This window comes from Phoenix dactylifera, unplaced genomic scaffold (assembly GCF_009389715.1).
Source record: "Phoenix dactylifera cultivar Barhee BC4 unplaced genomic scaffold, palm_55x_up_171113_PBpolish2nd_filt_p 001054F, whole genome shotgun sequence".
NCBI classification, from domain to species: Eukaryota; Viridiplantae; Streptophyta; class Magnoliopsida; order Arecales; family Arecaceae; genus Phoenix; species Phoenix dactylifera.
In genome coordinates, this window is record NW_024068404.1 from 7,600 (window position 1) to 148,440 (window position 140,841).

At 38.1% G+C, this 140,841-nt stretch overlaps 15 protein-coding genes across 24 annotated transcripts in view; 7 read left to right on the forward strand and 8 right to left on the reverse strand.

Moving 5' to 3' along the window:
- LOC120107870 (peroxisome biogenesis protein 12-like) overlaps positions 1–5,034 on the reverse strand; it is a 10,465-nt gene extending 5,431 nt beyond the window's left edge. Inside the window, exons 1-3 of one of the 2 annotated variants that reach the window (XR_005509482.1) lie at positions 4,822–5,034; positions 3,862–3,967; positions 859–1,007 (exon numbers count right to left, since the gene is read on the reverse strand). Coding sequence is in view for 1 of the 2 variants with exons in the window: in XM_039121379.1 (XP_038977307.1) it covers positions 859–1,007; positions 3,862–3,967; positions 4,822–4,929 (363 nt within the window). In the remaining variant the exon portion in view is untranslated. The remainder of the gene's footprint in view (positions 1–858; positions 1,008–3,861; positions 3,968–4,821) is intronic. The other variant, XM_039121379.1, reaches the window with a different exon arrangement.
- Positions 5,035–6,747: 1,713 nt separating this feature from the next.
- On the reverse strand, positions 6,748–15,501 carry LOC120103709 (protein PHOSPHATE STARVATION RESPONSE 2-like). Of its 2 annotated transcripts, none has more exons than XM_039121389.1 (8): positions 15,338–15,501; positions 13,419–14,139; positions 12,712–12,922; positions 12,557–12,633; positions 12,402–12,441; positions 12,125–12,182; positions 10,440–10,509; positions 6,748–7,448 (listed from the first exon to the last, which is right to left on the reverse strand). In XM_039121389.1, the coding sequence occupies exons 2-8, from the start codon at positions 14,025–14,027 to the stop codon at positions 7,074–7,076; spliced, it is 1,440 nt and encodes a 479-aa protein (XP_038977317.1). In that variant the 5' UTR covers positions 14,028–14,139; positions 15,338–15,501; the 3' UTR covers positions 6,748–7,073. The 2 variants fall into 2 exon arrangements, with proteins under 2 accessions (XP_038977317.1, XP_038977318.1); XM_039121390.1 differs by lacking the exon at positions 15,338–15,501 and adding an exon at positions 15,003–15,025.
- A 2,188-nt stretch (positions 15,502–17,689) lies between these two features.
- On the reverse strand, positions 17,690–19,059 carry LOC103703998. Of its 2 annotated transcripts, XM_026803357.2 has the most exons (2): positions 18,954–19,052; positions 17,690–18,923 (listed from the first exon to the last, which is right to left on the reverse strand). In XM_026803357.2, exons 1-2 carry the CDS (start codon positions 18,993–18,995, stop codon positions 17,901–17,903), a joined length of 1,065 nt encoding a protein of 354 aa, XP_026659158.2. In that variant the 5' UTR covers positions 18,996–19,052; the 3' UTR covers positions 17,690–17,900. The 2 variants fall into 2 exon arrangements, with proteins under 2 accessions (XP_026659158.2, XP_017697478.2); XM_017841989.3 differs by having other exon boundaries at positions 17,690–19,059.
- A 9,353-nt stretch (positions 19,060–28,412) lies between these two features.
- Positions 28,413–29,372, forward strand: LOC103703896. Its single transcript, XM_008786940.4, has one exon. It carries the CDS (start codon positions 28,453–28,455, stop codon positions 29,338–29,340), a length of 888 nt encoding a protein of 295 aa, XP_008785162.2. The 5' UTR covers positions 28,413–28,452; the 3' UTR covers positions 29,341–29,372.
- Positions 29,373–34,295: 4,923 nt separating this feature from the next.
- On the reverse strand, positions 34,296–40,404 carry LOC103703997. The gene is made up of 6 exons (XM_039121386.1): positions 40,183–40,404; positions 37,363–38,130; positions 35,740–35,928; positions 35,497–35,622; positions 34,671–34,814; positions 34,296–34,580 (listed from the first exon to the last, which is right to left on the reverse strand). The coding sequence occupies exons 1-5, from the start codon at positions 40,225–40,227 to the stop codon at positions 34,707–34,709; spliced, it is 1,236 nt and encodes a 411-aa protein (XP_038977314.1). The 5' UTR covers positions 40,228–40,404; the 3' UTR covers positions 34,296–34,580; positions 34,671–34,706.
- Positions 40,405–44,737: 4,333 nt separating this feature from the next.
- Positions 44,738–56,494, forward strand: LOC103703895 (pre-mRNA-processing factor 19-like). The gene is made up of 18 exons (XM_008786938.4): positions 44,738–44,898; positions 45,029–45,114; positions 45,275–45,346; positions 46,442–46,504; positions 48,199–48,285; positions 48,518–48,662; positions 48,748–48,866; positions 49,145–49,261; positions 50,489–50,584; positions 50,679–50,738; positions 52,037–52,111; positions 54,061–54,165; positions 54,244–54,360; positions 54,460–54,537; positions 54,620–54,716; positions 55,305–55,356; positions 55,777–55,847; positions 56,083–56,494. The coding sequence occupies exons 1-18, from the start codon at positions 44,886–44,888 to the stop codon at positions 56,208–56,210; spliced, it is 1,581 nt and encodes a 526-aa protein (XP_008785160.1). The 5' UTR covers positions 44,738–44,885; the 3' UTR covers positions 56,211–56,494.
- A 997-nt stretch (positions 56,495–57,491) lies between these two features.
- On the reverse strand, positions 57,492–66,177 carry LOC103703894 (oxidation resistance protein 1). 2 transcript variants are annotated; one of them, XM_008786937.4, is made up of 9 exons: positions 65,874–66,177; positions 62,726–63,147; positions 62,546–62,618; positions 62,283–62,363; positions 62,102–62,165; positions 60,409–60,496; positions 60,152–60,236; positions 58,054–58,098; positions 57,492–57,947 (listed from the first exon to the last, which is right to left on the reverse strand). In XM_008786937.4, the coding sequence occupies exons 1-8, from the start codon at positions 65,985–65,987 to the stop codon at positions 58,060–58,062; spliced, it is 966 nt and encodes a 321-aa protein (XP_008785159.1). In that variant the 5' UTR covers positions 65,988–66,177; the 3' UTR covers positions 57,492–57,947; positions 58,054–58,059. The 2 variants fall into 2 exon arrangements, with proteins under 2 accessions (XP_008785159.1, XP_008785158.1); XM_008786936.3 differs by having other exon boundaries at positions 57,492–58,098; positions 65,874–66,176.
- A 3,461-nt stretch (positions 66,178–69,638) lies between these two features.
- Positions 69,639–72,755, forward strand: LOC103703893 (60S ribosomal protein L37-3-like). Its single transcript, XM_008786934.4, has 4 exons — positions 69,639–69,747; positions 69,840–69,975; positions 71,928–72,029; positions 72,385–72,755. The coding sequence occupies exons 1-4, from the start codon at positions 69,745–69,747 to the stop codon at positions 72,432–72,434; spliced, it is 291 nt and encodes a 96-aa protein (XP_008785156.1). The 5' UTR covers positions 69,639–69,744; the 3' UTR covers positions 72,435–72,755.
- Positions 72,756–75,099: 2,344 nt separating this feature from the next.
- LOC113462527 (mitochondrial import receptor subunit TOM9-2-like) lies at positions 75,100–78,249 on the forward strand. Its single transcript, XM_039121385.1, has 3 exons — positions 75,100–75,560; positions 77,640–77,894; positions 78,014–78,249. Exon 1 carries the CDS (start codon positions 75,220–75,222, stop codon positions 75,547–75,549), a length of 330 nt encoding a protein of 109 aa, XP_038977313.1. The 5' UTR covers positions 75,100–75,219; the 3' UTR covers positions 75,550–75,560; positions 77,640–77,894; positions 78,014–78,249.
- Positions 78,250–83,360: 5,111 nt separating this feature from the next.
- On the reverse strand, positions 83,361–85,264 carry LOC103703892 (plasmodesmata-located protein 2-like). Of its 2 annotated transcripts, none has more exons than XM_008786932.2 (3): positions 84,233–85,264; positions 83,940–84,042; positions 83,361–83,807 (listed from the first exon to the last, which is right to left on the reverse strand). In XM_008786932.2, exons 1-3 carry the CDS (start codon positions 85,002–85,004, stop codon positions 83,780–83,782), a joined length of 903 nt encoding a protein of 300 aa, XP_008785154.2. In that variant the 5' UTR covers positions 85,005–85,264; the 3' UTR covers positions 83,361–83,779. The 2 variants fall into 2 exon arrangements, with proteins under 2 accessions (XP_008785154.2, XP_008785155.2); XM_008786933.2 differs by having other exon boundaries at positions 83,940–84,047; positions 84,233–85,258.
- Positions 85,265–92,977: 7,713 nt separating this feature from the next.
- LOC120107872 lies at positions 92,978–95,335 on the forward strand. The gene is made up of 3 exons (XM_039121388.1): positions 92,978–93,783; positions 94,636–94,808; positions 94,915–95,335. Exons 1-3 carry the CDS (start codon positions 93,019–93,021, stop codon positions 95,057–95,059), a joined length of 1,083 nt encoding a protein of 360 aa, XP_038977316.1. The 5' UTR covers positions 92,978–93,018; the 3' UTR covers positions 95,060–95,335.
- A 1,267-nt stretch (positions 95,336–96,602) lies between these two features.
- LOC103703890 (nuclear transport factor 2-like) lies at positions 96,603–105,749 on the reverse strand. 2 transcript variants are annotated; one of them, XM_008786929.4, is made up of 9 exons: positions 105,414–105,749; positions 105,181–105,315; positions 103,973–104,282; positions 100,624–100,886; positions 100,365–100,548; positions 99,774–99,895; positions 99,611–99,676; positions 98,598–98,676; positions 96,603–97,272 (listed from the first exon to the last, which is right to left on the reverse strand). In XM_008786929.4, the coding sequence occupies exons 1-9, from the start codon at positions 105,450–105,452 to the stop codon at positions 97,052–97,054; spliced, it is 1,419 nt and encodes a 472-aa protein (XP_008785151.2). In that variant the 5' UTR covers positions 105,453–105,749; the 3' UTR covers positions 96,603–97,051. The 2 variants fall into 2 exon arrangements, with proteins under 2 accessions (XP_008785151.2, XP_026659156.2); XM_026803355.2 differs by having other exon boundaries at positions 97,133–97,272; positions 98,598–98,689; positions 105,414–105,452.
- A 3,019-nt stretch (positions 105,750–108,768) lies between these two features.
- Positions 108,769–114,310, reverse strand: LOC120107871. The gene is made up of 6 exons (XM_039121384.1): positions 114,283–114,310; positions 111,925–112,035; positions 111,405–111,497; positions 111,164–111,282; positions 110,214–110,326; positions 108,769–109,150 (listed from the first exon to the last, which is right to left on the reverse strand). The coding sequence occupies exons 3-6, from the start codon at positions 111,449–111,451 to the stop codon at positions 109,064–109,066; spliced, it is 366 nt and encodes a 121-aa protein (XP_038977312.1). The 5' UTR covers positions 111,452–111,497; positions 111,925–112,035; positions 114,283–114,310; the 3' UTR covers positions 108,769–109,063.
- A 4,750-nt stretch (positions 114,311–119,060) lies between these two features.
- On the forward strand, positions 119,061–134,711 carry LOC120103683 (pre-mRNA-processing factor 39-like). 4 transcript variants are annotated; one of them, XM_039121380.1, is made up of 15 exons: positions 119,061–119,226; positions 120,261–120,766; positions 120,949–121,055; positions 123,797–124,026; positions 124,644–124,811; positions 126,515–126,875; positions 127,390–127,533; positions 128,803–128,955; positions 129,038–129,154; positions 129,644–129,724; positions 129,830–129,979; positions 130,684–130,977; positions 131,560–131,670; positions 133,858–134,017; positions 134,246–134,711. In XM_039121380.1, the coding sequence occupies exons 2-14, from the start codon at positions 120,307–120,309 to the stop codon at positions 133,969–133,971; spliced, it is 2,490 nt and encodes an 829-aa protein (XP_038977308.1). In that variant the 5' UTR covers positions 119,061–119,226; positions 120,261–120,306; the 3' UTR covers positions 133,972–134,017; positions 134,246–134,711. The 4 variants fall into 4 exon arrangements, with proteins under 4 accessions (XP_038977308.1, XP_038977310.1, XP_038977309.1 ...); XM_039121382.1 differs by having other exon boundaries at positions 134,250–134,711; XM_039121381.1 differs by having other exon boundaries at positions 119,071–119,226; positions 120,243–120,766.
- A 4,007-nt stretch (positions 134,712–138,718) lies between these two features.
- The window catches only part of LOC103703887, a 9,484-nt gene continuing 7,361 nt past the window's right edge, over positions 138,719–140,841 (forward strand). The window contains exon 1 of the mRNA XM_008786923.4: positions 138,719–139,422. Within this exon, the coding sequence (XP_008785145.2) occupies positions 139,078–139,422 (345 nt within the window). The 5' untranslated portion in view covers positions 138,719–139,077. The remainder of the gene's footprint in view (positions 139,423–140,841) is intronic.

Genomic DNA, 140,841 nt, shown 5'->3' on the forward strand with positions numbered 1-140,841 from the left:
TTCATCATGTGGTTATAGTGGTCTTTTCAATATCACTACGGAAATAATATTATTGATTTGGTCTTGTAAGCATGTCTTGAAAGATTATATACAAAGCATTTGACTTAAAGGTATTACTTGAATAAAATTTTCACATTAGGAAATATAAGCCATGTAATTTTTTCTAACATGTAGAATCTTTAGTATCACTGTGATGATCATATATGTTGCATCCAATCCATTTTAGGATAATTAACTTGTATTTTTCATTTTAACAAACATATCATTAGGCACATCCTTCACCATATTATTTCAGAAACTTTTTCCTATCCAATTCCGAAAAATCATCAACACAATCTACTATTAGACACCAAAAAACTCACTAATTCTTTATCACATATAAAAGAAAGTCTTTCCTATGCGGTCCTTATGAAGAGCTATAAAATCTAGGTTGTGCCAAGGATGATTACCTACCTCTAAATTTCTCTTTTCATGTTATTTTCAATAGGATGTTTAGGCAAATCATAAGGTAACTTTAAGTTAGATTTTTATGTCAAAATTTGATGTGCACATATCGAGAAGCATATTTGTTTAATGGAAGTATTTACTTCCTTTTTCTTGGAAACAAAATTAATAGCACTATTGCAGCTCTTAGAAACATGGTAGTTGTCCTGGAAAGCTGACAAAGTAAAATATATCTTCTTTGCCAAGTGAAATCTAGGACTAGAGAATTTAAAATCTTAAAAAAACGAAAACATAGCAAAAACTATGGTTTGGCCAGTATCAATGGGATAGCAACAATAATATCAATGTAGGGAAGTGTATAAAGAAATTATCAACAAAGAGTGCAGTTGAGTAGCTGAAAGCAGAATCTAATACCAGAAATGCAACTGAGGCAACTTTTTGGTGCTTCTCTAATCCCGAGTGATGGATTTTATCATTTGATTCCATATTAGAAGAATGTTTTTTGTGGATAATCTTCACTGCTCTCCTTCGTAGACCATACAAGGACTCCGAAAAAGAAGCATCTGAAACAGAATGTATCGAAAACATGTGTTACCCAATAGCAGACCTGACAATCCTTCAACTGGAAATATACAAATTTAATTCCTACATAATGAAACCCCGCAATTAGTAAAGCCAAACATCTCCTTGCAGAACATTGAAAATATATATCCATGCGTTCTAAATCTGTTTTATGATGCAAAATAATAATATGATCCATTCAGCCAAATTTAGAAGCATGCAATCCAAAGGAAGAATTGAAAAGCTACCACTGTATATACTTTAGGAAAAGTGAACAACAGCTTAAAAAGTGTCAACTGTGGCAGACTGTTGCAGATGACTTAACAGCATTATAAAACAAGCACAAAGGATTGTAATTCCAGAAAAGTGACATGGATTTAATTTCGTATTATCATATTCTTCAGAAAAGCTTCACCCCAACTGGCTATAAATTGATATTAATCTATGGAGAGGCTTTGTACATAATGATCAGTATATATTTAAAAAGAAAGAACATGTGGATCTTTCTGATTACCTCCACAGATTCAAATTCTATTTCGTGAATACTCTCTCAATTTTTTCTTTTTCCTTAGTTCCATTCTATAAGAGTACACCATGCCATAAAACAACATAGGGTTAGGGAACTAGAGTACATCACATCTGGATCATAAAATTTAAAAAAAAAAGAAAATTCTGAAATAAATTTGTACACCCAATAGATTCAACACTTTTTCAATTTTTCTACATTACAGTAGTAGAAACAAATAACATCTACTTCAAACCAGCAGAGAACATATATGTTAGCACAAGCAGATGGACTGATCATAAGCAAGTCTTTCTCTCCACTTTCTAGGTCCTTAAACATATTTCGAGCACCTCTCCTTACTAAAGCCTCCTTAGGTCTTTGTGTCACATGCCCATACAATCTCAATTTTTTTCTCCATCATTTTTTCCTTAACCAAAGTAACTCCTATCCCTTCTATAAGATCCTTCTTCCTCACTGTCATTCCTAGTTTTACAAAACATCAATCACACCAACCTCACTCTACACTTACAAGTTGATTTCATATACACAAGGGTAGTTAAATCGTGGCGTCAAATTATTCTTGACCCGCTCCTGCCACCCCTCTCACTCATATACCCTAGGCCACTTTCAAACAGGAGAACCAAAGAAATTTATCATTTGCTCTATCATATATTGAGAAGGTTTGGTTTTTGGATTAGAAGTTATAACACGTTTAAACCACTCCCAATTCTATTCACAATACAACCTATAGGGTTGAAAATAAATTCCAGCATGGTTTATCCGCTGAACACGTATCAGGTTTGCAACTTCAATGCATGTTGTTAGAACATATTCAATGATTGCACTCACGCATATTTCTGCCTACTTTCTGATTGCACTTCACCAAAAGAATTTATTAATAAGAATGCACCGCTTACCATCTTTAAAAGAACTGCCATAAGATTTCATTCTCTTGTACAATTTATTTTTGTCAGCAACAGATATCAGAATAGAACACAGAAACAGAACTGCCAACTTTCTATAGGCTTAGTGAATGGCAAATGTCCTTACCGTTGTCTATGATTATAAATACTGCATTTTTTGCTTTATTTTTTTTAACGATGGTGCTCTGAATATTTTAATATTGGATAACATCGTTTTCCTACACTTGAGGAAACATGCTTTCCGATTATATTAATTAAAAGGAAAAGCCAGGTTGGGACTATAACTATTGTCCGAAATTTGAAATGAAAAGGATGCAGATACAGCAGATCTTAACTGTATTCAAACTTCAAGCGGAAGCATAGATAAGTTCAAGCATCAAATAATATGAATAACAAGATTCTATGTCTCAACAGAAACTGCAAACCAAGATTGAAACCTTTAGGTTTCAAAGCTCCAAATGAAACTAACATAGAGCCTAATTAAATATATGAGCAAGTTGTTTCAAGTTTTTTGGTCTTTTGTTCAAATATTCCATAAACTACAACTCTAGGATTTGAAGTGGAAAAATTGGAAGTATTTGGGTGTCTAGAACTTGACAGATTTCTTTTCCAAGGTTCGAGAGAAGTTTGCGATTTAAACAATACGAAGTTGTCAAGTTCTCAAACCTGTTTAGCATGGTGGTTTTAATCACTATAAAATTCTAAAGTTTCTGATCCTAACAATTAAATTCAGGTAGTGGATATTCAGATGAAGATGTATGAGCAATTGGCAGTAGCTAACCAAACAAGCTTCAAGCTTGTTTTGCCAAATGGCCGCAATCCATCTAATATATTCGTACAGTCTAAAAGTGACCACCCTAGCAAGCGAGCTAATAAAACAAACATAGTAGAAGCAAGAATAGGATTTGAACTGAAAAAAAAACAGCCATGATTTGCTTTAAAAAGTTTACCAATTCAAAAGTTTCAATTCCATAAAGCAACTCAAAACATCACTAAGAGTAAAATATGAGGAACAAAGAAGTCAGCGAACATGCTGAGATGGTCCTTGTTCCCAGAAGCCAGAGAGGGCATTGGAATTCCAAAGTGGATCTCCCACAAAACAAAACAGGTATAAGGAAGCACATATGAAGTGTCCATGGAAACAGGTTTCAGAAGCAGGTGCAGCACCCTAAGTACAAGTATTCTGTTAATAAAATGGCTAGTCCTGCCAATACAACAGTTATAATAGTGACACAACTTGAGAGAAGCTTGATTTTGATAAGAATTGCATATCCTTGTGATAAACTCAGAAAAAGGGGGAAAGCACTTGTATTTAACTTGATTCCGGATATTGCAATCTCTAATTTCATCATAAAAGAAAATAACCGCTTGACATATGTGAATTCAGAAAAAACAAAATGAAGTTATAGACAACATAATCAAGAGAACCTGTGGTTCGTAAACTGTGACTTTCAAGCACCATCATCAACAAGGCAAAGAATTCATCATCATAATCTAACACCTTGTGAAGGAATGGCCTTCTCAAGGCAAACACCTGCAACCATAACAGGGAATGTCAATTGGCATTGTCCTGCATAGGTACTGCAAGCGGCATCTGAAAAAACAAAATGAGTCCAGAGCACATGAAGTTCCATAATTAATTGATCATGTAACTCAAAACAGAAATTAGGAATAGCAAAATTTAACATGTAGAGGAGAAGATAAATGCATCATGAGCTATAGCAGAAGACTTGTCACATCCCAGGAAGCATCACTTTATAGTGACAGCAGCGTAATACATTGCCAAAATCTGTCTAATTGACAATAGGATAGCTTGCAAGGATGCATTATCCACTAAATTTTGTGCGAATGATCTCTATATTACTGCCAGTGATTAATGAATATATGCACCATAATTTATCCAATTACCATCAGTGTCAAACTTTATAACGAATCTTATGGTGCTAACAGAATCGACCCTGCGTAAATGTTTTATGGAATGAAACAAGTATCATACATCTGATTCAACACCAGGACAAGGGATGCTCTGCAACAAGATCCTAACAAATGGACCTCACGATGAAGAAGGTAAAAGGAATTTGGTCAGTTGACATCAAAATGAGCAGAATAGGAAGGGAAAGTTAAATTAGGTATAAATGGGCGATTAAGCAACTGAATTCCAACGTAAAGGTGAGATGATGACTGATATTTAAACGGCATAAAAGAGGAATGTTGTAAATTTAACGGCAAATACAAAAGGAGTGAAGATTTCAACCAAGGGATTATGGATGTTGGGTCGGCATCATGTTGAGGTACGTCATGAAGGGACCAAAACCTAGCTTCAACTGAAACAAAGAAAAAACGCGAACAAGAATCGAAGAAAAAGGGGAGAAGGGGAGAGGGGATTACCCCGAGGGAGTAGGTGAGGGCGGCCCTGAGGCTGGCTGGGAGCTGCTGCGCGGCCGCCATCTCGAAGAAGGTCGGCCGCGTCCCCTGCCCTCCCACTTGGAACAGCATCTCCTCCTCCTCGATCAAAGATTAGGGTTAGGGTTTCGGTTCTTTCTTCGAATCCACGGAGAGAGAGAGGTGTGAAACTGGGAAAGAACTGTTTCTAATTTCTGGGGATCCTTTTCTACTTCCGTGAAATTTTCAGCGTGACCATGATTGCCGTCATTTCCTTTCTTTTCCCACCGGCGATGGGAGCCGTATATTACACGTCGCAGCGAGAGAAAGACTCGCTATGTAGCGCTGGTCGGATCAGGTCCACCGCTCAGCTGGTGGACCAGTCCAACCGCGAGGGAAAGCGCGCAGGGTTTCAGATCAAGGTTTCAAGTCCTGGAATACCGTGGATTGAAAAATAACAGATCATGTCCCTTTTTTTTGGTAATGTAAATCACGTCGCTCTATAGTCTTGCTACATAAACGAAGGGTTTTGTTTTGTAGCCGCTTGCATCAAGTTAGATTTTGTCAAAAATTAAAAAAGAAAAAGATCAATACTTATCTGGTTGCGTTAGTATTTTCTATTTCAAAAATGAAAGACACAGAGCACCTCCTCCAGATAGAACTTCCGAGAATGTAAATTTTTAGGTAATTTTATCAATATTTTTATATAATTCTTATTTACAGTTCAAAAATTCTCATTAAGTTTCTCGATATAGCCTCTCCGGCCGATTCCGACCAATTTCTACTAGTATCAAAAAGTTCGTTTTTTTCCTTGCTAGCACCAATATCAACATACGAATGATGATGTAATATAACAGTAGAATATTCTTGCTTTTGATAATGTAGCAAATAAATGATAATATAGCATATGAGTGATGATGTGATATTTGACGATTAGACCTTTATGAACGAAAAATTCTACCATAGAATATGTTAGATGTCATATCATCATGCATATACTACATTAGAAAAAAAAACTTACAATCGTTATACCATACTATCACCCGTATGCTAATGTGCCAGAAATTGGCCGAAATCGCCAGACGGGCTACATTAAATCATACTTGAAAAATCAAGAGACCTAGTTAAAAAAATTTAAAATTATAAGGATCATTTAAAAATATTTGCCAAATTTGGAGGACTAAAATATAATTTGCTATGATTTTTTTTCATGCATCTAATATTAGGACCTGCAATATCTGATCGAAATGATTAATGACCGGTAACTCTCCGATCAAACTTGTTATTAAGAGATGATGAACCAAAGAAAACTAATAGTAATCTAAATTAGAAGATATCTAGTCAGTAACTTTTCACAACATAAAATACCAGGAGAATTTCTGTTCACAGGTAGTTTGTTTTCCCAGTCAGCCGGTTGCCACCACCCCCATCACTGCTGCCCCTATTATGACCATCGCAAACAATAATCATATTTACTTGCTTCCTCCTTGTAAAATTAGAAACCATATTGAAAAAAACAAACATCATGAATCCCATCCCATACTGCTCAATGCTTCATAACCTTGCTACAGCACGTGTTAGACCAACAGTATTGATAATAGATTCATTTCATATCAATTGAGAATCCACCTTAAATCATCAGAAATTTGCTCGAATACAAGACAAACTAGCGACCAAAACAACACATTCTATACAAACCTTATTTCATTACATGATTCAAGAACATTCAGAATGAACAGCATTACTGGAGGAAGGATCCATGACGGCTTTCATATGGCATTTAGTAACAGGTGCAACTTGCAGCACATAACTAGCAGATACTGATCTGATATCTTATAATTTTATATTTTTCGTGATCTACAGTCCCTAAACTGCAATGTATTTTGCTGTAATAGTTCACTAAAGTTATTGAAAACACTCTTAAAGCAGAAATTTTTGAATATTAAAGCTAAAAGATTGTTATAAGAGTATATGATCCTTTCTTTCAAGTACAGCATTTCTTCCTTGACAGTTTTCCAAAACACTTCAACTTAATGAAAGACACATAGCCAAATCTTTACACCCAATAACCTCATTATTGACTGAAATAAATAGAAAACAAGTCATTGCTCACCAACAGTACAAGCAATCACCATCTGCAGCCTCCTGAAAGAGTCAGAGTGGCTTCTGACCTTAAATTAGCTTTCCACTCAATATCGGCATTCTCATTACAATGACAGTTCCCATTTCACCAGTCAACATACAAGACTAAAAATCTGCTAATCTAATGCAGACATGGGAGTTAAGGACTCCCCATCAGGGCCTCGTGCACGCTTGCAGGATGGGGAGTGAGACCCACTAACAATATTAGCTTCCATCTCATTGCAGGATTCAGCTTCAAGCGTCTTCTGTTTGTCACCCACCTGCCTTGAGCCTTCTGACATTTTTGCACCATTAGGGTCAGTTCCTGATTCATCTCGACCCTTCCCTGGGAGTTCGATTTTGGCAGCAGAATGTGTTTGGTCAGATGATACAGTTAATGGTTCTTCCAGTGAGGAAGGAGCCTGGAGATTGCTGATGCCCGACTGCTTCTCAAACATCATCTGAAGGTACCTCCCTTGTTCTTCAATTCTCAACTGCAGATTTCTCTGAATCTGTGGAAAGAAGAGAGTATAGGATCAAACAATTGTCTGCAGTTGGTATTAAACAGGTGCTCTTGACACAATGTCCCGGCAGGAACAGAAAGGGTTGGGAACAGAATGGGTTGGGAATGAACGCTGTCACTCTTTTAAGTTTAGCACCTGAGCGTGGGACCCCATTGGAATCTCTCACCGCCTGCATAGTTTCAGGGTGAACCAAAAGCAACCCATTGATTGGTTGGCTAACAACAGGACAAACAACATTGAGAAGAGGCTTGGATGGATGACTTTCCCAGCATTGTTTAAAATGCTGATCCACACACTATACATTGGGAAATACTGTCACAATATAGGCTACATGCCAGCAGTTGGCATGCGGCTGTACCAATGCATGACAAGTGTACCAGTGGGACAAGCCAGCACAACACAGACACATAATGCCTTGATCCATGTTCCCCAAGACCTTGTAGACCCTTCTATGTGTTGCTTGTATCACTGTATGGTGTAAAGAGTCTGGCTTACTGAGAAAAGACGGAAAAGAAGGGGGTACCACGCTAAGAACTCTAAAATAATTACATGCAGACATGGAGGGTCTTCATGCTTGCTTCTGTTTATCACAAAGATTATTAATAATACTTGCCCGATCCCTATTGCTCAAAAATGTTGTCGTTTTTTCCAAACCCTGGTGGTGGCACATTACCACCCATATTGCTTTAAAAAAAATTAAAAGAAAAAAAAAAGTAGGCCTGATCCTATGTTTTGATCATTTGTTTCAGAACCAACATGAATATAGCAATGAACAGAGATGGATCATTTAAATTAACTCAACCATGCGGATGTAACACTCAATGGATGACAATTCAAGTAAAAGATAGATAAAATGACGAAATATCTTTTTTTTCCAAAGCAAAACAGAAAGCAACTTTAATTACTGAAAAACAAAGTAAGCATATATTAATGTATAATTAACTTATATCTCAAGTTCATGCCAATCCACCCAAAATACACCAGTAACCGGGGTGCAACCATAAGGTAAAAATCATACATCTTAGTTAAACAATGCATGCACTGTATGTGATTCTGCAAAATTTGGTTTTAAAAAACATGCATGAGGATGCTTCTGTTAGAGAAAATCGAAGCTCCTGAGAAATCAACACACCAACAAATTACTCAGAATGGTTCAGTAAAATCCTATTGACACAATTGACAACTTAATCTTTATACTCCGATATGAACAAACACACAAAAAAGTGTTTTGAGCATGCAAGTACATATTCATATACGTGCTCAAAATCTTGCCAACAGAAAGGATGATGACAACATATGACATGTCTAGCAATTAGATAAGTTCTCAGATAATTCAATGATGGACCTGGGCACTCGGTCCTAGGACTAACCATTAGAGCCCAAGCCTGATTTAACTGAAAAATGAAAGCCCAGCACTAGGCTGTCATGACCTGATCGCCCGTCATCCATGACCCTAGATCGTATAACAATCCCTCACTGTGGGGTGCTGGAGAATGTGTTGGTGAAGGAGGTGATGAAGAATGGCAAGGTGCTGGGCACAGAGACAGAGGAGTCCGGTAACAGAGACATGCGTAAGAAAGTATGGGAGGTTGGAGGAGGCTGTCATTCTCCTAAAGGACAGTTTTGGTCCGGCATCCGGTGGCAGCATTGAAGAGAGAGAAAAAGGACAGATGGGAAGAAAAGGGAGGCCTGATGTCCAATGATGAATACTTGAGGGCAATCCAGTTAGAGGTTGAGAGAGGGTTAAGAGGAAAGGAGACTGCTGTACTAAGGGAAAGCTGACCAAGTTAGGGCTTGGCATGGGGATTCGGTTAACTATAATATTTACATACTAATGTTTAAATATATACGGGCTGACTCAGGACAGGCCAAGTCAAATATGACTAAACCCAGGCCTGCCCAAATTCTGATTAGGCTCATAGGCCTCACCCCATGGACCTAAATTAATTGCCTGGTACAGCCCCAAAAGGTAGGTCGAGCTAAAATGTCTGTCCATTCAGTGCAAATATACAAACAGATCTCGAGAAAAATTTGCCAAACTCCAAGAACACATAATTATAGTCTTAAAAATGATATTTGTAAACCAAAATATGGAGAAAGAACTTTTACTGCTACTTATGTTAAAAACCTATTCTTCCTAAAATTTCATAGAAATGAGTTCCATGAAAAAAAATACTCTGTACACAACAAGCACATACCATATATAATGACAAAGGAAGTTGTATTTGGGCAAATACAGACAAACTTTATGGGCATGCTAATATGTAAAAGAAACTGAAAATGCCAACGCATTTCAATGCTTCAATGAAAAGATAATATCCGAAGCTACATGAACCTTCACCCATGGCTATGATCCTCTCTATTCATATGACCCTCTCTATTCATGCTCAAGCAATGATAGATGTCCATCCAGGCTTCTATAATACCCCCTTGTTTAATTAAAATACACTCTAATTATCTCATCTCTTGCCAAAGTGAAATTGTAACCATCAATGCTTTCTTCCATGAAACCACAATCATCCATAACTTCCTCACGTGCATCACATGTGCACAGCAGTAGTATGGGATAACTCATGCTAATAATAGGCTTTACTATTCTAACACAAGCTGTTGAACCTTCATGCATGGCTATGGACCTCTATTCATGCTCAAGAATTGCTAGATGTCCATCTGGGCTTCTATAATACCCCCTCGTTTAATGAAAATACACTCTAATCATCTCATCTCCTGCTAGAGTGAAATTGCAACCATCAAAGCTTTCTTTCATGTAACCACAATCATCCATGCCTTCCTCATGTGCATTGCATGTGCACAGCAGTAGTGTAGGATAACTCAAGCTAATAATAGGCCTTTCGTTTTTTATTATTTTATTCATTTTCTACGAAATTAGTTTTCTGGAGTCTGAAATCCAAAAATTAATATAGAATATGCAACAAAAGGTGAAATAATTTAATGTCAAAACTCAACCAGAAAGCATACCTCAAGCTGTTCGTGCAGTCGTTTCTGAACCTCCATCTGGAGTCGTAACGCTTCAGTGAGATCAATACTCCTGTCATTGAAATGAAAAGCAAGATTAAACACTAACTTAGTGAAGACTAAACAAGCCTTTTAACATTTTAGCATTGCCTGGAACGAAAAGATAAGGCACTAAACTTTTGATACTGTTAACAACAGATATTAGCTGTCACAGGAATATAACAGAAGAAAACAAAGGGAAAAAAAAGGAAAAAACAGAAACAATAAAATGACCTAAATGAGATCTGCATCTAACAAAACAAGAACAAAAGCATTTGAACTGAATATTTAAATAAAATATTATTGAGGGCATGTTTAATCCAAGTCCCAGCACAGTTTATGTAGGGCAGTTAGATCTCTACTTCTACATAAGAGAAACCAAAGAGGGATAGCTGAATAGTGGGTGTCACTGATGAATTAAACCCTCTTCACTATAAGCTGACACTTTTCCATATTCTCTAGAAGTCTACCATACAAGAGTTTATCCTTTAAAGATAGTGTGTTTATGGCTTCACAAAAGATATGTCAAACTATTCCAACAGAATAGTGCAGGCTGTATCCATATTTACAGGTTTACCATTGATATATTCAAGCATCCAGTCACAGACTTGCCAATTTCTGTGTCCTCTCTAATTTTTGGTGTTTTCATCAATATATTTGAAACCCTGCAGGCCATAAGGCTCCATTCTATTAATACACAAAATTTCAATATAGGCATACCTCTTAATTCTCTTTTCCTAAATAATGCCTTAAAGAGAAAGTTATTTTGAGAGAATAAATAAAGGAAATGAATTAACCAAAAGTGGTAGTGCATCTATAATTCATTAATCAAAAAAGATATTTCCAAACAGTGGTTCACCCCTGGTCAAACCGAAAACCCCTTAACCTGGCAGCAAAATGGGTCAGTGTTTGGGGCCATGTTTGAAAACACAATAATAAAGTGGTGCAAATTCTTCTGCAACACTGCGTAGGACAAAATACATAAAGTAGCCAGTAAGAGAAACATAGAACCTTAGAGTAACATATAAAAAACATGCAAATACCACATCTCAAAATACAGACACATGCTCGAATGCTTAGAAAAAGCATTATGCAAGCATGCATGCATGCATCTTATGCACATATCCAGGTAGCGGAGCAAATAAACAAAAGTTTTTCAGGATTATTTTAGTAAATCAAACAAAGTCAAACCAGCAACCAGCAAGCTTAGAAAGCACAATTTGCTGGTTCTTGTTCCCTTAATAGCAATGCCCATTTCTTGGCAATAAACAATTAACACATGAATTTTACTTCTTTTTTATAACCCAACATTCTAACAAAGTCAACCCATTTCTGCATATTATGAGACTGCTCTCACTCATTAACTTTGTGACTCTGGAAGTAAGTGTTTTAATTATCAGACTGTTGCATCAACACAAATGAGTAAAATAATCCTTCCAGTTTCTCAAAGGCCATAAGGTTCAGAAAGAAAAGTCTCTATAGCTATTATCATAAGAAAAAAAAGCATATAAGCATTCCATATTTTTTTTGACATATATGCTGTTGCAGCTTGATTACTTTTCTTCCAACAAGGCAGCGCATATTAGCTATAAATTCCAATTAGAAATATACAGTTACAAGTGTTCTTTTTAAAATAATGGCTCACTCACGTCTTCAAGTCAAGAGATGAGACTTCCTCTTGTGGGGTGACCTTTTTTTGTGATGCCCCTGCATTCATCAAAGCAACCAACAATATTGGAAAAATGTCACACTAGTGTCTTCCGCACAGTGTTACTTTCACTTACAGATAAAGTTGCTGCATTTTTGTAGGGCATAAATACTACAAGAGAGAAGCAGAAGGAGAAGGAGACAAGGTTTAAAAAGGAAGGTATGGAGGAGCAGCAGAAATATAAATCCATAAAATGAACTAGTATATGCATGACTAACCTTCTGATGAGTCTGGCCTATACCGAGCTGTCCTGTATTTCTGTAAAGCAACATATATATATATATATAGACAGAGAGAGATCTTATTAAGAAAGGAAAAAAAATAAATGGCATGCATTAAGTGTTGTATATGTGAAGAAAATGAAAGTATAGACCTGCAGATGGCTTTTCACATGGTATATGGTCAAACTTTCCACTTTCATGAGTTTCAGCACACCTTTGGGGGTAGCCTCTGAAGGCATAAAAACAGTTTCAAGTCATGAGATATATGTTGAGGAAAAAATGAATCTCAAGGTAGAGTGTAACCTACTTTCACTACCACCAAGCTGGTTCACAGCATCTACAAAGCATTCATGCAGCTCTGGAGTCCACCTCATACGTGGTTTGGCTGCAGCAGCAATGGCAGCAGGGGAGGAATTAGAGACTGCACAAAGCTCTCCTGAGTGAGATGGAACAGATTGATGGATTTGCAGCTGGTGAACTGATATACTTGGGGATGCTTGGGTTGCTGGTTCCACAGACTATATGACAACAAAGGAATGAGAAGATGATTGGCAAAGCACATGACCAAACAATTGAACTACTACAAAAGTTAATAATATAAATCATCTGAAAGAACAGCTATCAATTTCTGAATTTGACTGCCACCAAAAATGCCAATGATTAACAACCTAATTCATTGAATCATAAGATATTGTAACGTCTTATGGAAGTTCAATAGCTTGAAGAATTACACAAATTAATTATCCTTAATCGTCATAAATCCATAAATTACCATTTTCATTTAAACATTCAAATCATGGCAACCAAGGACTCATATGAGTATCAATAATCAATGAGAAGAGTTTGCGTTCTGTAAGACTTTGGGAGTCTGCAGTCTGTAAGACTTCTAACATATAACAAGCCACAAAGTGATAGCCATCTTATAGTAGAACAAACAAATGAGATCTAATAAAATTCTTGGACAATATCAGGAATGTAGAATGCTTAGAAATTCCAGTTTATTGAACATAATACCTTTGTCTGACATTCAGAAGCACTTGTTTCATTAAGAATATCCTTCCAATCATCATTCATTAAATCTGTCCACCACTCATTTTGCTTAGCAAGGTCATCCGAGGCCACATCGCAACTGCTCTGGATCTGATTGTTACCAGCAGTTATATTATCTGAATAATCAAGCATGCCCTGAATTGGTTCTGGACACCAGGACACATCAGCGGATTCTCTGGGGTGATTACTTGCTGCGGGACAGAATGACCCTGAATGTGAGGGAGTTGAAGGAAAAGGTATTCCAACATTTGGTGATTGAGAAACAAACGAAGCACCATTGTGGTGCCTCTCATTAGGTGCCATAGAAGAGAAATGAAGATCTGATGAGAACCCTGAAGCTGATGAGTATAAAGGTCCAACAACTGCACTGTTGGAGACAAAAGGAGTACGAAGGGGGATAAGTGGAGTGCTTCTTAGCTCCCTCTCCATCGAAACCTGTTGGGAATCTGGCAGTTTCGGAAACTTCTCTTCCAAGGGAGCAGGTAGCACAGGTAGAGATGATGACATAACTTCGGAATTTCCACTACCGCAAAACTGTTTCACCTTAAAATTCTTCACTGGGCGTGTTTCCATACCTTTCCATATGTAGAATATCTTCTGAAATCTCTGTTCTTAAGAAAAATATTCTTGAGCCACTTTGCTTTTATTTTTTCATTTTAGCTGAGCAGCTTTTGCTCCTTGAAAACTATGCCGGGAAAAAAAAGATGAAGATACATTAGGTCTCTACTAAAAGATGAAGTTGGCAAAAACAATGAAAGCAAAGATATAGATAAAATGATTCTGTGTTTGATTGGCACCACCATTACAGTTTACAAGAATAAGAAGATTAAAGATATAGACAAGATGCATCACAACCTGATAAAGAACCACCCTATACATCTACTTTCAAAACACTTAAACAATTCCATGATGACTAAGTTTGACAGTACTCCACCAAGAAGAAAGGTTATGGAAGTACAAAATAATCTCATTAGTTGCAACAGGTGGACTAGGAAGAAGTCTAACAACTAGCAAACTAAAGGATCTACCCTATTCAACACATCATACTTTACAGACGATGATAATTACCATGATCAATCTGCCATAGTTATCTCTATGGGGTTTGCTTTATCTATGAAGGCAGGATCCACTGAAGTGCGAAAATGTAATATGGCAGGCCATTGAACTGACACAAACCCTCTAAATTGGTGTCAGATGCCCGCCCAGAAGCAACTTTGGGAAGGAAAGGAGCTTGCTGTGAAACCTAGAAAGATTCACTATTGGTCCCGCAGTTTAAGCCCATGCAACCAGGGAATTATCAGTTCCCTCGTTTTGAAAAAAAAATTAATAATAACAATGATAACAAAAGATGAAGAGATAAAGACTTTCTACTACCTAGAATCCACCACTATTAGCATGATACAAAAACAACAGTGTACGACTGAAACCGAGATTCGTTAGTTAACACCCTCAAATTCCGTCCATATATTCAGAGAGAGAGAGAGAGAGAGAGAGAGAGAGAGAGAGAGAGAGAGAGAGAAAAGAAAAACTCTAATCCAAGTCGATTACCACCAAAAGCCAGCCAGAGAAAAGCCTGCAACAACACATACCATGCGCGAAGTCGACCTCCAAATCAATCAAAACGACTCCTTTATATCCTACAGGTTCCAACCATCAAAAAACAACGGAAAGAACGAGATGTTTCTTCGATTACTACCGGCTCCAAGCGAGGGAAAAGAAAAGAAGCCAACATCGAGGTAGGTTTTTCACGGATTCTTATCCAAAAAGCTAAGGGCCTCCAAAAGGCCACCCCGACCACGATCGAATCCATAAAAAGGCGAAGAAAGCCGTGTAAAAAAGGCGAATCGAAAGCCCAAATCGGGAAGGGTTCACGGAATTCTTACCTCGCGAGGGGAAGACGGGAGCGAATTTTAACAAGCGGAGGCGATGATGGCGAAGGAAGAGAGGGAGAAGAGGCGGCTTTTGCTAGGCTGCCGCGAGGGCGAGGAGGCGACGAAATATTCCTAGTGGGACGAGGCTCGAATTCCCATCTCCGCAGCCAAGCCAACCGATTGGGAAAAAACAAAAAAAAAAAGTCGGTTAAGAATTTGCAAGTCTCCCCCATAGTTTTTCCTATTTACATCCGCCAAAACCACCCCAAAACTTAAAAGACTAAAATATCAGCCAATTTGTTTACATAGGTAGCTATCTTACCAAACTTAAGAGATTCTTTTTTTCCCTAAAACATTCTCCAAACTTGGTATTGCTTACGTCATTCACTTTATTTAGTAAATAACTCATAATAACTACCTAACGGTGTCTTGCCTCTGATTTTTTTTTTTTTTTTTTGCAATGATCGTTCACGCATAAGATATATGTGAATGCAGTTAACAAAATTAGAAAATAAAAAACTACATAAAAGCTTCGACACTAAACCGCAATCCATCTACACGAAGCTAGAGTGGTGAGTTGTAAAGGACGCAATTCAGTCGACGGCACCGTTTGTCTCTCTATAAACATGCATGGTTTGGTGGGAACCATACTTTTTTAAAAATATGCAAATGTTATAGAACAACGGCTATCCTCGCTTATGCGTCTCCGACTCTGAAAGATCACCGTAGCCGAATCTTTCTTGAGAAAAAGATGGTCTGCATCTAGTATCTGTCTGGCTTTTTATTTTGTTTTTTTTTTTTTTTGAAGGGAGTCCCGGTAATATGCTGCAAGAGTTATTTCTTTGCTCGCCCAGAAGCTATTTAATGTATGAACAATATATACATTAAATAAGTAATTCATACAAGATAAAATTTATTTGCAGGTATAAAATATCTTTTTACACGAAACTCGATGTCACCCGCTTGCACTTCGCAAGAAAAACATATTTAAAATTAAGTTAGTGTACAAATAAAGGGCCATTGAGCCATAGAGGGAGCGAATCAGACTCGGCTCGGCTCGGCTCGGCTCGGCTCGGCTAAGTCGCGTACGGAAGCGAACGTGGCGACGCTTTTACTCCTGCCACCACCCACCTGGCCCTTGAAGCCCCGCAAGAGTCCTCGGGCCATCAATTCCTTCTCGCTTTACGACATGCCTGCTTTTTAGCTTTTATCCGTTCAATTACTCCGTTTCGTGGAAGGAGGGGACGTAATAAAAAAAAAAAAAAAAAGAAGACAGAAGAAGCAAACTAGAAATTCTATGATACTTTGACTTTATTTTTGTACTTTGATTTCGTTCATGGTACGTTCTCTCAGCCAGAATCGATTAAGCTCGTGTTCCGGTCAAAATTTTTTTAGTTTGCTTAATTAATCCGTGACGCAATAGGCTTGTAGACCGGTTATTGTTGGATTATAAAATAGTTTGGCAACTGCGTTGGGCTACATTGCAAATTTCATCAGTGGCAATTTAAGTGGAACTCAAAATTTCAATGGTTGAGCCCATCTTAGTTTAGACCTATTACACTTGCTGCACCGTTTAGAAACATGAGTTGCATGAGGGCTCGTTTAGTTTGCGGAAAATATTTTTTTCATAGAAATATGATTTCTGAAAAGTAGATTTCTGAAAAAAAATATCTAGAAAGTACTTTTGACATGTTTGGTTGACAATAAAAAAGTGACAGATTTTCGATTTTCGGCTTACGGAAAAGTAACTTTTCCATATTTCTCATAGAAAAGACTTTCCATGAAACCTGAAAATTATATTTCCACGAAAATACAACTTTTCCGTCTCTCTCTTTTAAAAACTTCAACCAAACAAAAAGCATCTTCTCTCTTTACTTTTTCGTTAACCATACTTTTTCCTCTTCTTTTTCTGCAAGCCAAACGAGCTCTAAGAGTAACTTGGATGGATCGGGTGGGATCGAGGAGTCAAGTTGAGGGCCATGTTATATAATACAGATAGTGGATTAGGAATGGATCAATTTGGATTACAGTCTAATCCGAAGAAACTTCGTTCGGGTCATGCTCGTCAAGTTTTCAGCGTATGGACTCAACTCGACTTGAAAATAGGAACCCAAACTTAAACCCAGGTTCATTAATCCGCCCATGTTTACATACAATACCAATGTAATCAACCTTTCACAGGATCCTGACCTGATAATAAGTATCAGCCATTTGTGAGATGCATGTTAAGACCTTTACACACAGATGTGAGAGGGGATTTTGCAGAAAAATCACGCATATTTACACAGAAAATTTTGTGCAATTTCTTTTTTGAAAAAACAAAAGTCTTTCCTTGCGAAATTCTCATCTAATTTGGAATTTGTATGATCATCTAAATCTAAAATTTATTGCTAATATTATTAAAATTCAAGCATCGCGGAAATACTTGCATATGCCAAATGCTGGCCTACCAAATTATGCCAAACAGAATAAAAGAAGACGGAGGAAGGCTCAAAAGCTCTCTCCCTCTCTCTCTCTGTTTTGAGTACAAGATGAGAAGCAAATGTAATCGGGCTAATCGGGAGGCAAAACGGGATCAATCTCTTTGTTCATTGATCTTGTCCAGAAAAACTCCACGCCCGGGAAAGGGATTCGCCGACACCGCACTCCCCACAGCCTCAATCTTCTTCACAAAAACCCCTTCCCTTCCTCCACTCCCTTCCTCCACTCCCACTTCCCGCCTCAAATTCCTCACCTGCTGTTCCCTCTTCATCCTTCTTCTCTCCATCCTCTCTGCTCTCCTCCTCCTCACCTTCAACTCCTCATCCCCCTCACTCTCCTCCTCCCCAAGTACAAACCTATGCCCCTTGCTCAAAAATCCCACCTTTCTTGCATTTCCTATGCTCCCATCACGCATTCCAGTTCCCATCTCCTCCTCGCTTCCAATCCCCACGCTCTTTACCTTAAAATCTTCACCGAAAATTCCATCTTTTCTCACTTCCATACATCTCCAATCCCTCCCGGAAGAACCCATTTCCTTCTCCAAAGAACCCATCTTGCCACTCCTCGAAGCCTTCGGATCGCTACTAAAGATTCCATATTTCTTCTGTTCCCTCGCTTTTTCCTTCAAATCTCTGCTAAAAATTCCACCTTTGCTCTCTTGCTTCGATCTCCGATCCCCTTCTGGCTTGACCTGCCCGCCCTCATTGACCCGGGGGATCCTTCCGCCCATGGAAGTCCCCAGGAGCTGGAAGTCGACGCGGGCCCAGCTGGCCTTATCCTCGTTGTCCCACCCGAACCTCTCGCTGATGTCGAGGAGATCGGAGACAGGGGATTCGGAGGAGCCCCGGCGGCCGTCGCCGTTGAGGATGCGCTCCGCCGACTCCCACTCGATGCGGTCGCGGTACACGGGGTCGCGGAGGACCTCGTCGGCGAGGCGGGCCCAGTGCTCGAAGTTGCGGGCGCGGAGGTTCTTCGAGACCCAGAGGAGGTAGTTGGAGGGGAGGGAGCCAAGCATTCGGCCCTTGTGCTTGCCGAAGTCTATGACTCGGTCCCTCGCGGGGAGGTTTTGGGGTTTCGGTTTGGGGCGAGAAGAATAAAAACAGATCGGCCGAAAGAGGGGGAGGGGAGGAGAAGAGGAGGAGGAGAGGGGAAGGGGTAGTTGGGAGCAGGGGAGGTGAAGCAGAGACATGGGGGGAGAACGAAAAAGACGAGGAAAGCAGGGCAGCGAAGCTGCGAAGGGGAGGGGAGGGGAGGGAAGGTTATCTCGTACGCACGTGAGATGCACGTGAGTGTAGGATCCATCTGATTTATATGCCCTCCTGGCCTCCTCTGGTTATTTATCCAACATCCAAAAATCTTCAACAAATATCTTGGCAATATCATGAGAGAACCTTTTTTTTTTTCCATAAGAAAAAAACAATCCTACTCTTCTTAATAAGATCTTTTCAAAATGAAAATTCAAACACTCACCATGCCTCTATTTTATTATATATTTTAAAAAAACAATGTATTTGTTTGGATATATTATTTTTGCCCTTTTCTTCTGACAGCGTACAGAAAGCTCCCTCTGCTACGTGAAATGAGAAGACCAGTTCAATTCATTGCACATAGAACTGTGGGCATTATGCCACAGAAAAATGCACGGCCTATACGGTCAATGTCCCATAAATATCACAATTATCTGTATGTAGACAAGTGTGCCGTGTCAATGTCCCAAAAACTTATCACAATTGTCTATGGAGACTTCAAATATCAGACATAGACAAGCTTTGATTGAGGCTTGTTTGAGCGCCAGGCGGTGGGAACTAATCTAACTAGATGCATCCACTAATCAAAGCTCACCATTTTTCAAATCTTGCTGCTGAGCAAGTCCCGCCATCGACTAATTTAATTTTTTTCTAACACATACATTATCCGATCCTAAAAAAATATAGAAGAAATTTATGGAATATGCTGTTTGTTACCTTATCAACTAGCATATAACTCCAAACCACTCGGTAATGGATTTTAGCCCTCTCTATTTTTTCCAAGCTTCCTTCCATTTTTTGAAAGTTATGTCTGAGTTAGACATTAGAGAATTCTCCATCGATACATTCTGGTGAATGAACTTTTTTTATTTTTCTCATTTCATGTCGGAACCAGCATTGGAGCACTGTCGAAAGCCATTTCACCACCATCCAATGTCGTCTCGTATACTCGATGTCGAGATCGCTACTGATTAAGCTTAGTATCAAACATCGTCTCTTAGATGCTCAATATCGAGATCACTACCGATCAAGCGCAACAACCACCAAAATATTGCTACAGAGGTGTGTAGCGATTCTAGCAGCAACAAAGTTGAGAGCTTCAATGATCCCCACTAATTTGACATCTGCGTTAGGCTAGATCCCGGCAACACATCCAGAGTTAAGATATCAACTGTTGCGGATGTAACAACCCAGGACCTCACCCAAAATGGCTAGCCGGAAGTTATTATTTGAGTTCCTCGATCATGTATAAGTACCCAAGATCTCCTCGGTAAATAACCGATGTAGAACTAAACACACGCCTGCATGGATCCTCACAGCGGAAGCAGAGCTTCGTTAGTTCTCCCCATGTGCCTATTTTGCTGGATCCAGCCAATAACTCATTGTGCATCCTGTCTCCCTGTAGCTTGTAGTTTTGCGCCCACCGTCCACACCCCTATGGCCCCATGGTGCGTAAGAAGGACGAAAAAAAATCAAAAAATAGAAAATAAGACGAGCGCCGAAGGAAGCTGTTACGTTGCCTCAAGAACATCCTTGGAAAAGGTGTAAAAGATCCAAGATGCAATATGAGAGCATCAAGAATTATCCAGTTTATTCCACATACGCTGTTGTTGTTTGGCGGCAAGATTGGGCATCAATCAATTAGATGCGTGGTTGAAACTTGCTGGTAATCTTCCGATTACATCAAGAAGTCCATAATTTTATATACTTTAAAAATTATTGAATACAATTTGTGCAATACTATTATTTGGTATTTGATTGTGCAATAGAATTTAATGAAGTCTCCCTTCAAATCAGTTTTTTGGTCAACAAAATTTGCCGTATGCTGTTTAAAGAAACCGAAAAATTATCATATGCTCAAGCTGCGTGATTTTTTTCAATTTTAGTTGTATAGATGCCATCGTCCGTAGAATGATGAAGCCTTTAAATCATGAACTTATTTTTTCATAAATATCAAAAAGTTCCCTTAAGAATAACCTATATAGAACAACACATGTTGCTCTAAACAAAAAAATAACCTATATGTTGTTCTATTAAGAAACACTAAAGCCAAAAGAATGGCCACTGCAGAGGGTACTTAGCATTAGAATCTCAGAGTCTGAGACTTTCTGGAATTTATAGAGGGAGAAAAAAAAGAAGATGGAAGAAGAACAGCATATATATACAGTAGCTATCAGCCTAAAACAGCCTTTGCCACCACATCATGAATGAAATGGCGAACCATGAGCTGGAAAAAGACCGAGTGCTAATCGGGCTAAGCAAATCAAAGTCGCTCGCTTGAAAGGAACCGAGCGGGACGAAAAACAACATGATCCATGAAGTAGCCATCATCAAAGTTCTGAGAGTAGCTCTCAGGATCGTACCCAAACCGCACCGAACTCCTCCTCGACCTCAAGGCCAGCCTCCACCGCGACTTCAGCTTCCAAAACGCTTGTCTCATGGGCATTGGCCGCCGCACCTTCATAGGAGTAACTCCACTCTCTCCTTTGGCGGATCTCTTCGCCCAATTCACGGCATGAATCCTGTTCTTGCACCCGAGGATTAGGAGAATCATCTTTAGGCTCTCCTTGCCCCAACCCTCTCGTGATGTTTTATAGGAGATCAGAAGTGATGAAGACAAAGGAAAACGCCATGGAGAACCTCGAGGACCACATCAAACCTGTATTCACCGGCAGAGAGAAGAAGGCATCCACAACAAATGGGCAAGATGTGGCCTCCACTCAACATCACGCGAGTTGGGTGGGAGCACAGGGGAGGATATAATACTTTTTATTCAGTTGCGTTGGTGGTGGGGAGACGCATCTTTGAAATGGAGTTACGGAGCGGATGAGATTCTTTCCTCCACTGGTTATCAAACACTGGATTTGAAACCATTCTTCTTTTTCTTGCATCTATTTCTCTTTTCTTTTGACAATGTAACTCATTTCTGCTTCTCATCTCAGTTATAAATACGATTAATCTTCAATAAAAACCGAATGGCTCTTTTCTGCCTCCCCTTTATATCAAAAGAAAATGGAGTTGGAGTGTCGAAATAAGATCAACTTTGTCAGCACAAAACTGAGTTGCAAGTGGCTTAAGTATCCCAGATATGGCTAGAGCCCAAGTCTCCTTCTTGGATTTGGGGTTGAATAAATTAGTTTCAAAGATTTGGGTAGAATTGAGATTTCCAATGTGAAGGTGCTCAACTGAATGAGATAAGAACCAAGCCCCCAACCCGACCCATTATGAACCCTCCTTTTGTCAGTGGTTTACGAGGTTTAATGCTTTGACCGCTCATATACCCTGCGGTTTTGCTACTTTCTTTCTTCGTAGATTTGCGTCATTTGCGCAAGCAAAAGGATAGATGGGAATCCACTGATATCCGGACAAGGACTCGTGAAGAACAAGGGCCTGACAAAGGGTTGATTTTTTTCTTGTAGCAGTTTTAGCAGTTGCCAATGAACTATCCTCGAAGAATGTTGGGTACCAGTGGTAGAGATCGGATCGAATAGCCTTTGTAACCCTTACTTGGCTTTTAGTGATGAGTGGAGAGGCAAGAATGTGAACAAAGAATAGATTCACAATGTCATTAAATAGTCCAATCAAAAAGCAATTGTAGAATATTTATTAGATATAAAGCTGGTAGAGAACATTCTGCTAACTCAGCGCCTAATGAAGGTTGATTAAATGAAAAATTATTTTGTAATTAAAGCATCAATTCACCCCTTTTAAAAGTCAATGGTAGACAAAGGGACAAAACTGTCCTCCTACCTTTTTTTTATTTTTTTTTGGTGTAAAAGGAAGCAAAAAAAAATCATCTGATTTTTATTGAAGATTAATTGTATTTACAACAGAGATGAGGGACAGAGAGGAGTTACATTGTCAAGGAAGGAGAGAAACAAATATGAGAAAAAGAAGCTAAATAGCTCCAAATTAAGTGTCTGATAATTAGAACAGAAAATATTAATGCTCGTAAGAAAAAGAATAGAAGAAAAAATTTTATTCAGGCCAACAAGCAGAAATATTCATTGTCCGAAAATTTCTAAGCCAATATATTTTCCTGTTATATCGGATTTTTTTTTTTTTTTGAACATAAAGAGCTCTATTTTGTTGGTCCAAAAATTTTCAGCATTTTTTTTTTCTTTTGATGCGAATTCCAGCACTCATCGTCCATGGCCGCCCTGCCCCTCCCTCGAGCTTCTCTGGATCTCCAAGCCTCACCCCAAGGCCCTCACCTGGGTCACCGACGTCCTCCGGTCTCTCGCCCCTCGGGCCGCCCCTCCTCGTCCTCATCGACTGCCTCGCCGGCATCGATAGCAGGTTCACCATTGCCATCGCGACGACCCCCAGCATCACCTTCCTCGGCATCGGCCTTCTCGAGTCAACCGCATCTGGACATGGAAGATGATCCTCTCAACTGGGTTCGCACCGATCTCATAAGAGGATGTCGGTGCTCGACATGCAGGAAATGCTCGGCCTTGGCGCCGCTGAGGACGCTGAGGTGATTAAGAGCATGAAACGAGGGTATTCTCTTCTCCTCAACAAGCAACCCATTCGAGCAGGCCGCTTCGAGGCTGGTGGAGCAGGAGTGGACACACAGAGAAGGCTTCTTTTACTTCTTTGGAGAATAAAAACTTCTACGGATTTCGTGATCCATTCGTTCGGAAGAACTGGATTTTGGTCCCAGGATGATCTCATGCGATCACGAGAGTCGTTCGGAGCATCAATGTATGGTTGGGAGGTACGACAGGGGCGCAGCCAATGACGTCGGCGGGGCAGCGGCGGTGGTGAGAGCAGCGGAGAGGAAGGAAGGTGGCGTCAAATCCTAGAGACAGAAAAAAGGCCTGTGTCTCCAATTAATTTAATCAGGTTCGTAATTCATTACGTTATCATCCAAATATATACGTTTCGTGACCAAGTAGGATGAACTCCGGCTCATCCGCATTTTACAACAAAAGTCAAAGGTAAAGCATTAACTAGATACAGCTACAGAATTCTGAAAATACATTCAAGAAATGTATTATTAGATTTACGGCTAATCTCAAACTCAGTATTTGCTTTTAGTTTTCAACTGTCGGGAACGTTTCCAGTTAATGTCGAGCAGAGTGCTGAAGCACCCATGCCCTTTACAAAATGCCAAAAGAGAATAAAGAGGATGTCGGACTAATAATAAGGAATAAGAACAGATTCCTCGTCTCAGATACGATAGAATGCAAAGCTTGCCGAAGCTTCTCCGAAGCTCAGATTCCTTTCGCCCTTACGAGTCCCAAATCTCAAAACCCAGAAGAACGGGGACAAAAAACAGAAAAGAAGGGGCGAAATAAAAAAAAATTGAGAACAAAATAAAAGGGTTTCCCGACCTGCACAAGACAATGAGCAAAGATTAGAGAAAGAAATAGCTATATGAATACGGAAAAAGGAGAGACTAGTAGATGAAAGCTGAGTTTTTACCCCTGTTTATATGCTAAAGAGAGGAGAGAAGATTAGGATGGTGAAAAAGGGAGAGCTTTTTTGACGCGGCAGAGAGGATTTTCTCCCACTAGAGAAATGAAGAAGAAAACAGAGGAGAGGAAACGGGTATATATTGTTAAGAAAAAAAAGATAAAAGAAGGCTGGTGGAGGAAAGACCACTTCTTTTCCCCTGTATCTCCACTTCACGTAGAAAAGAAGTCCAAAACTAAGCGCATGAAAATGACATTGGTTCTTGGAAAACACGAGAAGGGAAGGAGACAAGAAAAAATAGGATATCGAGTAGAAGAAAGAGGCGCTCCTTTCTCCTGTTTCTCGACTATAGAGAGGAGACTCCAAAGTGGGATGCCAAAAAGGACTTCTTTTGGGAGAAAAAGGAAAGGGTTGTCCTCTAGAAGACACTCAAGTAAGAAGGAGACCCAGGAGAACAAACAGAGGAGGATAAGATGAACTGTAGAGTGGGGAGGAACAAACTGTAATCCTTTCAGCCACTATCACTCCCACCATTAACAACAGTAACCATGACTGTGGCGTTGTTGTGCACTAAAAATGTGTTGGTATGTAATTTGGAATATGGCGATTGTTTTTTTGCTACTTGCATTAATTCATGGAAGACCTGCCTGCAGAGGTTGTTCAAGAAATAATTAAATCGCATATTTTGTTTCCATGCAAACGACCATAGTGTAAATCATGCCTCGCTTGGAAATTGGAATTAATTTATTATCCTAAAGTTACACGATTGTATACTCCAAAGGGTCTCAAGCAATAAAATCTTTATCTTTTCCATCTTTACTGCTTGTCCTCTGGACTCCCGTATCCTAAGTTTTATGCCAAGGACATTTTATTGCTGCATCTAACTTCCTCATCATCCAGCCTTTCACGTGCCCGAGCTGGAGGAGTCTCTTGCATGGCTGTGCCGATAATTCAGATTCAGTGCGAAAGCATCAACTTACTTCACGCATGCAATTCAGCAGTTAATTCAAGATGTTGGCATCTTCAAACCAGAAATCAAACCAGAGAATGCTGCATGTATCCATTTGTGAATACCTCGACATAAATGAGAAACTCCGATTGTACTTTTAGTGACTTTAAATTTCATGATTCATGACTCATGGGATGAATCTTCAATTAAAATATAATATTATGTGATTTGCGCAACAAGACTAAAAGACATGGAGTTGGAATTAGCTTAGTTTGGAATGCTGCTCATCACCCCAAGTCTTTCATCTCTCCCCATTTGTAAGTGAGGGATTGGGTTAATTCCCATCCCTCCGGAATCGAAATGGGAGCAGGACTCCTCTTATCCAAATGACTGGAATGTGAGTCACTTATTCAGTTTTCTATTCCAGTAACTCTCCCTAACTAAATATACTCTAAAGGTACTCTTGGAATGGAATACAATAACACCTAGCTTTACCCATGGTGATCCGAGTTCCTTTGCTTCCCTTGGTTCTTAGATTTCATCTTCGAATAACTGGCCTTCCATTTGCTAGAAGTGACTTGTTTTCAATTTTCAATTTATGAGATACCCTGATCTTTTCTTTCTCCTTCCATTCTCTCAATAAAATAAGGATTGATGGGATCACTGTTACTCCTACAATCTAAAATGGTAGAGAGAGACAAAGGAGGAACACATGCCTAACAGAATGTCTTCTCTTCGGTTTTCAAAATTGGGCTTTTGGATGAGAACGAAGGTCCTGAAGCTGTGGTGTTAGAGGTTATTATTTGAGTTGTCCACTAAAACAGTAACTCATAGATTTCTAAGCTTGACACTTGACCTGTTCCATGAATCCGTTCCATTTTTAGGATCCACCAGCAGCACTCCAAGAACTATAGGCTACATTATATCATCGATTACTTAAACTCTTTGTTAGTCAAAGTCAAAACGATCAAACAGCCAATAAGAAGGCAAGAAAAATTATTAGTTGGATTGGGACTAGTCCAACCACAAACGAACATGGCCAAATATAGAGAAAGAAAAGAAAAAGGACAAAAAAGCCGGGGTGCCTCTTCTCGATGTTGATTTATGATTGGACAGATCCACCAGCTCAGTAGTAGGCAATAAATTGGACATGACAGTGTTCCAGTGCACTGTTTTGTCACTCTATCTCGACTCTTTTTAAGAATGATCATCGCTGGTGGTTGAATCAAAGTAAGTGGATTTCTTTGACTTTAGCCCCCACATCGACATGGTAATATTCTTTTTATTAAAGGTTCATCACGCCCTAAGTATTGTTTATGCTTGAATTTTGATGCAAAATTAGTGTTGGAAGCAAAGCCCCAGAAGGATTCCTCGATTGAGTTATGACTTTGGTTCCAACTTCCAATCATAAACGCAACGCTCTCTCTCTCTCTCTCTCTCTCTCTCTCTCTCTCTCTCTCTCTCTCTCTCTCTCTCTCTGCTTTTGTGGTCAATGGACTAAAGTCTAGCCTATGCATAAACCTGGTGGTAGTCTATTTTATAAACATTTTTAGTAGGTAATTTAAATGTATAGCTATTTAAATAAAAAATAAAGAACCATCACTTAAGACAATATATCTTCAAATTTCTGTTTAAAAGTACCCAACATTACTATAATCTTCCAGCATGCATGCATGACTGAATTGATGTAGAGGCAAATCTACCTCGGCTCAGGAAGTATGCATTCCTCTTCATCTAGGAGAGGTCCGCCATTCAGACTCGGTGATGGCATCCTCTGATATTTTAACAAAGGGAAAAGATAAACTCATATCGACCATTTATTCAACCCACTTTGTTTAGAAGGTTGGCTTCTAAAAGCCCATGAAATATCCTTTGATCTTTTTCTACTAGTTGTTCGCTGTTTAATGAAGCATTCTAATCTTGTCTCCATAGAAAACTTTTCATTGCCTAATTAGAATACATTGTTATGTAGGTTGTAGCTATTAGTTTAATTATAAGCCTATAATCATATGTTATTTACGTTATCAAGAACAGAGAAAAAGTTCTATTGCTTGTGGAATTAATTTCTATATTTATTCAATATTTGTACTCCATATAGTTTAATAAACAATTTCAAGTTGGCCGATATGATGATCCCATAGCATGAGTTAAATATATAGCATATAAAAATAATGTATACATAAAATTGGCACATATAAGAATATTTGCTATGCATATATTGAGTTCCTCAACTATCACAAAAATGATGCTTAATTGAAAATCCTTTAAATTTATTCATGCTTAAATTCTAAAATTATATAATAGACCATCAAATCCTTTATCATTGTATCATGATAATGGCATATAATTGCATTTCCACTAAATTAGTTATCTCCTATAATGCAAAACTGGCATAACATTGAGTAATTGTATTGAAATTACTACTAAAGTTAAGCGATAACATTTTTTACATTAATAATTATAGTTAAAAATATTTTCTGAACGCTGTGTTGTTTTATGCATTTTTTGAGGACTTACAATGGTTAGATAATATTTTAAGCATGTTACCAAGAAAACCCTATCTTGCTGAATCTATACCTTAGAACTAAAAAGAAAAATATTTTTAACTATCAAAAGTTATGTGTAAGTGTTAAACTAATTTGTCAAAATTATCTCTTATTAGCAAGATTTAAAAAATTCTTTAATTCATTTCTCCCCTTACTTTTATTTCTACAATTATCATATTACATTTTTAGCTAACTTCAAGTACATATGAACAAGCAATCCTAACTAGTAGTAAAATGAAATACACTAATATGGTGCACCAAATCAATTGTTTCTTTTAACATAAAAACAACAAAAATGTAGTTAAAGGGAGAATATATTAATTGCACGATGCGATTTTTTTTTTTTAAAAAAAAATCATCATCCTTGATCAAATAGAGTTGCAATTTTGGCCCCTACCCTTTTTCTTTTGAAAAATAATAAATTATGGCGTCCGTGCTTCTCTCACGCGTACCAATCGTGCGAAAAACTGGAGTCACGCCTTCATGGTCAGGAGGAGACAACCTAGGGAGCGGCTCCCGTGGCCGTTAATGGCACCGCGAGAAGGAAGAGAAGAACACCTCTCCTCCTTGTTCCCTCCGGTCCCGTCCTTCCAATTCCAAACCCTAGACACCCCTATCGCCACCTCTCTAGGGTTAGGGCTGGGGATTGGATTGGGGTTTCTCCTCTTCACCCGATCCCGATCCATCAAACCCCTCTCCACCGTCATCAAGGTCGCCGACAGCGCCATCAAGGGCGCCAAAGCCCTCCAGGATCTCCACTCCCCCTCCCCTAAAGCGATCCTCTTCGCCTCCAAGGCCTTGATCAAGGGCTACAAAGCTTCGAAGCGCTTCATTCCAGCCGGAACCAACCCCGAAATCCATCCCCTCACCGCCAAGAGGCTCAGAGCTTATTTGAGCGCCATCAATTTGGTCAGATTTGCAACCTCACCGCTTTACGCTGGTGGATTTCTGGGGTTGGAGCTCCTGAAAGGTGGCTACAAGCTCTCCAAGAATTACTTAAAAGTTCTCGAAGGGTTTGTGGGCTTGCAATTGGATTCGGCTCTCAAGAATGGCGTCGATACCTTGGGTTTGCTGGTTAGGGTTGTGTTTGTTGCAAGAGAGCTCAAGCAATGGATTGTGATCGGATGGCCGAGAAGGAGGCGGCACGAGTGTGGCTTCGCGCGACGCATCAATACGAGGTATGGGGCTTGTTTGTGTTGTGAAAGAACGAATTTTGACAGTGATTGTAGATATGTGAGAGGTTTTCCTGTAGAGAATTTTCCTAAATTGGAGAGAGCAGTGATTAGTGAAATTCCTTCGGAGTTTTGTATTTCTGAACTGCTGTGCTTGTCTATTCCTATACATGAGGTGATTCCAATGAATTTACTGTAGTTATTGTAAAAATTCCTAGTTGTTTGCATGCATAGAAGCACAAAACTTATTGATGTTTGTAGTCTTATGGTCTAGTTTGTCAGTTGATTGTTGTATATAGCGAGGAAATGGCACTGTCAACGTTGTTGGTTGGGTTCATTATTTCCCATCACACCTAATCCTGAGTCATGCAATCGACATTGTTATTGAGCTCAGTAGAGGATGAAATTTATTAGCTCATCAACATAAGTATTTTTTAGGGTTCCAGGATATTGAATCTTTGTTACGGTCCAAATAGCTATAGGAGATCTTTAGTCATATCCACCAATTTGGAGAACTCATGCACTTCACCTTGTGATATGTAGTGGGCTCCAAGGTTTTAAATCCTATGAGATGAGAGTGTCCCAATTTCTCCATGGAATGGATTCCCCATTGTCCCGCCCTATCCCGACAGCAGTCCTGATCCGTCTCTCTCTCCTTCTTCTTTTCTTTTTTTTCCCCCTCACTTCCTTGATTTTTCTTCTACCTTCTTTCTTTCCTTTCCTTTTTCTTCTTTTTTCTCTTTCCTTTTTCCTTCCTTTTTGTCTCTTTCTTCTCCTCCTTTCTTTCTTTCACTTTTCCTCTTCTTTTTTCCTTTCACCTTTTTTTTTTCTTCATCTTTGCTTTTGTTTTTTTTTTCCTTTCCTCTTTCTTCTTCTCTCCATGCATGGATGGGTTTCGGAGCCCTAATCCCATCCCGCGTTTTCTCGTAGGATGGGATGGGACGGCTAGGATGCCCCCCATCCCATTGAGACTTAAAATCTTGGTGGGCTCAAGTTTGATCATTTTTTAAAGATTAGCAAGTTAGCTAGTTTTCGAAGTTGAGTACTTAGATACTGAAAGAGATGTTGAGGATCATATACAAGCATCGTTGTTAGAATTGAGGTTGTTAAGGAGTATATTGTGGGAGGTATTTGCCTGAGGGAGAGACACATTGCATATGCATGCCAGAAGAAAGTAACTAGGTGAGTAGTATTCCTTCAATCAGAAGCTAACATTTTAAGGTCCAGATTATGCCAAAATCAATGCCAGAGGAAAAAAAAGAAAAATAAAATTGTTGTTATAAAAGTGTAATTGATCAAGCATTAGAAAGAAAGAGAGTAAAATTGAGGTCACATCATGTGACCAGGAAATATGCTATTTTTTCACTAAAAGGATAAGAAAATTTTCATTAGAAGTGTGACTCTGCATGCCACCAGAATGAGGGAAAAAAATGAAACTGCTTTCATTATATTAGCATCGCTATTGCATCATCCATTCTTGTGGCTTTTGCTATCAGCAGTAGCATGTGCAGCATGGACATTGGAAATTAAGAAAAGGAGTAAGGGAGAAAAAAGTGTACGTATTTACTTTAAATTAGGTTAATTTTATGTCGGAAAATATGTTCGGGTGCTTATGCTACTTGCCTTTTTCTTTGTGAAAAAATATTAGAAGGGAATCACAAAGACTTGGGAATGGCCTTTAAAACTATTAGTCAGTAGATGCATAGGCATAGAATTTTGAGTGTATATATGGTCTAGGGAGAGGGACTTGCCCTGGTTCTCAACAGGTCTGGAATAATTGAGTTAACTAGATGTTGAAGTTTGATTTCTGCATATCTTACTCCAAGTATATTGGCAATTGGATCTAGATAAGGGTGGCAATAAGTTCAGTTGAGTTCGGGTCTTGTCAACTGTCAGCCACCTTTTGTCAGTATGCGTGAGGTTAACCTGAGTCGAACCTCAGTCATTTGCGAGTTGTTGGTGGTCTAATTTTTAACTGATAATAAGGGTGGCCCAGCATTGCTCAACTTGATCTGACCTAACTCATCTTACCAAGCAAAACAATTGTAACAACTTAGTTGTCTAATTCAATCCAATTTCCTTGAATTAAACCATAATTATTGAAGTTCCTCTGTTTGAAATTTTATAAACCACCATTCAGATTAATTTTCAGAGATACACAATATTAAACAGAATCTAATCAAAGCTTTGAAATCAAGAAAAAAGCAAAAGATTATGAAAATACTGTAAAGTAGAGAAAGAAAAAGGGAGGATAGAATGGGAAAAGGGAGAGATTGGGACTTCTACTTTTAGGGTTTATATGTATAATCTATTTGGCGGTTCAATTTTTCATGATCCTATCTTGGCTATTTACTTGCAAGGTAGGAAATCTAAAATCTCCTTGTAATGGGCCTTACTTCAAAACTTTTGTTTTTTAGGTTTAGAATGCTATATTACATCTGCTTTGATTTATGACTGCCTGTCTAATTCTAACATAATAACCAAGGACAGGTTAAGACTTTGACCTGAAATGGACATGTTTCAGGAGGGCATGAACAAAGACCTAACCTAACTCAAATTTTCGGATGACCCACTTCTGACGGTCATCTAGTTAGGTTGATTCTTAGGTTGTGTTCAAAGTTGTCTCTCATGTCATGTTTGTCCAAGTCTTCTTTGAGATTTGAGTTCTCTCTCAAGAGTGGTGACTTCTCGATCTATTTTGCACCTTGCACCCTGCTTGTTTCAAGCATGAGGCTGGAAGAGGCTTGGAATGTGTCTTATTATTGCCAAATGGGTTTTGAAAACTGTAATGAGACGGAAAAGATGTCTCTAACAAAACTTGCTTATTCTTGGATAATACTTCTACGGACAGTTGGAATAAGGCTTACTTGCATTTTAGCTGCCATCGTTGTTCCATAACCCTACCCTTGCTCTTTCTCCACCTCAGAGCCCTAGCCCTAACCGTAGCTCCTTCTATGCGTGACCCATTTAAAACTTCCTTGTGACAGTTATAGTTTTGATGTTCTTGATCTTGGCAGGAAATGTTAGATATACTCCACCTCCACCCTCCCTTCTGTCTTTATAAAAACTTTGGTTGAGGAAAAGTAATTAGTATGTCTCATCGGCTACTGGTTTCTATTCATAGAGGTGCTCTTTCATTTGCAAGTTCTTGGTTACAATTGCTAGAACCTTTCTTTATAAATTCTTTGGTTGAGGTGAAGATAATTTTTTTTAATCCAAGTGCCTGTTGATTTTTATACATAGGGGTGTTCTCTGATTTGTGATTTCTTGGTTACATTTTGTATAATGAGGAACAAAGAGGATTCTTTGAGGTATCAGATCATAATCCTTTCTACTGTAGCTGATGGTTCTTTGTTTGCATTATTATCAAATGAGACCAAGCAAAGAAGAAAAAAACTAGTAATATATAATGAAATCAAGCATGATTGGTGAACACTCTGTTGCTAACTCTGATGCTTCATGTTGATGAGAAAGTAAACATGTCATTTATCATATCTTACTTCAAGAATGTCTTATTCCAGCAATTCCGACCAAATAACACATTCGGTTAGTCGAACAAATGATTATTAGGGAGGAATTTCAGCCAAAGCAAAACAGGAACAGTTTGCAGGATAGCAATGCCAAAATCAATAATCCCTGTTCCTTCATTTTTATTCATTTATTTTCAAACCAAATGCAGCCTTACAGTGGTAACTGTTTTCTCTATAGTTTTCAGTAATTGGTCCATGCTTGATGCTTTCGCATTCTCTTTGTTACTCCTTCATGTCAAGAACTTATAGAATAAGATCGTGCTTTTATCCGAAAACAAGCCTTGCTTGAGAAAATGGGTTAATGTTTAGATTGAGAAGATGACCAGTGGGTCAAACTCATTTTGCTCAAATAATCAGCTAATTCTGATATCGGAGTAATGTAGAACTTTTTTCAAGTTATGATACCAAATTCAATGTGAAGGAAGAAAAGATAGGATTTAGAGAGGAAGAAAAACAGAGAGGGAAATAGGAGGAGGAGAAGGAAGTGGATATCCTCAAGTTCAAAATATGTTGACCAAAAACTTAGCAAAAGCTAATATCTTCATTGCACTTGAACTCTATATTCCAGCCCTACCTTCAACAACCCGATACATGTCTACTAATATCAGAAAATTTGAACTCTAAAGGTGACAGATACTGTAGACCTTTGCCCAGCTAGGTATCCACCCAGCGAGTATATTTGGCATCAGCTGTGCTACGTGACCTATCCTGTATAGCTTTGTCCATGGGTCAGCAGCACATTTCTAAGCCCATCAAGCTCATGGAGGCCATAATTTGACCCAAAGTTATTCTGATCTGTGTTGTAGGATTGATTCTCAACTTACATCAATTCAATTACTTCCAATATCTGAATTGGTTTCTGTGAATATGGCAAATGATCACACATAATGATCCTGCAGTTTTGAAGTCATCTTTTTCAGGATAACTACAATTATCCTGTGATCTTGCAGAAGGAATCTATTCATTTGGATTGTGGAGATTGACAAATGCCTAAAAATTGACAACTTTTCTTCTCAGGATCTGACCTGTTATGTATTTAAAATATCTTCAATATTGTCGGGTTTTTGCTATGCTATTTGCTAAATCTAATCCAACCTTCGTGCTTTGGCAAAATTTCGTGTCTATGGTTAAGGACAAGAATACAAACAGAAGTTTGCACCCATACCAAATCTTCATTATTCTGACTAAATCGTCACAAGGTCAAATATTCTTCCCATAACCACTGTATTGCATCCATCTTTCATTTCCTGACCTTTTCGTTTCATAAACTATAGATTGTTTGTGAAACACCTTCTGAATTTGCCGGCATATATTTGCCAAAATTTCAGAATCCTTCATCACTCATGATTACATGATCCATAATGAAGGATTTGGTTCTAAAACTTTCTCTTCTGGTTGATGGTACTATTGTTACTGTCAGTAATGTCCATGATCTCTCAGGCAATAAAATGATGCTCCGGTACAACCTAAACAGGCCCTTGATCTGAGGTGGATAACAAGGTTTCTATTTAGGAGAAGGGGAATGACTCGAGCAGAACCACTGCATGAGTTAATGAAGCATTCCACAAAGCATAATTTATTTTATTGTGAAAAATAGTGCAAATAATAGGGGTTGTTCCCTCCCTGCATAAGAGTGACCAAAGAGGTCAACTTCATTGCTTACAATTAAGTCATTTATCAAGGTAACATTTACATATGTGCATGATAGTATACAATGTAAGCTAACATTTCATATACTGGACTTTTTTCTCTATAACTTCGGTCATTCTGACTGTTGTTATAGCTTTCTTTAGGACATAAAGATTCCAGCTTTATTTTTTAGTGTGAAGTATGTATCGAATGCCCAGATACGGGTCTTCGACGTTGAAACAAGATAACAAGAGAATGGGAAGGAAATCTCTTCCTGTTTCTGCAATCATGCAAATTGTGTTATACAACACTACTGGAAAAAACAATCTCCATGCCATTCCTTTTATTTGAACGGGATGGCAGATTATACCCGCTGGTGAATGGCCACACATAGCAGTCATATGACTCATATCCAGGACTCCAGTGTGTAGTTGTATTTGAAGGAATTCACGCCACTGATGTGGGCAAGTATATCTGAGGAATCATGTATATCTTCTTCTTCCTTCGCCACCACCTGCAAATAGCACTAGCAATAATGTCATGAAAAAAGAAAAGAAAAACCTGTGCTTAATCCAAGGTAAAAAAAAAAAAAGGTTTTCTTTCTTATTGAAATTAACAAAGATATTGAGATCCGCTGTAGCAAAGCATGTAGGTTTTATTGAGATCTGACAAGTAGCTCACTTCGATTTGGTGGTAGGAGTTTTAAATGGAGTTAAAAAAAGGATTAAAGCAAGAAGGAAAATATGTTAGTTTTACGTGTTTCTGACAAGTCAAGCTTAAAACTTAAAATCTTGGAAATGTAACCTATAGATGCTTTTACAGAATGGGTTTTTTAATAATCTGGTCTCAACAGGGTTATAATCTGGAGGCCTTTAATGTTTCATATTAGCGTTAGTTCTCATTTTTAAATATTTTGAACTGTTAACAATCAAATGAGGCAGGGTGGACCATTTCTGGCAACTGTGTTCCAATACTGATGAGGATTCAACGTAAGACAATTCAGAAAATGGATCGGTCCACCTTCGTACGATATCATAATTAAGTAATTTTTGAAATAAGTTAAGGTTGTGATATATTATGTTGTTCATAATCACCATTTCTTTTATATGCTTGCTAGTTTCTCCATTGCAAACTGCTGAGCTTTTCTGGACAATTAGCATGATGCATAGAAAAAATGAGATTACTATAAATCTTACTTCCTCCTCCTCATCAAATTCATGGTGGCTTGAGGTGGGTCTTGTTGCCTCTCCAAACTCATCGTTCTTTGCAAATCGCCCTCGGACACGAGGCCGGCTGTCTGCTAGAGTTTTCCTGCAGGCATACTGCATTTTTCCCCAATCAATTTGGACCATTAGCGAGCAGTAATATGCAAGAATACCAATCTCAAAATTAAAAGCTCATTATCTCAGATGGCCATGAGGCGAATGTCTTCTGTCTACCTTGATCTTTTTGCTGAAGTTTCGTTCATTCCTCTTCTTCATGTATCTATGGATCTTCTCCTTCCTCTCTTCCGCAGAGAGGCGACCAACTTTGAAGGTGGACTCATCTAATGCTGAGATGTCTGATGCTGGTAATGGTGTTGGCCCTCCGCTGCACCCACCCATCAGATGCTGATTTCCTCCAATCACCTTAGAAAGGAACAAACTTGATGATGGTCAGTGCACCATTACAAAAATTTCATTTGTTGGTTGTAGGATGGTTAGCAAAGCCAGTCAACCATTCCAAAGAGTTCCTGGCCTATCGAGAGGTTTGATTCTTCATGCTGCCTTGTAGATGCACAATTATTGATGCACATGAAGGTCAAAAAGTTGTTGGCTTACTACATTCTGCAGTCAGATTGGATAGGGGTGGTTGTATGTTTCACGCGAAAGAATGATTCACCTTCTTTCGTGCGCATCATCATTAGATCGTGCAATAATTATTTTAAGATCTATGCAGACGGATGTCTCAAGGAGTTAAGAGTGTCTTGAGAGCTGTGCAAAGTGCCATCCAATGGTCGATGTCATGAAAAAAGATCAATCATTCTTTCATACAAGAGGTACAACCCGATTCCAGTCAGACTCAACAAAAAAGTGTGGTGCCCAACTCCATGATCCAGAGGAACTCAAGAAACTCTGGAAGTTGAGTGATATATCAACAATTCCAGGTGTCCAGGAACATTTCTCGCTGTTTGGAGCACTCTTGTTGGGCATGGCAGTGCAATTGGTGGGGCTGTAAGTTATATGTGTGGCTTGGCATATAAAACCCAAAGCCATCTAATCCATGACAAATGTCTGCGCAGCATCACCTTATGGAACGAGCTGTTGTTTAGTAGGTCTAGAGTGAACCAGATTCTTTCTGGTTGGCTTCCTATAATTAACTTCTAGATGAACCAGTGAATCGAGACAAAAAAAAAAACTTAGGTATGATTTGGATCTAGTAAGATTGGATCTTAATAGTACTATTTTCCCTACAACCAACCACTCTAAAAAGGTGTTCAAAGATTGAGATCTAACTTCTAGAATTCAGACAGGACCTAAACAGAGCTGATCAGTAGATGGAGTGAGTGAGTCTGGTATGGGTCCATATCTTAGACCAGTAGCCCTACAATTAAGTTAGGTTTAAAGTATGAAAGACAGGTCCCGACCCTTTTGCACGCTAATAAATGTATAGGTAGGCTTAAGATGCTGTTGTCTTGGTTAATTAGGCTAAAGATGCTGAACTAAGCCAATGTAAGCTGACCTTTATGCCATCAGATTACTCATTGTTTCAAAAGGATGACCAAGCTCCATTGTAGGAAAACCAAACAAAAACCTATGTTCAGAGTTCAGAGTCTTCGGATATGGCTCATCGAACACTCTGATCCAGCTAATTCTCCAGTTGAATCTAAGTAGATACTTATTTATATGAGAAGATGACCACAGTCCTAGTCTATTTACTAGCCGTGTCGTCAAAATGTAACTGAAGCTTAACTTGATTTTTAATCAAACAAGTCGTTCATAAATTGAAATATTAATTAGTAAAAGAAGAAAAAAGAGAATATAAGAGCAGAGACGTTCGAGTGCGAAGTTTGAAGTTGGCACCTGCTGCAGGTCGCCGGAGCCGTAGACCCGCTCCGGGCCGTAGATCCCCACGTTTCCCGCCCCCTCAACCAATGGCTGGTATTCCGCCACCTGCCCCCTGGGTCCCACCATCATCATCCCCGCATTAAAGAAGCCCTGCGGCCCTTCTCCTCCGACCATCCGCCCCTGATGGTACAACGCCCCGATGCCACCCCCATCCGGAAACGCGAACGACGGCGGCTGCACCGCCGCCTCCAACCCCACGAGCCCGCCCGCCATCGCCGCCAGGCACTCCTCCTCGTACGCCAACGCCTGCTGCTGCGCCGATGGGCCCCCTATGTGGATCGGCGCCACGGACTCGGGCGAGTAGGCGCCGTACCCGCCAACCGGGATCGGATCCGTTAGCCCGATCGGGGCGAAGGGGTCCATCATCTGGTGCTGGTGCTGGTCCCCGACGGACTGCGGTGGGACCGGGAACATCGAGGAGGGGTTGGTCGGGGACGGGTGATCGACCCCGGGGAGCGGCGGCCGCGGGGCGTCGAGGAGGGCGGAGAGGGTGGCGGCGTCGATGGAGAGGAAGGGGGAGCAGACGTTGGCGGCGGAGGGGCTAAAAGAGGCTTCGTTGGAGCAGCAGAGAGGTGCAGTGGTGGCTGAGACGGAGACGGAGGGGGCGGCATAGGAGGTGGAGACGTCGTCGGAGGAGCGGAGTAGTTGGGTATCGTAGTGGGGGAAGAGATCGCTGCCGTCGTCGTCGTAGAAGTCCAGGATCTGTGCCGCGATGGGGCTCTCCTGCACGCATGCGCTCACAATTTTTTCAAACCCAAGACGTGACCGATTGCACTCCATATGCGTCCACAAGGACGCGGCGTCAGCAATTAAACAAAACAGGTTCAAAACACAAAAAAAAATAAATCACAGATGCACCCAGAAGTGGAAACTGAAAGGGACCCAAGTTTATGGAAGTCCAGACTCGAGACGGACGATATATGTAAGGTGGTGACTAGTTCAATTACGGAGTCTCGATTTATATCCTTCTAGATGGTTCCTTTCTTTTCATAGCAATGAATGTATCCAACTTCGTCTAGATAAGGTCCACTCATGGACCGAAGGAGGTGACAGAAAAAGTCGATGTCTGGGTTGACCTAGCTGCCCACCAGAGGGGAGCGTAGGCCGGAAAGGTGCTTAACCAGCAATGATGGCACCATGTTCACTGTCTAATTATAGGAGTTTTAGAAGATAATGCATCTGTTTAAGAATTGATCTATATTTTGCAAATTTTTTTAGTTTTGCTACAGTAGATTTTTTTACTGTTTTCTAGGTTTATTTGGTTACAACTAACACATGCCGTTCTAATCTAACAGACTCTCTACTTTCTGTAACTCGTTTTTTCTGTAAATATCAATAAAGTTTTAGATAGCTTTTGCCTCTCTTAGTATAAAAAAAAAGAGATATGGCCGAAGGGATAGAGTTGGAGTGTGGGAATGGAGTGATGGTTAGATGTGGCGATGGTTGCGATGGTTAGATGCACTTCAGATCCTAATATCAAATGTTTCTAAGTCAACTAACTCATTCTGTTCCTGCTTTGTGGGCCCTCACTACTTGACCCACATCATTGATGACACTTGGGTGCGATTATATGTTCAAGGTCATACTAATTAACAGCAAAATACATACAACCATTCTCTTGTTGTGCTACGTTAGCAGAATCAAGTTAGGTTTGGTTCACAATTTGCTGCCCTAAGCTCTCTAGAAATTCAAGAATAGTCAGAAATTTTCGGCCTAAGCTGAACTCAGCCCTATACCTAATAAATTCCTAAATATAATATCGTGCGCAAACTGTTTAAATATAGATATTTCTGGAGTATGAAACCCAAGGGTGAAAAAAAAAAAGGAAGTCGTCTCCTAAAAGAGAGAAAAAAAGGTTAATCTCAGACCATGTCGTTTATAAAGTATGTCCGGTCTTAGATGGGAAAGGAAATCCGAACTCCGCCACGTTTACCTTGGGAGTTAGCAAAGTCAAAGTGCAGAGATTCTATCCATTGTACTGGTGCTTCAGTCTTTTCCGAAAGGATATGGCTTTGGTCGCGTTACCGTACACCACTGAGCTTTCATGCGTCACCGTGTGCAGACAAAGGTTCCGAAGAATACTAATGAGTATATATCTATGATCTTGACCACCACCGGCGGTGAGAATACGGGTGCAAAAAAATCCACGTAAGGACATCGAAGAGAGAAATATTGACGAGCCATTTTGGGAATACAAGAACTAAAATGGAGGCAATGTAAGGGGAAGACCTGTCTTATATTGCGTGCTGTTTGAGATTAAAACACGCAGGAAACGGAGATGGTTTGGATATAGGATTTGCAAACTCAGGTATAGATTGGAATTAAACATATAATTTTATTTGTTTGAACACAACAAACACCAAAAGCTGGAGATATAAAATGAATCTAAATTTGAAGGGAAAAGGGGGACATTTTGAGGATAAGTGGCGCATGCACTCGCGTGAAATCTGTTATTCTTTCTTAAACTCGAAAAATGCTTTTTAATTTTTTTTAAAAAAATGTAGCTTATATATTTGCTTGGCTTTAATGAATAAATTGAACTTTTTTTACTCCAAACAGGTACTGCTTTGAACCATGGGAACAGCGGCTTCATGCAGAACTATGAGGAAAATAAGATAAGACAGCATAAAGATTTTGTAGAACAACATGCAACGAAAAGAAATTAAAAGGGATTGTGTGCAAATGATAACATATATGCAAACCTTTAGAGAAGTTTCAACACTTAAAAAAGAAAAAAAAAATCTAAACTAAGAGCAATACGGATGAGAGAATTACAATGGAGAGTGGCTCCGAGGAGGGATGGATCACGTCCTGCAACATCTCTCCTTCACGAGCTTCCGTACTCTTCTGAAAATAATAATAATAATAACAGAAATCCTGTCTCAATGCAAATGTCTCCTCTCCTTTTCTTCTCCTACTCCTAATCCTTCCAAATAAAAAAAAAAAAGAAAAAGGAAAGAAAGAAAGATGGAATACAAAAAATTCCTAAGCCAACACAGAGACCCCTTTCCAATATATAGGATGAGGTTTGGAGAGGGGGAGAGACAGAGAGAGATGGACCAGCCCGAGGATGGAGAAGCGGGACGCGGGTGGGTGTACTAAATATGGCGAGTTCGGAGACTACAAGATCGGAAGACTATGAGAGGACGGGGAGGACAAATAACGGCCGTTTTTCGTACGGTGACTCGCCGTCAGCGGTTAGGCCCCGAGGTTAACGGGGAACCACGAGACCCTCCCTGTGCCCGGCCCACGGGCCCCACGGCGGCCTGAAAGTATCGCCACGTAGGACTCAGCGGACGCGGCAGCGGCGACCTGGTGTCGCCCCACAATTCATTTTGGACTGGGCCACTTCATTCTTTCGTGCTGCCTTTCCCCCACAATTCACGGTCACCATCATGCTTACGAAGGAACACAGAACGGCAAATAGGGTCACTGATTGGGTTGCCTCATTTGCAGCTCATCACTCTGGTGAATTTATTTGGTTGGACAGTGGGTACGTGCCAGAGCCTTTATGTAGCCTTTTGTTTTCTGACTTTGTTGGTCGCATCTACACCCACTATGTATGGCCGCTATTGTACTAAAATAAACAAAAAAAGAAACACAGAACCCAATGGAGGAGGCCACCTTTCGCTTCGAAATATTTGGGCTATGATGAGTGATGATGTGGCCTTTCAAGCTAATCATATTTTTAGAGAGGCAAACAGGACTGTGGACTGGGTGGCTTCGTATGTGGCTAGTCACTCCGGGGTATCCTATGGGTTGGAGAAGGAAAGTTGCCTAGAGTGCTCTAAAATTTATTGTTTTCTGACTTTATCGAATGTATCTGTACTAAAAAATAAAATAAAATTGCAGAACCCTATCCTGGCAAAATTTTTATTGACCGTAGAGAATTTTGTGCTAATATTTGTGATCTTTCGGAATGCATCATGTGTCTTGACTAGCATGTGAAGAATCCATTGATGTTAGAGGGACTACTAATTGTAATTTAACAAGGCAGCATGGCATGTTCAGAATATTTATTCATGAAATGTAGAGTTTTATTCGCTCAAAAAAAAAAGCATAGAATTTTATTGAGTATGTGTTGATCATTACTAATCAATGCTATCCCCCTAACTAAACATTGTGTTTGTTTGCCTAACATCCCAATTCACCTGATAGCATTCCTATTTATAGGTGGCTTGCCATCCTGGCACCATGTCATTCACCTCTAACCGAGATTACCCGGGCATTAATAACCAGTTTTGTAACTGGGTTTGGTTTCCTATTTGGTGGTTATACTGAATTACCAATATCATGTTATTCTTAGTTATCTTTAGAGGAGTAAAGGAGACTTTCCCGGGGCAAACTTCCCCTTGTAGCGAGATACCTATACTGGCTTTTAGCCGTTGACTGTTTATCGTGTACCAGATATAGTTACAACTTTCCACCATTTAGGTAAACTCTTTGGAATTTTAACTAACGGAGGGATGCGGGTTCCTATAAGCAGTAACACGGCCAACCAAAAAGGATTAGATTCAACTCACCATTTTGAGTCGGAGAAGATTAGGTCCTAAGCGACCAAAATAGTGCATTGCAGTCATGTCCTCTAAAACCCCGGCTTAGGAAGTTACTCTATCTGGAGGGCTGTTATTGGTGGAACTTTAGTGAGTAATTAACTCAATTCTAGTTCTCATCAAACTTAGCCAGGTGTACATGGTTCAGATAGTGACTAAAAATTCTGAAAGAAATTTAGCCAGTTAAAAATGGCACAGACTCAAGCTAAAAGAAATTTCTACTTTAAATCCTACCACAATCAAAACCATCCACATATTCTGGTTGTAGGATTAATTTGTGCTACTGGAGTAATAGAGAATGCACTGAGACAGAGGCTTACTTCAGGTGGTGTTTCTTTTTTTTTCCGACAAAGTAGATGTGTCATACAGAACGGATACGAATACAGCCAAAAAAATCGAAAAATAATAAATTCCGGAGTACACCGAGCAACTCCCTCTTTCTAATCCAAAAGGTGTCACCGAAGTGGTTGGCCACATATAAGATCACCAAATCCGCTACCTCATTGGTCTCTCGATACACATGCTTTGCATGAAGAATCATCCCATCACAGACTATAGCTTGGATATCTCTAAGCAATGGCTAGTAGTCCCCCACACCGTCCTCACTCTACTGGATCTAGCCAATAACTGTTGCTGAATCACCCTCTAGCATAACAAATCTAGCCTGCAGAGCCCACCGAGCATAACCCAGGCCGGTCCAAGCCGCCCTCAACTCAACCTCCAGGCCCAAAGTGTTGAAGATCTGGCAACCACCAGTTACAATCACCCTTGAGTCTGGATCTCTGATGATAAAGTCGGTACCACGTCTTCTACCGCCATCCAGTATGTAGTGAGGAAACTCAGAGGTGAGGGCTCCCAGGTGAAGAACACCGTACGAGATGCTCAACGAGCAGAAGTAGAGCTCTAGATGTTCCGAGCTATCGAATCTCAGCCGCCTGGAGCCAAGCCCGCTCTCAGCTGTGCATGTGATGTTTTGAAGCCTTTTTTTTATTGAATACACCGAAAAGTTAAGCAGATTCTACTAGTAGCAGACCAAGGCGCATACGATATGTTTTCTTTTCTGATCATCTGGGAGAAACAACATTGAAAAATTCTAGACGGCAAGAACCGCAACTACTAGAACAATGAACACTCGAGACCATAATAAAGCAAGAAAACACATTATATGCCATGAAAAAGAACTCTAAGAAAGCAGCAAAAGTAAGGCAAGAGCTCCTGGAAAGCATCTCCAGAGAAACCAGTTGGAAATGTTTCGGTGTAATGTACTACTATCTAGTGTTGATATTCTGTGAAAGGGAGCTTTTTGGTCGTGTGGTTTTATGTATAAACTTCTGTCGCAGTGTGGCATGCTCTGATGTTCTAGTGAAAATTCGATTATTAACAAGGTATGTAATTCAATTTTTTTTGTTCTTTTTGAGAAACTTACAATTCAAATAAATCTTAACTGTAGTAAATATTGTGAGCTTTGGCATCCAGTAGGATCTGAACTATTGATAAATGACCAATAACTAGTTTCAGATTACAACCTAGTCAGCTTTATATATACACACACACACACACATTTCAGATGAACATTGTATGTAAAAATTTATGCTATATGACACAAGTAATTGATTAATGGTGTCAAATCTGACAAAAGCAGCATGTTTTAATCCCGGTTTATAGTATAAACACCAAGAGACCTATCCAGAGAGCCAGATGAGGAGCTCCAAAACGTAGGTAAGATAAGCTCCCTTTGAAAGGAATGTAGGTAAGATAATCAGGTAAGTTATGTTAAACACAAGGAGAACGCCTGATCTTAATTTACTTGAGAAATATCTTCTAGCAGAAGACCTCTTTGTCCTGCAATGCCTACCCCACAATTACAGGAAGATAGAAGCTAGCCGTTCACAGCTTAACCTAAATAATTTCGTTGGATAAATTTTGGATATTTATACAAGAATAAGGAATTCAAATAATACCTTTCGGCTAGCCATTTTAAATGAGGTTCTGGGTTGTTACAGTAACCATGAGAGATATATTGAAGAGAGGGCAACCTACTCATATGACCTCAAGAAAATAATATACACAGAGATATATAGGAAGTTGCCTAATTACTTAACAGATGCACACATTTTGGTCTACCAAAGGAACATTTCTAAGAGATTTTAGAAAATTTTCAAAGGACTTTAGATGAGTACTGCATATTCTATAAGAAACATCTCTTCCTTTTTTTTTTTTTTTTTTTTCTTTAAGCGGCAGAAATTTATTAACTACAGGGAAAGCCGCCAAGACAAATGAGTGGAAGAAGAATCAATGGAAGGGAAGGAGCAGGATGCACAAAATTGATCAGGAAAATAATCAGAACTAATAAATGCAATGTTCCCTCAGACCATTGGCAGGTAATATAACTCTCCACCATGATTAAAGGAAGGTTCGGATAGATTTATCTCTTTCCATAGCTACAGTATCACAAATCATAAGTGGAAGGGCTAATTAAGTATTTCTTGTTCTTTGAATGGGAGAGATAGTTCGCAAGCCAATCCTCAAAGTAATCATGTGATTATGAATGCCAAGATTATCGTAGCGAATATATGAGCATTCATGCGGCTTGTGTTTAGTCCCATATTAATTATTCGATGAGTAGATCTTAACTACTTAACAAGTGCGCGAAAATGGGTTAGGCTCATGGTGGAGCACTTACCCCTATAGCCGCCAAACTTTTTTTTTTTTCCCCTCAAAATCACACGACGCTGTAGGATCCTCTTTTTGGTCAAGACATAAACCATAATATATATGCACTTGGCTTCGGACGAAAATTCCTGTTCTAACCCCGTCTCCTCCGCCCCGCTCTCTACCCTTTCCCGGTGTTCCCAAAAACCTACAGCCATCCTCCTCCGGCCATCAGGCCCCGACACGGGCTCGAAACCCTAGCTTGGCATCGCCATGATCTGTGCGAGTACGATCTCCTTCCTTCCCGTCTCCCTGCCACCCAAAACCCTAGGGTTTGCTCCGCTCACTTCTTGCAATTTTTCTCCTGAACTGACCCTTCTTCTCGTCCTCTTTCTCTGCCTTTCTCGCTCTTGTAGTCTCCGGCGAAGTGCCGGAGGAGCCGGTGCTCTCAAAAGAATCCGGGCTTCTGTTCGAGCGCCGGCTGATCGAGCGCCACATTGCGGTAGGTCTCCCTCGGTTCTCCTACTCTCTCGAATTGAAACCAATATTTTAGATCTCCAATCTGGTTGGTTTCTTGGTTTTATGTGCTTCCATTTCTTGGTGTTTCGGTCTGTTTTTTAGTCGAATTGATGCTTTCTTGTTTCTTTTGTTTGTCCGTCCAGGATTATGGGAAGTGTCCGGTTACCAAGGAGGAGCTAACGATGGACGATATCTTGCCCGTGAAGACAAACAAGGTGCATGTTCTCATTCTTGATGGTTCCCAATTTAGCTACTATCAGCATCCTTAATTAAAGAAGAAAAACAAAAAGGAATAAAACTGCGGAGAGATCACTAAGGCAGAAATCTACATGTAAAATGGTTAATTGGCTTTGACCAGTTGTTCTACCGCCATGCTAACAAAGATGGTAAGAATCTTGTTTATCCGGATGTTTGGATAATTGGTTTTGCACCATCTTGGGGGAAGCTATCCATACGATTTGGATTTTGATGGAGCTACTAGTTAGCCAACTCTAGGTTTAGGTCAATGGGGCCTCGACTATAGCAATATATACAGTGCTTTTGGCATGTTCTCTTGCATCACCGACACTGTCACAGGTGATTGTTCAAAACAGATATGTACATTCCAGTAGTCTTTCTGCTTTCTTTGTTATTGACGTTAGCATATTATATGATTCATCCAGGTGTCAATGAGTTGAATTTACGTGCTCTTTAGTTTTGGAGAAGCTGGCGCATTATTATAGTTCCCAGATGTGTGGGAAGAGTCGGAGTTAGTTTTGCATACTCTTGAGCTTGATTCTTTTTGATTCTAGCATGTGATGAAATTCTGGTTTGCAAGAGAAGCCCTAAACTTTCTGTTGGGATTGATTAACAAAATGAGTGGGAGTTGGGAAAAATCAATTTTGCTGTGCCTCTGTGATGGAGATTTGTTCTTAAGAACAAACTTGCATGAGTTATAGTAAAATACATTTTTGGATATTGAGTTTGCACCTAGCTGAAGTTATCGACGCAGGCTGTTTCGGCTGATTATTGAATCAACTTATTGTGTTTGCAAGTGATGCTATAATAGAATAATCATGTAAAAGGTCAGTACAGAAAGAGACTCATAAAAGGTGCTACATAATTTTTTTTTGACCCATGAGACGTAGAGTGAATGTAAAAGTATTCTGTTAAGTATTAAACGAATGCAAAAGAATATATTCTGGTACAATACAATGGTTCAGGTGCCTACTATGCAGCAGACAAGTATGCAGTAATAGTGATTGCTGAAGTCTTACTTTTGCACTGCTAATACTGTAGGATAATATCGTAATATATCTTTTTTGTTGCAGGCAGCGAGGCCAAGATCCTTGCAAGCTGCGAGCATCCCCGGACTGCTTGGAATGTTCCAAAACGTAAGTGCCTTAAACTCTTTGGTTTTAACATGACCTGTTTTGTGTAATCATGTTTTAAAAGCATAGTGTGTGTCTGTATGGTTCGTATTCCAACTAAATACTAAGAAATTCTTGTTGTCCTAATTTGGAGTTCGTTAACGAGTCCATTTCCTGCTTCTAGAAGAAGATTTCTTATTCTGAATTCACAAATATTAGGGTGCTAGCTAGGTCCGATGTGGAGTACAAAATTTTTTTCTTGGGGTTGTGTGTATTTTTTCATGGGCTTTGAGATTTGTATTCGGAGTTCATGCCAATAGGACAGTTCATCGGGTCATTTATGGTGATTTTGTGTTTGCCACTAAATCATGATATTATAATTTGGCATGCTTTCTAAAATTAAAATTGTGGCTGTATAATATCAGAATTTGGTATTGTTACTGAAAATTCAGATAATCCCTAAGGTTGTGAATTGTATAGATTTTGGGATGGTTTCTCTATCGTTGGTATCTTATATTGTTCTGCTTTTAAACCTTCTTTTTTCTACAACCAAACTTCTCCTAAAAAGTTTCAACTCTCAAAATTCAAATAATTTAGATATGGCAAAAGATTGAAATCATGATTTCAAAGGTAAAGGCCTCCAAAGCTAGTCCTAGAATTGATCATATATCTGGAAGAAGATCTTGAAGTCTGCATATATCATGGTGAGCCCTGCAGTGGAGAATATGTTTCACCTGCTCAGCCAACCTAAGCTAAATCAGGTCTATGGTCAACACCAGCCGAGAAACTGCAGGTTAATGTTCTTTAGAACAATAGGGTATGAACTCATGATTTTGTTTGGATGGGTAGATGTTGCAAGGTATTAAGGAGGATAACCTACTGAAAGGAACTGAAACATTAGTAGCAACTAGCAAGCCTACAATATGGAGAGATTGAATCTTATTTACTGCCTCATAGTGACTTGATATGGAACCTCTTGCCACTGTCTTTCCACATATAGTGTGGAAGATTGGATCCATATGTGATTGACAAAGAGAGGCAAGCTTAAATCATGATATGGTGGGATATTTTTGAATGAGATCACTTGACATTTGACAATTCCTGGCTGAATGCAAGTAGTATGGTACTATGATTTAGAATATCTTCCTATTGGTTGAGTAAGAGGATTATCTTCTTATGTAATCAATTCTGCTTCTTTTATTTCTTTCTTCTTTCTAATTTCTGGGTTTTCTTAAAATGAGAAGGACATAGATCTCATCTTTTATGTATTTATCATCTTTGATGCAATAGCATACTCTCAGTTGAAAAAAGGCTTGCGAAGAAACATAGAGGACATGATCTTCAACCTAGTATGAGTTTAGAATGTATTTTTCCTTATGCTTCAATGGCAATTGAAGTACGGAAGATATCAAAGTCAATTTTCCCTCTGATATTGTGGAACCTGAAAGATTAAAGAGATTATTTTTCCAAAAGCTTATTGTTTAGGTATTAAAACTGTTGATCAAGGTAATCATGTTCAATAAGTATAATGGCATTCATAGTGCACTCTAAGTTGCTCACCATAACATCTGGAACTTTGAATATGCATATTATTTGCGGTAAGGTCGTATGCTTGTAAACAATTTAAACTTTTGGTCTGGTGATGCTAATTTAGCTACAAGTTGTCTAGATTTAACTCTATATTTTTCTGAACCTTTATTTTCATCTCTGGTTTGCAGGAGTGGGATGCTTTGATGCTGTCCAATTTTGCACTGGAACAGCAATTGCATACAGTAAGGCAAGAGCTAAGTCATGCCCTATACCAGGTATTAATTAATTGTATTATTTTATTTTGCAATTAGTGGCATATTCTGGCATTGCATATGGGCATTCTGTGTTCTTTCTACTTGGTGGCAGCTGATGTTAGAGTAACTTTATCTTTGATATAAATATATCTAGTTTGAAGTCTTTTTTGTTCTGTAGTCTGATATATACATCTTTATGAAGCCTTTGGTTATCATGACTTATTTTAATTTTTCCTTTACATTTATTTGCCAGCATGATGCTGCATGCCGTGTTATAGCAAGATTAAAGAAGGAAAGGGATGAGGCGAGAATGCTCTTGGCTCAGGCTGAAAGACAGATTCCTTCATCAATGGCATATTCTGCTAACGCAAACAATATTGTCAGCAATGGGAAAAGAGGTTTCTGTTATTTTCTATGTTATTATTGAACTTTAGTAGTCCAGCAGGAATTGGTTCCATATCTCAAGAATTTGCTTACTTGCAGCTGCAGAGGAGGAGTTGGGCCCTGATGGGAAAAGAATTCATCCAGGTATAAATCCTGGTATGATTGCAGAACTTACAGAGTGTAATGCTATGCTTTCAGGACAGCGGAAGAAGCGGCAGGTATTTATTCTTTTTGCTGTGCAACTATAGCAGCTTGTTTTTGTATCAATGTGAGCCAAAGCTTCCTAATGATTTGTGGAAGAAATGGTTGGAACCAAAATTTTATTAACAAAATGGAATACAAGGATATAAACACACACACACACACGTGGCTAGCGTATGGAGAGAGAAGGGGGTCCTATTTTGTTATACCGGATGAAGAAAGTAAAGTGATGTCTAGGGCTTGACTTTTTACATTTGATTCTTAAATGATGTAAGGCATTTCTTGTGTTTGCTAGATTTCTCCTACATTGGCACCTATTGACGCACTGGAGAGGTACACACAGATTTCTAGTCATCCCCTTCACAAGACTAACAAGCCAGGCATACTATCTGTTGATATCCATCCTTCAAAGGTACATATTGATGATTTTCTCTGCTTCGACCTGCTATCATGCTTTTGTCTGTCTTAACAAAATATTTCTATGTATTCACCCACACCTGCATTGGCAACGCTTCCTGTGCATGGAGAGAAGATTATGCAACAGCCATGTGGATGAAATGTTGAAATATTATGACCTGATGACAGTTGGCTGACATGAGAGAAGGGTTTTCCAACTTCTGTCCTAGTCTAAAACCTATCAATTTATTTTTTGATAATCACTACAAATTTGCTTCTGGTGTTCAAATAAACGGAGCTGTTAGCGCAGGCTTGGCTTAGTAGCATGGTTCAATCAAGCTTGTTCAATAAGGAAATGGGCCAAGCTCAAAATCAGTTAGACCTTGACTCACAGATAAGCCAAGACAACACTCTGGGCTTGCAAAAATAAATAGAAACTCAGCCTCTGCTTGATGACAGGCTTGTCCAAGTAACAGATGAGCCAAGTTTGAATAGTTGTTGCCAAAACTTGGGCTCAATTATATAACAAGCAGAGACTGGGCACCTTTGTACTTGGCCCAGCTCAGCTGGTTTGCACCCCAACTTGGGAGTGGCTGGAGCAATTTTGTATGAGCCGTTACCTTGCAGACATGACACTATGTATTTTTTAGGAAGTCTTTTTTAATACCTTATTGAAGAATAACCAGCATCAAATATGATGATAAAGCTTGGTGGGGTTGTATAGTTTGGTTATTTCATTTTTAAGAGATTGAATAATTTTTTAGCATGCTTTTACTTACTCACATTGCTAATGTTTGTTGAATATCAGAATATCCATGCATAGTGCAAGGGTAACAGATGACCATGTTTGTTATTTGTTATTTATTTATTACATACGTATATATATGTGTATGCATGTACATATGTATGTGTATATACATATTTAACATATACATACACATGTATGTACCACTAAGAGATCTAAATCGAATGTTTAAGTACTCTTTTTAGTATTTTAATTGGGCAGACATGTATTGAGATGTCACCAGTGCATGTTATGCATATAGTCCATATGTAGTATTGCTGTGAATGATAGAAGAAATATGAAACCTGACAGAATAATTGTTTTTCCATTTCAGTTTTTTGTGTATAATGTTATTAATATAGTTGCCATTTTGAAAGAACAATTATTACATACATTTTTTTATTGGAATTTGAGAAATCTGCATGTCTTATTTGAAGCATGTTCATAAATGATTAACAGGATATAATTGCAACTGGTGGGATTGATACAAATGCAGTACTTTTTGATAGGTCAACAGGTCAGATCATATGTACACTCACTGGACACTCAAAGAAGGTTTTTGTCTTTTTCCTGTATTAGAGCGACCTTTCTTGATTTTCTCGGATTTTTTAAACCTTCTAATATCATTAGTATTTAACTGAAATTACAGGTTACAAGTGTGAAATTTGTTCCTCGGGATGAGCTTTTTGTTTCTGGCTCAGGAGACAAGGTTAGTCATTACCTAGGCATCTGTTACCCCATATATCACTGCTATAGTTTCATATTTAATTAGTTTGCCAAATGATCCACATTTTGTCTATAGGAAACTACTCTGTTTCATGGCTTATTTTGGACATCTTAAATATAAAATTATTTAGTTTCTTAAATAATAAATTCGAAAAATTAATAAATATGAGGAGAATCCTAAAAGCATGGATATAACCCAAGAGGTGCTAGGTAGGTGCCTAGAGGTCAAGGTGGCCCAAAATAATAAATTCGAAAAATTAATAAATATGAGGAGAATCCTAAAAGCATGGATATAACCCAAGAAATTAGATATAAGATGTTGCAAGCCAATGGAACTATCAAACAATATCAATATTGATTCGTAAATTGATTTCATCCTCCACATCAAAACATGACACAGAATGTTAAGGTGGAATTTTGCACAAACTATTATTCTAGTTTGTTCATTCAGCCAATTGATGGGAATTGGATGGTTGCCGTGAAGATAGCTGATATGCATACTATGGTTTCAAAAGAGGTAATGCAAGTGCAACGGATGCATGCTACATATATGCACTTTATAAGCTGAGAATTGCCTTCTGGAATTATTGATAAAATGGTAGTTGGATCAGTTCATCAGGAAAAAAGACAAATGAGAATGGGTATATACCTAGAACATGAAGCGAAAAATTGAAAAAGGGAAGCAGTACCATATCTTTTCTTAGAAGAAAATTGGTGCGCTGTGTGCCCAAATGTGTTTTGCTGGGGGTGGGCATGTTTCAATGAGGGGCTGGTAGGTGGGAATGTTGGTTTGTATTTTGTTTGCATTGGGGCATTAATGCCCTCTCTTAGGAGCATGCTTCCAAACATATGCACATGATGAAAGTCCTTTAAATTGGTATGCTTAATTACCTACTAGTTGGATCCTCTAAGATCTCAAAAGTTAAGCTGGCTGACTGATGAAAATTCCACCACTATTTTCCCTTGTTATTCATGAGGATATTTGAGAAGTAGAAAGTATGTTTAACTTACATTTGACCTTCCAAAATAGCCATATTTGGAGAATAATGTAAGTATAACCTGTGCTTCAGAAACGGTAAGCTGTAAAATACTAACTAAAATTTCAAAGTTCATTATCTGCCTTTGGATATATCACAAAAACTGGAAATTTGATATTGCATATATTTTTCAAAATCCAAAAACTGGAAATTTGATCTTGCATATAATTTTCAAAATATCTGTAAACACTGACTGTTGTTAATTTTATCTCACTGAGTCGATTCACTTTGCATTCTACTGCAGACTGTTCGTATTTGGCACGGGACTGAAGATGGGAATTATAATTGTCTACATATCTTGAAAGACCATAGTGCAGAGGTATGATCAGTCACTGAAACTTGCATCCATAGCAAAATATTTGGGAGCTGCATGTTCCCTTTTTAGGACAAGTGGTTGATAAATGATAACCCCAATTCATGCAAGAAGTCTTTACTTTTTAAACATGATTGACACTTCAATTTTCAATTATTGTAATTCAGAAAGTTCTTATTAGCTAAAATCATATAATAATTTGGTAATTAATGGCTTGTTGCTTATATTTGAATCTAAGATTCTTGCCATTTTCCATTCATACCTGTATGCTGCTACCGTATACATATGAGAATGAATTATGTTGTAGTTTTCCTCAAAAAAAGAAAAACACTTTAATTGTAGTGTGGTAATCCCTATGTGTTGAGCTGTTTGGATTTGGCTATTGCCTTGTCGTGATTGCCAAAAAGTCTTGTTAACATTGAGCCTTAATGTGCTAGCTTGCAGCAAGATTTGCGTTGAAAATGATCTGAGATCGAGTTTCCACATGAATGATTATCTGTAATCTTTCAGACAGGTTAACACAGAGCGGAGGCAATTTGCTTCTGTTGCGCGGGCGTTACTATCTCCCTTCTATTTACTGCAATTCTTTATCTTTGAAAGCATTTCTATCAACCATTTAGAAGGCTGAAGATGAGAAAAACCAGTCAAAACATGTCTATATACACAATCTTGATATGCAAGTTATTTATTGCTATGCCACACAATGGGTGTTAATTATCCTCCTAAAAAAGATGTTTGTAGAAATAAGAATCAAACAAATTTCAGGAGTAATAGATGATTCAATAATCTGATCAAATAAACTCGGGATTTGAAATCACTGCTTATATATTTGGTATTGACCATAATTTACAAGAACATTCTATAATGTTAGTAAGAGGAGGAAAGGAAGGATTTACCTGGTGTGAAATTTTTTTTTATCTCTAGGAGCCCTAGATGCTGTCTGAGTAAAGGATTGTCAACAAGGGCACAGATAGGGGTGGCAATCCTGTGTCGAGCTGGGTTTGGATCAAAAAAATCAACTAATACCCAACCTATTTATTATCAGGTTGGAAAATGTAAATGCATATCCAACCCATTTATTTTGCATAAAGCCATATTCACCCACCAACTCATTTAAGTTTTAACTCATCAAGCACACATAATTAAAAAAATAAAGTTAAATATGGTATTCAAAGATCACAGACGACAAAATGAAATCTAACTTCAAAACTAAATAAGGATAAAGTTAGGTAAAATGCAACCCCACATCCCAAAATTCCCTTTGCCTATCCTGCCCATCACTCTCTATAACCTTTTTTTTTCAACTGGACCAAACCCCATGAAAAAAAAATTTAGATAACTATCAACTATGTTGAATCTAGGAATTGGTTCCTGACCAGATCACTCCTGGTGATCCATCAGGTCTGGGGGCTCAAACTGAAACCCATGCATTTATAATCAGGTTGATTTTGAGTTGACCTGGAACCAACCTGACTTCAGGAAAAACCCCTCCAGGCCCATTTATTCCGGGTAGGGATTTGTGCGGGTTGGTGGGTAGATGTCAGATTTTGCATCCCCCAGGCGCAAAGATTGCATATCATTGACTAGTTTGCTTAATATAAATTGACACTCTTATTAAATGCTGTGACAACCTTTAGTTTTAGAGGCATGGTTATACAGAATTTGCTGAAAAATTTATGCGCACAGCACTCTTCTTACCATTTATGTTATCTATTGAAAGAGAATTGGTGGGAAAAAATAAACAATATGCACCCTGAATTTATGCTTAGCGCCACCATAGCTGCAAGATAGTTTTTCTGCTCCATTACCTGATATGATATTTTAATTCTTGTAGTGGTTCAAGAAATTGTATGGTAGCTTTCTTGATCTTTTTGGGTCTTGCATGTTACTTGGTAAGCTATTTTAGTTATACCTCTTATCAGTGATTTTAATTTATATTTCAACTTTTCAACCAGGTACAAGCAGTCACGGTCCATGCTTCGAGTAATTATTTTGTGAGTGCTTCCTTGGACAACACTTGGTGTTTCTATGATCTTGCTACTGGATCATGCCTCACTCAGGTTCTCTCTCTCTCTCATGCATAAGAACAATCTTGCAAACCCCAAGGATGTGAACTAATTGATAAGATGCATAGGCAGGTTGGTGAAGCTTCAGGAGAAGAGGGCTACACTTCAGCTGCCTTTCACCCTGATGGTCTTATCCTTGGAACAGGCACTTCTGAAGCGCTTGTTCGAATTTGGGATGTAAAATCGCAGGTAAAAGCGTGAAACATTTGAATTCACAATATTCTAATGGTTGAGTTGCGCCTATCCTTGAAAAATTTCAAGCTTTCCTGGACTTACGGTTATTTGCAGTCAAATGTTGCAAAATTTGATGGGCATGTGGGAGCAGTCACTTCCTTGTCTTTTTCTGAAAACGGTTATTTCCTTGCGGTATGTTCTCTCTAGTAAATGCTGAAACATCAAGGGAGAACTTTTTCGCCTTGTTCTAATGTGTTGCGTCTTCATTGACCAGACTGCAGCTCTTGATGGTGTTAAGCTGTGGGATCTTCGGAAGCTGAGGAACTTCAGATCCTTTACTCCCTATGACTCAGATAGTCCAACAAACTCTGGTAAAAAAAAAAATCTCCATGATATGGTGATGAAAATCCGAACGTTTTGTCTGATCTTGTTTGTTTCAGTTCTATATCCTAAAAGTCAATGGAAATTCATGTTTTTTTATTGCTTTATTTTCATACGATAGACCATTTATTATCTTGACATTACAATTATGTGACATTATTGATGGTCCAGAACATTTTCCCTGTACGCTCATGCTCATGTATCAGATCTTTAATTATCTTTGCCTTAACTAATAAACTTATATCACACTTCTAGGTAATGAGATGGTTCATATCTCATTACTCCAGAAGTGGTACTTCTATATAAATTTGTCTCCAACAACCTTGGTTGCTTCTTTGTCAGACCTGCTTGAAAGTTTAAATTCCAAGAAGCTAAGAGTAAAATTCTTTTGTGAGTTGTCTGTCTTCAATTACCGAACAATGCACTGTTGTTAAGCTATAAATTTTACAAATTATTATAATGGCGTTCTGAATTTATGGAGTTAATATATGTGTCTTAGTAGCGTGTTGCACTTTTGTATATATGATTGTTCCTGGACATTTTTCACTAATGCATAGAAACTATGCTGTTATTTGCAGTGGAATTCGACTTTAGTGGAAGCTATCTTGCAATTGCAGGATCTGATATAAGGTATGCTTCACCGAAAAATAGTCCTTTATAGAACAGCTAGTCTCAGATGTAGGTATAAAACTGGTATATTTAGGAAGCATCCGATCAGCATCCTTTGCATGAAAATTCAGCATGAAACCTCAGTTTTTAATTCTTGAAGCTTTCTAGAGTGGAAATTGCTGCATCCTTCAGTGTTAACCACCAGTTGGTGGGAGATTGTTTATCATCATCCACGGCTATTGTATTCTTGATGTGCTGTTGTTATTTAGACTGTTCATATATCAATTTGGGTAGTGCAGTGATTGTATGTTCCTACTGTTATAAATTCATGGAGTGTATTATCTGTTTGGATACAATGATTGAGACATACTTGCCAAAATCCTTTTCTGTCCAATTGTTTCAGGTCATTGATCAGGTTTATTTTCAAATTAATTGATGCAGGGTCTACCAAGTTGCAAATGTAAAGATCGAATGGAATCATATTAAGACTTTTGCTGATTTATCAGGCACAGGTTCGTACACTGTTATCCACTTGTTTATGATTGTAAATTTTCCCAATCATTTAAGATCCTACTACTCTAAACTTTTACGCTAGACATGCTGAATTAGGTGAAATTTTTGAGTTAGATGTCTTTTTCCATAGTAGTCCAAGGAGTTGGTTTACTTTTGGGCATGCTATTTTTGTTTTGCTCTTTTTTGGACATCCTTCTCTGTGCCTTTTTTTTATCTGTTGTCTTTTATGGCCAGGAAAAGTGACATGCATAAAGTTCGGAGCAGATGCAAAATACATGGCTGTTGGTTCCATGGACCGTAATCTTCGAATATTTGGTCTCCCAGGGAATGACTCGGAAGAACCCAAATCACCAGATCACTGATTTCGAATGACAAATTATCTGGGGCTACGTTATTTGATGATGCCGTCTGTTATTCATGGAAGACGCCGCACGCCCCTGGTCTCAAGATCAGCAGTTGACCCCATGATGCCCACCTCGTATTTTAGGTGCAACCAAGAAGCGTCGAATGGATCTTTATATAGAAGTGTTGTCCTGTGAAACAATGACGTATTGTAGTTTTGAGTTGTCGATGTAAAAGCATAGAGTCATTTATTCTGGGAGGATTGTGATTTTGACGTCGTTCCTTGGTTCATATTCTAGTTTCATTTGTGAGGGCTTTGCAAAGTTCCCCAGAAAGAGAGGGACAGTGGAAGGCTAAGGAGGCTCCACGATACAGAGGAAAAACATGCTGAGGCAGGCCTAGGTCGTTTCTTTGCTCAAATCTTTTCCAGGCAAGAATGGGCATTGTTAGATTTAAAAAAAAATAATAGTCAGAAAAGAATAAAAGAGAGCAAGTGCTTGATTTATCTGGATGTCTCTGCATCCATCCTGTATCTGTATCGCTGTCCGACGAGGAAGCATGTTAAATTAAGCGGTGCGAATGGGTGATTGGAGAAGTGGTTTTCATGTATTTGCAGCATCCAAACTATGAAGTTTGTGTTCCATGTAGTGCAAATTGGTGAGGGAATAACAGAAGCCATGTCACATATTGTCTTCTAAATCGTGCAAGACGGTGGTATCCTTGATACCGCACCATCAGTAAGGCAATATATGAGCCATGGAGCATAGGCTACAGGGTTATTTACAAACACAGCTTTCGAGAAAAAGTGATGTTTTGATTTTTGAAACACCAAGCGAGCAGCAATTGATAGATGGGAGAATAAGTTGAATCAGAGAGTACAGCCTGAGCCTATCGATGGGTTGGGCCATGACCTGACCAGACTTGAAACACACCTGAGACTCCGACCCGATTTTCAAGATTTAACCTGAATAAAAAGCCGAGAGGAGGAGCCGGTCAAAGAGGGTTGAAATTCAAGTAATCGAGGTCGGTCAGGCCCGACCAAATTGATGGACCACGGCCACCAGGAGGGGGAAGCATGGACTGATCCATCCAGATAAACGCGTGGTTGAATGCAAAATGGTTCTGGCATAATTGTAGGGGGGAAGGCAGATCAAAATGCCAATCAAGATGATGGTAGACTGGTTTCTGGAAATGTAACTGCACCTCCAGCAAACGCTTGCTGTGACTGCTCAGACTATGTTCCATGCTTCTTTGAGTTGTCAATATGGTACAAGGCCTAAATGTGCACATCAATCTGTCTATTTCAAGCAATAATTTGAATCTAAATTATAAAATCAAAAGTTACCTACAAATTGACAGTGGCCTAAAAATCACACTGGAGCAGCCACCGAAGATAGATCATCATATAGTTCACCACTGCCAGATAGATCATCATATCGTTCACCTCTATCTAGACAAGACCAACCAGCTGGAAAATACCTCCCGTGAATGTCAAGCATGGAACCATAGAAGCAACTGCAGATCTTTATTTAGATCTCTGGCATGATTCTTTATCCCCACAACCAATAAGACCATCAACGGATCCCGGGATGGCACTTGATTTTTTTTAATCTTTTTGTGCTTGTGATCATTCAACAGGCGGATCATAAAAAGGCTCAACATAACCACTCGAGAACAAAGAATTAGAGTACAACCTCTCCACAGACTTCGACAGGTTACCCAGAATTGAAGATGGCAACACATCAAATGACATCCAACTAAAGAAATTTTGCAACAAAAGCAATTCAAATGAGGATCCTTGCCCTAAAGAAACGTAGAAACCAACGAACAAAATGATATACAACAAAAGTAACGGCATCCTACCAACAGTTATGTGCGATATTGTGACAAATGAGCGAAACCCCATAGCTGCAAAGACAGAAGGCAAGAAACTGAGAGATGTCTCATGCAATACCTACATATTGAGCAACTGGTGCCCAATAAAGCTTTAAATAACACTGAAATTTATTAACGAATGCAGCATATCAAAACATTATCGTGCAACAACAGGCATTAAATGGATATAGCCGGTCTGCAGATTGGGTGCAGCAGCGGATGATCCAAAATGTCAGGGTGTCAGGTCTCTCAATCTTAATAGATCACAGACTCAATCTAGTGCAATTTCATTAAAATTAAATAAAAGACATATAACGTCAAATTTAGCATTTTGCTATTTTTGCATGAGATCAATTCATACGAGGGTCTAAAGCACATTCATATATCTGGAATTTACTAGTCTTGAAATAAAAGATCAATTAGCAATCGAGGACACATCATGAATTTATTTAGCTTTACTTTCTTTGGTATTGAAGTTTGAATTCAACTGACAGATCCCAATAAGCAAAGCATACTACACAAAATTTTAGATGCATCAACTGATCCTGAATATGCATTCTTATGTGACAAGTTGATTATACAACTGGTTTGTTATAGGCAGGGCTGGTTTGTGCATTCTCCCAAAAATTCGCATTATCAGACAGTGTATCCAGGGAGCTCCAGCAAAAGGAATAATGTTTCAGCTACACAAAAGTTTTGCAAAGATTTGCAGATATAAATTGGTTTTTATCTCATTTTGATCAGAGGCCTACTACTAGTACTATACATCATTGGTAGGCACCTACTAACATGGAAAACCAAGAAAAGAAAAGGTCTAGTTGCCAGATTCAGTGCACAGAAAAAATGCTTAACTGACTTGCATAGCACATGGATTTAGGGCTTAAAAAAATTTAATATACGAAAAAAGATTTTCAGTGAAGTTTTGCGAAGATGTATTCTAAAACCAAGCAACAATATATAATGCAAGAAACGAATTTTGCATGAGCTAGTAAAATATATAATAGTTAGTGATCACTTAGGAAAATGACAAATAACTAGTCACTCCTTATGCTAGGCCAAGGAACTAACAAGTAAATTTCCTCATAAAGTTTCAGGTGCCCTTGGCATTTGTGTACTTACTCCAAACTAGACATTATAGATGTATAAGCTCCATCATTACAAAAGGAATAGAAAATGGAAGGTTGTATATTAAGTTAGAATTGGGATGGAAAAGCACTATAAGCATATCATTCTACAGTTGGCCATAGCTATATGTACCTGGGGATTATATGTTGAGCCATAACCAATATAAAAACTCCTTAACCACCTAAGGGATGGATCTTCGAAGAAATATAACAGAAAGCACAGCTTGGGATCGAAATTGAGCATCATTCCTTTCTCTCCCTTATCACTTTATCTTTTATCTCATTCCCAAACTCCCAAACCGGTCAGTCCCCAAACTCCCTAACTGGTCAGCCCCCATCTAGGGGCGTTTTGATGGCCTTTTATATGTTCCTTTGTAACTTCCTTTCTTCTTCTTCTTCTAAACTTTCTTTCTTTTTCTAATTCCTCCAATCATCTTACTCATGAATATGTAAAACTAAGGACCAAAAGAACATGATTCAATCATAAGAAAAGGCAGCAATGCAAAATTATTTAGATGTTTCGTTCTACTAAATTTTCTTCGTTTTTCTAATTCCTCCAATCATCTTACTCATGAATATGTAAAATTAAGGACCAAAAGAACATGATTCAATCATAAGAAAAGGCAGCAATGTAAAATTATTTAGATGTTTTGTTCTAGTATTAAATCAAGCAAAGATTGCCCATGTGGTGACAAAGTGTTTATGTGATGCAAGAATGCAGCATGAATATGGTTTAGAAAATGGCATGCCTATGTGGATAATGGTTATCATTTGTGATTATCATTAACCTGTCAACTAGAAAGATAATATCATCCAAACTATCAAGATGCAACATGCCGGCACCACTTGAAAAGGGGAAAAAAAGGATAAAAACTCCAAAAAAACACACCAATATAAACAATAAAGACTTCTAACAATGCTGAGGTACCATATCTACCTTCTGATAAGTTTACAAATATTACCTCAACATTCTTTAATTCAAATTCTTCGCTATGAGCCAAACATAAGTTCCCAAAGGTTTCGCACGGGCCACTCATTCCATGTAATCTTTTTGACAAGAAAGAAAAAGTTAGCAGAAAATAATTTATAAGCTGCAATTATGAGATCCATAAAAAAAATGCAAGGTCATACAAGTCTGTATTATTTGACGGATGCAGATGTCATTTGAATTTCAATCTCTAGAAATACTGCATTATTGACAAAAAAATAGTTTACTTACAAATCTTCATCAAGGCGTAATGCAAAGTTCCCACCCCCACCAAATGCCAATAGATCATTCAAGCACAAGTAATAGTACCGATTTGAACCTGTGTAGTATCCCAATATTAGAGAGAGAAAGGGGAGGAAAGATGATTAAGAAGAATTTTTTCCACAGAAGAAATTTGGCAATGCTTGGGTTACATTAGCTGCTAGATACACATGTTCTGCTAAAAAATATTCCATTTGATGTCACTTGTGCACCATATAGATAGGCTAAGAGTTCTTATATCTGAAATTTCCATCACAGCCAAATCAACTTGATTACTACAGAAAGCATACACAGCAAAGTTATACCTGCTAAGAAATAACATGAATTTAATAAGTTGCAACAAAGTAAATAGATGTGTACAAAACAGACTTCTAGCAGAATCTGCAGAACATGTGCACTTAGATCATCTTTTCTTTTTCATCTCTCTCTTCAGAAATAGCAAACCTAGTAAAAAAAGTACCAACAAGCCTTTCCCATCCATCTGGGGTAAGGTTCATAATTTATGGTATCACCCATCAAAAGATAAACATATTCACTTCTTAGCAGGCTAATAGAATTTAAAGATCCAAAATATGAGATTGAATTTCAAATCAGATACATGTTTAGGCAAGACCATTAAACTATTTTCTTGACTGTGGGTGGTAGTCACGTGTAAATTTGGCAATGTGAAACGATCCTCTCTTAATGGGTCTCTTCACCATATTCAGGAGGGAAAAAAAATGTCCTTGCCATGCTACCTAAATGCCATACTATGAATTGTTGTCAGGTTCCTTAGATACAATTTCTTCATGATACCGGTACATATAATTCGCTTGTGGTTCATTGATACATTTTTATGTGTATACTATAACATAAAAAATTATATGACAGTTAATGCCATCAGTGGTTTAGACTGATTTCCTCATACAATTGTAAGGCCTACCATTTTCCCTGCTCATATTCTCTGTTTTAACATTTATGTATTTGAAATTTTGAATATTTGATTCATCACCAGACACCACAAAATGTGCTAATATTATCGGTGCAAGTTTATTTTTCCATAAAACCTCCAGATATTTCTTCACAGTTAACAAGTATCATCGAAGAGCACATATATGACATTCGCTAAACTCGCATTCATGAGTGCAAGGAAATTAAGAGTGTAATGCAGAATAACCGGGCTTATAGAACTTTTGTCAATTTTCTTACAGATGACACCATGGAACCAAATAAGATTTTATGATAGCCACAAATATGAGAACATTGTGTGCTAATAGAATCTGACTGTTGAACCTTCAGTTAATATAAAAGGACACAAAATTCCAACCAACAGCAACTCACAAACAGTTGATGCTAATATTGTCCTGACATCTAAAGAGATAGTTGAGGTGTAAGAGTTTTCCGGTGAAAGATATACCATTTTTGCCATAGATTCTGGCAAAACTGAAGTTATAAAACCTCTTTCAGAAGCTCTCTTTTCCAAATACCAGTAAAACATGAATTTAATATATCTTTTTCTGAATTAGATCCTAATGCCACCATCCAACTCTACTGCAAAACTTCCTTTAAACATAAGGCACTGTGATGAGTTTGAGAAAGACATACTTTTATGAATTTTTGAATGCATAGAGGTCAACATGCAGCAAAGGAAAAAGAATGGATTATTTGATGGTAAGATGAATACCGGTTGCTCTGAAGAGTCTTGGCTCCCCATAAATGGTAGTAAATACAAATGTTTGGTTTGTCCCCTATCCAAAAACAATATGATGAATGTAAACTTCAAGACAGTGGAAAAGCAACATAAGCAAACAAAGGGATCATAACAAGATCAGATGATTGCAGTATGAAAAAATTTAGAGACTCACCTGGTATTTTCTTTTGGCTGTAGGTTTTAGAGGGCTATCCAACAGACCACCAAATATAGCACCTTTCATATCCCCTGCAATCTAGAAAGCACAAAAATATCTCAAAATAATTATTTAACAATATATGCATTTACGTGGATGTGCATGTGCACATGTCTGGCAGTACCACAAAACCAAAAGCTCCTAAGCACAGAAATAAAGAGCACTTAAAATTTAAGAGATAACCCGAAAAAAATCTTGTCTAGGAGCAAGAATACACTCACTAGTAAACATGGGCCCGGGAGATTAACACTCCTACGAAGAAGCGTGTGAAGTGATATCCCATGTCTCCACGTACTGCCCTTCATTTGCAGAGAGCAATAATAAATCAGGGAAAAGAAAAAATGAGAAAAAAAAAAAAACTTTAAGTACCATTTGTAAATAATCTATTGACAACACATTACCTATACAACAAAACCCATTGGCACCCTTTCACAATATTAGGGAGGGATGACTGCAAAAACTCAAACAAATCTGCAGATATAAATGCAGACTTTTCTGAAAGATATGAAACATATTCTCCAGAATCATGTGAAGTTGATGCTTCTTCAGTTCCATTAGATCTGTTAATATTCCTTTCGGAGACATGGTCTAGCTTTTCTTTCAAAATCTCAACTGTTTCATCACTTTCATTTCTGGAGTCCTCACTACAATCCAATGGTGCAGGCAACAAGCAAGACGATAATGTTCTTCTACTGTGTCGACGAGCAGGTGAATTTGGCTTCTCTGCATCAATGTCAGATCTTGTAGGGAGAAGAGATAAAATGTATGAAGAGAAAGTAGATGTCTTGGAAGTGGTAAATTCCTCTGAAGAAAAGGACACTGCCTGCACAATGTGAAATGTTTATGCTGTATGATTTGAGTTTGGATAAGAAAATATAAAAGTGAAGATGCAAATTTGATGGAACAGAGATCATTAATGCATTCTGCTTCATTCTGGAATCTGAATTTTTGTTAAGTGAAAATCAATCTTCAAGAGTAGAGTGGTATAACCCATGCTAGTAAGGATTAGTTATTACAATCAAATAAAGCATTGCAAGGAATCAAGTACAAACGAAAATTCACAGGAAAAGATAAGATGGATCTGTCAATAAAACCTTAGCACTTTAACATGCAAAGATAGGGTAATCGACTGATAATAAAATGTTAAACTAGAATAACACATGTCAAAAAAAAACAAGAAGCCAGACATTTGCATCCTCTAATTAAAACTTATTCACCCACTCGATCCTGGGATATGGAAATGGGTAATTTGGCATCATGCAGTCACTTCTTTGGAAATTAGTTGCTTAATTGCTTAATCAGGAAAGAGGTTCAGCTAAAGTGTCATATAGAACAAAGGAGTGGATTGAAGCAGTCATGACATGAGGGACACCAATCAGTCATCATAGCTAGGTTTTATATGGATAAAAGAATCAATCTTACATCTTCAGAAGAATTTTGCTCCATTTTTAACAATGATGACGACATACATATATAAATTATCAGCACAGGTAACAAAACAATGCTGCAAAGCCTTATCGTCATCTCATCTCATCAATAATTAAGAGGTTTTTCCCTCAAACTATATCTTTGTTAACTAGCAGGTCATCCAAATCTCATGTAGAAAGAAATGATCAAGACATTCAACATGATGGGCATGGAAAGCAAGAAAATATATTTGTTAAAAATCCAGGCAGGTTTCAAAAGAATGGAGATCAAGTTTTAATCCAAGTATGATCATTCAAGTCAAAGTTAACAATATTTTTCTAAGCAACATTGTTCAAAACAGAAGCAACCATAGGATTGTATATTATTGATCAAGTCGGATGAGAATTGTTTTAAAACTCAATTACGTAATTAAAAAAAAATCTATAGTTATTTCATATGCTGCAGAATACCCTACACTTCAAAAACTATATGACAAAGTAAAACTATAAACTACTTAAGGAACATGTCATTTTGAACATGGATGAAAATACACATTGAGGTTGTGTATACATTAAAATATAAACCTAAAAGTCAGAACAAAAGCAAAATTGGTGCTCGTCTGAGCATCCAAAACATTAAAACCTATTGCTGATCTGACTATCAAGAAACTAAAAATAAAGAAAAAAATAGAAAAAGGAGAAATGTTATCGTTAAGGTGATTCCCCAGTTATCACTAATGATGTGTCATGTTCTTATTCGTTAGTTAACTACAGTTAAATCGTACCATTTTAGACATCAACTACCTTTCTAAATTTGCTTCCCAATATTTCCTGAAATCTCTCCATCTCAGTTACCAACCCAACTGTTTTGTGCACTCTTTTTTTATTTTTTTTCTCGTCTTCATATAAATGGTTAAGATTCATTTTACTCAAGCATAACTGATGATTTTAAGTTGCTAATTCTCAGAAATAAAATTGTGAGTAATTTATAATGGAATATATACGCTTTCATGAAAAATTTGGGGTAACCTACACATCATTTAAGACAATAGTGGCATCATTCTTAGTTAGCACCTCATAGGATTAGCTAAACAAAAACCTGATTAAAACCTAAGCTAACATTAAGATTTTAACCACCACTTGAAAGCTTACATTGTTTATTTGACAAGTTAAAATTCTAAAAGAGCAACAAAAATCACCATGCTCCCTTACTCCCAATCCCTGACACTGAGCAGCGAGCACTTTCTAAAGCAAACTAGAAATGTTCATAGAAAAGTTCTATTTATAGATTTGTCATCTTTCAATTGACTTACTGCCTCCCCCACTCCCTTCCATTTGAAATTTCTTATACACTAGTATTCTCATACTGCATCAGAAATTTCCCTTTTTCTTCCATCAAAAAATCAAGTTGTGCCGCGTTCTCACATTTCAATGGCCCAACGATCTCTGGAAATTCCCTGTTGTTGAAATTTCCCCGTGCTAAGTTCTTGATCTGGAATCAGGACTCTCCAAGTTTTCTACCAGAAAGGGCTTCCTTCTCTTAACCTTCTATAAAAACTTTTGTTGATATGATATACCTGTCAAGCTCTCGTGATCAAAGATCAAGCCAAAATGTCCTGTAAATAAATCCCAAACCCTAATGTTGAGGCATCAAGTTGATCTTTTCTGAGAAAGTTACTTTAAAAGTCCACGGCATTATTGCTACTCGCGAAAAAGACAGAGAGCATCCACCCTTTCTATAAAGTATCGTTATACTAATTATTTAAAACAGACCAAAGAAAAAGGAGAGCCATAGATACTAAGGGCATCCCACGAACAGCTAATAGGTTCTCATTATAATAATTATATAAAAAAGAAAAAGCCAATTAAAATACCCAGATTAAAAATAAAGAATTGATGCCCCTCCAACAGCTAATAGGTCAATTCACAATATTCATCTGATGACACAGACGTCAAGAATACATCGATCAAAAGAAACACAAAAGTTATCTTGATTTCAACTTGAAATCCCTAAGATTAGAGAAATTGAATGCTACAAAAAGGAATGTACCATCGGATTCCGTGACCCATCACGCAAGAAGAGATGAAATATTTCCCACAAACAGAAAGCAATGTAAGGTAAGCATCGAGCGGGCGGCATTACCTGAGACTCGTCGCGAGCGATGGGGGAGTCGGCAGTCGGAGGGGAAGGCGAGGATGGCGAGTCCGCAAGAAGACGATAGAGCTTGTCCGCCACCTTCTCCCTCAATGAGAGCATCGTTACAGCAGAGCGATCGGAACCCTAGGCCTGGCCCCAGAAACCCTAGATCTCAGCTCGAATCGAGGAAGCGTACACGGTGGTGGCGAGGAGATACCGAGGTCCCTTCCCAGTTCCTCTGCCCTCCTCTTTCTCTCGCCGCGCTTCGGATGGGAATTCGTGTACGTATATACGGGGACGTGACGGTGGGAGGTCAGACGGATTTCCGAAGATACCCTCACAGAAAAATGGGAAGCGGTCGGCGTTGACGCATTAGGCGCGTTTTTCTTGAAGCAGAGTTACGTTGCGTACGGTGCACGAGAAATTTTAAATGGACGGATGTGATTCTCTGAAACATTCTTACTGCTGATGAAATGAAGTCCCGATGTAATGTAGACCTAAGATTCAGCGGCACATTGACCCCAATTCAGCGCATCATCGGCTGAAATTTCGATTTTATCAGTCTTCCACGTGCCATCCCTATTCTGATTGTCGTTATATTTCGTTTTCAAAATATTTCTTCCACTCCATCACGCAAGCTTTCAATCCTAGCCTTAGAACGTGCGCGATTAACGGATTAACGAAATGCTTCGTTTGAAACCAAGGCCGGTCGGATTTTGGACTTAGACACGGATAAATTCTTTGGTAGGTTGGGCTTTTTTTCTTTCTTGTTTGTTTTTCTGGGTCCATGGCCAAATGGGCCCGACGTAAATCGAGCCCGAGCACACCCAATCCGAGCCCGGCGCAATAGAGATGGCAATGCCTTAATGGGGAACCGACAGGGGAAGAGGGAGAGACAAGCGGTCCCAAAACAAAAGTGTTTTGCACGAGTTGGGCTTAAAATTTAAATATATTTATATCAGTTTCTTGCTAATAATTTTGAAAAGCAAATACTAGGATCTTTGATTATTTTGATTGTACCAGCATAATTAACTAAAATATCCTCCATATAGTTTTTTTTATGATATCCTAACTCATAAAAAATGGATCATGACGGGTTATGTCAATTAAAATAATAATGCCATCTTGTACCAAAATTTTGCTTTAAAAAACTAGCCAAAAAGTATATAATAATAATAATAATAAGTTATTTTTATTTTTGTTTGGTTGTATTTTTGAATAAATTTTGGCTAAAAATATTTTTGTTAATAAAATAAGGGCAAGCATGATTGATAGTTGTGTGCCATGATTAGCTTGTGAAAGCTTTTTTTTTTTTTTTTTTTTGGCATAATCATCCATGTCATGGGCAAGTCTGCTTGCTATAATTTTTCTTTGCTTGTACTTATATTTTAAATATTATTTGGCATGCATCTATTTTTTACACACACACACGGAAAGGGAGATTCTACTTGTGCAAGCTCTCCATTTGCCGCGTAGACATCCATTTAATAACATTATTAATAAATTTTTATATTTGGATATATTATCATCAATAAAAATTTATTAGCTCATTAAACTTTATTAAATATAAAAATTTATTATTAATAACTATATTTGCTTAATGTATGCAGATACTAGTGAAAAATATTTTTCATTAATGTTATACCCTACCCATATCCTAAGTGGCTCATTAGATTACTCTAATATTTTGCTCAACTCTATTACATTTTTACAATCATGATCTTACTTAAAAATGAAGGTATGATCATTAATGGTCTTGCTGTAATGTATTTAAATAACTCCTAAAGGTTGGATCATGATCTTATTTTTTATAATAATATATTATTTTACTACATTGATAGATGTACATTCACTATTAGAAATTTGTATGGTATTATAATATCACAATATTAACATCAAAATTTATTTTAGAAAAAAATTGGGCTCTTGTATCTATTGATTTTTATTCTAATTTTGTTATCTATTCTATACTCTATTCAATAATAGTTGAAAAAAGAAAAAACTACATTCCATGCATTACGCGGGTTATATGCAAATGACTATTATATCCCAAACTTGATGTTGTAGAAAATCCAAAGCCTACTAAAAAAACAACCAAAGAATTTGATAATCAAATCCCAGTCACATTGAGTAGAGGTGGTTTTATTTTGCAAAAAAATAACTCAGCCTCATGGTAGCTTCTCTTTTCATTGGGATCTTAAAGAGCTAGAGCAGGTTAAGCTAGTTTAAGCTTAATTTTAGCCAGGTTTGGTAAAACTTCTTCTTCTTTTTTTTAAGCCATGTTTGGTAAAACTTCTTCACCGTCTTCCTTCCCATGTGCCCTTCTTCTTCTTCTTTTTTTTTTTCGCTTTTTCAAACGCATTTTCAAGTTGTTGAGTCTGGCATGGCTCATTGGCAGCCTAATCAATTTTTCTTCTTCCATTTGCCCCAATAGGCTGTCAAGCATAGTTAAATTTGTATAATGTCACAATCCGATAACTTTATGATATACTTGAGGTTGGTGCTTCTTGCTTGGATGATAGAATCCTTGGATCTCATAACCCTCCCAATTTCCATTTTGTAAGAACATGCAGATAAATTACGCTATACGTCGTTGCATACACAACCTATAAAACATTTATACTAAAGTGAAATGCAATCAAAGAAATTAAATTTTACTTTGAATTTTTGTTCTAAATGTAGCTATTGTAGTTTTCTAATCATTTCCTTTTTTTAAGATTAGTGCCAGAACATCTGTAAATACAATCTATAAATATTTTTTGATATTCGTTAATGATTCAAAAGAATTTGGTGGGATAAAACTGAAAAGAGATGAAATCAACTAAAAATATGCCTATAAAAATAATCAAATAATTGGACATGAATTTTATAATTTTTTATAATGATATGCAGATTAATTTTTTTCTTTTATTTCAAAAGAGCAGAAACCATAAATACACAAGCTCAACTTCTTGTTTTTATTATATCACAGGTCAAATACAAAATGAATACTTGAGAATGCTCTTTATATCAACATATTGTAGACTCCATGCATTGATCAAGATCTTAGAACATCTTGTCTTCTTTTAAATGAGATCTAAGTTCATTCGATAATGATCATTCATCAAGATATTTATAATATAGTTTTGAACGATGATCATTGAAAATAGTTTTAGATTTTTTTCTTGTTGGCATTGGAAAGAGACTATCATATGACTCAGCTAAATATATGATATAATCCTTACAACTATAGGGAGAGTTTTCGAGGTATTTTCCACCTCCTAAAATCCATTATCAAACCACACTCATTCACACGCTATAGGACTAAGTTCAAACAATAAGAAATATTTGATTGCCATTTTAGTACAATGGCCATTATATATTAACAGTGACGATCATTATGTAGCATTTTTGGCATTCATCCATATAAATTAATATTCATAATTTTAAATTTCTAAAGTATCAAAGAAAATGATTTGTCACTCAATCAACAATCACAAAATATTTTTTATTGACCATTATGTTTTATTTTTTATTTTAGAGCATTATTCTTATAGCAGCATATTTTTTAATCTCAAACTATATTGGTACGAGTTTGATCAAACCTGGACTACTAACTGCCGTTATCACCCTTGCATGACGAACCTTGGTTCCTCCATGTACGGTTCAATTAACGGCTAGAATTTGCTTGTCCGTTGATCTCAAATCACGGCCATTGGATTTGACGAAGCCTTTCTGTAATTTTCCCAAAGATAGAGGGCAACAGTACAAGACAAAAGGCTATAAGATTCGCTGCTCCGCCGGCTAGGGTTTTGGTGAGTGCGCGCTTCTTTCTCATTCTCGCGTCCGCCGCCGAGCCAATCTCAGAAGGTGCGACCGGGAAGAACGCCGTTCTAAAATGGTAAAGCCGATCCCATGGGGATTCCTCTCGGTGTTTCGCTAATCCTTGCTCTGAGCGGCGGCTTTTACTTTCTCTGTTTGGTTTGATGGCAGGGGAAGGGCACGGGGAGCTTCGGCAAGAGGAGGAACAAGACCCACACGCTCTGCGTGAGGTGTGGCCGCAGGAGCTTCCACCTCCAGAAGAGCCGTTGCGCCTCCTGTGGATACCCCTCTGCGCGAATCCGCAAGTGTAAGTGCTCTCACCGATCCAGTCGCAATCTTTTGATACTTTTCTTTTTTTGGCTCTTTTTATTTTTTTGAGTTTTTTAGTGGATTAAGATATTGTTTAGGGCATGTACTAGTTATGTTGATGTCTTATCAGCAACTCATGGATCTGATGGATTTGGTGAATTTTCTTTGTTGGAAAATCCACGAAATCGCAACACGAAATTCTGTTTTATTCTTTAATGCAAAAATTTGGATAATTTCCGCAGACTGATGGGCGCTGTTTTATCTTTATAAAATTTGTGCGTAATTTCTCTGTAACTTTGCCTCGATTTAGTAAATCTAGCGCTTTCTTTGAAGGTGATATGAGTGTTTAAATCTCTCTAGCTGTTAATTTTTTCAATAAAGCGTTCTATCATTTAAAAGGAGCATTTAAAAGGGGCAAACTGTTTAAGCGGCGGCGGTTCTGGGCAATGGTCACAAGGGCATGAGATGTGCAACGCATGCTACTGCGTGAAGGGAATGAAATATTGGATGAAATGATTGTTGCCCCACGCTGGTTCAATTTTTTTTTTTGGAAGTTAAAGTCCAGTCCATCCTTGGACTGGAATTTAACTTTTAGTCTCTATTGACCAGTTTTATAACAACCGGTTCAGAGGGCTTGTGATATATAATTTTTTAGAAAAATTAATTCCCCATCCTTTCGATGATTGTGGTATAACAGAAAGTACTTATTGATCGAAACTGCTATTTTTGGACCAAACATTCTGCTAATCCTAATTTTCGGTCCCTAATAGTGATTTTCATTTTTTAAAATTTCGAAGATGCCCCACAAACAAGATTTTAACAGTTGAAATGCGGCACAAAATTCCTGCTATCAAAGAAGACTCGATCAAAAGTAGTTTTTTATGGAAACTCATCCCGCTATCCCCTGGCCGATTGTCGAGGTCCTGCTATCCCCTGGCCGACTTGCTTCTTATGTATTCTTCTCCAAGTTGATATACCGATTACCGAGATCCCAATATCCTGGCCGATTGCAATTCAAAGAATTTTTGGCCAGTAGAGATTTTTTATGGAAACTTATTTCGACAATTGAAGTGGGCAAATTCTCTTCTTCTATGTTTGCCAAATCTTTTCTTTCCCTTTTGGTTCTCTCTCTATAAAATATGAGGTAAAGAAGGTCCGTAAAGAGGAATCCTCTGCACTTTGTTGCTTTTGACCGAGTCTTCTTTGAATCGCAATCGGCTTGGGGATAGCAGGAATCCTATATCTGCATTTCAACCCTTAAAATCTTATTCTTGGGGCATCTTTGGAATTTTAAAAAATGAAAATCGCTATTAGGGACCGGGAATTAGGGGTAGCGGTATGTTTGGACCGGAAATAGAAGTTCCGCTCAATAAGAACTTTCTATTATACCACAATCAACGGGAGGTTGGGGAATTAATTTCTCCTTTTTAAAATTTTTTTCCTTATTTTGTGTACGGATTAATATTTGTACTCCCACTTTTATTTCATTTTTTTTTTGCTGAGATGTAATAGTTGTCTGTGAGGCATCTGAAAGCAATAAAGAAAAAGGTAGAATGAGTTAAAATTTGGGGCTAAATAAGAAAAAATCTAGGAAAAACGTAAATTGAGGACATGTTTAATCAATTATTGATGATCTGTTTTCGTGCAGAATATGTAGACCACTAGAATAATAATTTGTACTAAAATCGTGCAATAAAATAATGCAACAAAATACTCTGTCAATTGTTCCTATATTTTTCTGTCATGACATATTCTAGCCTACCTTTTGTTTCTTATTAAGGAGACACTGTGATGACTGATGCTTTGGCCCAAATCCATTGTGGCTTACTCCCAGCAATTTGTGGCAGTTTTAGTACTTTCAACTTCATTGATTGGATAACTTGGCACTTGACCTTGCCGTGAAGTGGTTTTTGTCAGTGACAAACATTCTATATATCTATTATGTAACAGATAATTGGAGTGTGAAGGCCATAAGAAGAAAGACAACAGGCACAGGAAGGATGAGGTATCTTCGTCACTTGCCTCGAAGGTTCAAGAGCAATTTCAGAGAAGGTATTGCCCCTTTGAATGAAGACATTCAGAAATATTTATGTATGCTGCAAAAGCTAGAATCAGATCATTGTGTTGATTTTTAGCATACAAGGCCTATATATGTCGATCAATTTTTGCTTGGCATTTATGGCTATATAACAAAGGGCCAGTGGCTTATTTATCTTTTATCTGTAAATTTCTTTTGGTCTTTTGCTCATTTTGGTCATTGTTCAACTCTTTCGTGATGGTTTCATATTAACCTTGTTTTATGTGGTCACTGGCTATAATTACTCGAAACTTTAATATCAACTGAAATATTTTGGTTTCAGTTTCTCTTATTGGTATTCTTATAAATCATGTGGATTTTCTCTTTTAGGAACTGAAGCAACTCCAAGGAGGAGGGCTACAGCAGCGACATCTTCTTAACGGGGTCAGAGAGCTGCTTCCATTTGGATGACAGTCACCAAGAAGCATTTTGATCAGTTCTGCTTGACCAGTTTTTTTTGTTTGTTTGATTCTCGTTGAGTTACATTTTAGCAAATTTTTATTACTGAGAATCGAAGGACATAATTGTTTACATGCTTAATTTGGTTAAAGGCAGTTTGGTTATCAGGATGAACCATTCATCTGTTATCATTGGCTGTGTACTTTAGAGTCAATTAAATGGATCTTACCGAGGAGCTGTATCTTCTTCGTGGTTTGAGTTCTCACATGCTGTTCTTCTTTAAATGAGTTTCTGGTTGGCTATCATAAATTTCTTTCGTTCATTTCTTCTACTCTCCTTGTTTAACCTGTTAGTGATATGATATGTCATCATGTAATCTTTTGGCAGTATGAACTTTTTTGTTGAAATTGTTTAGATATTTGTGGATTCTATCATCCTCCCAGTGCCCAACTCTTGTTAGGATGGAGGGTGAGAAACATCTGTTAACTTCATGTTTAGTGATCATTGAATTACTTGATCTGTCCTGCTGGCAACAGAATTGTACTCAGATCATTTCCTGTAGTTAATCGGCAAGTTTACCGCCGAGTTCAAGAAATGGTTCGGGTGCTCGGATGCATCAATCGTTATGAGAAAGGAGCAACAATATTCTTCGGAGGGAAGTGGTTCTTAAGCGTCTTCGTATTCTCGGCCAAAAGACCTTGTATCCTACCGGAGTTGAAACAGAAATGATGATTTTATAATTATATGAGAACATGGCGAATTGGCCTGGGTTTGATTGTTGTTTTGGTTTGGATATCACAGTTACTACATGATTACCTGAAATTATCGATACTTAAATTTTAGAATTTTTTTTTTGTATGACTATCTTTCTAAATATTGAATTTTGCATGAATATTTTTTAAAAATTAATATTTGCATGTATATTTTTGTAAATATTTGTTTTGTTTTTCTATTTTTTATTTTTATTTTGCATATTTATCCATCTATTTAAGGGCATTAAAAAAATTAACAGTTTCAAATTAAAATAATTAAAATATTTTTAATGGGTAGACGTGTAAATAGATTGCGATTCCAAAAAAAAACATTAGCATAATTATAAAATTTTATTTTATTTTTAATATATATATATATTAATATCGTTAAAATAACTGTTATATGATGATCATTTGTACAATAATAGAGTTTTATGAAGGTTTACATATAAATATCATTTTTGTAAGAATATTTATACAAAATTCGATATTTAGAAGAGTATTCATGTAAAAAATTTTAAATTTATAACGTGAAAATGAAATCTATAAAAGAATTGGCCCTTTATTAAATAAAATAATTAGTGACTTTACTTTTGGGGATCCGACTTCACAATTCTGAAGTTCTTATTATGCATGAAGATGAGTTTGAGTTTTTCAACTAGGACTGGTCATAAAACAAAGGGTCAGTGTCGTATTTCTTGATGTCTCCTAGTATTCCAAATGAATGAGGTAACACGCTCGGGTATGTAAAATTGCTGCGCAAAAAGCTTCATCTACCATTGGAGCAAACGGGAAAAAAACGAAAAATAATGAATGATGCTAGAGAGGTTGATGTGCTTTTATGTAAAATTACTGTGTAAAAAGCTTCATTTACCATTGGTGCAAATGGGACAATGATGAATGTTTGCTAGAGATGCTGATGTGCTTTTCTACTGAATGACAAATTCTAGGGTGGACCCAAAGGAGTCTGGTGCTTGAAACTGAAATATTGAAAAAGAATTGGTTTGGAGTAATGCATTTCATGATGCCTCTCAACATAAAATCTAGGGCTCGTTTGGTTCGCGGGAAAAGGAGAGAAAATGTGGTCAACGAAAAAGTAATGAGATGCCTCTTATTTAGTTGGAGTTTTCAAAAAAAAGAGAAGAGAAAGTTGTATTCTCATGGGAATATGATTCTCACATTTCATAAGAAAGTTTTTTCCATGAGTCAGGAATCACTCTATTTTTTTTCCAAAAAAAGCCTTTCAGCATTAAAGAGGCATTAAAGACCTAATTTTTATTAAAGGTATAATAGAAATTATATATAACTTTTTTCAGAAAAGTGGATGGTCAAACAAACATAAGCACTCTAGAAATCTATTACTTTCCCATGATTAACTAAACATGTCAAAGGTATTTTCTCAGGTATCCTCTTCCTAGAAATCTGCTTTTCAGAAATCAAATTCTTAAGAGGAAAAATGCTTCTGGCAAACCAAATGAGCCCCCAGTGTAATTGTGGAGAAAAGGAATTAGAGGGGATGTAGATCCTTTAATTGTCAGGTTTTTGAGATATTCCAAGTCATTTTTTAAACCCCCCCCCCCCCCCCCCCCCCCCAAAAAAAAATGGATTGTTTGATCTCAAATGACAATGTGGTTGGAGACCCTTACTCCAACTCGATAAGCAAGCAAACGACTCTACCTTGCGGGCTACATTTGGCGAGACAGGGTTAAAAATGAAAGGTTGGTCCGCAATGTCATCGATTCGGCTCATGCAACACCCAAGCCATGTCCAATTCGCTGGCTAGCTCCTTCCATTTAGAGCCCAGCTCAATAAAAACCAGCCCAAAGTACTGGGCTGGTCTAGACCAACATGCACCCCTGCTTCCACTATCCGGCATTTTCCCTCCCATATCCGGGAAATCCCGCTGATACCATATACCGAGGCCCTCACCAAGGGTTTTCCTCGCCACGCCGCCCTCTAAGCTTCCTCCTAATCGCCGTCTTGCGAAGCCACTTCTCTTCTCTCCCAGCCAACGATGTCTTCTTCCCAGGGCCGAAGGGGCTCTCTCCCAGGGACGAGCGACGACGGCAAGGGCGTTCTTTCTAGGTTTTCGAGCTCCATCTCCCAGTCGCTTATCGTGTCCCGCGGGAAGCGCACCGCCTCGGAGGCCGCCACTGTCGCCAAGAAGCTCCTCTGGAGCACTGGACGCGCCGCCTGGATCGCCGGCACCACCTTCCTCGTCCTGGTGGTGCCCCTGATCATCGAGATGGACCGGGAACAGCAGATGAACGAGCTCGAGATGCAGCAGGCCAGTCTTCTCGGTGCTCCCCCTCCCTCCATTGCCGCTCCCGCCGCTCCCAAGTGATCGTCGTTCAGGTCAGCAAGGTTCTCCCCACCTATGTTTGGTTTCCCTTATGATCAGGGTTCTTGATCTTGTAATAAGCTCAAGCGATGGGTTCCTTATGCGGTGCGGATTCATAAAGCTTTTGCCACTTGAAGCTGCTATAGCCTCTGGTTAATTAAAGTCATATCTCTATACCGAGTTTCTTGTTCTCATCTGACACTTTTGTAATTTTTTAGCAACTGATTATTTTGCTTTAGCGCTGGAATTAGATCTGTTTTGTTTATCCTTGGTGATTATATCAGATGGAATGTTTTCAAGGTGTTGTGTTTCTTTTGATTCTTGGTTGTATCCCTGAATCCATGTCTGAGTTATCTTGCATTGATCAAGAACTCGTTTCTGTTATGTTCTCTGAAACCCTAGAATTCAAGCATTAGGCCTTGCTCTCATAAAAACCGCTTCCTTCATCCACTTCTAGCAACAAAAGCGAAAAAGAAAAGGGAAAAAAACCCAGTTTGGTATTGTTTTTATCTTCTGTTTTCATTTTCAAAAATTCCAATAAGAAGATTGAACTAGACCGAAGGTGAGCTTGAGCTTTGGGTGATTCCATCTGAGTTCTTTTCTCAGCAGCAGCAGCAGCCAAGGCCAGGGCAAAACAGGGGTATGGGAAAGAGAGGATTCCGTCCGTTTTCCAGTGAGAAGTGGGACTAGATGATATGGCTTGGTGGCAGAGAGATTTGAGGGCCTTCTATAGCCAATTTTTTCGAGTGTTGTAGCTCTTATTCCTATTAACTGGGGTCTAAGAGATTTAAGATCAAGTTTAGTTGTCTGGAGAGAGCGAATGGGAGAAGCATTAAATGCTTGTTCTGTTTCAGCTTTGTGTAAGTTGGGTGGATGTTGCACATCAGCTGATATAAACCGTTCTGAATACCAAATGGACTTGGAATCAGGCTTTGACTGGATAAATATGTTGTGAGGATCAACTGGACTTGAACTGAGTTCTTTGCCAAGTTCTAAGCTCCGACAAGAGCCACTGACTGGCCTGAGTGCCCTAACTTTGACAGGCAATGTTTTCCTCTCCTTTCTTCTTCTTCGTGCAGATATGCCCATGCTTGTACAGAAAGCCAGTGACCTCTGAGTCAAGAATGTTAGTTTATGATAAGATCTGAGATAAATGTTACTTAACAACAAAATGGATTCAAGGGTGCAGGGCATAAGAAGGTTGATCTTCACTTCAGGTTAGTCTTTGTCCTATAGGAGGTGCTGTTTAGAATTACTTTCAAGATGCAACAAAGCATCATTAACAACCTGATTCAGCGCGAATCATCTAAATTTGATCCTTTTTTTGTTTTTTTTTCACCTAAACTTTGTGTCCTTATTCATTTGTTCTGATGTGCCCTTGTGAGACTGACTTGCTGCCCATTAAGGTTCTTGATTAAGTTGAGAGTCTGAAGTGATAGTAACTTTGTTGATTTTCTGTTTATTGTTGAAATCCAACAGCCAAAGCTTTGTTTGTAGCCATCTCCTCTGCTATAACTGCAGTCATATTGATATTTGATTGTTCATCAATCTCTACTATTCAAAGCAGCCCTGTTTGTAAGGATTTTAATTTCTACAGTGAAGCTTATATTCTTATACTACTGAAGATTTCTGCTTCAGTTTGAATGCCTCTCCTTGTCAGCTCTTCAACCTTGGCTTCGAGTTCTTCTGATTGAATGTTTAATTCGGCATTTCCATTTGTCTTAATGGTTGGTAGACAATGGATATATGTCTATTGAATGCTGTATTGGCCATTATGATGGTTCCATGTATGCAAGAGATTAGTAACAGTAGCATATTGGTCATCTTACAAATGGTATGACCATGATAAATTTTCCTCTATCATTTTCAATAGATTGCATGTGGCTTTATTGGAAACAACTTTTCATATGTAAAACATCCATATTATAGTCGTCAATTGTTGTACCAACTATTCCCTGTTTCGGGTATTTGCTGGTAACAACGGCACGGAATAACAAAAGATTAGGTTTTCCTTATTTTTTTCTTTAAGCTAAATAATGCCCTGCTTCCAACCACTAAGCACGGTCTTCATGTAACGCTGTTTTGAGTACCAGGTATTTGAGGCGGATCGGAAGCGAACTTGATTTCCCATTGCAGCAGACGGAAACCACACCCACAGTTCCCGTAAGTAACACCCCAAGTGCAGTGTGGTAGGAAACCAAAAGCTGATCTACACCTAGTACACGTACGTCAGAGCTTAGTTTCAACTAACGTGACAGAGAGGGCCCCAAGCCTGGTACCAAGAAGAAGAAGCGTTATGTGAAAAAAGGGGTCGGGGACCACCATTTAGGCTCTCGGCAGAATTCATGGTAAGTCTAGTACGGAGCATCCATTTTTTTTTAAGAATATTTGGTTCTGAAGTTTTTCTTAAAATGTCTTTTTTTTTTTTTTTTTTTTTTTGCTTCGGAATATTTGGGCAATGGTAAAGAATGAATTGACCTTTCAAGTTAAACATATATTCAAAGAGGCTAACAGGGCCGCAGACTGGATGACTGCTTATATAGCTTGCCACTCCAAGAGCACCTTATGGGCCCAAGAGGAGGAGTTGTCTAGGGTACTTCATAATCTATTATTTTCTAATTTTATTGAATGTATCCATACTTGTAATGTATGAAATATTTATTGTAACAAAAAAAAATAACAATAATAATTTTGAGCCACAAAGTATTTTCTTAAAATACAATATGAATTCTAGGAGGAACCAAGAAGAAATAGTTATGTCGCACCTTATTCTTATTTATGTTTGATAATAATGTGCGGAATTTCTTTTGGGTGAGGGTATTTTATCCATGGAAAAAGGAAGAAGAAATATATATGATAAGTTTATGACACCTTTTCCTCGGAATAATTATGTTTTTCTTAAACAAATTTAATCAGTATAATTGTCATTCATTATGCCTACTTCTTGAACATTTCTATGCAGGCGTAAGGCTTGTTCCAGCCCTTATGCCTTTAATTTTCTACTAAATGCGATCAAAAATTCGTTTGATAAATATCATGTGTATTTTGAATTTCATGCTTACTTTATTCAGGAAGATAGGCTCTCATTGTCAAATAAAAAACATAGTCCATAATGAGAAAGATAACTTGGTGACGCTTCCCATACATATATATATCTATCTAAATATACATACATACATTTGTATGTATTCAAATTTATAATTTTGTTGCTATAATTGGATCAATTTGTAATTTATCAAAGGAAATAATTTTATTTTTTACTTATCATATTGGTTAGCTTTATTTGCCTGGGAAAAATTTTGCCAATTAATACATATCATTAAACTAGTGATGACATCCCGTGTGCCGGATTCTGGCATTAAAATACATAAATAATAAAGTGTTAAATTAGTATTATTATAGCTGTCATCTGATGCTATTATAATACGTATATGTTTATTTGTCGTGCTATCACATAAAGCCCAAACCATGCCACAAGGAGATGGGCTACTTTGATGAGTTGGACTATATACAGATCTGAGGACCTAGTAGAAATCAAATTCACAGGTACATTTTAATCTCATCAGCAGATCAAGTGGCCATGGGACCACAAGGATATCCATCGGTCAGAACCCATCCTCTCTTCTCCAAGCTCGTGCACCAAAACGAAGAAGCAATGGTTTGGCTCCAATGAAAGCTGAGCACCGCCTATCCTCTACTGGGCACGAACTGCAACGCAAGCTGGCGGTGTCAGAGCTAGCTAAATCTCCAGATTTCGCTCATTGCACCTTCCCTTTTATGTTGCATCATTGTCCATCTCAATTACACCTTCCCTTTTATGTTGCATCATTGTCCATCCCAATTATAGATGCACTTGAGCAGTGGTGTTACTACAATGAATAGAGAGAGAGAGAGAGAGAGAGAGAGAGAGAGAGAGAGTATTTATAATATTTTTTAGATCACGCATGTTTACCGCAAGACGAACAGAACCGCTGATTAGGTCGCCTTTCATGCTGTTCATCATTCTGGCTAGTTTTTTTTGAACTCGAGCTCTAGTTTTTTTTTCCTTCTTTGAGTTGTCTTTTTTCTTTCTCTCTTTCTCTTTTTTTTTTTTTTTTTTTGGACATGGCGCAGTTAGTGTGAACATGAACCAAAAAGAAAAGAAAAAAAAAAAAATCCAAGATGGGAAAGGGATGTGGCTGCGGTTTCCAATATAACAAGCACACATGAGCTCGCTTTAGGCCCTGTTTGGGGGAGCTTTTGGAGGGCCAGAAAGCACTTTCTGGCCCTTCAAAAGTACTTTTAGATGAAAAACTGTGTTTGATAAATTTTTCAAAAAGCTGTTTCAGCTTTTGCGGGAAGCTGAAAACAGTTTTTGGGAGGAAGCTCCAATTTGGAGCTTTTGGGAGGAAGTTGTTTCAGCTTTTTCGGAAAGCTGTATTTTTGACAAAAATGCCCATATTAAAATAACATAATTACATAGTTTATCCCTGTATAAACCTAAAAATCTGCTAGAGCCAAGAACCCAAGCCGTCAGACTCCCTTCCGTAAGAAAAGATATTTTTCTTTTCAATTTTTATATGCATCTCTTGAACCACATTTTAGAAGAAAAAAATTTTAATCCTTTTCCATACCTTCCAAAATTAATCTATTGTTTTTTTATCATTAACCTCGCGGCCCACGCTGAGGTCCTCCTCGAGCGTGAACCATGAAGAAGAGCCCCTGGACCGCGGAAAATTATTTTATGAAAAATTATGAAAAATTATTATGAAAAATTATTTTATACTAATAATTATAATATTTTATACCTTTATTTTTGTATTATACTATAAATATAATATCATATTATATTATATCATAATACATTAATATGTTATGTTCAATAATTTAATATTATGTTATATTATGAAAAATTAATTTATACTAATAATTATAATATTTATACCTTTATTTTTGTATTATACTATAAATATAATATCATATTATATTATATCATAATACATTAATATGTTATGTTAAATAATTTAATATTATGTTATATTATGGAAAATTAATTTATACTAATAATTATAATATTTTATACCTTTATTATTGTATTATACTATAAATATTGTATTATATTACATTACATTATAATACATTAATATGTTATTTTAAATAATTTAATATTATGGTATATTATGGAAAATTAATTTATAATATTAATTATAATATTTTATACCTTTATTTTTGTATTAAACTATAAATATAATATCATATTATATTATATCATAATACATTAATATGTTATGTTAAATAATTTAATATTATGTTATATTATGGAAAATTAATTTATACTAATAATTATAATATTTTATACCTTTATTATTGTATTATACTATAAATATTGTATTATATTACATTACATCATAATACATTAATATGTTATTTTAAATAATTTAATATTATGTTATATTATGAAAAATTAATTTATAATATTAATTATAATATTTTATACCTTTATTATTGTATTATACTATAAATATTGTATTATATTACATTACATTATAATACATTAATATGTTATTTTAAATAATTTAATATTATGTTATATTATGAGAAATTAATTTATACTAATAATTATAATATTTTATACTTTTATTATTGTATTATATTATAAATATAATATATATTACATTATATCATAATACATTAATATGTTATGTTAAATAATTTAATATTATGTTATATTACCAAATATTAATTTACTCTAATAATTATATTACATTATGCTATATTAACATAATATTATTTTATATTACAATAATATTATACTATATCGTATATTTATGTATTAATTTATATTATGTTTTATTATGTTGTGTTGTATAATACTATGTAATGTCCTTTATGGTAATTTTGTCATATAAAAGTACTTTCTCAGTTTATTTACCAAACACAAAACAAAGTACCACAGCACTTTACGCATGTAGTTACCAAACAGCAAACAGCTTTTTATAACAGCTCTACTTCAGACAGCTCTACTTCCAACAGCTCTACTGCCAACAGCTCTCCCAAATAGGACCTTAGTATTAAAGGGACTCCATTACTTCCGAAGGTGGGATGGCGATTTTTCTTCTTTTTCTTTTTTTCGTAATCTATGGTGTCCTTTTTCTGCTGTGGTTTAGACAGTTCAGGCATCGAGGGACTCGGATGCTTAATCGTTCAGTCGATATGATGACACGTTATATGATCTCAAGAGAATCTGTCTATTTTCGATATGAAGCCTGAACTCTCTAATCGCTTTCTGTCGGTGAGTTCCTGCATCATTAATTTTTATATATATATATTTTTAAAAAATATTATAGTTATTAACATATTAATAATTTGATTTTTAATTTAAAAAAGTGAGATAAGAGAAGCACACCAACTTCAAAGCGTTCTTCAACGATATCAGCGACAAAGTTTCAAGTCAAATTTGACGAAGACAACCAGTATACTCTCTTTCATGTACACTATACATGCCAAAGTCCGATTTGTTATAATGCAAACTAGTGGATACGATCCACAGACGTGTGGCAACTATCCTCACTTTTCTCCACTGTTCCTCGAATATAAATTAACCGTCTATCATCCTAACCAGCCATGGAGCAAGAAGACCATCCCCGCATATCCAATGCTATGAGGAGTAAATTCTGGCAATAAATCTACACTTGCATGCAGATCAAAATCATCCACAAACACCCAAACTTTTGAATTGCACGAGACAAACATTCTTGCCATGGTATGCGATACTAGTCAATTTTGAATCAGAATTGACTCTTGTTGCGTTTAACCGACGACCAGCCCGGCAAGTTCGAAACGCATGGAAGCTACATCATAAGTTCGTCCATTGCTTTCACACCCATATAGTTGTCACATTAGAACTTAAATAAGAACAATTTATGAGGGCAAAAGTACTCAGAACACCTCGAGTAATCACTCAAGATCACTTGCCTGACTGGCAGATGAAGCCTATGAAATATAACAAACGCATGATTTTTTTTATTATTATTTAAGGAAAACTTTAAGATATTTAGAGATCAGATATTTTTTTTCTTTTTTTTAAAGAATATTAGCAGAAAAGACATTCACCAGCAACCAGTCGAGCACTTTGTCAAGGTCTAACATTCTTGGGGATTTCTTCCATCAACAATTTCATAAGCTCAGACTAGACCCAACAAGAACGGCTTTAAACTTTGAATTTTGTTGGCCAGGTCAAGCTTCTAAACACCCTATCGTCACCTTAGCTATAACCGATATTCAATGGAGACCTGATCAAAAAGTACAAATAACGTTCATCCAATCCATTTGCAGCCCCAACAACCAATAACACTGCATTTCAGGAAATATATTGCTACCATTCACCTCAGAGTGCAGATTCGGTTAATCTAAAAATTTTAAGTAGCCTATGCGTCTCAAATCAGCAAGACAAGTTTCAAAGCAAATATTAAAATTTTGAACAGACCTGCCTCGGAGTAGCGGCCTTTGTTCCAAGAGAGAAGTACGATTGAAGCCCACCATGTTTCATTATAAAGAAACAAAATTCTCACAAAGATTTTGGAGAAATTATTGCCTAAGTTGCATGCATCAGTGTGGTCCTGGATCAATACCAAAAATACATGCTCCATGAATAGGGTCCACAAAAACCAGCTGTTGTTATCAACTCTGGGCGCGGCCACATGGTTCATGCAACGTAGGCAATAATTTCTTTCCCTCATATTTGAAAAGGAAACCGAACCAAGTAAATCATTAAAAGGACATTTAGTTGAAAAACTCTCCAAGCCCCCCCACCCAAAAAAAAAAAGAAGACGAAATTAATACATCAAAACAACTAGAATGAATTAACAAAAATTTATCCCGATGGATTAATTATTTGGAAAAAAAAACCCATGATTGTGTGCACTCCTAGCATCTCTATATAGAGACAGAGATATACATGATGGAAATGAGACAAGGAGCATCTTCGAACAGAGCCAAAGATTGGATCAATACCACCACCCCAACCCAAACCCAACCTCCGCGCTCCCACAGACACACACATTATTCTCTTCTCAATTCTCACCCTCCTTTGCCCCGCTCCTCTCACATGCTGGATCCCAAGGAAAACGCCAAAACCCCCCCTCTGTATCCCACATCCCCCCTCGGCAGGAAAAACGACCATTCCCACGTTTCACCACACCCTCCTCCCCCTAAAATTTTCTTTTCTCCTCCTCTACAACTCCTCCCGTACGTCTCACCCATCACCACCAACCTTCAAAAGTCTGCAACTCAGAAACGAGAAGAAAAACAAACAAAAAGAAATTAAACACACAAACAACAAAACCAAATTTCGCAACACATCGCTATCACAGAAGAGTTTAATGGGGTTTGTTTGCTAGGAAATAAGTGCTCACCGTCTTTTTTCTTCATTAGACTCCGGGCAAACAGCAAGCAGATTACCAGAAAACCCAGCGCCGCTGCCCCTCCCACCACTATCGCCACCGTCTTCGCTGTTTGCTGCCCTAATCCCCAATTACCGACCCAAAATTATAATAGAGAAAATTTCTACAAAACTATAATAATAAAATAAGGAACTGAGATCAAGAAGAAAGGAAACAAAAAGGAGTTGATATGAGGGGTTTTTTTTTTTTCTTTTTTGTTCTCTATGGAATCAATAGAAAATAGGAAGGGAGGAAAGATTAGGGACCTCCGCCGCCGTGGGGGATGCCGTGGGGGTAGTAGGAGTAGCTAATGTAGCATTTATCGAGGTAGACCTGGCCGGAGGGGGCGCCGCCGCACTCCACCTCGGACTTCTGGACGGCCTGGGACACGCACTCGGCGCAGTCGCTGGTGGAGAGGTCGCCCTCGCACTGCGCTAGCGCGTACACGGACGCGTAGCTCGTCGCGTAGAACTCCGCCCCGCCGGCGACCCCGCTCTGGAGCTGGGCAAAGGCGGTGTCGCGCTTCAGCTCGAAGTCCCCTCTGCCGCCGCCGGATCCGCAGGTCTTGAAGAGCATCTGGGTGCCGGAGACCTGGGGGAAGCCGGAGACCTGGTAGAGGGCGTAGCAGCCAGTGAGCTGGACGCGGGCGGCGACCGCGGGGCCGCACAGGGAGCTCCACATGGGGAGGACGCGGCCGACGCAGGCGGAGCAGTCGGAAGCGCTGAGGTCGCCGCGGCATTGGAAGAGACCGAACATCGCCTGGCCTCCAGCGGATGAGGAGGTGGTGGTCTTGTAGAACTTGGCGGTGGTGGCCTGGGCGGTGAGCGAGGATGTAAGGGCGGCGAGGGCTTGCTGGGAGGCGCCGCCGCCGGCAGTCTGATTTGCGCAGCCCTTGTAGATCAGGGCGTAGAGATCGGCCGCAGCGGATGGAGAGATGGATGAGACGACGCTGGCGAGAACGAGGGTTAGGATTGGGAACAGAGACGGTGTTGGTGGAGAGGAGATTGGGCGAGGAGGATGGGCCTTAGGAATGCCCATCTATCTAGGGTTTCTCACTCACTCTCTCTCTCTCTCTCTCTCTTCTTCTTCTCTATCTCTCTTTCTTTCCCTTCTTTTTTTTTTCCCTTAAACCCCCACTTCCATTCCATGTGATGACAGTGGAAAGGAGGGGAGATATGGCATTCTCTCCTCTTTTTCGTGTTTTTAACTTTGTTGATGTGAGGGATTTGGCCTTTTCGGTGGGGCAGGGGAAGGAATTAGGAACAGGCAGCGGTGGGGGAGGGCCTCTCTCTCTCCCTCTCTCTCTCTCTCTCTCTCTCTCCCTCCCTCCTGAGGGGTACTTATGGTTGGGACCAGGGCGATCTGCTTTAAAATAAAGTTTCAAACTCAGTGGTTTTATGACCAACTTTTTGTTGCGAGATGGGAATGATAGAGCCACTATGGTGATGAAATGGGCGAATGGGAACAGTGAAGAGTAAGTAGTTTTATTACTCATTAAATTTTATGAGATGTCAATAATGTAGAGAAAGAGAAGTGAAAAATGGAGTGGGCATGGTGATGGGCTTAGTAAGATTGGGCTTCTGTAACGTTAGAATGCAAAGAGAGAATCTAATTTGGTAGGGAGTGGAGGTGAAGACACGTATCAGAAAATTGGACAACATGAGAGTTTGACTATTTGAAATATTTTTGAATTTTATGGGGCCACCGAGTCTTTTGTTTGTTTTAATACCTTGCAAAATAATTTTATTTAGACAACGTTGATATTTATCCTTCATCATGTTTAAAATCTAGCTTACGGGTCTTTAAAATTGTAAGCACTACTCTTTATTAATTGTATCTTTGTTTCTTGTATTTGGAGGAAAGGTCTCTGAAGTTTAGGGGGTCCAAGGCTTGGGACTCAGGCAAAAACGTGATTGCGGATTTGGATGAAGAATTTGGTAGAGGAACACTGGATGTGCTATGAGCTTGTGTGTTTTAGTACAGAAAAAAAAGTATTGTTTGCGATGCTTCACATTGTGCCTCCTCAACTTTAAATTTGATGCAATTATGTTTCTTTACATTCGCCCATCATTTAGCTTAGCAAGCAGGGCCATTGCTACCTTTGCTACTAGCTAAATCGTTTTCCCCAGAGAAGAAATAGCCTCCAAGGTTCATGTGGCAGCTGCCATTCGCACAGCCAATGTGACCTACAGGCTACATCAATATTCGCATCGAAATCAAAATGCTGGTGCTGCCATTCGGACTAATAAACGCATAGCCTATAAACCTTGCTCATCTAAATGAAAACAATTTAGATACTTTCTTAGATGATGCTTGTTCAAATAATCATGAGTAATGCTATAGGTGCCAGTTTCATTCATTAGAAATTCCTCCTGCCATGTAATTGTGTCCTACAGAAACTAGTAGAATAAACCAGGAACGGTTAAATATGGAGTTATCGAGCCAACATTAATCGGTCTAAGTAACTTTCAGTGTGCACAAAGCTTAGGATAGAAGAAAGTCTGATCAGAGTCCGGGGCAAAGATAAGATCGAATCCAAGCCACGAGCATCCAATGGGATTTTATTAACTCAACCAAGCCAACCCTCAATATGTTGAAACTAGCAGGCTTACAATGCCTTTTTCAAAAGATGTTCCCTGAAATCATCTATCCTTTATCTCCTTATTGCACTTCATCTTACACTGCATGAGTTGGCATCGCAGGCTTTTGCTAAATTGGCCAATGACTCACTGCTTCAGGCCATTCTTCCTAAACTCCATCACAAGCACAACCCAGCCTCTGCTTGCTTGGGGAGTTTGGATGGCTTCATGTTCACCTCCCAAGAAACAAGAAAAAAGAAAAGAAAAGAGATGAGTATCATCAACCATTCCCAGGAATGATGGAATGTCTATATTTGTTTAAAACTAGAGAACGGCCTTCCATAGGTTCAAACACAGTCTCCATCCAATCAAAGTGGAGTATAACCACTAACTATACAATGGATCAAGGGCTCATAGTTCTTGGGCATGGAATTCTTAGTCCCTTACAATGTGGCCAATTTCTTCATTGTAAACTGTCATAGTACAACTATTAAAAGGTGCACTGCTCATAGAAAAAAAAATTGAAATTAGTCTAATTTAATCAAATGTATCTTCAAGGGTTGACGTATAAAAATCACGTTGATTCTTGTTATGTATTTGAATTTGCATGACCAGGCCACTGCTTAAGATATTTAGGTTAAGAGAGCATGGAACCAAGTATGTAATACATGCCCTGCATGAAGATGAAGGTTAGGAGAGGATAGGATGGTCCTAAATATTGAAACGGGCATTAAAGATTCAAGGGTAATCTGCTAATGGATTTGAGTCCAGTCTTATGGTACAAAAATAAGTACGTAAGTAAATATAATTATTGGTAACTAAAATAATAGGTACTATGGATCAAACCTGTGCCACGAATATCAAAAATTTAATGTGTTCACAAAGTTTCAACCCATGCATCAAGCGATTACAGATGTATATTTTAAATAAAATTCAATAACAAAATGTACAATTAGTGAGACAGACTAAGAGTTCTAGTGTCAATCATGATTCATAGCCTTAAAATAAATCAACCGAAATTTACAGAGCTCGGAAAATTACAAGGTATTTGTTTGGAACATGAGCATTGTTACATGCAAACCAAGCACCTTTGAGCTAATCACCATCATGAATCATAATATTATGGCTGCAATTTGAGTAAAAAAATCAATAACAATTGATTAAACATCACAAAGACGAACCATAACATTGCAAGCGAAAAGACAAAAGCATGTACCACCTCCACCACCATCACCACCTCCAAGAAGAGCCTCACGAAATTATAGGGAGAATCATCAAGAAGAGCCATGCACACCAGTACCATAATGAAGACCACAAAAATGATTCTAGAAGTTGCTGGAGGAAATGGCCTTGACATATATAAGCTTATAAGCTGTTGACATCTAAATAATTATAATATCAGAAAACAAGGAAAAGAACATCAAGGCTGAAATGGAAAAGCTGTGTTGAGTTTGGGAGGAGGGGATGCCAATTTTTCCCATTTATCAGACATTTTATAGGTTTTTAATATGCTGCAACGACTGTTTGCAGAAGAGTAGACTACCAAAATTACAAATGATAGACTATATTCTATTACCTACTCTCCTTTCCGCTTAATTAACAAATAATGCTGCATCAGAACAGAATCTTAAATTTAAAAAATAAGAATGGCTGTTGTTCAAAATAGCCATGAAGAATATCATTACTCAGTTATGTTTCCAACAAGTTGGGGCCCTAGGAGGGATGAACTCCTTTAGCCTTTTTTTTACACAAAGTAGCTGGTCCAGGACTTGAACCTATGCTATTGCACTTGTTAGCCCAAGCCTTTAACATTGCACCAAGATGAGCCCTAGCCATGAAGAATATGTAGCAAATAATTACTCCCATGGATAGCTTCCAGTTGAAAAGCAAGAAGAAAGAATACTTCACCAATGGAGAGGCAGGGAAAAGTGTGAGTCATCAAATTCAAACAGGTCTTTGGTATTCTAGCCCTTGATCCACCTCTAGACTGTAGAGGCAGGGGATATGGTTAGGCCGTTCTGGTGTCAAACCATAAAAAATATATGAGCCAGCAAATCGTCATGGTCTCTGCAGAGACAATTAGGAAGATTGAGAGAAGTAGAAGCATATAAAAGCAACAGCAGAATATGCAGGTCAGAGGCATCATCAGGACATCAAGGGAGCAGAGTCAGAGACCAACCACTATGAATCATCCTTATTGCATTTGTCTGTCAATCTATAACTTTCCTAGTGAACTCCAAGGTATTTCCTGGATTCTCAAATTTATAATTATAATAAATTTGATTAAACAGTGTTGCTGCTGAAAATCAGTCCGACTAAGACACTGAGCTGGCTGAGCTACTGGATTGCTCGGACGGTCGGCCGAAGGTCACAATTCATCTTCGAGGTAGTGGTTTGGTAGCTACTACGCTCAGATGATGATGACTACGATGCTAGTCACCTTCGAGGCGATGTTAGATGGTCGAGATCATGCTCTGACCTATATTTTGACGCCCGATGACTTGAAACAGTAAAGACAGAGAAATTCTTTTGCCAGAAAGTGTCCGACAATAAATCCTTAGATGCTTAAGTTAGACGAACTCTCAGAAACCAGTAATAGTGTTGTGAGAGTGGAACTCAAAAGTACTTACTTGGAGGATCTTCCGAAGGTGGTTTATATAGACTAGAGTTGACACCCATTGCCGAAGAAATCGGGTAATTGGATCGATTATTTTTAGTAACCAATCGCGCATCCTAAAGATCACATACAGGTATTTCACTCATTTGCCGTATGGTTATGGAAATTGTTCGCGATCATGGTTGCGCTAAGGAGGGTTTGAATTTTGAGAAACTTCCGTGCGCCTCTGGTGTCAAACACGTGACGGGTTTTGACTGATTAGGTAGAGGCTTCATGATGAGCTCTTATTAACCGCCTATCACATCGGTTGTGGGCCGATGCATCTCAGACAGTATAGAATAAATCTTTCCAATTTAAAGCCTCCATGGTTGATGATGTCCTTTTATATCTCCTCTGCATGAAAGTAGCGCCCTGAGGTTGCTTCTTGATATCAAAAGCAGTAGCAAGCTTTAGGAAGTACAGCATCTTTCTTATTCTTTTATGTCAAGGTTGCATCCAGATTTCATGTTCCACCAAGATTTCTTTGTTAGTTCCCGTGGCTTCAAAAAATTTGGTATGAACCAGGATGCTTTATGTTTGAACTCAGAAATGCGTCGCTGAATTGTGGGCTAAAATAATGACAGAACTTGGATTAAGATAGGAACAATGATGGATAGATGCGACTAGTTCTGACGGATAAACCACGGAAAATTAAGTATTGCATTGTGGAAGAGCATCTGTCAAAGGATTGAAATGGTTCATTGTTTCAACTTTCAAGACCACAGATATAGGTAGTCAGAGATGCTTGGACGATCAATATACCGTCAAAAACCTTGCTTTGTTTAAACTGGGATGGAAGAGGAGTTTCAGAGTGTCAAGGATTTGATGAATTCAGAAAACATACAGACAAAAAGCGATACTACAGTAGTTATTCCATCACGACTTACAGAAAATATCGCATTCTCTCATGAGTTATGACAAATTGAGAAGGTGCAATTTTATTTTACTCAGAGGAAAGTAAATTGCATGGTAGAGCATAGATAAAAAATAACATGTTTGGAGAGATAAGTGGTGGAAGAAATATTGTAATTAAAGCACGTCACGCTAAATCAAGTAATAGATCAGTATACTACCCTATATAAAGGGATGGCCCGATGACCCTTAGGTAAGCTTATTTTTGGAGATTACTCTTTACAAATTTTTTTTTCTTCCACACTGTTACTCTACTATTTTAACTTAACCATTAGAGGGTCTCCGCCAAAAATTTTGTAGCAAGTAGACTTCTTGCAGGTTAGCCTCGAAGGTAACCAGATCTTCCTCACCTCAATTTTATCCGACCACATTCAACTTAGTTCTCACCGACCTCAAGGGGAGCTGAGCACCATCCCAGCCTCGGATCAAAATTTAGCGGCAACCATAAATTTCCTCAAGAACTATTGTGGTCTGCACTCAAGAAGATGTCACTTGTTAATGCGGTATTCGTTTCTAGCAACCTTCATAGAACTTTGCAATAGACCTTGACTTTTCAAATGGAGAGTGAAGGAATTTGACTAATGTGACCAATTAACGGAACATTTTTCCATCTCAAATTTTGGCTAAAGTGAGTAGCAGACAAACTTAGGCCCGTATTTCAATTATAGCTATGACGTGTATCATGCTGATAGTTATCTCATGGTTCCTATGGATATGCATGCATGGTGGCATTTGTTAGTTTCTTTGATAGGAGTGAACTCTAAGCTAGTCTAAATAAGCTCGAAGTTATACTGCCCTCGGAGATCTTTTAATTAGATTGGATGGAGAATTAGCATGTGATTGCAAAATGCGAGAACTTCATAAATTGAAACCCAAATTCGTTTTCATTAGGTAAGGATTTTGTAGTATTGGATGCCATCAGTTATCAGTCACAAGAAATATCCAGTTTTACGTTTCCAGCAACAAAATTTGCCCACGCTAGCATACCGAGCATCAAGTCAACAAATCCCACAACCATCCAGCCTTTTATGTTTCAAAAATATTTTAATAGCTCAAAACTGTCTCTCAGCTGGCGTGGAGACATTGTTCTTGTGAAGTGTGCCACTTAATGAAGTGGAAACAATGGCACAGGACACAAGTTTGTCCTTTTTGAACGATTCTTCCGAGTTAACCGTGGGCTTAGACCTTTTGTACGATCAGAAAAGGCAAAGCCAGTCCAAAACAGGACAAATTATATCTTAAATCACGTGTGCCATTTTTATGCCCACAAGTTGTCGAATTAAATTGATTGCATGTGCCTTCTAAGTATGCTCTAGATTTTTTTTTTTTTCCTTCTCAAAAAATGGTTAGCCCATTTCTTTATTCATCATTGAATTGAAAGTTGCAGAATCATCTATGTATGATGCTCGTTTCAGTTCTTAATTCAGAGCTAGAGCTCATTTTTCAACCAAAAGAAATCTCAAACTACATCTGATACTTTCTTCCCTTGTTTCAGTTCTTAATCCAGAGCTAGAGTTCATTTTTCAACAGCACAAAAACTGGTTTAAGAAGAGAAATCTTAAACTACACCTGATACCTCCTTCTCTTGGTTTGAAAGGTAGATTATGTAGGCTTACAACTGTTCATCTTTTATTTTCTTGTAGGTTGTTCGGTCGCAAATAGCTATACCATGCCAATTAGCTTGTCTTCTTTCTTTAGACCAATGATCTAGATAAGTGTATGATGAACAAAACTCAAAGGAAGAAAATTAAGTGATTGGTGTGGCGTGCAGCTATATGGTGCATACCGTGGAGCATGATATAATTTCTTCCACAACAGATCTAAGATGAAGTCAGATACAGTACCTAATCAATCCCTATAAATATAACGAATCCATTCCACACGTGTAAACTGAGACCCAACCACCAGCGACCTAACTTGGAGACGTCACGAGCCCGCATGGAGGAGAGGCAGAACCAGCTAAAGCGAGGAGGAGAAACACAAACCGACCACGTTCACGACTTCGACTACGAGCCTTCCCCTTCTTCCCCTTCTTCCCCTCGTGAGAGTCGAGCTGGATATTTCTCGCCATACACCCAAAAGATTCCAGCTGGAGATAAAAGAGAGTGAAAAGGACAGCCGCCTGCGCGCTCGCCACAAGAGGAAGAAGCGCGCGTGCGGTGGGGCTCACTAGTCACCATATGTCGGCTTCCTCCGACCAATCTCCACCGTCGAACCAAACCAATCACGCTGACCACTACACTCCCTCCCCCTTTGGAAGTATTCGGTTCCTTCCACGACCTCAAATAAAGATCTCCTTCCTCTTTTCTTCTGCTGTTAAAGAGTTCCGCTCTCCTTTCTCTTCTCTCCTCTACTCGTCTAGTTTTGTCTCCTTTTGAAAGAATTTTTACCTAGATTCTCTTATTTGTACTCTTAGCTTGATATATAATTCAGACACACATATTATGTGGTTAACTGTGATTTAGCGCCTGATTCAAACTCATGTCTCGTGAACATAGGAGCCCCAAGAATAGCACAGTTTATTTGGGTTGGGTCGGAATCGCCGGATCTAATCCAAGTTCTATAAAAATTTCATGAACATAGCTAACAAGGTTTGCTTGAAGAATTTTTTGTTTAATTAAATTTTTTTAAATTTTTTTGGTCGTACTCGCACACGTTTTGTGCGAGAAGCGGTTAAAAAAAAATTAAAAATTATTAAATAACAATGAAAATTTCGTGAAAATAATATTTTCTTGGTAAAAAAATATTCATTTCCAGTTGTCTAGGAAACAGCGAGGACAAAATTGTTCACGTGCATGCATCTCCCCTGGCAAAAAAACAAACATCGCTCTCTGCGTTGCTGAGGAGAGAAAGATCCCAATAAAGAGAAAGAAGAGAGGAGAGAAAAACGGGAGTTGAAGAAGAGATGTTGCTGAGGAGTTCTTCCACCCCAATCCTGGGATCTCTCCCCCCCTCCTCCCCTTTCTTCTCTGAAAGCCCGACCAATAAAAGCAGCCACCACCATAGCTTGGAGAGAACCTCCTCTGCCTCCTCCTCCCTCCCTCATGCCATCGCCCACCACCCCAATCCCACCCTCCACTTGCACTTCTCCTCCCTCTCCGACTCCTCCGACCGCGACCCCACCTCCCTCGGCTTCCGAAGAGCCCTCTCCGAAGGCAACCTCAATTGCCTCCTCTCCGGCGACTCCCACCACCCGCCAATCAAAGCCCCTTCCTCCGGCCGCCGAGCCAGCCATGTTCTGGAGCCCATCCCCTCGTTCTCCATATACAATTCCAAAGAAGAAGAAGAAGAAGAAGAAGAACCGCAGGAGGAGGAGGAAGAGGGCGGCGGTGGGCTCAAAAGATCGGTCACGATCGGAGAGACTATCCTCGGAGAATTCGGCTCCTCAGGCGAGAATCAAAATGTCGGCTTGGACAATGATTCTCGGGAAAGTGGGGACATTGATGGGAATGCGGCGCTGCCGCTGTTTCTGGCCAGAGGACTGGGGATCGATCGGCTGGGCTCCGGAATCTTGAATGCTAGTAGTGGTAGTGGTGGCAGCGGCAGGTGTACCGTTCTGACCGGCGATGGAGGAGAGCAATCCGACATGGAGGCTTACTATAAGCGGATGGTTGACGAGAACCCTGGCAATGCTCTGTTCCTGAGAAACTATGCTCGGTTTCTCTACCAGGTGATCCATTTCGCATTCTTTGCTCCTTAATCTGTACTGTTCTCATTTATTTCTCCATGATTTGGAATTTTGATAACGTGCTCCTGCATTCTATCTATAAAGTGGTCTCTAGTTTGATCATTTTATGTGTATTTGAAGTTCTATATCCGAATTGTCTCTGTTGTAGTTGTTAATTGCTAAGAAATGCTCAGAGTTGCCCGGATTTAGGTGGATAGCCTCGACGTTGAGAGATGTTAGATTTTGATGAAGCAATATTTGTTATTATTTGTATCTCTGATGCAGTGGAACTGTGGAAGAAAAGCCTTGGAATTTCCATATCTTGCTCTTAATGCAATTCTATCAGAAGAGATCTGTTCCCTCTGTGAGGTTTATTAGGAGAAAAGTCATGGTTTTGAAATTTATAAATTCCTTCAGAACTTGCAGCTGGAAATTTTTAATTAAGCATTACTTCTGAACCTGGCGACATATGTATATCAAAAAAATCATTTTTGTAAATTTCAAATAGTGAAACTTAACCATTCCTAATGTCCCGGCATAAGTCTTTGGGTCTAAATAGCTTTTTCCCTCTCAGCTTCTAAATGACAGTGCTTTTCATTCATTCACACCGAAGAAGACATTAAATTACTGGATAATTGCATTGTAAATAGAAGTTGATCTACTGGTTTCTCCTTGATAGTCTATTTTAGCGAATTGTATTTCATGTTCAGGTCTAAGATACAGTTCATTGAGAATCAAAGGATTCACTTCTATTTTCTTTACTAGTCTTCAAAGTACCCGTATATCAAATTTGCATCCATTCCTTCAGTATATTCATTTCCTCTCATCTGATGCAATTCTATTCTCTTGTATTAGGCCAAGGGAGATCCTCAAAGAGCTGAGGAGTACTACTCTCGTGCTATACTTGCAGACCCGGGCGATGGAGAGATCCTGTCACAGTATGCTAAACTAGTGTGGGAGCTGCACCATGATGAGGAACGAGCTTCTAGTTATTTTGAACAGGCAGTTCGGGCCGCTCCTCATGATAGGTATAACACATACACGTAGTCTCATCATCTTCATGAGCGTTTTGATTCTGAAAGAAAAAATTCTCTCAGATTCTGATGTTTTTTTATAACCAATCGTTCCTCGCAGCCATGTCCTTGCAGCATATGCTGAGTTCCTGTGGGAAACGGAGGACGATGATGGAGTAGAAGGTGGAGAAGGTGGTCATTCACGAGATTATGCTGGAGCATCCATTCATCATGGAGCATTGGCATCTGCAGCTGCTTCGTCATAAAGGCGTGGTGCAAGTTTGAACCAACAGTTGTATTGCTGAAAAACTAGCATGCTCCGCGATGTGCTAAGGGATATCTTGGAGATGAAGAGTTTGAAACATAGACTAGATTGTGGGCTCGTTGAACATCTGAAGGGCTCGTCCTATGGTAGTGGAAAGTGGAAGAAATGCTCTTGTCTGGAGACGTTAGAGAACATAATAAAAGCAATTTGTTACGTTGTGTAGGAGGACTGGGCGTGTGCTTATTAATAATCTTAAGATAATTTATTCAGAAAAAGGCCCAAGCTTCATCTTGATGTTGCTATGTTGCATAATATCACAGGCACTAAATAGAATTCGATTATGAAGCATTTGAAGTGGTTGCGCTCCTCCGCTAAATTTCCACCATCCCATGGCACTAAATTTCCGCCTGCGCTCATGGGAGGGAAGCTTGCTTTTGGTTCACGGATAGTGGCTAACGAGGTAGCCGTGGATCTGGAGGTTGAAGATGGGGGCCCAAAAGGAGTTAGGTCTATTCATTATCCTTTATAGGAAGATTCTCTGGATGATGATTGGTCTCTACCATCTTTAAATTTTACAGCTCATATATCTGTTAGTGCCATCCGTGCAGCACCGGAGCTCAAGCAGGCTGATACCAAAACTCATCAAGTTGCTAATTCGAGGCACTGGGTTATCTTGGGTGCTATCAGGTGACTTCAATGGTGCTATCAGCTATGACTCCTCTGGGTCCAAGAATTGGTTTGAAACGGTGGAAGTAAGAGTGCTGTAAGCTGCCTCCAAGTCCATACCACAATGTTCTGTCCTTTATAAAGAGTTGGGAGCAGCATGGCAAGCCCTCACCACTGCTATCCAACTTTACGCACCAAATCATGATTCTTCTTGCTTATGCTAACAGTTTTGGTTGTACTTTCTATAGAATTGAACGAGTAAGGCCTGCCTCCCATCAACCAGAAATTAAGAAATATAAATCTTGAATCATGGGCATCTAGAGTGAAGGGTTCATCCATTCAATATAAACACAAACGGGAGACAGAGCAACACCCAGACAGGAAGCGGGAAATCTGGCAATCAAAGTGATCCCACCGAGGCCTCATGACAGCTTTGGGTCACCAGAAAATAAAACCAGCCTACACTGATGAAGGTTGCCGCAGCATCTCCTGGAACAAATCCATAACTTTCATACATTCCCAAATATTCATTCAAACATATTCACGGATGGAGGTTCTTTAAGCACCACACACTGGAGACAGATGATTGCCGACAATACTCATTTATACCTGCTTGCTTTAATGAAGACCGTGGATAATAAATAAATCATGCCAGGAGAGTTCCAAATCCCAATCCTCCTGACCAGCCATAAGAGCAAAGATTAGAGCATCCTGATTTCCTTCGCATGGATCCAGCAGCTAAACAACAGGCACTGCCATGCACGCAGCTGTCTCCACATTTATATTCATCCACTTATAACCAAGAACCTAAAATATAGCAAGCTTCAAATGCCATGAGCTGTGATTTTGTCTTGCACTAATCTAACCAAGAGTCAGCATTCCAAAGATTAAACATGTTATAATGGCCAACCCACCAGAGACTGGCTCCAGCAATGTAAGATACAAGAAATCTGCAACATTACATCTGATGCTATACCATTTATGATCAAGAGAGCCATGAAATGAGAAACGCTCAAGATGGATATTTCGCATCAGAGCGATCTGAAATTGAATAGCAACTCAAATACTACCTCAGAACTCATTAAATCTCCAATTCCCTTTGAACTCCCGTAACTGCAAAAGTCCTACCCTCCTGAAATGAGGGATGAAAAAGAGAACAGAAAAATGGGAAGCGCACCCAAAAACACCAGTGCAGCCTCTCAATACCAGCTAACCAAATGACACTCCACAGAAACAGTAACCACATACGCTGTAAAAGGGCAAAAAGAAGACATCCAGAATATTGCTGGAACTCAGACAATGAAACCTTCATCCATATACCGAATATCTAAGATGAAGCTTCAAAAGGGTTAGACCCATTCCCCAGAGCTTGATTCCCCAAGATGCCCCTCTCTTGGCGAGGGCCTCGCTGAAGGTATCCGTTTCCTCTCAGCCGATTACTGTAGTCCCTGTCGCTATTGTCTTGCCCGCTACCTCTACTGAAGTTTCGACCACCAAAACGCCCCCTTGAAGCCTCTGTCTGGTAGCCACCCCGTCCTCTGCCCCTTCCTGCAGATAAAAGACAAAAATCCCAGGTTTATCAAAAATTATAAAAAATTCCACATGAACTGATTTCCAAAGATAAGCAAAGACGAACCCGTTGTGTTGTAATTTTTTAAGAAAAAAAGGAGTGGGAATCCCAAAAGTTAGGTTGCATTGCTAACAAATATCTAAAATAAAATCTCAGGTAGATATTAGGTAGAAGCCTGTCAACCAAAACAGTCTAGAAAAGAGCATATCCAAATAAGAGTATATCCAAAAAAGTAGTGCCTGAAAGTTAAAGGTAGAAACAGGAGGGAAGGGTTGATTGGATCCAACGAACCACATCATGAACCAAAAAGCAACCACATATGATCTAGAGCCTACTAGCAGGTAGTCTGCAACAAATAAGAAAATCAGTCCATGACACAACCCAACATGGAAGTAACCTATTCACTCAAAGGCAAATTAAGCAATATCCCATTGAATTTCATTGATCAAATAGTGTTAATAGAACCATCTGTTGATAAATGCGAGTTATTCCCAATAATTAGCCATCTTTCAAGTGGTTGACAAAAAATGGAGCGGCAATCAGATGGTTGCAATCATTAAAATAAAGCAACCGCACAATATGCTTGATTTCCCTCGCAGAAGTAAATACAAAGTAGCATATAGAGCTAAGCTTCAGAATTGACTCAGACTAATAATATCCTGAAACATTAATTACATTTCAAGCATTAAAATAAATGCAACCGCACAATATGCTTGATTTCCCTCGCAAAATCAAGATATTATGCGTGGATCAGATATATTATGGCCAATTCCTCAAAAGATTCTTCCACAATGGATTCTGATAAGTAAGATTTTGAGTAAGTGTTTACAGAATCTTCTTCTGTCCGAAGAAAAGATTCATTAGTCACCCATTCCATAAATACAAAGTAGCATATAGAGCTAAGCTTCAGAATTGATTCAGACTAATAATATCCTGAAACATTAATCACACAAATCAAAAGAAATAAGAACACTATGGCTAATGAAGAAAGATGGATAAGTTCAAATCATAGGACAGTACTTGCAAGACAATGTTGTGTAAATTCAACTTCATCACACATAAATATACAAAAATTCCAAAAAAGGAAGACAATATAAAAACCATTCATTAACTTTAATGTAATTTAGTTTTTATCATGATGTAGGCTTGCCACTGTATAAAGATTTTTACCCAAATGGGTGTATATTTTTACTGCACAATTCAAAGGTTCCAGAAATAGAACATATGAAAAAGTGCTAATCCATCCAGTTGAATAAAATTATAGACCAGCAGAAAATGTAGTACACAATGAAAAATTACTTACTTCCACCTCGAAAAGCACCGCTATTAGGTCTTCTCCCCTCCACATGAATTAGCCGTCCATTCAACTGTATTGGTGATGCCTGTAGAAAGACACTGTTCAAAATGAATACAAAAATGACAGAATTGGTTCAATAATTACATACATATGCATGTATGTATGTACAACACTCAACAAGAGAAGAACAATTAACTATCAGAAATATTTCAATGCCCCTGTTCAGTTGCATAAAATGAATACCTACCATCCCTAAATATCAGACTGCTAACTAACATTACCAGGAGAAAAATTCAGAAAACCTTATAAACGATTCAAATTGTTTTGCATTACTCTTTTAGGATGACATGGGGAGATGGAGTAAACCCACTTCCAGCCTTCGCCAAACCGGGCCGAACCGCCGATCCAAAACGGCATCAACTTGGGACGGTTCAGTTTAGATGGTTCGAATCTTCGAGAGGGCTCTCTTGCTCACTCTCTCTGCTAGAACACTCGCTAGTTCAACCCCCCCCCCCCTGCGGCTTCGATGGTTGAGTCTTCGAGAGGGCTCTCTTGCTCACTCTTCAAATGCTCGCTAGCTTCCCCCGCATGGCTTTGATGGTTCAACTCTTCAAGAGGGCTCTCTCCGCTCAAACGTTCTGCCTCCGCCCCCCCCCCCCCCCCCCCTCTTTGATGGTTCGAGTCTTCATGAAGGCTCTCTCGCTCACTCTCTCCGCTCGAACACTCGCTAGCGCACCCCCCTTCCCTCTCTCTCCCCCTCCCTTCCTCCTCTCTCTTCTCCTCCCTCTCTCTCCTTATGGTTCGGTATGCTCTGGGTCTGTGCAGTACATACCCAGTACCGTATGGAACCAATCATCAACCTATACAAGCCCCATCACTGGTCCCTGGTCTAGCAAACCTTGTATGAAGGCATATATAAAGTAAGAAAAAATAAGACAAACTTGCATAGATTTTTGGAAAGAGCATATCATTTTCAAAAATCACTCAAAAAAAATAATCAGTTTCTGAACTACACAAACCTTAAGTGCATTCTGCACGCCAACAGCATCTTCAAATTCAACAAATGCATAAAAAACACCAGCCTCCTGTATATTCACAAGAATGCACGTTTATTAAGCAACAGATGTATAACAGATTCCAGGAAAGTAAGATAAAAAAGTAAACAAACTGTAACAAAGTAACCTTGCGACTCCTAACAGTAACACCATCAGGCCTAATTCTGCCGAAGTTCTTAAACTCTTGCTCAAGGTCAGATGCAGTAATAAATGAAGGAAGGTTTCCCACATAAACAGATCGTGATTCACCTAAGACAAAAGAATACAGAAATCAAAAATTTTAATATTCAACTAAACTCAGAGAGAAGCAGTGAAAAAGGCTGCAGACAGATTAAATAAAGTATGATAGTCGAAAAAAATAGAATATAACATTGCTGAACAATGAAAAGGTAAAGAAAGATAAAGATTTACAATATAGACTGCTATAAATAATTTAAATTAACATGAAGAGCAATAATTCATTCACACAACAAAAAGACAGACCACAAACGATAGAAAAATAGAAAGACAAATGTTGCATCAACAAAAAATAACACAAACCAAAAGTTTTTAAGAAATATATATAGAAAAACTAAGTCGAAACAACTAATCAGAAACTTGTTCAAAGAACCCCTTCCAAAAAAAACAACTTTTCTAAAGTGTCAAAATGTGCTCTCACAAGTCCCAAAAACCCTCTCAATTCCACATCAGATACACTAACAGATAATGGAAGAACTACCTTCATATTCAAATGTTGCACTTTCCTCCAATGCCTCTGAGCTGGACTTCTCGGGCACAACAGCAGGCTGTGACAGTTGCACGGCTGACTGTGGAGCATGCTGCCGGTCTGAGGCCACCTGAGTGGTCTTGTTTAAAGATGCTGGGTAAGGTGCAGAATGTCCCGATTGTCCTTTAGATCGTAGCTGCAAAGAAAAAGGGCAAAATTTAGGCTTCTCAAAGATAACTAAAAGTGATAAGCAAGTAGTACAAAAACATACAATGGAAGCATAAGTTTGCTTTGGAGGCTCCCCAACAGGCTCCTCTGCAGGGGCAGGAGGTGGCTCTCTCATGGTGGTCATCACATTTGGATATGAAACAGTGGGCTCTTCTGCTGAAGTTTCATCTATCCTTTCATCAGACTCCAGAACTTGCTGTTGTGGCTCAGGGATGCTATATTTCTCAACTATGTCGTTTTCCTCTTCATGGACGGCAGTATCAAACTCCGTAGCCTGTATTTCTTCACCCATCATGTAGTTGGAAACTACCAAATTAACCAACAAGGTCAAAGTTAAAACAAAGACAGGATGCCATGGGCAAATCTTACTCGCCTCCAGAAATCAAATTATTTTCTTTGCATTATTCAAGAAATCTATACAAAGTAGCTCGGAGTAGAATTTCAATAAAATCAAAACTGATAAACTGGAGAATAGATGGAAATTAATCCCAAGTTTGCTTTATTATTAAAAAAACTAATAGGCAACCACAAAAGTCTTGCATGGAGTTCTCTGAAACAGTATCAACAAACTAAAACTTACAAAAACAGAAAAGTAACACTCGTATTCTTCACTAAGAATGACAAATGGCAGATCATGCTCAGAGTTGGATGTCATTCCTACGACTAAATATTGTTCAGACATAACAATGGCGTCAAGCAACTACATCTTCAAGATGATTCCCTCGTTATCACAACTATTGGGCTAGAGAGGATGCACCATCATATCCGGAAGAACTGACAACAGATCCCACCTCATTTGTTCTAATAACAAATTAGTGCATTCGTCTCTAATGCTTAAATCATCGTATGCCATGAGCCAAAATAAAACATAAACCAAACAAGATATTGTGAAACTTCAAAGATAAAAAGGTCAAAATCTAGCAAGTTGTACATGGGAAATGATGAAGGCAGCATGCAAAGCAAACTGACCCCATCTTGGGGGAATGATTGTGTTGCAGAAAACTAATAATATAGTCAGGTCTAAATTTTCCAGACATCCAAAAGAACTTCACTCCCACAATCCTATAGAAATATTTGCAAAACAATACGTAGATTCTTTTCAGTTGTACTCCGATGTAGCTTTTCTACACTCCAAAAAAGAACAAGAAGAAAAGGTGAAATATGTTTTCCTTTTATTTTATTCTTGCTATATCCTAAAACTCTGAGAACCACATTATACCTTTCTGAGTAAACTACTTTTATTTTTTCTTCTATTTTTCAGCAGATTTTCTCGCATCCAAAAAGACCATGGTTGGTTTCCCAACTTTATATAAAACATCATTGAATGAAAACAATTTGGAATGCGCAATATAACTGAGAGAAAGATAGACGGGGTAGGTAAGTTAATTAGCTTCAAAAATTATTTAGGCCATATTTTCATCACATAATATCATGTCAAATATCATACCATGTTTAACGCAAAAAATGTCAATTTATATCAAACTTATTATTCAATGTGAACAAGATATTTTCTTTTACAAATGTACATACAGACATATAGCCATAATCATTTTCCTTGCTTTAAGCATTTCTATAACACTGAAGAACATTGAGTTAAACAGGAAATTGAGAGGTTTTGAAAATATGTTAATTATTATCGGCATATCATGCATCATTCAACATGGGAATATTAGCACCAAAAAGTGGACTATAAATGATTTATCGTAGATAACTTCTGCAAGTATGCAAAAAATGTGGATTTATATCAAACTTATTGTTCAATGTGAACAAGATATATTCTTTTACAAATGTACATACAGACATATGGCCATAATCATTTTCCTTCCTTTAGGCATTTCTATAACATTGAAGAACATTGAGTTAAAAAAAATTTTGAGAGGTTCTGAAAATATGTTAATTACCATCAGCAAATCATGCATCATTCAACATGGGAATATTAGCACCAAAAAGTGGACTATAAATGATTTATCGTAGATAACTTCTGAAAGATCTGAACTTTGAACGACCTAGCCCCCAAATTTTATAACTATAAAAAATTACAAAACAAAAGGAGCTATTACATATATGGATAAAAAAGCAACTACAAAATTCATATCCAATCAGGTAAAAAGCATTTCAAATCTTATCCTAATAAACATTGAAACATGTAACTCATACTGACTTATATTCACAAACATAACAAACTTCCATTGTCTATGGACTTGATTTGTTCTCAATCTCCATAAGTATGTCAAAATAACTGAGACTCCATGACCACCAAAAGTTTGTTCTCCCTGAATCCACCAGCCTCGCGATTTCTTCGTATCACATATTTATCAGGCATGCCTAATTTCATTGTGTTATGCCAGTTGCCTCCACCATCGATGTATATCGACTAGTGAGCCTAAATTGCATGTAGAGGAGAATGCTTACAGTTAGTAGAAGAGGCACTAGGTTTTGAAAAAAGGCATGTAAAATGCCAGAGAGTATCTAAAGTGCAAACCCACCTAACCTACAGTTTTGCTATAATACGAGGCGCACACCAAATACACTAAGAAGGAAATTCCCATGCCTCTCTCTGTCTCTCCAACTCCACTTTCAAGGAGTGAGCAATCCTGCTCTTCCAATGTTATCCCAAACGTTTCTTTCTAAAATTTTACCCTTCATTTAAAAGGTGGGGAGTAGGGCACAAGCTCATCTGTTTGTCTTAACCTATCCTTTTACTTTATGTATCTCACTTAATAATGGTTTATGAGTGACATAAATTAAATATCTTTCAGAATGAATCATAAATAAAGCCTATGAAATGGTGTGGATCATAAGCATCCATAGATTCACAAGCCACCAAGCTCACATAAATTCAAAACAATGATGATAGAAATAGAAGCACAAATGCTCATCGAATTCTCCTTTTAGTTAGCAATAACATGGGGATGTCATTATATCCATGCATATAATCAGTCAGATACATTATTCATGCCAAATGCTGGCTAAAATTTTTCTTCAAAAATCTTGCTTATGTTTGTTCACACTTCAAATCTCTTAAAATTCCTGCCATAAAATAAACTTTACATACAATTACTTCAAGAAAAAGCATAAGCAATAGACAAAACATGTATCCTGTCAAGCAGTATTTAACATGGACATGAGGATGTCACTTCTGATGATATTCGCATACTAGGCATAGCTAGTTAATGGACTGAGGACATGAAATTACAGAAACAGAGATATCAATGTACATGTACTCAACCTAATTACAGTGTATCCACATTGTATTTTTAGTGTAATATAGATGAGTTGCCAACTTATCCAAAATTTCAAGTAGTAAAATAGGAAAGGTGCACCAATGATTAGCATCATCTGTGTTATAAAGGAATATATTGACTTCTATTAATTTTCAAAGTGGATAATACCTGGCTCCGGTATAGGACTGGATGCATTTAACTTGGTTTCAAAATTGTTATGGGAGGCTAATACAGTTGTTGGGTGCTGATTAATATGTTCCTCTTCGATGAAGTGAAAGATGTCGTTCAAAACAAAATATCCTTTTTCCTGGGGTGCAAGGAAGAAGGTCTGCACGAATTGCCTCCTGACACTGTAGTCTTTCAGTTGCACATAACCACAAACCATCACCAAAACACCTCCACTCCAAGATTCCAAAGAGTGTGCATTTTTTATCTCAATCCCATTAAAATTCAGGCACATTACAAGATTGTGAATTTGCTGCAAAGTTTTACAAGAAACTACATCAGCAACATATAATAGAGCCATTAAAAGATCAGTAAGCAATGGGATAAAAAGGATGATAAAATGAGAGAAAGTTATATATTAATCCCTGGCTTCAATGAAAAAGATTTGCACATCATGACTGACAAAGTAAACAAACAGAAAATGAGCCCTCAGCAACAGATATTTTTTTAAAAAAAATATTAATATCTACATGTAAGATGTGATACTTAAAATTATTGACATGGCAATGATCTGATGTTTTTCGAAGCTGGGATATCAGCCATCTAGTGGCTGACCACAACCAATATGAACCAAGATCTGATTCTATCTCAGTTGAGATAGAAAGTGGAGGAATCTGGAAACCCGAGAACTTCCAAGATCTTGGCTGATATTTCAAGATCGAGATATCAGAATGCCAGCCAATATAGTACATCCAGGAATAGCAATTATTGAAAGGCCTTGATATATTGATGTTGTATCAGCCAATGTCCTGGGACTTATCGCTTTACATTGGCCCAGACTAACTATTTAGTAGTTAAAATTAAACGCTGTCTAGCATCATTTCATCACTATAACTTTAACAAGAAAGAGAAAACTTAATTTGAGAAGCGAAATAGTTTAAAAGCAACAACAGTAGAGGAGTGGAAAAGAGTTCGGTCATATCCGTAGCTTTTACCTTATAAAGTTTATAGTTATACAGTCGTTTTTCCATTATAAACCAATATCTAGTACAAGAAAAATCTTTGTTAAACAAAATCTTCGTAAGAAAATACGTTTCGAAAACAAAAAAGTTACCCATTACGCCGCCCCCCGCCCCCCAAAAATAAAATAAAATAAAATAAAATAAAATAAAATAAAATAAAATAAAAAATAAAAAAGGAAAGAAAGTTACCAGCATCCCCGTAGCGGACTCAGTCGTGGTCCCATCGAATCGCTTCATGGTGCTCGCATTCGTATAAAACTGATGAACTAATTCAGGCTGCTGTTGAAGAATATGATAGTATTGCCCCACAAAATAACTCCCCACCTAAACCATTAAACAACGACCAGAAAGCTCGGATTAAAACCCAAAAAACATTAAAAATCCAAAATTAATAAGAAAAAAAAACCATTCTATTCGATTACCTGAACGGCAGTGACATGACCTGGGAACGAAGACGCCATAGTCGCCTTAGACGCACAAGCACCGAGATCGATCACAAAACCCTAACCCCCCGAAAGTTCCACTCCAAGCCCTAAACCGAAGGACGCCCAGCACCGCAACGGAGATCGAAGCACTCGCGATCGACAGATCCGACTAGATTCCGCGTTCGACCCGAGCGATTTTATAGAAATTGAGGCAGAAAGTTAGAGAAGAAGTGCCCTTGGATCCTTCCAAAGATCCACCCCGTCTTCCCTTTCTGATCGCCGAGGCCTTTAATGGCCTTCTCTATTTATCCCCTCCCCTTCCCCATCTTTCCCTTGATCTTATATATGTTTTCTTCCTTTTATTCGCTTCACTTAGCTTATGGTTTAATTATACGGTCGATACGTATTCCTAGAAGGCGATATTAGCCGTTGGATCGACAGGGAGCTCGTGATTTGCGCCAGCGTCGCGGCTAACGTGCGCTCGACAGATCCTGGGAAAACATAAGCTAAATCTAACATGCGCCGATATTGGTTGCGGCGATTGGAGAAACTCGATCCGAGCCGGCCGATCCTATTTTGATGCGGACCATAGACGCGAAGAATATTTGACACAGCACGTGCCATGCACGTGGTCAGGTCAAGAAACGTACATGGACTGTTTGCCAGCTGTTTCGTATTTTTATTTAGACATTCTTTTTTTGGTAAAATATTGAGAATTTCTTTGATTGATCATGCTTTAAGACAAAAAAACAAAATAAAAATCTCCATTTAATGAGAGTGGCAAGCAGCATACAAGCTCAATCAGGATCCATTTTCAAATAAAGCTGCTCTTATGAGTAGAGCTATTAACGAGCCGAGCCGAGTCCAAGCCTGGGAGAGCTCGGCTCGGCTCGTTTCACAGAAGGTTGGGCTCGGGCTTGCTTGACAAAGCAAAGACTTGGGCTTGAACTCGTAAAACTCGTTTCAATTACGAGCTCCAAAACGGCCCGAGCTCGAGCTCGATAACAAGCTATTTTTCTCTATATGGTCAGATTTTTATAAATTATGGTGCTGAAATAAGATCTTTCAGTAGGAGACTAGAGCTCGTTTGAGCTTGTGAGCTGCTTGGGCTCGAGCTCGAGCTCGGGTTCGGGTGTAAAGGAGCCTAATATTGGGCTCGGGCTCAGGCTCGTTTGACTAAGGAGCCGAGCTCGAGCAGCTCGGCTTATTAACAGCCCTCCTTAGGAGCTGTTAAATGGGTTTACGATCGATATTATCAAAACTAGGTGTAAAGGAGTCTAATATTGGGCTCGGGCTCAGGCTCGTTTGACTAAGGAGCCGAGCTCGAGCAGCTCGGCTTATTAACAGCCCTCCTTAGGAGCTGTTAAATGGGTTTACGATCGATATTATCAAAACTAGGGCATTTGGCTAATTTTATCCATTTATCTAATGTTAGTTTTTTTATCGATAATTTTGTATAAATGATGAGAGTTAACCTTTGTACAATGTTAGAGTTGCTCCATGACTGTTATTTTATTGTCATAATCTATATATCTTAAATTTATTAGATTTTGATAATTATGGTATATGCTATTAAAACTGTTTATTTTGAAACTAATTTGATAATTAGTTAGAGATCACAATAATATATTAATTTTAATTTCTAAATAATTTTTACAATGTGAAATATATTCAACAATTTTGGTCTTTAATTAGGATGATGTATTCTTGATTTTAAATCATAAAATATGTAGTTCAAAGTAGATAATAATAAATATTTCTTGAAAATAATTAAAAGGTCCATGGCTAATATATCCCATTTTCTTCGCCGCTTTCATCACAACATAGCTCACCATTGCAGTGGCTCACATCTGCGACTCCATCCTCTTCTAGCCCCACTGCTGCTCGCTTGCCCTTCAACCAAAGCATTGCGCCTTGTTTGCACAGTGCTTAATAAGTTCTTCCCTTTTCCCCCTTTTTTTATGATTTGGAGAGTTGGAGAGGGGGGGGGGGGGTAATTGACGTTTAGGTTTAGGGTTTTGGAATATACCTTTTGATTTTAAAAAAATTCAATTCATGGAACTCCGAACATCATTCCTATTCCTTAGCTTACAAATTTGTACAATTCCACAGAATGAAATTTCCCCTTCTTTTTAAATATTATGCTCTTGATAATGGAACAGTGATGGCAATGGATCATCATTTAGCGATCTTTACTGGATGATATCAGCATTTCTGTGGTGATTTTCTAGCTTCACTTTCATATTTTTCAAGTAAAAATATTTTCCGTTGCATTCTTTAAAAGTTGTGTTCTTCATAATCCAACCTCCAATTGGTTGCAGCAGCGTATGGAATTGAAGTTTAGTTGTTATACCCAATTCCTTTTCCTGTTTTCTCCCTTCGAAGATTAAAAGAAAAAAACAAATAAGTTTTTCTCCTAATCCACCTTTTCAATCTATGCAAAGCAGTGAGCTTTGGTAAAATCTCCTTTCTTCTCGCTTTTCTTCTCGTGTCCGAGGTTCTCTCTCATCACTTTCCCTTTTTTTTCTTTTTTTTTTTGTATTTCCTCCTCTATCGAGTGCGTATCCAAACATAGCAGAGTCAAAATGTGGGCTTCTCGAGTATTAGGGCCGCATTTGGTTCATGGAGAAAAAAATATAGTCAACACAAAAATTAAAAAAAAATATTTTATGTTTGATTAAAAGTAAAAAAATAAAAAAATAGTTTTTTTTGTAAAAATAATATTTTTATATTTTATAAAAAAATAAAAATTTATATGAGACATAAGAAAGTCCAGGACAAAAATTGAATTATTTTTTTTAAGTGCCCTTACAGTTTTGATAGAATGGGTAAGATATTTTTATTTATTATGGACATAACATATATTTTACATAACTTTTTCAGAAACTAAGCATAAGTCATTTAGAAATGTACTAATTTTATCTTTCTATGATAAATATTTCGGCGAGAAAAAATTCTTCTTGCAAACTAAACATGAGAGTTTGGAACCTGAGAAATTGTTGTTATATATATGTAAAGTAATTTATTTTGGTGGAAATATATATGTACAGTAATTGAGAGCAATAGGTAATATTGTATACATGAATTAACGCAAACGCAGATTTTGCCTAGTTGTCAACATGGTCAAGTTGAAAGATATGGTGGCCCTCCGGCCCATTAGACCACTATTCTGCTTATTGTTCCAGCAACCTTTTTTCAGTTTTTCCTATAGTCTTTCTACTCTCTTGTTTTGAGCTTTTGTGTAGCATCTTTCTTCACTTATTAAAGCTTCATTTTTTGTCATTTTGTTAAGATATTTATGCCTCTTGTAAACACTTTGTAATTTTACAAAAATAGTAAAATTGGACTGTACTTTAATTAAAAAAATCACATAAAAATCTCGTGTTTTTATTTTGCTTATAATTTTCATAGTTGATTCATACTTGTGGGACCATTTTTCCCAACAATAAAGACAACCCGTTCGACCTCACGGTCAAGTCCCCCATCAGGGTTCGCCATGTGTACGAGATTTCGAAGGTGAAGCAGCCCGATCCCTTGTGCCGGCAGGCCATGTACAAGTCCATCATCGGTACAACCAATTCCATGGGCATATCCACGTCGTTAAAGATCTTTGGTTGCTGCTCTCATCATCCAAAGAGATCCTCAAGTCATCGTAATCCGTGGGTTCGCTGAGTAGTTCTTCTTGCCATCTGCGATAGTTGAGCGAGTGCTCTTTGTTGAAGAGAGAGAAATGGCTTAAGAACAACAGCAAGCGTTATTAGTTTAGTATGGCTTCTAAGAATTCTTTCCACTTTGATATAAGTTGTCTTTGCCACTCCGTTTATGCATAATATGAGCTGAATCTTCAGTGTGAAATTTCAAGTTTTGTTCTATCTGTAGCTTTCTTTTTAATCAAAAACATTACTTGATATTATATGCATTCATTTTTAGAATGGAAATGTGGAATGATCTTAATCAATTTGACAATTCTATTCAAAATTTGAAGTATGTAATTTATGATGCAACAATTGCTTGGTTTTAATCTTTAATGAGAAAATTTTAATTTCAGAATTTGTGAGGTTCAAATTATGATTTCATAATAGATGCATGCTTAATTATTACTTTCTACTTTTCATTTATAGTGTCCATTGGCATACAGTGGATGAGTGGAAGAGAGAGAGAGAGAGACCACTCCTTATTTCGAATGAGATACCATTCGAAATAAGGATGATTTTCCTGATTTTTGGTTAATTTTCTTGGCTTCCACTTTCAGAAATACTTGTTAATTGGGTTAAGAGTCCTACAAGACCTACAAAACTATTTTTTATTATCTTTATTAATTTTAAAAAAACTATATTCATATGAAAATAGAATGCTTATGAGTGTTAGGAGCCCCACCTTAAAAATATCCTCCATGTCCTCTATTTTGATAATTGAAAAATTAATAAAACTTATTTTATTCTAAGTGTATTGTAATGTTTTCTTTTTACATGGTAGATTCTGGAGATCGATAGTAGTTGGTGAAATTTTTAGTTTTGGAATGTCTCAATAGCATTAGTTGATAAAATCTTTGGTGAGATCAAGACCCTCTTGGTAGCTAGGTAAAGATCCTTTGCCTTTGAATTTAATAATTACTTCAAAATTCTAAACAAGTTTTATTTTAATTGCACATGCTTGCACCTTCAACCTATTTTAATTGAAAGCAAAATATCACATTACCTACCACAAAGAAGAAAACCTGCGAGATTTCTTAACAACTATGATCATAAAATGTAAGCTTTTATCTTATGAAATTTCTTGATTCTGTTGTTCAACAACCTCTTCCAATGCCAGATGCTGAAGCGCTATGGAATATTTGGCAATTCTCGTGCCCTCTTGCCTGTTGCCTGAAATACAACTATTCTTCAAAATATACGAACCCGAGCCATCACCTATAATAAGAAAAGAGGGAAAAAAACATCTCAGTTCAGCAGAATAATCTGTTTACTTGATCAAGTAAATACAACATCTATTCTTAAACCGAGAAGGAAGTGGCATCAGCAGGGTGGCATAAAATGGCCGAGAACCATCTCCAATCTAGTGGGATGGTTATTTTCAGTGTTTGCAACTGAATGACGAACAGTAGGCAGCAATACCATGAGGTGGTAATATAGTTCAAGCAAGCTATAAATATATAATGCAATTAGGGCCATACAATTTAAAAGATTGGTTAAGACTATGAAGAATTTGATGAGCGAATGATTTTTTTTGTTTGTTTGTTTTTTGTAACCTCAGAATCTAACATGACAAAACTAGAGGGTTTATTTCCTTCCTGGTAAGGGTGCGAGAAAATATTTTTTGCAAGTCTATAAAGGGCATAACAGAAGATTATTCATTTACAATTTTTTTCATCATAATGAAAAAAAAGAAGGCCATGAAAGCAGGTTAGGTTAATAGTTGAGCCAGAATAGTAGAACTGCAAACTTGTCAACAGTGATGCTTTGGAATTGCGTAATGCCAATCATCAAAATTGACTATAAAATGCAAATACAAATCTGGAAAACATCATAAGCACTCCAGTTGATATGCATATTGTTTTCAGAAGACAGGTGAGTGCCCGGCTGATATTCAGGGTGAGCAGGTTTAAACCAAGGTTTCTTGTATATAAGCAATAGACTTTATCAACTCAAACCAGTTGGGCACTCTCTAGGTAATATGTATATCTTATTCAGAAGGTGAATCAATCTGACTATTACTGTTATCATCAAACCAGGGAATAAACAATGTACCTTGAATTGTGAAGATGCACTGAATCCATCTCTTGTAAATGAATAACAGTCTTGGACTGTCTCCTTGGTGTGTATCAGCAACCAGAAGACTGCAAGATGCCTTGGGTTGCAATTTTTTGCTACAAATAAAGTGAACGAAGACACTTTGGAAAATTTACTTAGACTAAATAAATGCTGAAAGATTTCCCCAAAATTTTCTTATAATCATCAGATAGAATTAGGAGTTCGTTCCATTTCTTACTTTGCGTGTGCTATAGCATCCCAGCATAGAGCCAGAGTGCGAACCATGGCTAGATCTCTACCCCTTGCATTGTTATATCTCTGTTGGCAATTCCTGCAAGAGCTTCAGCATAGTTATGACATACTCATGCAGATAACAGACACAGTTAAACATATTGGTATTTTGTTGCTTTAGGCTTCAGAAGCAGAAAAGGCAAAGGCTGTTGTTGTTCAGAAGTTTATTCAAATCAAATTGAGTCAAAATATAACCTCTAAGAAGTTTGGATGCACATATGCTAAACAAGGCGATACATGGGTAACTAGACAATATTCAACAATATGTTTTATCGCATATCTGCATACTGCTCATGGATTTGTTGCTTTGGATCATCTATTCATTAAAATTTCCCAATCATAATTTGCTGGTACCCATAGTTTTAATGAGTCTTTTCTTTCCAGATAATAGCAGATCCAGTGCAGAAAAAAAAAGGAGCTTGGCTTTTGCTTTCACCATCAACAAAGATAACATTCAAGAAATTTACTTGTCGCTGAAGAAATCTCCAAAATCATCAATGATAACTGCTACTGGAAAGCTTTCATGCAGGTGAAATGATGCAAAGAATTTTTTGATTCCTTCATCGTCTTCAACATACCTACAAGAAGATGAGAAAATAAGCTCTTCGGTTACTATCAGACAGAAACTAATTCTGTTATAGTCTTATCTGTAAGACAAGCTATCAAGTTGCAGAACCATTGTTCTGCCATTTAGAGCATGGTGCCTGTAAACTCCCCTGAGATATATGTTAAAGTCAGATTTCGGAAATGTAATATTAGTATCCAAGTTGAATAAATTGCCGCTCATTATTCTTGCTTATATGCTAAAGGCAGTTTTAAACAGAAAAAGGAAGTCAGATCATGTTTTCTGTTCCAGGAAGCTGCAAAAGAAGAGGTGGCTCTATTTTAGGCCTTTAATTATCTTTGCATTTGTCTAGGCGCCCCTGATATCTAACTTGATTGAATTAGGCTGCTTTTTGAGAAAAGATAGGACTATTTCTATAAGAATTAGGGTTTGATGTGATTTAACATATTTTAGCATCCATACGTATAAGAGAATCACTGTCACAAGAATAAAGTAACATTTTGGTTTAGTTATTTTTTACATTCGTTGGATGATTCCAAGTTGTCCCCTTCTCTCATCCTTCCATCTCCCTCTAACCTTTTTTGTTTTCATCCACTACCATATTTGGCCTGTTATCTTTAGTAGCACCTCTTTTGGGACTGGGTTATATCCTTGAACAATGTAACAGTAACCACGGAGATGAAAGGGACTTGTTCTTCTAAATTTATCGCTCATTGTGAGTTCAAAATTCACTGATTTTGTACTGAAAACAAGATTTTATTATGTTATGGTACAGGTAACATTGTTGTTAGGCAGCAAGTTATAAGCATATATATAACTGAAGTGATGATAAGTTCAGGTGCCAATTTGATAAGCTACATGTTGAATTTTTTGCTTTTTGGAAATAACATTTGGGCACCACCAACTTGAGGATTACCCAGGGCAAACACTTGGGCAAATACCTCTCCAGGTTTGAACCTGGAGCCTCCTCCATAGAGAGGACAACCACTAGCTGTACCACTATAGCCCGGTTTGTGCATGTTAATCGCCTTTCATTCCCTCCTGCCTCGAGAAAAGAAAGGGAACTTATAAGATCTGTTAGCACTGCTTCTTTCATTCATATCACTGCTTGTTGTCTTAAAAAATAAAAGAAGTTATAGGAGGGCAGCATTCTTCCTTATAGAACAGAGACAATCAGATCGAGGAAGGTGCAAGAATTGCTGAGGAAAACCTCTTATCCCTCTCAGCAATTCAACTTCATTTCAAGAGAGGATTCTCCACTTCATAAGCAAAAGGAAGGATGTCACTACCTAATTGATGATATCTCTTAGAGAAGCACAATGAAAGTATCATCAGCATCTTTGATGCCAAGATAAACATAAAAATGCAACAACGCATAACAATTAAATTTCAGATTCTAGTAAACAGATAATCATCAGAAAATATGAAAGAATAAGGGCAAGCTACAATAAAAAAAGGTTGTTGGGGGGGTGGGGGGGAGGAGGGTCACCGTGTAGAATACCTTTGCTATCCATGAACTTACTAATTGTCAGTCAGCATGATACAATCACGCAAATCAGGTAGGTTCTAGATTTTAAATTATTATTTGTTCCAGTTGCAGGTGTCCAAAGCATACGTCCTTCTTCTGTTCAAGAATAGCAACCATAACAGAGAGCAACACATGCAACCACAGAGATACTGCTTAAGAAGAAAATTCTGAGCTTTTGAAAATATGACAAGAATATCATTTCTTTCATCAAGATATAGCCTAATACCCATAGCTCATTAATTGAATGAAATTAAAAGGGGTGAATAAAATTAAAAGGGGTAAATAAAAAGCATTTCTTATGAATTCTATCATCCAAGATATATCAAACTAAGGCTTAAATTGTTTGAAGCATTGGTTACTATTAATATCGAATGATTGAATTCAGTATGTGTGCTGACCAGGATCCCAATAATAAAAATCTTGAAATATATTAATCAATATTTAAAATCATGATAAAAAATTGTGTGGAATATTTTAATTAACAGAAAAGAAACAAAGCCATTCATAATTATGTCCAAGCTACCTCCACATGTTTGAAGCATGCCAATCGATTGAGAATTGGAATACGCAGACCATGTTAAGATCTTGATTCTGATCTGCAGATATCTGCAGCCTCTTAAACATGGGCCCACGCTAATTACTCCAATTCAGAGGCCTGATCCTTGACAATCTTAAAACTCATGGTGGAATGGCAACAAGAATAGCAACGAATAAGAAGCGTAGTTTTCTTACTTGATTTGTATATGTTGAAGCGCATCTGAAGCCGTACCCTGGAAATATATCCAGAAGTTCGAAGGACAATTTATCCAATTATTTTTCAAAAAAAAAAAGAAACTAAACAAGTTTCCTTGTCTAGAAATCAGGGAAGCAAAAGCAGGAGAGATACATGAGATAAAAAGGGAGGCTTATTCTCTAGTCTCCTCTTGTTACAGATGAAGACCACATCGCCGAAACTCTCCGATGTGCAATTGATCGCAAATTGGAACAGAAGAGAAGTCTTCCCGCTGTCTCCGAAAAATAAAAAATATCTGTAAAATTTCTAAAGGCACCCTGGAAGTAATATAAAAGAGAAAGCTTGGAAACGAATAAATGGGAGATGGTATGGAGAGATACCTGCAAGGAGGCCCAGAGAGGAGCGTCATGGGTTGTATGGAATCCGGACCGCCTATTTGCCTCGTGGAGAAGAACCTCTCCACCATCGGGAAAAGAACCAATCGTGCTGATCAGCTGCTTGAAGAAATGTCCATACGATGGCAGGTGGGTCTCCCGTTGCTTCCTTCCTGGTCTTTGGTCCCAGTAGAGGCTTTTTAAGTTTTAGGGGCTCGTTTGGTTCGCAGGAAAAGGAGGGGGGAAAGTGTGGTCAACGGGAAAGTAATGAAATGCCTCTTGTTTGGTTGGAGTTTTCAAAGGAGAGAGATGGGAAAGTTGTATTCTCATGGGAATATGATTCCCACATTTCATGGGAAAGTCTTTCCCATGAGAAACATGGGAAAGTTACTTTCCCATGAGGTGGGAATCACTCCTTTTTTATTTTTTCCCAAAAAGACCCTTCAGCATTAAAGAAGCATTAAAGAGGCATTAAAGACCTAATTTTTATTAAGGGCATAATAGGAATTATACATAACTTTCCTAGGAAAGTGGATGGTCAACCAAACATAAACACTTTGGAAATTTGTCACTTTCCCATGGTTAACCAAACATGCCAAAAGTACTTTCCTAGGTATCCTCTTCCTAGGAATCTGATTCCCAGGAATCATATTCCTAGGAGGAAAAATACTTCCCGCGAACCAAACGAGCCCTAGATGGCGGGAGAGCTGGGTCGGAGCCTTGGCGGGCACCGGCATAGGGTTTTGTTTCCTTCCCTCCTCTTCTTTTTATTATTATTATTATTATTATAATTTTTTTTTATTTTTTACAATGATAATTCATATCAGTTTAGCATAAACACTAACCTCAGCATCAAGAGAAAGAAGACGGCATAAAGGAAAAAAAACAGAATCGAGTTCAGTCCAAAGAACCTCCCCTAAATGGTGAGCAGTAAAGGAGGCGACCCAATCTACAGACCTATTTAAAAGATTTGACGAGCACGCTCCTTTTATTTATTTGACACATATTATACATCAGTTATAATGAGCCATGTTGGGGGGAAAAATGGATCACCCCATAAATACAATTAAAGCACCCAAATCTGACAGCAAGGCCGAGCTCATCCAGGCTAAGCTCATGCAAGCTGCCAAGCTCAGAAGGTCGAGCTCAGAAGGCCGAGACCAGAAGGCCGAGCTCAAAAGGCTGCCGAGCTCATTCAGGCCGAGCTCCGAAGACCGAGCTCATGCAGACCGAGCCGAGCTCAGAAGGCCGAGCTCGTCATCCACATGCTGCAGCCACGACCTGTCGCAGTCTCATGCAGGCCGAGCTCGTCATCCACATGCTGTAGCCACGACCTACAGCAGTCTCATTCAGGCCGAGCTCATGCACGCTGCCAAGCTCAGAAGGCCGAGACCAAAAGACCGAGACCAGAAGGTCGAGCACAGAAGGCTGCCTAGCTCAGAAGGCCGAGCACAGAAGGCTGCCGAGCTCATGCAGGCTGCTGAGCTTAGAAGGCCGAGCTGACCTCAGAAGGCCGACCTTGTCGTCCACATGCTGCGGCCATGCCCTGCAGCAGCCTCACCGCACCATGCTTTACTTGCCGGCCACGCCACGACATATCAACCAGGGACCATACCCTGCTACGACTGTCAACGCCTCACCATTCCCAAGAATGGGCTGCATTGCGCGCCACAAGCAAGCTCTGGCTGAATACCATCTCCTCTCATGATGGGAACGGGCCATCCACGGCAACTCATTACTTCCACGCCCACGTCGAATCGTGACGGTAACCCATTAATTCGCCCAGTCACATCACAGGTAACCCTGACACTCCCCCTATAAAAGGAGAGCTTCTCCCTCTAAAAAGGGGCTTCTTCCTCCTAAGGGAGGGCTTCGGACTTCTACATACAGTTCCTCTCCTTCTCCAAAATTATGCCCCCTCTGACTTAAGCATCGGAGGGTCGGCGCCGGAAACCCCGGCCACCGGCATTTTGCAGGTCTCCCGGAGGACGCCGCTCGTCGACGGACCGCCGTCCGCCATTCTCGTGCCGGAGTTCCTCCTCCTTAGCCGACGGCCGCCCCCGGGTCAAATTTCCAACAACAAGCCATATAAGGCCCCATAGTTTGTGCCCAGTAGTGATATGATTTCCTTTTTAATACATTTTAGGAACATAAAAAAAAAAAAAAAAAGGTTGTGATGATCCTTGCACTGAGCAAAAATGCAAAGCATGCAGTATAGGAAGACTATACAAGAGCTCTCCATTTTCTAGATAAGTGATATAATAGCAACACGAGCATGTGTAACTCTCTATAGTGCAAAAGATACATTGCAGATGATCCGAAATCCTCTATCTCAGTCAACAAAAGATGATAAATAATAGCAGTATTAACCCGATTGATCACTATAGAGGAATTATCGTCGGACATACATTTGTGGGGTGAAGAAGCTTAATAAAATCAAAACTTTCCATCATGATCTTAACTCCGCAAGAAGAACCAAAGATGCTAGCCGAAACAAGTTGAAACCAATAAAGTTTGGATGCATGCTTTTCAATTTATCATACTTTCATTGAGATTTAGAGATTAGGGATATTCAAAAATTATGATTTATGGCATATGGCTTAAGGATATATATTTTTCTTTTTTAAAGGACGGCTAAAGATCTAGTTTGACCTATAGATCCAAACAATATTGATGGATCGGGTTTGGCCAATATTGATATCCAAACACAAAATATATGCAATAGATCCAAACTCATACATATTTAACATGGATAGATAACTAATATCTCATTAGCTAAGATCCATGTATATTTGCTTTTGTTTATAGCAAATTTTATCTAGTCAATGTTTCACATGACAAGATGAGTGTTTATTGTAGGACTAAAACTTTGGAGGGAAAAAAAAAAAGAAAAATCACCATTTACACTAGAGGTTTTAAAGTTTGGTTCATTGAACTTCATCATTAAATTATATTAGTTTGTTAGCTATAACTACTAAAACTTCATATATTCAATTTATCAAGGGATTATATCTAGCAAAATTTTCTTGCTATATTTTTAAAAGTAGTTTATTGATTGCAAAATAATAAATAAAATTTGAAGAATATTTATTATGCATTTCTCACCGCAAGTTTTGAAAAACACCCAAATTCAACTGTAAATATAGAAGGATCAATATTATTTTTTTTCTTTGTAGGAAAGACATCATCTCAAATATAAAAATATGGGTTTCATTCAGAGACCGTCACGTAGAAAATGGTTTTATGCATGAAGTTTTGGATGGAAGATGAATAAAGAGACCCACGAGTCGGATAATTTTGAACCATATATTTATTTAACAATGATACGACAAATTGAAAGTCAGTGTTCCAATTAATATTTCATGTTGTTAACATTTGTAGGGCAAATAACAAGCACAAGAAAATATTGGATGTGATGTTAATCAAAACCTTCTAACAAATGCATCGCATAAATGTGAATCAAAACTACTTTTTTCGTATGAAGAGAGATGCTATCTAAGTTATATTTGGCCAACGAATTAGCCGGAGCCTTTCATTTAATTTTTCTTCTAAACATTTTTCATACTCCAAACGTGAGATTTGTTGGTTTGTTTTTTTTGGTAATAACACAGTGCAAGGCACGTGGGGCCGTGAGGCTTACTTCTACTTATTCTATTTTTTTTTTCTTGTTTTTTTTTAATTGAAAACGGCAATTTATATAACTCTAACGTGAGAACACCCTGCCAAATCAGAAGAAAACAAAAAATACAAATGGGACGGAAGTTCTACTGTGGATGTCTAGTAGAACTCCTTGGAATGCTATGCAACATAGGAGGCGACCCAGTCTATTGCCCTATTCGCCTTTCGAAAAAACGTGTATTGCCTAAAACTCATCAATCTCCATAGCCAACCTGTGGGTCTCACCAATAAGTGGGTGACCATCTCCATATCTGTCCGCACCCCGGATCCAATCTACAACTATAGAGAAATCCTCCTCAAGGTGCACCCCCCGGCCTCAAGCACCCGCCTCATATAGGATATGCCCGCCCAGGCTGCCTACAGCTATGCTCCAGCAACAGTGAGTCCTAGCATGCCCCGGCCACTTGTTGCAACCAAACTCCCAAGATGATCTCTGTTAACAAATCCAACCCCTCTTGACCTCCCATCCATTGTCACACCACCATCGAAATTCACTTTTAAATAACCAAGGAGCGAGGGCATCCAAGAAAAAACCGCAAATCTGGGTGCTGAAACAGCACTACGGATACCTAGATGTCCCTAGTCATCCCAAATGAAAACAAGGCCCGCAAGTGGGGCTTACTTTCGATTTCAATCAGGGCCGCACATCAAATACAAACTTCTCTTCGAATCAGGCACATGCACCGCACGTGTCGATTGGTGGTCCCTAATGCCCTAACCGGCTAGCCCTACTTCCCTCCCACGGACACCACAACACCCCTCTCCGGTCTCCTCTCTGTCTCTCTCGATTCCCTCCTTCAGCACCGCTGTTCTGCGCCTGCTTGCCGCTCTCTCGGCCGGCGCCACCGGAACCCCCTCTCCCCACCGCGCCGGTGCCCGCGTCTTCCCCTCGTATGCCCTCTCTCTCTCTCCCCCTCCCCCTCCCCGCTCAGGGTTCTGTAGTGTAGAAATCTTGTTGTTTGGAAGTTTTGACAGAAAATTTGACTCTATGTTTTCTGCTTATCTAGGGTTAGGGTTTATGTTAACTATTCTCTATCTGTTTTAAATAAATTACTTGGATACATTTGTGATTAAGGTTAGTACGGTAAGGTTTATGATGATAGATCCGGGTTTTTTCGCTCCGGGGATTCAAGGGCTGTTTCATTGTTTCTCTGTTTCGTGGGTCGGATCTTCAGTTTTATTTTTCTGGTTTTTATCTTTCTTGTTTCGATTTTTTGTTGGTTTCGAGCCTGTTGCTGTTCTTGGCTGAATTCGTCCCAAGATCAAGCAACCTACATGTTTTGTACCGGTGATAATGCTACTTTTAATGGATTCGAAAATAATTCTCATAAAAGCTTGATATTCATATGTTATTGAAAGCCAATCCAGTCCGAGCAATAATGTCCTTTAGAATTCTTGTTGGAGATCATTGAAAGACAAAGTTACAGATTTGTCAAGAAAAGAGATAAAGGAGTTCAACTAACAAAAGAAAAACCCTTTCCTTATGTACGATTGTGTGGTTATCTGGAATCACAGTGCTCTAGTTTCAATGTCTCATAATATTTCGAAACCCTAATTGTGGTAAAATTTTCAAATTAAGACGCTTAGTTTACTATTCCTGATTGGAGCATTGAAATCCTTATATTGACGGCAAAAAAACACCCTTTTTTCTAGCTTTCTAAATCTTTTTAATGCCGAAATCACTGAATAGTGCTGTCATTTTTCTTACCTCCACTGCAAATTAATACCTAGGTCCATGGCCCCCTTTGATCATTATATATTTTCACCTTTAAATTGGTATGAATAGTGTTTTGGGCTAATTTGGTTACTCAAGCTGTCCTTCTTGCTTGGAATTTGCATACTTGTGAACCAATTAATCAACTTTGTTTTTTTCCATAGTCATTTCCCTCTTTATCATGACATATTAGACTGTTTATGTGTTGCAGCATTTACCTGTGAATCTCTTTGGTTGGTTTGGCTGCTGAAAGTAGGATGGAAGATAGTCAGTCAGTGGTCTCTCAAGCATCCAATGCTGCAGACTATGTATCTACAGGTCATGTTCCTGCTGAGTACCCCATGACAGATTCAGCTGCTCTTTCAGGTGGTGAAAACCTTGTTTCTTCTGCACCCACTGCAGCTACAGATTGTGCTTTGTCAGATGGTACTAATCCTGACGACAGGAATATGTACAGTCAGGATCCCAATTCTGTTGCACAGAGTGCTACATATGGCATCACATATGAATCTAAGCCTGATGGTGGGGCTGCTGTAGCTAGTGAAAATGCCATTGGCCATGAAACAGTTGCAAGTATCTCTACTCATACAACTGGTTATGATTCCATGAATGGAGGTGCTGGTGAAATGGCCAGTTATCAACCTACAGGAGTTATTGAGAATGGAGATTTATCAAATGCTGTGGGTGGTACTGTTGTTCAACAACCATATGAAGATGGTATCAAAATTTTCTATTCCATTTTGACATGTGAAGTTCTTTTAGATATTGGTTGTTCTGAATCATTTTTGCTGCTTTTGTTCTTATTTGTTTAAAAGATCATCTGGGTTTTTGTATTTGTTTATTTGCACAGTTCTCACTGACATTAGTGACCTTTTTATTTAAATCTTCCTTTTCTATAGTGGTGTATACTGCTGAGGAGGAAAGATTATGGAATATGGTGAGAGATAATTGTTTAGACTTCAATTCTTGGACAGCCCTCATCGATGAAACAGAGAAGGTTGCAGAGGTATCACTGGACTTTGTTTATTTTTTGGAATATGCTGTTAAATCAGTGGTTTTCAGTTATCTGAACTCAGTTTCCAGTGTTATAGTCACAAACAATGTTTTAGCATGTTGGACATATGAAGTTTGATTTATCATCAGTTATTTAGCTACTGTAGAGGTGAAGTTGGTTCTTATTTCATGTCATGTGTAGGGTGAAGTAAATCTTCAGGCAGAAACAGCTCTATCATATCCCACTGAACTAACTACTTGATTTTTCACCCACTTCTTGTTCCTATATTTTTGATGTTTTGTTAAGAATTCTTGTTAGACTCTAGCTATTAGGGTAAACTAGCTGTGCTCTTTTAACGAGTTACATTTCCCTAACTGGTTGTTTACATAATGTAGCAATTATCACTCCATGAAGAACTTAGAATGCTATAGTCAAGCATAATATGTCATTAGTACTATTTATATTATCTGTTAATGATATTTGCATAGGCAATCCATATATTGAGCTTGACTAAGTGAATGGATTTTGATGGATGCTACATGGGTAGCTTGAAAAGCAATGCAACTGGACCAACTTTATAAAGTTCTATTCTCATCAGGCATATTTTGAGGGTAAAAACAACATATAAGAATAAAATTCTGTTTCTCATATGAGGCATATAACCCAGAATAGATAAAGAAAAAGCCAGAATAAGAAGCATGGTTTGTCTGATTATTCAGGGATCTAATACATCACCATCATTTTTACTGCCCTGATTACAGCTACCATCTTCACAAGTTAATCCCACATATGAACATGCAGTACTTTCTACAACAACCAAACAGCCAGAAATCAGGCCAAGGAAGAAAACAAGTTGCCAAATTTTTTAAAAGCCACATTCTATCAGATACCTAACTCACCACATTGGCAAATTCCTTTTTTTGCCTATATGTATATATTTTAAGGAATGTTTAGTTTAGCCTTATATGCTGTTCAAAACCATTCATGTTTTGTGCTTTGATGACTATTTTGCCTGCAATATTATTGAAATTTTTCATATTTAATCGGAAAGAGAGGTATTAAGCTTTATGCAATATTAATGTTCCATATCATTTTTGGGCTCGTTTGGTTCGCGGAAACAGAAGGGGGGAAAGTATGGTCAACAGGAAAGTAATGAGATGCCTCTTGTTTGGTTGGAGTTTTCAAAGGAGAGAGATAGAAAAGTTGTATTTCCATGGGAATATGATTCCCACATTTCATGGTAAAGTCTTTTCCATGAGGGGGGAATCACTTCATTTTTATTTTTTTCCCAAAAAAGCCCTTCAGCATTAAAGAGGCATTAAAGACCTAATTTTTATTAAGGGTATAATAGGAATTACACATAACTTTTTCAAGAAAGTGGATGGTCAACCAAACATAAGCACTCTGGAAATCTGTCACTTTCCCATCTTTAACCAAACATGTCAAAAGTACATTCTCAAGCATTCTCTTCCTAGGAATCTTCTTCCCAGAAATCATATTTATAGGAGGAAAAATGCTTTCCGCGAACCAAACGAGCCCTTTAAGTAAAGAACATCCTTTGAACTTGTTGACATTGATCTAGAAATATAGTTTTATGTTAAAGTGTATGATGGAATGAGCAAAAATCACGTTGATAATTAACGAGCAAAGTTATTGCACTTCTGGTAACTTTTTCCCATAATACCTCTTCCTATTTAGTGTTATAAGTGCAATAAGGATAATCCTTCACCTACTACTTGTTATGGAACTGAGCTGTTGTTCATACACCTGTGGTGACAACCAATGGGAAAAAGGACATAATAGTGCTGATTGTATGTGTACCATATAGCTAATATTGATTACTAACACATCCAACACATAGTAGTTATAAACCCTCCTTGTCCTAATGTCAAGCAAAAAGAGAAAGGTAATGGTAGACCACGATATGAAATACCAACTAGGAAGGAGTAATACAGAATGTCCACCTAATAACATGCCAATCGAACAAGTTGCAACATTTATTAAGTGCGAGGTTCCGAACCCAATATCTTGCCATTATATGATGAATGAAGCTAAGATAAATCAAGGTTTTACCTACTGTTTTGGTAACTAGCTGGTACACCCTGTACTGAGTGTTGGTATGATACATGCCTTGGGTCCGACACTTGGTATGGAGGGTGTACTAGATAATGGTTCCCTACCAGCTGATATGGCTTGGTATAGAAAACCTTGTGATAAATCTCCAGAAAACCTGTGAGGTTATGTTATCTGTGCTTCCCATAAATCAACATTATTCAGTATATTTGATTGCACAAAAAATGCTTATGGTGTTAATTTGAACATTATTGTGCAATCTATGAAAGATCTTACAACACTTTTTTTTTAAAAAAAATCTGGCTTGTCTTTGTGCAGCTAATGACAGCCACGACTTGTCTATTATTTAGCTAGGCCTGAATATCATAGCTCTTGTAATGTGTCCTCATGCCTTGAGATGGTGTCTTCCTAGCTGGGTTAGAGGATTTGGATCTAGTTGGTCCACATGCAACTGATAGTCATATGCCAAAAATAACAAAAATATATGAAAAGAAGACTATTTTTTGGTTTCAGATGCATTCAAAATAGACTGTGAACAAATGTATTGTTGTTTACTACTTTCTAACTTTTTATTGTATTTATTTGGCACTTGCAGTACTTAAATTGTATTGAGGTTACTCATTTTATGCCTGCAAAATTTGAATTGAACTGACATATATTTTCTTACTTATATTTTGTAGAATGACATTATAAAAATTCGGAAAGTTTATGATGCATTCTTGGCCGAATTTCCTTTGTGTTATGGATACTGGAAAAAATATGCTGATCATGAGGGACGTCTGGACAGTGTCGACAAAGTTGTGGAGGTGTATGAACGGGCTGTCCTGGCAGTGACATATTCTGTGGAAATTTGGTTGCATTACTGTACGTTTGCAATATCAACATATGAAGATTTGGATACTATTCGAAGGTAATAGTCAAACAATCTTCCCCTCTAGTGTATTATATACATTTTTTTTTCTTGGTGGGACTTTTCATTGTGATTGGATACTAGTCATGGGTTTTTTGTGTTCTTACAAACTTATGGCATGAAATAGTGATAGCCACATGCATGGAGGAAAGGTTTGCTGCGGATGCACTTTAGAAACTCTTTTCTAATGTGCCAACCGTTGACTTAAGTCTTCTTGGTCTAACTCTTTTCATTTTAGTAGTCAGTACTTGCATCGCTATGCCTTCTTGTCCCTCCTCCCTGTATTTTATTCCGAAGGTCACTATAGTGGCAATGTAGTTCAAGAATTACTGCTTCTTTAAATTTGACACTCTTGAGGCTATCATTTGGTGCACTACTATTCAAGTGGTGCTCGGAAGATCATGCTCAGTTTTGGGCTAAGATGGCCCTTATGATCCCCTCCATTTATGGGCATGATATGAATATTTCAGGAAGGTAAATACAGTGTATTTGTGCCAACTTCGGAAGTGCCATCTGCTTTTGAAAAAAATCCATGCTATTAAAAATCTAAATCTCCTATTCATGCATGGACATGAATGCTTACTATAACTTCTTTGCATGTTTTTTTTGTTTTTCAGGCTGTTTGAACGTGGATTGGCATATGTTGGAACAGATTATGGGTCGCACATTTTGTGGGACGAGTACATCAGATATGAAGAGTCTCATCAAGCATGGAGTCATCTGGCCATGATTTATACAAGAATACTTGAGCATCCTATACAACAACTGGATCGTTATTATTATTGGTCATTACTCTTTTCATTGAACTGTTTTCATTTTCTACTTTGATATGCAAATTAAATAATGTGGCAATCTTGGTTGAGCTTAAGCTTTTTCTATAAGATTCGCTTATACATTGTTGTCTACACCTGTATTATTGATACTAAAATGGCTGCTGCTATGTTATTGCAGAAACCTTTCTTTATGTTTGTGTAAGATATTTGCTTTGTCCCAAATGACTTATTATGTTTGAAAAGGTTGAATGTTCCATTTTTATGTTCTTGTGAACGGTGTCACTTCTATAAACCTTGATAGTCATGCAATATTCAATATGCACTTTCATGTTGTGCTGCAATGAATTTAATAATACTGTCATAAATATAATAATATGGTATCAAGTTTTTGGTAAAATATGTGAATATTGATGATTGAACATAAAAGAAAGATGGAAAGAGTAGCAGTTAATAACAAGGAGGTCCATTCATAACTTTGTAAGAATGCATGTATCAGAAAGTTAAACCTCAAATGATCAAACTTATGAAGACATATTATTGAGTGGTGCAGTTTGTACTTTGGGGATGAATTTGGCCTCTATATGAGGTAAGATTACACTCGTGAGTGACATTAGGTGATGGATTTTAATGACTTAATCATTTGATGAGCACGCCTATTCTTGTTCCCATCTGTTAAACCGCATCCATGTTCCTATGTCTGACATGGTTGGGTTATGATGTACCAAAGGTTTGCCTGTAGGTATAAGTGATAGATGTTGATAAAACACTGATGTAATAGTTTTGAGAATAAATGTATAACTAACAAATTTCTGAGTGGAAAAAACACATGCTCTTTTAAAGGACCAGCAAATTTCTCAATGAATCAACTCCCAGGATGTTGCCAGTGATCTGTCATGATGTTGATGAGTTTGGGCAAATGGTTCTTTTGTTTAATGATGTTATTATCCTCTCATCGATTGTGCTAATGCCCTATTATCTGGTTGATGTGGCTCTATATCCTTAATGTGCTCTACTTATCTACAATGAGATGCATATTTACTTTGCTTCAAAAGTAAACACAATCATTGCTATGTTGATGCCATGGTTGCATACTGAAACATCCTCAAACTGCTGAGATGTGATACTTGAGGAAACATCTTGATGTGAATTTTGGAGTCAGTAGGAGAAAAAAGGAGGGAAGCATGAAATTCCTCATCCAAGAAAAGGTATAAAGGTATCTGACTAGCGAAATACCCCTCCTATATGTCTGGAAAATATAAAAATAATAGTAAAAAATAAGTAAGATAGTTAACAGTAAAAAGTGATTTGACAGAGTTAGATTTAACCTTATTTGCACCAAATGGATTTTTAAATTTGACAACAAATTGTTTAAGAAAGTAGGCTTAGCCTTTTAAACTTAGAGCAGACTTGGACACATTTCAAACTTAAACATACCTTTGCTTTGACTAGTAAGATATGAATAAAAATCTCAACCTCAAAGTTAGTTTTGGGTTGTACTAGGTCAAGAAAGAATTGAACATGACCTAACCATCTTAAAGGCCTACATTGGATTTAAATATACTATATTTTAGATTAACCATCTTGACCCATCCTCATGTGTGCAATTTTTAGTAGGTTTGACCACTATATGAACCATTTCTTGAAATCATTTTTTTGAAAATGTGGTAGTTGTTTGGAACCTTCTAATCTGCAGTCTGTTGCTATTGGCATTTCAGTTTTAAGGAGTTGGCTGCTAGTCGACATTTATCTGAAATACGGACTCCTGAAGAAGCTGCTATGGCAGCTGCCACTGCTGAGACTGGTGGCCAGAGTCTTGAGGGTGAGGTTCGTCCTGATGGTGTAGAGCAATCTCCAAAGCCTGTAAGTGCAGGTTTAACTGAGGCAGAGGAGTTGGAGAAGTATATTGCAATTAGGGAAGAGATGTATAAGAAAGCTAAAGAGTTCGAAACTAAGATCATTGGTTTTGAAACAGCTATTAGAAGGCCATACTTCCATGTCAGGCCTCTTGATGATCCAGAGCTTGAAAACTGGCACACCTATCTGGATTTTATCGAGAGAGGAGATGACTTTAACAAGGTACAAAACTGTTTCTGTTTTGAGTTTTGATTTGTAATTTTCAAACTTGTTAATTTTTGTATACTTCTGCTTCGAATGGTTATGAACTTACAGTTCAGTCATATTGGCTGCATTGTATGCTTTAATGGCTAGTATGTTCGATGAAGCTTTTAAAATGGGATAGTGAACTGAGGATAAAGCGTGGGCTTGTTGTTTGGTTTCTATGAGGCTAAGTACTTCAAACCCTCATTTGTCAGTCGACGTTCTGGGTTCATGATACATGTTGCACAATATTTGTTTTTTTAAAATTCGAATCTCATATATGCAGGTGTTTGCTTATTGCTTACCCACTTAACCATCTATCTATCAGGCAAGGATGGTCCCTTCTTTCATATTGAGGGGCCTCCCTTATCAGCTAATGGAGTACTCCTTGTTCACTTCTCTTTGTTGCAATAACATTTTCCTCTTAAGTTGAATTGATTTTTTTCCTTTTATTTCCTTCTTTTTCTTTGATACCGTCTGTATGCTATTTCAGGTTGTTAAGTTGTATGAAAGGTGTCTAATTGCTTGTGCCAATTATCCGGAGTTCTGGATCCGTTATGTGTTATGCATGGAAGCGAGTGGAAGCATGGAGCTTGCAAATAATGCTCTTGCTCGGGCTACTCAAGTCTTTGTGAAAGTATGATTCAGTTTTTCGTGGTTCTGTTCTTCTTCCATGTTTGTTTTTTGAATTAACCACAGTATGTACATATCTGTGGTGAATGATATATGTTAAGTATGACTTTCCGCCCATGATTTATTAATTCGCTTTGCTTGTAACAATATGTGATTGCAATAACAAAAAGTTAGTTCTTCTCAGATAAACTTTTGCTGAATTTTGCAATTTAAAACATCCATGTCCTTTGTGACAGACTCCTCAAAATACCCCGGTTATTTTCTAAATTTTGTTATGGGCTACCTATCTGACACTACTGATTTCTGCTTTATATGATGCTGTGTTTTAAACATGAACATGCTATGATGGCAAAATTATGTTAATAAGTATGTAGATTAGCATGAATCTGTCTTTTGTAATGTTTCCGGAATCTTTGATTATACTATTTTCATACATATTCTTGCCATTGCATGAAGATATAATCAATAATAGGTTTGCTATACTATTTTCAGCGATGGTCAACATTGAGTTCTACGGGATGTATTTTCTATGATCAAGAATATTGGCATTTTTGTTTAGTTAATATAAGTATTGGTGAATTTTGGTATCAAGTTTAGCATTTAAACTTCTCCTATGCTCATTAATCAACTGTATATGTTCTATAAGCTAATTACACCATATTCATTTATTACTTGTGTAAAATGATGTGAGGCTTATTCCTTATCATTGGTGTAAGCCCACATTTGAAAATATTTTTGTCACCTATTACTACTCCTAACTCTTGACATTGCTCCAGGACACGTCTCAATGATATCAATATACCGTTTATGCACATCTTTCCTTCTTAAAGCCTACCAGGATTCATTTCATATTGGGTTTCTCTTTAACATTTGATTGTCAACCCACATTAACCCTGCACCTTTTTCATGGCTTGAGACCCACTTTTGCGCTGTTCAAATACGTAATTCATCTGAAGTTGCTGACATTTAGAACCACTTACATGTCTACTAGGCATAATACCATCTTTGTACAATACTGTAAATTATGATTATCTAGCATAATCCTAAATTTCAATTGCAGTATCGAATATTACTTCCTAGAAAGTGTGGTAAGATTTTTAAAGTTAATATCCATAATATCTTAAATTGGCAAGTTCAGATAAAAAAATATGACAATGAGGATGGTAGTTTACCTTTTTTTTTTTAAAAAAAAAAATTAACTGGCAAATACTAATATTTGTCATTTTGTTTTCCTTCCATAATGCTTACCAGTCATCAAATTTATTTTTAACAGAAGCAACCAGAGATTCACCTTTTTGCTGCTAGATTTATGGAACTAAGTGGAGATGTTATGGGAGCTCGTACAGAGTTTCAGCTTCTGTATTCTGAAATTTCACCTGGTCTGTTGGAAGCCGTTGTTAAACATGCAAACATGGAAAATCGACTGGTACTTATCACAATGGCCTTCAAAACGTATACTGATTATACATGGACCAAGATATTTGGCTAAGTTTCTCATGATTCTGCAGGGAGACAAGGATGCTGCATTCTCTATATATGAGAAGGCTATCGCTGCCGAACGGGAAAAAGAGCAGTCTCAAATATTGCCAATGTTGCTTGCACAGCATTCGCGATTTGCATATCTGGTAAGATTCTCGCTGTCAAAATCTGTGTTGTTTAGACATTAGGACATTCATAATACTAATGTAAAGTTTAGAGCTAAACCTTGGTTATTCTTTTCAAACCTATAGGAAAATGGGTATCTTTATGCACGCTAGAAAAAACTAAATTTGTATAGCTTTGCCTCAATGTTCGCTTACAGTGGTTTTTAAAATATTATCCAAGTTAAGACATCTGCCTAAAATATTCTATATCTTTCAAAAAATATTGCTGGCTGAATGTGCTTGCAAATTTTAGCCAATCTTTTTGTCAGTGTATGACTGCAGCACTTGAATGTAATCCGTTAGTCATTTAATAGTTAACCATTAAATGATGCAAAGGTTAATAAATAACTTGGAATTGACCATTTTGATATTATCCATTTTCATGATATACCCGATAAATCTATTCTGCTCTATGAGTTCATGAAGTCTCCATACATGGCTCCATGCTGTTATTTTTGAATTTTCTTGTAGGTTGTTGGTAATGCAGAAAAGGCTTGGGAAATTTTAGCTGGATCTCTTGAGCATATTCAACCATCCAAACCTCTTCTCGAGGTTTGTCTCCCTCAACTTTCTGCTATGCATCTTATCCAGCTGACAAATTTCTTAATATATATTTTCATAGTTACGATGTTGAGGATTTTCATCTGACTTGTGCAGGTTATCATCCATCTGGAGTCGATCCAGCCATCTCCAAAGCATGTTGATTATTTGGATTCATTGGTGGAGAAGTTCATTATGCCCAATCCTGAAAATCCCTACATGGCTAGCACCACTGACAGAGAAGAGATATCTAGCATATTTTTGGAGGTAGTTACTTGAAACAGTTAAGTTTTGCCTATTATCATGATAGACAGTAATCAATAGCTTCAAAATGGTAAAGAGTTAAATTTCTGATGGCTGATTTAGTGTTCTTGGCAGATTATGGAAGTTCCCATGTATTTGTTGCTTCCACAGGTTAGAGTATATGTTACAGTTGAGTTATAATTGTCTATAGTCCACATGTACTGACTTAAAAAAAGATTCATAGCTGCAACCTTTTCCCTTGGCGAGGGTTGTCTTGGGCTCCGATGCCCTGTCCGTCATATAAATGGTGATACAGGCCTCTAGGCAACCACCGTAACTACTACATTGATTAGAAGTGGGTTTATCACCATAATGATTAAGTTACATGTTGTAGTTTGATTGTTGGCATACTGTCCCTTGGGGTCTTGATGAATGTAAACAGTACTCAGAATAGATGTCAAAAGATATTATTGATCTTTAGTAAGAACTCTGAGAATGACCTATAAATTACTATTTTTCTTGGTTTCATCTTCCCATGTTCTATGCTGTGAGTTGATTCAACATTCCTTTTTCCTGCTACTACCATTTCTCTTTTGCAGTTATCGAGATGGATTCTGTTTTGACTGCTAGGAAGAATCTTTTCTGGGAGATTTATACTTGTTGGTTATATCTATTTAATTTTGTCCTGCATATTACATTGGATTAATTATTTGTATTTTTTGTTTTAGTTTTTGGATCTCTTTGGAGATGCGCAGTCGATTAAAAGGGCTGAAAATAGGCATGCTATGCTGTTTCTACGTCAGAAGAGCATGTTGACATCAAAAAAACGAAATGCTGAAGATTTCCTTACCTCAGACAAGGCTAAAATAGCAAAGACTTATCCAGAACCAGGTCAATCAGTTATGGGAGCATACCCAAATGCACAGATTCAGTGGCCTGCTGGTTATGGACAAAAAGCTCCAGCATGGCCACAGACTTCTCAGTCACAAGGGCAGCAGTGGAATCCTGGATATGCACCACAGGTAGATTATAATTAATCCCTGTAAAATCTCTTAAGAATTTTGGTGAACTAATTTTATCATGTAATACCTCTTTGGCTAGTGGAGATGGATGCTGCTATGGTGGACAATAAAGTCCTTATCACTTATTATCTTTTAATTCTTGCCCTCATTTGGACCTCCGCATACTTTGAGCATTTGTGGATTCATTTCATGCATATATCACACCTTTTATTGAATAGCAATTTTATATTTTTAATGATTTCTGAAGTAGCCCTTTATTTTATTCTTGTTCAATGAAGATCTGTAAAGCAGATCCTGAATAGTTGGGACAAGGCTTGTTGTTTACGGTTATATATATCTCTGAGTATGATAATGGCACCAGAAGCCATAGTCTTGGGATTGAAGTCAAATTGATAGTGTTTGGCCATATTGTTATTCTTTATGTTTTTAATTAACTTTAATCATATTTTATTGTTAATATAGCTAATTTATGTTAATGGTACATAATTTCTATTTGGCCTTTGCTAAGTGCATTAACATGCATATTGTCTTGGATATGCTGTTTTATAATCTGCATTTTCTTGCTCTTTTTGTCTTTGTTAGCCTGGGTATGCTGCTTATGGAGGTTATGCTAATTATGGCCAACCACAAATGCCCACATCAGCTCCTCAGAATGCTTCTTATGGTGCATATCCTTCCCCATATGCAGTCCAGGTACAGAGGCTTTTCAATTTTTTTATGAAAAATGTGTTTGGGAACATCTTACATCCATCTAAATTTGATTTTGTTAGCTCTATCTTTGGTTGCTGTTGTAACTCAGTCATGTTTACAACCTATGGAGCAATCTAATCGTTACAGATACCTAAAGATTCTTCACATTAATATTGGTTCTGTGATTTATATTCTTGAGTATATCTTTTCCTGTAACAGAATGTTGACCTTTGGTGCACATATTACTTTGGTCTCAGATTGGGTCTTTTCTCATGTTTCATTCATCTATACAGAGTTCGCAGATGCTGTTATTCTTTTGTGGTTGGCAGCTGGCTCATGTTATAAATAAAATTTAAAAACACCTGGCAGATAGTAATTTTGTTGATATATTTGCTTACTCCCAGCCACATGCTCACTAAGGACTTATTGTTGGTTTAATTTCTAGTATGAAGCCAGAATATGCTTAAGAATAGCGGATTTCAAAAACATGATATATTTGTTCTGTTTAGAGTCTTTAGACTGATTTTATCTCCTCTCTTTTTTTCCTGTAATATAGTGCCTAGGAGTATAGTAAGGATTAATTTTCTGCATTTATCAGAATTGTTGCCTTTTCTTCCATTTTTCCTAGCAAGGTATCTTAAACCTTGATAGTGTATATTGTTAGGGACATTGTAATTGGAGAAAGAACATCTTCAATCTAGTCACTTGTTAACGCTGCCATTAAGTCTTTAATCATGGCCTCTCATCAATGTAAGTGTTCCTGCAGATATTGTGCTACTTAAGATGACTAATGGTTTCCATCTATAATAACTCTGTTAATTCAGGGTCTTGAAATTGTATATCTTTTATAGAGTTGTCACTCCAACCAGCAAACCTGACACCCAACCCAGATGTGACCTGACCATGACCCGGACAAGATAATGAATGGGTTGGGTATGGTTGCAAAGTTTGATCCACTAGAACTTTCAGGTTGGGCTCTTTTGCCCCCAAGTTCAACTCTAACACGTATAATTACCCAGTTTACTATGTACACACAAATATAATGTTATTTATAACCATTTTATAACGTTTGAATTTCTAAACTCCTAGCATATAGGACTTCGCTCTGGATTGAAGCAGCATAATGAATAAAAGGTAATGATATGTTAGAACATGTTTGGGTGTTTATACTTGACTTTCATTGTTATATAATTAATCATTAAATGCTTGTTCATGATTTTTAATTTTGTAGAGTGTATTGGATGTTTCATTGATAAACTTCTCAAATCATGGGTTTTTTAGCTTGATTAACTCTTCAAGATATAATTTTTGATACCCGATTGGTACCCAAACCTGATCTCCGTCCTACCTGAATCTGATGCAATTTTTATTACCCAAACCTGAACACGATCTGATTCTTTAGTGGATCGGGTGTGAAACAGAAGTTAGATTTAGGTACCCGACCCAACCCGATCTGAACCAATAGCACCCATAATCTGTGATTTGAGTTTTGAACCAGAACAAAAAAAAAAAGAAAAAGAAATTGTAGTGTTTCTTATCCATCTTTCTTCTTACATGTGGTTTTTTAGCAGTAATTTTGTGTAGAATCTGTTTTGCTGCTATCTAGCATATTACTTGAAATCTGAGCATATTACTTGGGGTATTCTTATGTGTTGCTGGTGGTCTTTTAGCCAACTCCATGAATTTGAGGATCAAGTAGGCGATTTTAATGTTCTCAGTGAATGATTTCTGAAATTGTTAGAATTTTGCTTGCATTTACTAAAAAGATTCTTGCTTACAAATGCCTTTTTTCTAGCTTAATCAGTCTGTTTGTACTGTTATCCTGTTTTAGGCTGCCATATTTTGGCTGATAGCTGGTTCTGTTGCTTCCCTTTCTGATTGGTTTGACCATTTTCCAGAGTTCCTGAAAATAGTTAGCGTAGCCTGAAATATTAGGTTGACAAGTTCAGTTTTGTGCTTCCTGCTTTGGAATTCCCTGATTGGCACTGTTTTAGGATCATACCACTTCTTAGAATAGCTTAAAGTCCACTCAGATCATTTTTTGCCTCGCTTTTCACCTTGCTTGTAATTTTGCAGTTTCTATTACTGGATAATATCTCATTTTAATGGTTGTTGAGATCACACAGCTTACCTACTAATATGAATAGCTGGTCTGACAAAGTCTCGATATGACTTTATGGTTTATGGTAGGCTTATCCACAACAAACATATGCCCAAGCTGCACCAGCAGCACCAGCAGCGGCAGCAACTGCATTTCCTCAGCAACAAGCTCCCACCCAACCATATTATGGCAGTTACTACTGATTTGGTACATGTTTTCAAGAACAACTAATGCTGTTTTGTATAATAGGTGAGGCCTTTGCTCCTACCTTTTTCCTCTGTCGTAATGGTCATATCTTTCTTTTGATAACAATTCAGATTCATTTATTATTAAAGAAAAACAACAGTTATCAGGTAACGTTTTAGCTGTGTTTATGCTCCAAGACAAAGGAGCATAGTGTGTGTGTGTGTGTGTTGGGGTTTGGGGGGCGGTTCTCTTTCCCGAGACTTGGAACATATTTAACCAATTTGGTGGCAGGTAGCCTCGTGAAACCTGAACTGATCTGACTGTGTATCCCCGCTGCTCTTTGGTGATCACATTGAATGCTGCACGCCTTCAAAGCCTGCTTTGATCCAGCTCTGGTTGTGGACGTGATGCAGAAGGTGACAAGTTGTCGTTGTTGAGGTTGTCGGTACCCACTGCATGAAGAGACCAACAATGTGTCATCTGGATTTCTACCGTTACGGTTTGATTTTCACGTTGATCTTCTGAGATGGATGGCCATTTGCAGAGATAAAGGGTTCCTGTTTGAATACACACAACCCGTTAATTGGGGGAACCAACTGTAGCCGTGTCATATGAGCGCACCAGCCAATATGTGCCCTTGTTTTTTAACTGTTTAGGCAGTCATGTAAACATGATTATCATAATATGGTTCTCAGGAAAACGCAATTTTGTGCAGGATTTTGATATATAAATATTTAGCAATAGCCACTTCACTGTACTCCCTCTCCTATGCTCATGCTTACACACTAGTACTGGACAATGGTGACGGTTTTCTTCAGCATTTGCAACAAAGGGGTGGTAAGTGCTCTCTCGCTAACAGATGCGAATCTCTTAACTGCTCTAAAACCGTTGGAAGCATCATGCAGAATAGTCCTTTTTTTTTTTTTAATGAACAGTATTTTTTTTTCCCCATCTATTTGGTTCATCTCCGCAATGCGAAGCCTTTTTCTTCTTCTCCTCCTGCTGAGCCTCCTGCTCTTCCTCCTCCGAGTCTGAATCCACTGCATTGGCAGCAGCCACATCCTCCCCCACACTACCAGCAGAATCTTGAAGTTCTTGAAGGCTGAACTTCTCGAAAACATTCTTGCATCCCTGGGAAAGCTTTCTTGTACCTTCTCGGTTGTGATCGGCGTTCTTCTTCCCGGCCTTAGGGTGGAACGGAACGAAGCCTTGTTCTTCTTCTTCTGCTTCCTCTATCTCCCGCCGCCGCTCGCTTCTTCTTCTTGGCCGGCGTCACAGCGGATCCTTTGTTGCTGAGAGTCTCCACCTTCGGGAAGCAGTTGGGGTAGGGGGTCCCTGTGGCTGCTTCGGCGAAAGCCATGGTCGCAGTGGAGAGCACTCTCTCCGGTAAAAACGAAACAAATGACATCTCGTTTTCTCTCTTTCCTCATCTTTTCTTCCCTTTTATCCCCTAGACATTCTTCCTCCCTCGTTATGATTCAGTTTGGGCTCGAGCTCGGCACCATCTTCCATCCTTCCTCCTTGCTCCCTTTCCTGAAATCTTCTCGTTCGATTTCGTCTGAGACCTAAACTCGGAGGAGATGGACTTTCTTCAAGATGGCTAATCTGGAGAGGACATCGAGCTCTTAACCTATATTTAAGAGGGGTGCCCATGTGGCTTTCTAGAAAAAGCAAAAAAAAAGGGGGGGCGACCCTCTCAATCTAAACCACCTGTATTGATAATTCTGACCACCCAAGAAACCAGCTGGAATGATGAAACACTAGCATATAACTTGCATTTTAAAAAAATAGTAATAATATGAGACCAAACCCCTCTCTCATGGATTAGTCTTTTTTAACTTTCTAATATTGCATGTAAATTTTTGCTTTCGAAATCTTGAGCATCTATTTCCATAAATTATAATAGCACTAGCTATATTATTTTGCTCTTTTGTACCTGAAATATCTAAATTACTCACTGAGGTTTCCATGCGTTATTTCTTTTTGGATCTTTGATGTGGGCAGGGGTATAGGAAAAGCTCCTTTATTCAACATCTCTACCAGGACTTCCACTGGCCTTTTCATTATTCTTATCCCTGGTCAATTCTTCATTTTGTCCACACCAACGATTTCGTGGATTAAATTTGCGAAGGTGGAGAGAGGAGAGCGAGAGCCCAAAAGTAGACTGGAAACGAGACGAAATTTGTCTGGTCGAATTGACGTGTCCATCTTGCTAGTCTTTGATGACCTGGCATCCTCAATTTTTATGACTAGGATTCTGGGACGGAGAAGCCGGGTGACGTAAAGGAAACATGGAATTTTCAACAATTTTTAAAATTTGTACTTGCGTGTTTCCTTTTGAACCATTCTCGACAAATAAAAAAGTTAATATACAGATTTTATAGTTAAAATTCTGTATTTTATTAATATTATGTATAGTCTCTTTTTGCAATTTAACATAATATTATTACACATTACTCCTACAAACATAGATAGTATAAGTAATATCTGATGAAGCCATCCTTTCACATCAATACCTTCAGTCCAAGTGAGTAATGTTATTGACTTTGTTGAAGAATTCTGTTTCTTATTCATCAGAAAAGGCAGCAAAGATATCTTTATCACCATCAAAAAATACCATACAATTAAAACATTATTTATGTTTATAGAGATGTTGATTTTTATTGACATTGAGCCTATGTTATGTTTATAGCTAGTTGAAGCTAGGTAATTAATGATTCAAATATATGATTTTTTGAAGCTCGAAAGAAAACATGATCTAACCTCCTCGGTACATTAAAGTTTTTTTACATGCATTCTTGATCCTATGCAAAGACTAGATTAGGCTTAGAGTTGATTGTGGGCCGGCCCTCGAGCCTAATCTATGTTTATTTTTAGTTGGATTTCGAGCTGGATCTATTTTCAATTTGATATTGTTGTTTCCAAATCTGGCCCATGAGCAGTTCTAATTGTGCGGTGGTTTAGCTTTTCGACTAGCTACTCTGGCCCATTTTTTATGACTATATTTTTAAGTGTATGGGTTCTTTCATTCACTATTTTTTATACTCAATTAATCTAAAATTTTGCCCATAGTCCTTCATCTTTTGTTCGGATTTTGATTTGATGTCATTAAAAAAATACATCTTAATTAATTCAACTCTTGCTCAAGCAAAAAAAAAAAAGAAACAACAGTAGTATGTTAAAAAAAAATGTTCATTGCGATCAATGGATTCTCACATATACATCAGACGGGCTCGCAAAAGCAGGAAAGACTCTCCCATGTCAACTATTACGACCTCTCGCATGTGAATAGAACGTGCCCATGGTCCTAAAGTGGGGAAATTTATTTTTTATATTTCTTTTTTGGGTAAAAAAATTAATTATCATTTTTTTCTCGTTTTGCCCATTTCTATTTCTAACGTTGTTGGCCTACATTTACCGTGTTGAACGTTCGGTTCATCGTTGACTCCGACCGAGATAAATTAAATATCATCGTATTTCAGATCAGCACGGCATCATTCAATGCCCCACCGAATCGTCCTTCCAGATCATCCGCCGGCCACATTCGGCAAGTCTCGTAGAGAGCCATCGCCAAAATTTTCAAAAATAAATAAATAAATATATATATATATATATAAATATATATAATAAAACTAAAAAACATAAGTTCACGGAAGCAACTACTTCTTTCCTCAACACAAGATTGAATTTCACTTCTATCCCAACTAAGCAGTTATTTAGAGAGATAAATAAAACTACAGGCTGGATGGCTATTGTTGCTGGAATTTGGACCCGGGGGCGGCCGCGAACCGAGGAGGAGGAGCTCCGGCGCTGGATCGGAAGGGGGCGGCGGTCCGTCGGCGAGCGGCGTCCTCTGTGGGGGGCCTGCAAGAAGCCGGTGGCCGGGCTTTTCCGGCGCCGGCCCTCCGATGCCTAAGTCAGAGGGGGGGCTTAATTTTGGAGAAGAGAGAGGGACTGTATGTGAAGTCCGAAAAATTTCCTTGGGAGGAAGAAGCCTCCCCTCTTTTTAGAGGGAGAAGCTCCCCTTTTATAGGGAGAGTGGCAGGGTTACCTGTGATGTGACTGGGCGAATTAATGGGTTACCGTCACGATTGGACGTGGGCGTAGAAGTAATGAGTTGCCGTGGATGGCCCGTTTCCCTCATGGAAGGAGGTTGCGTGCAGCAAGAGCTTGCTTGTGGCGTGCAGTGCAGTACATTCTTGGGAGTGGTGAGGTGTTGACAGTCGTAGCAGGGTATGGTCCCTGATTGATATGTCGCGGCGTGGCCGGCAAGTAAAGCATGGTGCGGTAAGGCTGCTGCAGGGCATGGCCGCAGCATATAGACGACGAGGTCGGCCTTCTGAGGTCAGCTCGGCCTTCTGTGCTTTGCCTTCTGTGCTTGGCCTTCTGAGGTCAGCTCGGTCTTCTGTGCTCGGCCTTCTGAGCTCGGCAGCCTTCTGAGCTCGGCAGCTTTCTGTGCTCGGCCTTCTGGTCTCGGCAGCCTTCTGTGCTCGGCAGCCTGGATGAGCTCGGCCTGGATGAGCTCGGCAGTCTGGATGAGCTCAGGCTTGTTGTCAAATTTTGGGTGTTTTAATTGTACGTGTGGGGTGGTCTATTTTTTCCCCCAACAGCTATTTATGTGACCAGGGACCATTCGAGCCAAAGGGGGGAAATTACTCTGAATATTTCATGATCTTTTTAATTTTTAATGTTATTATAGGGATATCTGTTTTAGGAATTATATTAAAAAAAGTAAAAAATTTGTAGGGGTGGGGTGACGCTGGCAAGGCAGTTTTGGCCAGCTTTCCCACACCCTCCTCCACTTCCCGAAGACCGCACCTCCCCCGACCCTCACTTATCTCACTTCCCCTCCGTTCTTTTTCTCTTCCTCTCCTTCCGCTTTGCCGATCGCGTCTTCTTCCCCATCTTTGCCTCGAAACAGCACGAGAATCGTATATTTTGTTCGACTCTCTGTTAGATCCTCATAAAGGGAATCTCCATCGAGTTTCGGGGGGAGTATATCTTCCCATGCTCTGTTAGCCCCCCAATTTCAATCTCGTCGGTGCTCGAATGGAGCCTTCTTGCAGCAAAATCGAACGATGTCGGCGTTAAATCTTTTGGTTGTTTTTGCCGTTTAGAAATCGATGGGATCGGAGCGAGCGGTGGTGGAGATTAGCTCTGACGATGAGGATCTTTATCCGGAAAAATGGGATTCGTTCGATTGGGTCTCTGACCTGCTCGATCGTGACGATATAGGGGCGGAAGATGTCGATGATGTCATGGTGGTTGACGAGTTTTCGGTTCCTCCCGCGAAGCCGACGCAGAATTCTGAGTCGTGGAGGCCGGCTAGGGGTGCTGCGGGTGATGAGTCCGATGATGATTGCTTGGTGTTGGATTCTGATCCTGATAATCCGGTCTCGGTTGTTGATGATAAGGGCAGTGGGGGACATGGGTCGGATGACCTGCTCATACTTGGAGAGAAGGGGCAGGTATAATTTTTCTTTCTTTCTTTCTTTCTTAAAATCTTTTTTTTTTGTTTTTTTGGTGTACTTCTAGTTGGATGATTTCGATTATGTTGCTACTTTAATTTACCTTCAAAATAGAGGGGATTTTTGATGCTTAAGGTTTACTTTCGCCTTTTCCTATTAGTAGTCAGCAAAGTGGTGGAAAAGGGTATGGAAATTGATGTTTTTTGATATTCTGGAAAGCTTCTGGCTTTTCCTATGGCCACTGTGATAGTTAATAATGTCCTGATGGAGATAAATATTTCCCCTGATTTGGTTAATCTTTGTCCTTTCTGATCATTTTTATCTAATCAAGAAGTACATGTCTATCATTTATGAAGCGAGATAATACTGTTCGTTGGGGTCTAAGAGTGTTGTTGCTGCTTCCATGACTATGCAGCAACTTGCGCTCTGATGTGTTATTGTTGCTTTTCTTTTTCTTTAAATATTTCTGTAGTATAAGACATGTTTTTTTATGCATAATGTTTGTTTGATAACTCACATTACAGAGAAAGCTAAAAGAAGCCTAGCATGACCAAGAACTTAATGCACTAAGTTTGTGGTCAGACTTTATGGCAAATGTTTCATTTTCATTGCACTGAAGTGAGCAAGCTGACTTCCAGCGTAGTATCGAGCAATTTTTGGGGAAGTGTACTAAAGTAGATCTGTGCTGAGACTTCCAGAAAATGTCTATTCCCCTTTCTTAGATATACTTTGTCCTTACAGTATTATGATAAATGGCCGCTTAAGCACTTATGCAGTCACTTAAATGGCTTTGCCCTATGTATTTGCTTAAGTGCTCAGAGGCCTCTTTGCCTGCTTAATCATTTGAACACAAGCTTATGTATTTAATCAGCTATTTAATATGCCGATCTTCTTCAATCTAAAACCAGCAATTCAATGGGTAACTTAGTGTATTCCATCTGATAGATTTAATTGTTATTCTAATTGTTAAGTGTATTCTATCTGATATATTTAATTGTTATTCTAATTGTTATAGTACAACACCTGTAATTAAATTATGTTTTTATATGATCTAGTTTCGTTTTCTTCAAGGAACCATATGTCATAAGGTAATGATTAAGTAGCGTCTAACCTGTTCCGCCACAATTTTCATCAAACGTAATGAGGTCATGCACCTTTATCCATCTATGAAAATAATTGATAGTTCTCTCTCTAGTCATGTAAAAGTGTTAATCTGAGGTGCGAAAAGGGTGCAAGTGTCTAGAAGGATCCAACACAGGCATCTTCAAGAAGTTGGACAAGGCTACAAGTCTGTATGATATCGATGTATGCATGACTATATATGGAGATATGTTAAATGGACACTTGCATCTAGCTCCAAAAATTTGTATTATAAATATGTGTCGGATATGTATTAAATACTTGGATACTTATGAAGCT

Bases quoted from the DNA above. Each gene is read 5' to 3' on its own strand.
- LOC120103709 (XM_039121389.1), bottom strand. From the start codon at position 14,027: ATGGAAACACGCCCAGTGAAGAATTTTAAGGTGAAACAGTTTTGCGGT. The intron at 12,442-12,556 runs GTCTATACTTTC...GTTGCTTTACAG, and splicing joins ATGTGAAAAGCCATCTGCAG to AAATACAGGACAGCTCGGTA. The intron at 10,510-12,124 runs GTGAGTGAGCCA...TTTCAATGACAG, and splicing joins TCATCTCTTGACTTGAAGAC to GAGTATTGATCTCACTGAAG.
- LOC103703998 (XM_017841989.3), bottom strand. From the start codon at position 18,995: ATGTCTCTGCTTCACCTCCCCTGCTCCCAACTACCCCTTCCCCTCTCC.
- LOC103703896 (XM_008786940.4), top strand. From the start codon at position 28,453: ATGGTCAGGAGGAGACAACCTAGGGAGCGGCTCCCGTGGCCGTTAATG.
- LOC103703997 (XM_039121386.1), bottom strand. From the start codon at position 40,227: ATGTTGCAGGACGTGATCCATCCCTCCTCGGAGCCACTCTCCATT. The intron at 35,929-37,362 runs GTGCCAACTTCA...TTCCTTTCTAAG, and splicing joins GCTCCGGCGACCTGCAGCAG to GTGATTGGAGGAAATCAGCA. The intron at 34,815-35,496 runs GTAAGATTTATA...TGCTATTTGCAG, and splicing joins AATTTGATGAGGAGGAGGAA to GTGGTGGCGAAGGAAGAAGA.
- LOC103703895 (XM_008786938.4), top strand. The intron at 45,347-46,441 runs GTGCATGTTCTC...TTTTTGTTGCAG, and splicing joins TGCCCGTGAAGACAAACAAG to GCAGCGAGGCCAAGATCCTT. The intron at 54,538-54,619 runs GTATGTTCTCTC...TTCATTGACCAG, and splicing joins AAAACGGTTATTTCCTTGCG to ACTGCAGCTCTTGATGGTGT.
- LOC103703894 (XM_008786937.4), bottom strand. From the start codon at position 65,987: ATGCTCTCATTGAGGGAGAAGGTGGCGGACAAGCTCTATCGTCTTCTT. The intron at 62,619-62,725 runs GTAATGTGTTGT...AATGAAGGGCAG, and splicing joins CAATGGGTTTTGTTGTATAG to TACGTGGAGACATGGGATAT. The intron at 62,166-62,282 runs GTGAGTCTCTAA...GTTTTTGGATAG, and splicing joins CAGCCAAAAGAAAATACCAG to GGGACAAACCAAACATTTGT.
- LOC103703893 (XM_008786934.4), top strand. The intron at 69,976-71,927 runs GTAAGTGCTCTC...ATTATGTAACAG, and splicing joins CTCTGCGCGAATCCGCAAGT to ATAATTGGAGTGTGAAGGCC. The intron at 72,030-72,384 runs GTATTGCCCCTT...TTTCTCTTTTAG, and splicing joins CAAGAGCAATTTCAGAGAAG to GAACTGAAGCAACTCCAAGG.
- LOC113462527 (XM_039121385.1), top strand. From the start codon at position 75,220: ATGTCTTCTTCCCAGGGCCGAAGGGGCTCTCTCCCAGGGACGAGCGAC.
- LOC103703892 (XM_008786932.2), bottom strand. From the start codon at position 85,004: ATGGGCATTCCTAAGGCCCATCCTCCTCGCCCAATCTCCTCTCCACCA. The intron at 84,043-84,232 runs GTCCCTAATCTT...GGATTAGGGCAG, and splicing joins CATCCCCCACGGCGGCGGAG to CAAACAGCGAAGACGGTGGC. The intron at 83,808-83,939 runs GTGAGCACTTAT...TCTGAGTTGCAG, and splicing joins TCTAATGAAGAAAAAAGACG to ACTTTTGAAGGTTGGTGGTG.
- LOC120107872 (XM_039121388.1), top strand. From the start codon at position 93,019: ATGTTGCTGAGGAGTTCTTCCACCCCAATCCTGGGATCTCTCCCCCCC. The intron at 93,784-94,635 runs GTGATCCATTTC...CTCTTGTATTAG, and splicing joins ATGCTCGGTTTCTCTACCAG to GCCAAGGGAGATCCTCAAAG. The intron at 94,809-94,914 runs GTATAACACATA...CGTTCCTCGCAG, and splicing joins CGGGCCGCTCCTCATGATAG to CCATGTCCTTGCAGCATATG.
- LOC103703890 (XM_008786929.4), bottom strand. From the start codon at position 105,452: ATGGCGTCTTCGTTCCCAGGTCATGTCACTGCCGTTCAG. The intron at 104,283-105,180 runs GTAACTTTCTTT...AAAACTTTGCAG, and splicing joins AGTCCGCTACGGGGATGCTG to CAAATTCACAATCTTGTAAT. The intron at 99,896-100,364 runs GTAGTTCTTCCA...CTTTTGTCTTAG, and splicing joins TGCAACATTTGAATATGAAG to GTGAATCACGATCTGTTTAT.
- LOC120107871 (XM_039121384.1), bottom strand. From the start codon at position 111,451: ATGGTTCGCACTCTGGCTCTATGCTGGGATGCTATAGCACACGCAAA. The intron at 110,327-111,163 runs GTACATTGTTTA...TTCTTATTATAG, and splicing joins GTGCATCTTCACAATTCAAG to GTGATGGCTCGGGTTCGTAT. The intron at 109,151-110,213 runs GTTGTTGAACAA...GTTGTTCTTAAG, and splicing joins AGCATCTGGCATTGGAAGAG to CCATTTCTCTCTCTTCAACA.
- LOC120103683 (XM_039121380.1), top strand. From the start codon at position 120,307: ATGGAAGATAGTCAGTCAGTGGTCTCTCAAGCATCCAATGCTGCAGAC. The intron at 127,534-128,802 runs GTATGATTCAGT...TATTTTTAACAG, and splicing joins CTACTCAAGTCTTTGTGAAA to AAGCAACCAGAGATTCACCT. The intron at 129,725-129,829 runs GTTTGTCTCCCT...TGACTTGTGCAG, and splicing joins CATCCAAACCTCTTCTCGAG to GTTATCATCCATCTGGAGTC.